Source organism: Pleurodeles waltl, chromosome 7, assembly GCF_031143425.1.
Source record: "Pleurodeles waltl isolate 20211129_DDA chromosome 7, aPleWal1.hap1.20221129, whole genome shotgun sequence".
NCBI lineage: Eukaryota > Metazoa > Chordata > Amphibia > Caudata > Salamandridae > Pleurodeles > Pleurodeles waltl.
This window is the reverse complement of record NC_090446.1, coordinates 1,430,693,843-1,430,838,021: the sequence shown is the minus strand read 5'-3', so window position 1 is coordinate 1,430,838,021 and position 144,179 is coordinate 1,430,693,843.

The following is a 144,179-nucleotide window of genomic DNA, read 5'->3' as shown; positions in this document are numbered from 1 at the left end:
CATATTTTATACCGTTCTCTCGCAAGACCCGCTTGGGTCTGTTGAAGGAAGCCCTTTGTGCTTGTGTTCCCCTGGTAAAGTCAGGGAATATCATGATTCTTTGGTTCTCATATAGGACTTCGCCACGTAGGCGGGACTGGGCTAGAATATGATCTCTGTCTTTATAATGTAGCAGTTTTGCCATTATTATTCTTGGTCGGGCTCCGGTAGGAGGTGGCTTGTTGGGTATTCTGTGGGCTCTCTCTACTGCAAAAAATGACGTGAGGCCCTCTGGTGCTACTTCGTTTCTGAGCCACTGTTCTAGGAAAGATTCCATGTTAACTGCTGATGACTCCGCTCCTTCTGGAATGCCATTTATTCTGAGGTTGTTCTGGTGGGCTCGGTTTTCAGCATCTTCAGCCCTGGTTTCCAGTGTTTTAACCCTTGATGTGAGGTCCATAAACTCTGATGATGCGCTTTTTTGCATTGTGGCTATAAGGGTAATAGTTTTTTCGTTCGCTCCTACTCTTTCTGCTAATTTCCTATGGTCGTCTCGTAGCAGTGAGAGGTCTATTGTTAGGTTGTCTATTTTGCGTTCCAGTGCTTCACGGAATTACTTAATGGCTAGGAGTACAGTGTCTAGGGTCGTCACTTGTGCCTCCTGGTTCTCTTGTGGGCCCGTGTGCTGTGACTGTCCAAGCTGTCCGGTAGTTGAAGTTCCATCTTGTTGATGCTCTTCTCGCTTTTTAGGTTTTCCCATTGTTAGAGCAGGGAGGCCTGCTGTTCCAGAACCGGTTTGTTCACACAATTTCAGTGGGATCACTTCCTGAAAGGTTTGCCTGAGGTTTCCACTGCCACTTCTGGCATTCACCGTCGTCCACAAGCGATATGCGTTCCCAGTTATTTTAAGATGTGGTCAGCTTATTTTCTGACCCATTTCTGCTCCATGGGCAGTGGGGCATCAACTAAAAATAAAAGTGAAAAAGGGGAGGTGGGGTGGGGGAAGAAAAGTGTCCAAGCACCCGGGGTATCAACGCTCCCTAATCCCTAGCAGGTCTGTCCGTGCAGGGCAATCCATCTGAATCGCCTCTTCCCTCTAGGGGTGCTGAGATTTTCCCGACCGCTCCTCTCCGAGCGGTTCAGCCCAGCGCTCGTGTTTAAGTGCCGGTTCCCCGATGTGCTCCGTCTGCATTGCTGGAGCCGTGCACTTCACCGAGTGGGCCTCTCCCCCCATCTGCGATCCTCAGTGAACCCCATGGCACTCACCAGAGGGCGGGCCGCTCTCATCCAGTGCGGCTTGACGCCAGGTTCTCTCCACTCTCCGCCCGCCCTCCGCAGTCACTCGGTCTGTGCCCCCACCGCCAGTCGCTGCCGCTGTGCGCGGCAGGTAAGCGGTTCGATGTCTGCAGGGGGGCACCCCTTTGAGTCAGGGGCGAGTCTCCTCCTCGGCGGCGCACATGGTCCCTTCTTGCCTTCGCAGCTCCTCAGCCAGGGTATCGCTCGGCCGCATCCGCCATCTTGTGCCTCAGTGGCCGCAGGGAGAGCAAGGCAGATCCCTCTGATTTCTCCTGCGTTCCGGACTGGCGGTGGGTCCACTGCGTTGCTACAGGTCTTCCGATCGCTAACCCCGTTATTTTCGGCAGCGATAGGGTTCTAATTATTGCTAGTATGATGGTCGGGCCCAGTTCGCGGCCCCGGAGCTCCACACTAGGCGTGTTGCTGCATCGGCTGCAGGTCACGCCCCCACATAAGTAGCCCCTTAACCATGCCTCAGGCCTGCCACTGCAAGGCCTGTGTGTGAAGTTTCACTGCCACTTCAACTTGGCATTTAAAAGTACTTTAGCAACACAAAAGGATGATGGACGGAGTGCTGAACAATGCAAACACTCACCCCCAGTCACAGATCTGGGTTTAATCCATCGTTATTTTGCTCACCATGCCACCCCAGTTTGGACTCAGTCATATGTAAATCAGTCTAGACCCTGTTCCTCATGGGAACAGTCCAGCCCGAACTGCCAGACCAGGTCCTCCCTGGACCGGAAACAAGCATCCTGGGACCAGTTTCAGGGTATCGCCCTTCATCAGCCAGGCTAGCTTGAATCCAGTGGCACAGTGAGCACGGGGCCCACGTCTGGGCATACCCTTCCCACTAAGGGCAACTTTAGCAACACAAAAGGATGATGGATGGAGTGCTGAAAAATGCAAACACTCACCCCCAGTCACAGATCTGGGTTTAATCCATCGTTCGTTTGCTCACCATGCCACCCCAGTTTGGACTCAGTCATATGCAAATCAGTCTTGACCCTGCTCCTCATGGGAACAGTCCAGCCCGAAATGCCAGACCAGGTCCTCCCTGGACAGGATTCAAGCATCCTGGGACCAGTTTCAGGGTATCACCCTTGATCAGCCAGGCTAGCTTGAATCCAGTGGTAGCTGTGACAAGTGCACATGTTTTTACGTGTATGTTGTGTGCTTGCTTGTGAGTAAGGGTGTTTATGTGAGAAAGAGTGTGTATGCGTGAACATGTCTGTATATGTAAGCATGTTTGTGTGTGAATGAAAGTGCGAATGAGTGAAAATTTGTGAGTGTGATTGTGTGGGATTGTGATCCAGATTTACTCATCTTTGAAGAAAGGCAACGCTGCACCAGAGATGCTGCACTACCGTGCATCAAATGAAAGAGAAAAAAATGGACCATATTGTTAGCCCTGACATGCCTTGGGGTGGTCACCCCTAACCTTTTGCCTGCCTCCCTCCACTTTTTGGACTCTGTCTTTGCTGGCTTTTAGACTCTGTGCACTTTACCATTGCTAACCAGTGCTAAAGTGCATATGCTCTCTCGCTTTAAACATGGTAACTTAGGATCATACCTGATTGGACTATTTAATTTACTTATAAGTCCCTAGTAATGTGCACTGTATGTGCCTAGGGCCTGTAGATTAAATGCTACTAGTGGGCCTGCAGCACTGGTTGTGCCACCCACCTAAGTAGCCCCTTACCTTGTCTCAGGCCTGCCATTGCAAGGCCTGTGTGTGCAGTTTCACTGTCACCTCGACTTGGCATTTAAATGTACTTGCCAAGCCTAAAACTCCCCTTTTTCTACATATAAGTCACCTCTAATGTATGCCCTAGGTAACCCCTAGAGCAGGGTGCTTTGTGGGTAAAAGGCAGGACATGTACCTGTGTAGTTTACATGTCCTGGTAGTGTAAAACTCCTAAATTTGTTTTTACACTACTGTGAGGCCTGCTCCCTTCATAGGCTAACATTGGGGCTGCCCTCATACATTATTGAAGTGGTATCTGCTGATCTGAAAGGAGTAGGAAGGTCATATTTAGTATGGCAAGAATGGTAACACAAAGTCCTGCTGACTGGTGAAGTTGGATTTAATATTACTATTCTAGAAATGCCACTTTTAGAAAGTGAGCATTTCTTTGCACTTAAATCTTTCTGTGCCTTACAATCCACGTCTGGCTGGGTTTAGTTCACAGCTCCTTGTGCATTCACTCAGACACACCCCAAACACAGGGTACTCAGCCTCACTTGCATACATCTGCATTTTGAATGGGTCTTCCTGGGCTGGGAGGGTGGAGGGCCTGCTCTCACACAAAGGACTGCCACCCCCCCTACTGGGACTCTGGCAGACAGGGTTGAACTGAAAGGGGACCTGGTGCACTTCTTAGCCACTCTTTGAAGTCTCCCCCACTTCAAAGGCTCATTTGGGTATAAAACAGGGCTTCTGCCCTACCACCTCAGACACTTGCTGGAGAAGAAACCTGAACCAGAACCTACATCCTGCCAAGAAGAACTGCCTGGCTGCTCAAATGACTCACCAGTCTGCTTTCTACAAAGGACTGCTGCCTTGCTGTTGGCCTGCTGCCTTGCTAAACTCTTGTCTGGCTGTAAAAGTGCTCTCCAAGGGCTTGGATAGAGCTTGCCTCCTGTTCCCTGAAGTCTCAGGACCAAAAAGACTTCTTTATTTTAACTGGACGGCGCGTGCGCTGAAAAATTAGACTCACAGCTTGTTCCGCAGTGAGAAATTCACTGCACGCCGATCCGGAAAGACGCCTCATGGCGCGGCGCCTACGGTGCAACTGGAACTTCGACGCACGGCCTCGCCTGGACAATGCCACCCGACTTCAGAGAGGAAATCGATGCAATGCCTGCCGTGAGGAAAAAAATTCCACGCACAGCTCCCCAGAACGATGCGCAACCGGTTAACAAGTCTAGGAATCCACGCACAGACCCTGGGACATCTGGTAATCCCGCGAATCATAGAAGGAGTCGGCCTGCGTGACGGAAAACGACGCACGTCTTCCCCGAGTGAAAAATAACAACGCAAGTCCGTGTTGTGTGAAGGGGCGAAACCGACGCACACACCATTTTTCTTCCCGCAGAACGACGCCCGTCTCCCCGCATGAAAAATAATGATGCAAGTCCGTGTGTGAAGGGGCGAAACCGACGCACACACCATTTTTCTACGCATCTCTTCCTCTGAGGCCCTCTGCGGCCCTCTGCGGAGAATTTCCACTCCAAACCAGGTGCTTTGTGCTTGAAAGAGACTTTGTTTGCTTTTTAAAGACTTAAGACACTTCATATCACTTTTCAGTGATATTTCTACAAATTCTTATTGCATCTTTTATTGTGTTGATCTACAAATATCCAGATAAATATTCTATATTTTTCTAAACACTGTGTGGTGTATTTTTGTGGTGCTATATGGTGTTATTGTATAATTTATTGCACAAATACTTTACACATTGCCTTCTAAGTTAAGCCTGATTGCTCGTGCCAAGCTACCAGAGGGTGGGCACAGGATAATTTGGATCGTGTGTCACTTACCCTGACTAGAGTGAGGGGTCTTGCTTGGACAGAGGGTAACCTGACTGCCAACCAAAAACCCCATTTCTAACACATACCTATTATAATATGGTGCATTGTTTCTCTTATTGTGCACTGATGCACTTTTGGCAGCCTTGCGTCAATGCCACACACCCTTGCACCACAGTGCAAGGGTATGTGAATTCTCTAAAGCATGAGTTTTGGGCTGTAAGGAGTCCCTTCCAGTACATAAACTATGCTTTAAGGCTTTCCCACTTTGTATGTGTGCTGCACAATGCAGAGTTTGAGAACAAGGAGAAATTAAAACATTTCTCCTCATTATGCCTGCCTCGAGGAGTCAAAAGATATTGCCACAAATTCTTCTCTACCAATGTTTATAGATAGAGACTTGCATCAAAACCTATTTGTGGTTTCATGAAAACGCCCATGCACCACCCATGGATCGCCCAATTGACGCAAAATAACACTTAGCAGTCTCTAGCAGAATTGTGCGTAACTTTGGGATAATATCCAATGCAAATCTGGATTGCCGTTAGAAAATCCCACCCTAATACAAGAGTGACACAAACACATTGCAAAGCGTTAGTAAATCTAGGCATCAGTGTAAGTATGAGTGAGATTAAGAGTAAATGAAAGTGAGAGAGTGAGAATGAATAAGAATTAATGTAAGGGTGTGTAAGTATGTGAGTGTGGTGTCAGAGTCATGTGACATGACTTTCTAGAAAAATCAGGGTCAAGAGTCAAGTGCAGTGGCGGCCGCTGAACATTGGAGGTTGTGGGGCGTAAGACCAACTCCTAAATATGCTTGCATGACTGTGCCAGCATCCCCAAGAAGGCTTTGAAGTGGATGAAATGGGCTGCAAGAGATACTGAGTAAATGTTCATATGGAGCTACCTGTTTCTTTCCCTTGTCAACTCAGGCCATGGAAAGCATGAAAGAGTTACCCAAAGTATTGTGCCTCAGAGTGAAAATCCAGAGGACGAGTCTGCTTGGGAAATCCAGTTTTTTTTTTTTGAGCCATACTGATAATCATGTCTGAGACACCTGAAAAAATTCAGACAAATACCCAAAACAGTTACGAATGAGACAACTTGGGGACTGTGCCTCAGACCAAGTTTCTGAGTCCCAGAGGACTGGGACTGAGACATCCAGGAGACAAGTGTTCCTGAGACACCAATGGCAGCTTCCAAGATACGCTGATCACTGTGCGAGAGACACCTGGAGGACTCAGAATAGGCCACCAAGAGGGCGTGTGCCTGAGGCACTTAAGGACTGTTTCTGTGACACACTGGTAATTGTGTCTTAGGCACCCAAGGGCTTAAACTAAGACACCGCAGGACTGTCTGAAAATGAGATTCCTGAAGGACTGCCTGGGAGTGAGATGTTTGGAAGATGACTGCACATGAGGCATCTCCATCTGTTTACAATAAATGCTGGTGACTAAGCAAGAGGCATTCTCATAACGTAGACTGGGACACCCATAGAGACTGTCTTCCTGTCTGAGACACTCTTAGGGCTGTGTCTGAGAGAGACATTCAAAGAACATTGCCTGGAATTGAGACATCCAGCAGATGACTGTCCTCTAATACATCAAATACCCTGGTGAACGGGGCAAGTATGTGTGGTAAATCCCAAGTTACAAAACTAGGTTATCTTTGGAAAAGGTGTCTAAAATGTCTGGAAAACAGTGCCTGAGAGTGAGACACACTGAGAGTGAGCGTGAGTAGCCATCTTAGAGTGAGCCATCTTCTGGATGTTTCACATCCAGGCACAGACCTCCAGATGACCTTGCTTGGAGCAATCAGGACTGTTTCTGAGATACTCTGGTGACTGTGTCTATCCTAAGAACTAAGACTGAGGCCCAAGAAGAGGTTCTGTGCCAGTCGGAAACATGCAGAGTCTGTGCTGGGTCTGACAAGGGAGTAAGCACATTGCTAACATGCAAAAACATATATTCTTCCATAAAATTGTTAATGTGTTATCGGTCGGATCAGAAGAAAACAAAAAAGACGAACTTATAACAAATCTATATTTATGTCAAATATCAGACTTTGAAAGAACAAATGCATGAACTTTACCATGACTGAAGCTGGCTGACTTCAAGAAGGCAAAGCTCTTATATTACCCAGTTCCATGCATGGGCAGTTCACCCATTCCAAACTTTCCCTTTTGCTTTCTGGGATTAAACTATAAACATATAAAATTGGGATTACAGCTCAGAAAATGCAAAAGGAGAACATTGGAACGCGAGTTAGGAAACTTGAAAGCTCTGGGAAGGTCTTGGCTCTAGGCCAGGCAGTTATGTGGGATAACAAATGGGGCAGGACCCTAATAGGGTCCTGGTGAAACAGGAGCAAGAAAATCAAAAAGAATAAATGAAATCAGAAAGAAACTAAATATTTACATATCATAATCAACAAAACACTGTACAAGCTCTGTTGTCTCTTTGTACAGAAGAAAGTGTTTCTATTTTAGCAGGAGTTTGCTTGGAGTATTCTGCCCACATGCTTCTTATTTCACTGGTAATGATTCTCGGAAACCACACTAAAAACACAAATGGGAATCTGTAGCTATGAAGAAGAACAAGGCACCCTCAAAGCCTAACCACAGGCAAATTATGCACCATAGACATTTTTAATAACAAAACAATTGACATAAAATGTTGTTATAGTCATGCTTTACACTCTGTAATCCTCATATCCCTGGAAGCAGTTTAGGCATCTTACTATTATGGGGCAGTCCTCTGGAGATAGACTGGTTTGACACAATCTGTTACTGCTTTCAGTGCTTTTGTGATTCATGAATGAAATCAATCCCCAGAGAGAAACTTTCCACACACCACCACACAGATCCAGTTATCACAAATGCAGCAGAGTAAAGAGACGTTGTGTTGTAATCAAAGCCATTTTATGATCTAAGTTGCCCTATTCATGTACTGGGTGTGGCCACATGCAAATGAAAGGTTGATGTGATGCACTTTGAGAGCTGTGCATGCTGCATGGTTTGTTTTGGGGCACTCACCTGAAGCAATCACTGACAGCAGAGGGCTTTAATATGCTAGGCTGTTAATTGGACCTGTAAGTATGTTGGTGTAGGAAAGTCCTCCTTTTTGCACTGTTCACCCCAAACTTTTTGGACAGATACTGGTGGTTACTGACTCTTGACTTTTTGGCACAGTACATTGTCCATGTCCCCTTCCCAACCTTCACTGCAGTGTCAGATCATTCTTAGCCTCTTGTGCGGGTAATAGAAAAACAGCTATGCATCCCCACTAATTCCTCTATAGCGTACACAAAGTCCTGGGAGGGAATATAGAGTAAACCACTTAAACAGATCAGGAATTGCAGACTGAAAAGGCATAAGATGGATGGTACATCTGCTCACAGCACCGTGTTCACTGACCATAATGTTAAATTATTTAAGAAATGTGACAGACATGAACAGTCATCAAAGTGACCAAACATCTACCTGCTTTCTGTTGAAGCCATAGCACATTTGTTACATGAGAGCACTGAAAGTGTACACGCCAGTGCCCGCCCTCTGATGTCTTATGTCAGGAACATGCAGATGCAGGAGAACAGGGGAGTGGGTCCGCAAACTTGTTACAATAATCAGTGATGAAACCGATACCTAACAAGATACCCAACTTACACCTACCCAACATACGTCAGCTTAAAATACATGTGGGCCCAGTCAAGGTGGCTAAATTAACACACAAATGCAAGGAACACCCGGGATGACAGTTTACGGAACAAAACATGCAAAATGTCTGATCTGCACCCAGAAGAAACAGCATGCACCTTAGTGATTCACCTGCGTGCATGAAAGAAGGTGCATATATACCTTTTTAATTTTAACGAGATTTTGAAAAACTGAATGCAAAAGTGCCCATTCCAGAAAGAGAAGGTAGAAAATAAACAAAAAGGTGGTGCATCTGAAGCCCTTCATTGCCTACTGATGTTTGAAAAAAACCTACAGGAATTTGACAGGGCAAGTTGGTGATTATAGGTGCTCGAATAAGGAATGCGGTGGGTGCTGGAAACCTCCAAGCTAACTGGAGTTCACAAGGTGATTGAATAACATCTTTGCAGTGAAAGACTTGTGGAGTTGAAATGTTGAGAGCACACGCAGTTCATGAAGTGCTAAAGCCTGCAGGTAGACACCAAGAAAAAAAATGGTGGGCATGGGATTAGTTTAAAAAAAGATATTGAGCTTTCCCTTTCTCCTCTTTTTGTTTTTGATAACCCGTTTTTATAAAATTTTGGTTACCACACCGTTGGCATGAAGGAACGCTGAAGATTTGACACACACACATTGCATTAGGTACACAGGATATGCGACTACAACAACCACTGGCGCTCAAACGATATATTCTTGTTATATTAGGATGCGGCTTCTGGAGTTCCACAAGCTTTACAATCACTTGACTCAGCCACCTGCCCCACATTCGGTAGTGTTTCGGAGGACATCCCTTGGCTTTGTAGACCACCAGTTCCTGTTGCGCACACCAGTCCACTCCCCACATCAGTCCACTCCCCGTCGCCAGACTGACAACAAGGCAGCGGAGAGGGACATCCATCACGCAGCTATATTTTGCTTAGCCACCAGTAGTGCCATGCTAAGGAATCATCTTTCAGCTCTCTTGCCCCCAGAGCCTTTCATCACACCAGGTAGTATCAGTAGAGGGGTACATCCCACCCCAAGACCTGTATTAATTCCCGTGTCCTTCTAGTCCAATAAAGCGTTATTACCGGGCATGCCAACACCATATAATAGACGTCTGCTGGCTCATTGCCACATTAGGGACAAGAGGGGTGAGGACGCAGGCCCGCTTTGAGCATCCCAAGGGCTGTAAGGTAGGTAGTATGTAGATAATATGTCTGACTAGCCGTGACCTGGAGGAGATAGCAAGCTAACGTGGGGTTATCAGGGCATCACACCAGCCCTCTTCACCCATTGCGCCTAACCATTCTTCCCACCAGAGCTTAAGATGCTCCAAAGTATCAGGTGAGTTAATTTTTTGAAAGATACCCTCACGTCCCAGGCCGCTAATGAGAAGTTTTACCCCCAAAGGACTGAATTCTGGCAGTGGTTCTGACAGTGAGACCTGGGCCTGGAGAGCATGTCTCAGCTGTAATTATCTGTAGAACTGGGAATATGTGAGAGCGTAAGTGCTCTGGAGGTTTTGAAAGGAGTGGATCTGTGTCCAGGACCATATGTCTCCCAGTTGAGTAATGCCTATAAGGTCCCAGGCTCCAAACCCCTGAAGGTTCGCCACCTCCCTTAACCAGGTGCTGTGCCACAGAGGAGTCTGCTGCGTAAGTCTGTTGCCCCATCTTGTGTGTTTAAGTATGGCCCTTCAGGCCAGGAAGAACATTCTGGTTACCTGAGGTATGGACTCAGGCACTGGGGACCTGTAAAGCATGGCCTATAGGCCAGATCATCCCACCCACCATTGAACCACTTGTTGATAACTAAAAGGTGGGATGCTAGATAATATAGATAGATATTGGACATTCCCAACCCTCCATTGTACGAACCTCGTAGGCAGTGCCTGAATGCGATGCAAGGGCATGACCCATGCCACAAAAAAGTAATTGCAGCGCTATCTAGTTCTTGAAACCATACTTGGGGAACATGAAGCAGTAAGTTTTGGAAGACCTACAGAAATCTTGGGAGAAGTGTCATCTTATACAGGGCAATGCACCCCAGCACATTTAAGGGAATGGCCAGCGGCTGAAGGTTGAGAGTTCAAGCAAGCTCTGGGTGCAGTGTGACCCATATACCCAGGTATTTGAAGCTGAGCCTATGGATGGGGATGTTCCTCTCCCAGTCAATGCAATCTCTCGACAGGCTGAGAGGAACTAGTGCTGACTTAGTAGGGTTTACCTAGAGGCCTGACGTACTTCCGAACCTATGTAACTGGTGAAGACAACGGGCCCCTCTCCGAGCAGGGACTGCAAGCTATAGAAGGACAACATCTGCATAAAAGGCTATATGCTCTTCTTGGCCTTCCCCCAAGGCCACCCCTTAAGTTGGGCATCCGTATGGATAAGTTGAGCCAACGGCTAAATTGCCAATGCAAAGAGGATTGGTGACACAGGACATCCCTGCCTAGTCTCTCGTCTTATCAGAAAGGCTGCAAATAGAACCTAGTTAATCTGCACTCGAGCCGTCAGGTTAGAGTACAACACTTTCACTATACTGCACAATCTGGGTCCAAAGCTAGCTTGTGCCAGTACTAGTTGGAGATATTGCCAGTTCACCGTATCAAAAGCTTTTTTGAAATCAATCAATATCCCTTTCTTCTCCTTAAGTGGGTGTTGTGTGATGTGGACCTGTGCTGACAGAAGTGAGCTAGGCATTTCCTGTTACTTACTGCTTTTCAACTGAGTGACATAGTTTGTTGTTTTTCCTGAGTGGAGGATAAGAAACAAGGGCCTGGTAGGGGCACGTTTTAAGGCCCATTATTTTTATTGCTGGTGATTAGCACCTGAATCACACATCTCATTAAAAACCTGCTCTATAGACTCCTCCTTCCCTATCTCTGAGTGACCACACTTGCCTGGGACACTAACGCCCTCATTACAACCGTGGCGGGTGGCCGAGGCCGCCCGCCAAGGTTCAACCGCCGGGCGGCCGCCAATGCACCCGCATTCCTGCGGGGTCTATTATGAGATCCCCACTGAGCCGGCGGGCGGAAACCTGGTTTCAGCCCGCCGGCCCAGCGGGGATCTCGGCCGCAACACGGGAGCCGGCTCCAAATGGAGCCGGTGGTGTTGCGGCTGTGCGACGGGTGCAGTTGCAACCGTCACGCTTTTCACTGTCTGCATAGCAGACATTGAAAAGCTCAATGGGACCGTGGCAGGGGGCCCCTGCACTGCCCATGCCAGCGGCATGGGCAGTGCAGGGGCCCCCAGGGCCCCCATGACTCCCCTTTCCACCAGCCTTTTCATGGCGGTTCGTACCGCCATGAAAAGGCTGGCAGGAGGGGGACTCGTAATCCCCTGGGCAGCGCTACCCTGGGGGATTTAAACCGCCGGGACCAATGTGGTGGGAAACCGCTGGTGCGACCGCGGCGCTTCCGCTGTGGTCGTAATTCCCCTGGAAGCACCGCCAGCCTGTTGGCGGTGCTTCCTCCAAAACAGCCCAGGCGGTCAAAGACCGCCAGGGTTGTACTGACCCCCTAACTACCAGCCGTCCACGGATTCAATCATGTCTGCAGCTTGCTTCATGATGAGGCTCGTGTGCCGCAGATCAGGTCCTAGATAGCCAGCTACTGTGGTGTGCACCTCAAACCTTTCCCAACTCCTTCCAGAATGGGGTGGGGCCATGGAGGCTTTTTTTCATCCCACCCTGTGACGACTTAGGAAATGGGTGGGGCTCAGTGGTACACGGTGCACCCTCGCTGATTGACAAACAGCCTTGGAAACTTGAGGGGGACTCCCATGCAAAGTACCTGCTGCCCTTGAACAGTGTACTGTGATGATGGTGCCCCCTCGAGCTCTGGGACCCCCTGCACTGTAGGGGCCTTTGTTACACTACTGGCTTATGCTTAATGTTTCCTCGCTGTTTTCAGTCAGCAAGGCTGCAGTGCGTCATCAGGGGGACTTATACTGTTGTAGGCCACTGGAGAACAGGGCTGAAATCAACTAAGCCCTATAAAACCTGCAACGCCCGGCACATGTGCCTATTGAAAGTGCCTGTTTTTTCCTGAACCTCGCGCAAAGCAAGGGACACACTCTTTGAAGTTTTGGTGAAAAGAACATTCAGAAAAAAAATACGAGGTAGCACTTGAGGCAGAAATCGAAGCGGGGTGGAGCCCTGCCACCCTAATCAAGGAACTCCAGCTACCAGAGGCATGTTCCTGAATGGAAACCCATGATTCGGGGGATAGAGTTAAAGGGAAGAAGGGGCTTTTTGTGGTTTAGAGAGAGTACAAGTAAAGGAAGGTGAGGGATTTTTAAAGTTCAGTTGAGGGAAGTGGTAAAGGAGGTTAGGGTCTTTAAAAAAGTGGGAGTTATGGGAGATGATAGACCCTAAAACAGAAAAAGAAAATAAATATGCTAGTGAGGTGGTTGAAGTTTGTGTTTATGTCCTGGAAAGAAAACAATCCAAAACATTTCACATTCTGCATTTACAACTAGTGGAGACATTTTTTTTACATGAAATTCTTGCATGTCTATGTAGGCATTTGCTACACAGGAAAAAAACAGGGGTTGCCACTGTGGCCAGCCGGAAAACAAGTCTCCCTAGCACAAGAGCAGGCCATCTAACATACATTTTTGCCCGCCATGCATTTTAAAACCCCTTAATTTTTTGAGACTGGATTCTGGTCCATTTGTTTTGCAATTTTCTTATAGCACCACAAAGGATTTACAGGCAAGACCAGTATTTTGATGTTACAGCTAGAACAAAATTTGGGAAAAATTGCTAAAAGTCCATCTTTTTCACCTTACCATTACATCTGTTAAATAGTAACTATTATGGAGAAAGCACCTTAAAATATGTTCTAGAGATGACTTACTCATCACTGACTGGTAAATAAAGTAAACAAAGACAGAAAGGCCATGTTAAAAATGATTACAAAATTCTAGTTAAGAATCATGTTCAGGCCTTAAAACGTGAACAAATGACAGGCGTTTTTCTCTCTGAGGCGTTTAGCAACTAGTTTTATTAACTGATTGGCTTTTACCAGCATGATCAGCATTTTAATGTTTCAACTGGTATAAGTATTAGGAAAATCACCTATAGCGGTATTGTTTCCTTATAAGTGTATACTTGAGAGAACAATTATAAGAGGAAAGCACTTAAAAATGCTGTCTTAATGATCTCTGATGGATAAGTGAACTAAAAAAAGTAAAGAAAGGCTATGTTAAAAATTAAAACAGACTATTTTATTTAACATTCCGTTTAGGTATGGTGTGCAGGCCTTTGCAGAAACTTAAAACATGAACAAATGGTGGTACTACGACCATAGTGCTGAAACACTGCAGGCAGGAAAGGTGGTCCCCCAGCAATGCAACTGGCCACCACCTCCTAAGCCTACTGAGAAAATGTTGAGTGGTCGAATGGCAAAAAACAGACTACGTCCTTTGACTTACTTATTTATTAGGTTGAGCCTAGATAGCGTGCATGCACTGTCTGCAAGACCTGTAGTATAGGACTTTGCTCCCGCCTGCTGCTGCCTGCTGCTTACAATAGGTTAAAGGCAGGGTCTCTCTTGTTTTGCTGCCTCCTAATTGGTTTGGCAGCCAATACAACACTTCCTGTACTTGGCTGAGAAGCACCGGCCAAGTAGAGTTTAATTACTCTTGGAATGTTTTTCTGTTGTTTGGACAGAGTATTTTGATTTGTTTCCTGCCTCTTGTGTTTGTCAGTAAGCACTTGTATTCACGTGTGCGGTTCGTTTTCCCTTCACTTGGTCCTTACTTTACATAATGAGTAATTACAAGTAGTTGTGTCGTGCATGTGTTTTATACAATTTTTTGTTGCTTTATACGGCAGGAAATCGACCCAGGAATGAATCCTCAAAAGCGGCTCTCCTGGCACAGCGGGAGAGCCAATACTACTATATTCACTGCACTTGTGGGAAACTCACCCAATAATGCTTTGCAGGCATTCCTTTTAAAACACATTTTTGGCCATGACTCAGCCTGTGGTGGTCCTACCGCAATAAGACCACCACCAAAACATTCAGAACAATGTGCTCTTTCTGTCCAGGCCATCCTGTGGGTCCCACACTGTTAGAGGGGGCCCAAAATCCTAAATTCTTCCACCATTCAATCCATAAATTCTCTTATAGCTGGAATATTTGTTTTTACAGCCTTGTGTTATAAGGGCCTTGTTTGTAATAATATTCTGACAGCCTTACTCGACCTGCAAATGTAGTACAGTGTAATGCACAATGCTCTCCAAAGGCTGAAGGATGATAATTGCCCCAAGGCACTCCTAAATCAGTAGGCTCCAGAGGAACATCTAGCCACTACCAGTGGTATTGCACCTTCTGCCAATGCACAGACACAGTTTATTTCTGATAGTGCTTTTGGATCCACAGGCACATCTAGCCATGGCCAGTGGTACTGCACCTTCTGCTGTTGACTCTACAAGGACATCTAGCCATAACCAGTGGTACTGCACCTTCTGCTGTTGACTCTGCAGGGCCATCTAGCCACGAACAGTGGTACTGGACCTTCTGCTGTTGACTCTGCAGGGACATCTAGCCACGACCTGTGGCACTGCACCCTTGTGCTACTGACTCCACAGTTAAATGATATTTAAAACGCCAGCTTGGCCTGCAAATGTGTGATGCACTCTGCCCTCAAGGGGCTGATTATATGGTTACACTGCAATATTCTCTATCATTCTTTTTTTATGTGATTATGCCCTCTAAGGACTGAATATATGTGTACATGACCATGTTTCTTCTGAATGCTATTTTTATTGTGGTGCTCAGTAGCGGCTGTTCAGACCATTACAGTCTAATGCCAAGTTTATGAAGGAATGCACAAACACAGTTTATTTCTGATAAAGGTTTAATATGTTGCAAGGTTAAATATTTATAAGGTCCCAAATGCGAGGTTGTCATTATCATTTACAACGCCAACAGCTTTAACTCTCGTTAATGCAAGACCTATTGCATTGCAGATGTTTGTTTTTAACTTGACACAGAGCCAGAGACTATTAGATGATGGTGATTGAAGGCTTGCGCAGGACAGCTTTGGTCTGCTGTGCTGGGCGGGAGTGAGAGAGGGGAACATATGGGATGAAGCAAAGCAGACCAGACAGCCAGGCTAACAGAAATATGGCTTGCATCTTGGGTGGGCCGGGCAGCATGAAGTAATCGTCCTGGGTCCAGGGAAGTCCTCGCGGTAGTCCAAAAGGAGAGGATGATGGAGCCCAAAAAGTGCGGAAGGCACAGAACGCAGGGCAGGGGTGGCCTCCATGTCTTCTGCTTCGTTCTGTAGCCCTGACATTTGTCAGAAATACTGGGGGCAGATCAGCAGGACAAGAGCTTGGTCATTATAGGTAGTGCTTTAGAAGAAGGGAAATGTATTTTATATCCTTCCCTCCCATTTATCCTCTGTATCAACCACACTTCCTACGCACAGGGTGCCATGCCTCCAAACAAACATTATCTCCTTCAGAATAGGCTTCAAAATCTTATGCACTAACCTTAAAGGCCAATACTCTTTCACTAAGACTGAGATGTTCATTCATGATGTAACACGCAAGCATGTGAAGCAAAAGAGCACAATGAGCCAGAGAACATGAGGCCATCCTACGAGCAAGACAAGCTAGCAGGCTCTGTTTGGGTATCTGAAGCTCGCATAAGATAGCAAAGCAATATGACTGCACAAGCTAGCACCATGTAAGATTCAGGCTTAACCAACAAGTAAGTGTGATTCAGGTATGCATCTAACAGGCATGGCACAGGCATGCACAATGTTACATTTGAGCTGATGTAACAAACAAAATAGTCCACAGCAGGCTATAAAACCAATGCATGAAATAGAGTGTTTTATGCATTGAGCATATGGTCCACTGACAGCACAGCCCATTAAATGTATTCAAGACAGTGAGGTGAGAAAGAAACAGGTCGAGACCTTCTCAGCCTAGCAGCAGTTATACACTTTATGACAAAACTATTCCAAAGGAATGATACAACTGAAGAAATACATTTTCAAAGAACTCACAATCTTTTACCCTCAGTGGAGCTAAGAGACTGTAGTTTACAAGAGAGATCTTCTTTCTACCAGATAGCAGGGCAGCAGGGCAAGACCTTCTTGCAGCAGAGCAGCACAGCAGTCCTTCTTCCGGGAATTCAACAGGACCAGATGTGCCTTCAAGAGTGCGGACTCTAGAATTTTCTCCCACTTCTGAGCTGGCAATAAAAGGCTCCACCCAACTTGAACCTTGAACCTGGACTATGCCTACTGCTTTGAGTCTTTTTCCCTCCAAGTGGTGCCACTCTAGCCTAGGACCCTTGGAAGTGGGTCTGAAGATATGCCAGCCCAAACTGTGGTCCCAGCAAAACAGACGCAGCATGGCGCATCGCCTCACAGCTTCACATCAGAACCGCTGCTGCAGGACGCATCCCCAATGCAGGACTTTGCAACTCCTCTGACCCACCACTGCATGACACATCTTTGATGCAGAACCTCGCATCCCAGCACCACAGCTTCCGGAACCGCCAATGCGTGATGCATCCTTAACACAGGACTGCGTCTTGCAGCCCGCAGCTTCTCAGAACCACTGTTTTGCAATGCATCCTCACAGGGGGACCTCACAACTCTCTGCAATGTGCATAATATACTTTTCATCATACGAAGTCCTAGACAATGTATCCCAGACCATGATAATCCCACCATTTCCTCCAGATGTTTGCATGTTTCTGAGGACATCCGCTTGCTGCACATAGCTGCTCTTCTCGCTTCGTGAAACAACCATTCGAGATCACCACTCAGTTAAGGATGGGGAGTTGCAGATTTCCAGTGTTTGGCGATGTCCCTTTTAGCAATCACTCATAGCAATCACTTACTACGGACACCTCCCATGTCCTCAAGGATGCCCAACAAAGACACACTCAGTGAGGGTTCAACCGGTCTGTGTAGGACTTTGGAGAACGTAGAAAAGAAACCCCTCCAGTTTCTCACTATGAGTGGGCATTCCCAAACCAGATGATAAAAAGTGCCAGCTTGACTGAAGCAGCAAAACTAAGTGGGTTTCGGGATCCTATTGGTCTTTCACAGTCATTGGTGAGTGAAATAAGTATGGTGGAAGTAATGAAGCTGGATGAGCCGCAGTCTTCCTGCAATAACCAGTGTACTTGGGGCCATTAGGCATCCTGCCAACCACTGCCATCCACAGAGCTGAATCATGGTCTCTGTTTGAGCAGAAGGCGTGATATCTGAAGGGTACAAGAGGTGTCAACGTGATCACAACTGTCAGGAATGTGAAGCGATGTCATAGAAAAGGACTAATAAACTTCACGGTTTTATGAAGAAAAGGACAGGCCAGATTACAGTTCCCAGAGCAGATTACAGTTCCCAGAGGCACATGCAAGAACCAAGAAAAGGTGCTATAAAGTTGGCTGGAAATTATGGAGGACCAGACTATAGAAGTCAGGAGAAATATTCAGACTCTCTTATGTCTCACTTCTGAGTTAAACCCACCACTTCCAGGACAGTGTAGGCAGCTGGAGTTGGAGAGCTGGCATGCATAATTTGCCTTGTGTATTGGTTTCCATTTCCATATTAGTTGTATGGCTTCCCAATTTCAGTAGTTCGTCACTTTTCTTCTTTTTCTCCACTTCCCTGTTTTCTCATTTTTAGCAGGATTGAGCACAGTTATTGCCATGTGTTTGTTCTTGTTCCTACCTCCTTCAGTTACTGGCATCCTGGGGTTCCACCCTTGTATCGTGGTCGGTGTGGGGCTCATTGCAGAGATATTTTTTAAGGTTGTTATTGACTCATTCTTTTTACTTCTTTCATGTATATATCTGTCTCACTCTGTAAACACCCACCACTGCTGAGCCTACAACCTCCTTGCTGAATCCAAACAGGCCTGTGTGTGTTTCTCTCTCACTCCCTTCCCCCTTTCCCCCTCACTGTCTGTACTTGATGTGCGCATTCTTTACCAACAAACAGAGAGGGAGTGAGAAGACTGGATCCTGTCAGAACCATAGCCCTTTGCTCAAGCTAGACAGTAAAAAATACTCAAGCTATAAGCAAGTAAATATGCAACCAAAATTCAGGATACGGGATACAATGTAAGAATCCACCATGACATGGCAAACCACCTTCAGGCAGCAAGCATGTGTTGCCTCAGAGCTGAAGGTGTCCAGAGACTGAGACGCCATCAAACAAGCTGCTTCTAGTTAGAAGGCCTGATATATGCAGATTAGATAAAGAAGCAAACAGATGATTTAACAAGGAAGCATGAATGAGGAAGCAAACAGACATGAGTTAACAAACAAGCATAATAATGTAAAATTATGGGCCTGATTATAACTTTGGTGGGTGGGCTACTCCTTCACAAAAGTGGAGGATATCCGGACTGACATTTTACAAGTTCCATAGGATATAATGGAACTTATGATACGGCGGATGGGATATCCGCCAAGGTCGTAATCAGGCCCTCTATGTTTAAACCTCAAAGCCTTGAAATCTGGACAACGACAATCCCCTCATGCCCTCCTCACATTTCAGGTGGTGAATGAATGCAGAGGAGCAAAGCATCACTTCGACCTGAAGGTAATACATTTAGCGTTTGACTTAGATGTCAGCTGAGGAGTTACTCCTTCACAACTGTGATGGACATCCTGTCCGCCGAAATATAAATCCCATTGTTGCCTATGAGATTTAGATTTCGGCGGATGGGATATCCATCACCGTGGGGACGGAGTAACCCCTCCACTGAAATCTAAATCAGGCCCTTAATTCCTACTATGCCACAAAAAATTCTCTCTACCTGAAGAGATTAGACGTAAACAAGAGCTGTGCTCCACTGAGACAATATTTAGATGAGTAAGCTCGGACACATGAATGTCTGCAATGCTTACATACATCACTTTCTTCGACTGACCTTACTAATTGCCTTCCCAAATAAATATCAACAAACCCTTGTTCATGTTGAGGAAATGTTTGTCTTAAATATAACTATTAATTAAGACTGATGCAACAAGCATGTTATAGAATGTAGGCCCGCTCATTAAGACAATTGAATTCATAGGGTATGTGCAGCAAAAAAAAAAAAAATCACACATTTAATATTTTAAATTCCTGCGGATTAAGGCCTTTTCCCCTCAGGTGCTGTTTTGCTTTCACTAATGACCGAGCCAACAAAAATCTCTGGAATGCACTTCTTAGTTCAAAGAAGACATTTATTATTACTTCACCACAGAGGTTCTGTGGTGAAGTAATAATAAATGAAGGAGATTAGTAGTTCGAAAGCACACGTTTAAAAATAGTCACAGCAATGAAAGGAACATTTATCAAAATGATTCTCAACTGCAATGTACACAGCAAATATATGTGACTATATTATTGCATAATTGCAAAGCAAAGGATAAAGTAAACATTCATCACCATAGGGCCTGCCAAGCTCTTCCTTTTTCTCATACCAGCAAGAAGATGACCCCATTCAACTGTGAGAAAGAGATATCCACCCTCACGGGGCAAGTGTCAGGCATTTGACGTCCAATCCTGACCGAGGTCTTGGAAATTCCCTTACTACTGAGCAGGGCCACCTTTATATACCTTTAAAAAACTGAAAGGGCTTCCTGGAGAAAACCCCTCCTCTCAAATGGAAATATTCAAACATGCTGGCTACTGTAAGTCATGGTTGGAGGAAAAATGTTGAAAACTGGCCAGCCTTTCAAGGCTCTCCTTCCAAGGCCGACCGGTTCCCTACACTGAAGAAAACAAAAAATATGTGCTCTCTTATCATGAACTGTTCGTGTTCGGTGAGGAAAAAATACGAAGAAACAAGCCTAGTTTACCACGTGGAAAAAACACAGCTCAACTGCAATGTCTAATGCTTGTATTTTTTTTCCCTGAAAACAGCGTCAACAAACGATTTATGGTGCTAAAATCACCATCTTCCCAGCTTTCAGGAACAGGGAGACTTGAATCAGAAAACCACATTTTTCAATGCAATTTTGGTATTTTACTAGGACATACCCCATTTTTGCTACTTTTTATGCTTTTAGCTTTCTTCCAGTTAGTGACAGAAATGGGTGTGAAACCAATGCTGGATACTGGACAGGTAAACATTTCTGAGATGTAGACAAAATTCCAAATTCAGCAAGTGGTCATTTGTGTAGATTCTTCAAGGTTTTCCTACAGCTAAAATAAAAAATATTGAAACTGAGGTGAAAAAAAGAGGCATTTCTGTCCATGTTTTCTTCTTTAACTTTTTCCAGCTATGGCCGATTTTTAAAAGTAATATACTGTTACGTCTGCTGGACTCTTCTAGTTGCGGGGATATATAGGGCTTGTAGATTCATCAAGAACCCTAGGTACCAAGAGCCAATAAAGGAGCTGCACCTTGCAAAGGGTTTTCATTGTATACTGGGAATTCATTTGGTGAAATATAAAGAGTGAAACATAGGTATCAAGGAAACCTTTGTATTTCCAAAATGGGCACAAGATAAGGTGTTGAGAAGCAGTGGTTATTTGCACATCTCTGAATTCTGGGGTCCCCATACTAACATGTGAATTACAAGGCATTTCTCAAATAGACATCTCTTTTACACACTGTCTTACGTTTGGAAGGAAAAAATGTAGGGAAAGGCAAGGAGCAATAACACTTGTTCTTCTAGTCTGTTTCCCCCCTAGTCTCCAGATAAAAATGGTACCTCACTTGTGTGGATAGGCCTAATGCTGGTGACAGGAAAAGCAACATGGACACATCACATTTTTACAATGAAATCTGACGTGTTTTTTGGAAAGTGCCTAGCTGTGCATTTTGGCCTCTAGTTCAGCCGGCACCTAGGTAAATCTACCAAACCTGTGCATGTTTTAAAACTAGACACCTAGGGGAAATTAGGATGGGATGACTTGTGGGGCTCACACTTCTCTTTGCAAAGAATCATTTGCAAACCTCAATATTTGGCAAAAAAAATACCTTTTCCTCACATTTCAGTGATAGAAAGTTCTGGAATCTGAGAGGAGCCACAATTTCCTTCCACATGGCATTTCTCCAAGTCTCTTGTTAAAAATGGTACCTCACTTGTGTGGGTAGACCTAGTGCCCGCGACAGGAAAGGCCCCAAAACACAACATGGACACATCACATTTTCCCACAGAAAACTGACCTGTTTTTTGCAAAGTGCCTAGCTGTGGATTTTGGTCTCTAGCTCATCGACAGCTTGGATAACCTAGCAAACCTGGACATTTCTGAAAATAGACACCTAGGGGAACCCAGGATGGGGTAACTTGTGGCACTCTCACCAGGTTCTGTTACCCAGAATCCTTAGCGAACCTCAAAATGTGGCAAAAAAAACACTTTTTCCTTACATTTCGATGCTGCAAAGTTCTGGAATCTGAGGGGAGCCACAAACTTCCTTCCCCAGGTCTTCCGATAAAAATGGTACCTCAGTTGTGTGGGTAGACCTAGTGCCCGCAACAGGAAGTGCCCCAAAACACTACGTAGACACATCAAAATTATCAAATACAAAACTACCTGTTTTTGCGAGGGGGGGCACCTGTGTTTTTGGTCCTGGGCTCAGCAGCCATCTAGGGAAACCTACCAAACCCAGACATTTCTGAAAACTAGACACCGAGGGAGTCCAGCGAGGTGTGACTTGTTTTCTTACCCAGAATCCTCAGCAAACCTCAAATTTAGCTAAAAAATCACATTTTCCCCACATTTCTGTGTGGGATCTCCGCACCAGCACATATTTCCTACCACCCAACGTTCCCCTCACTCTAGCGATAAAAATGATACCTCACTTGTAAGAGTCAAAAACATGTTGAAATTGAGGGGGAACCAAAGCGGGTCCAAAAGGGCAGTTTGGAAAACATTTTTAGGGTGACAAGTGGTAGGAATTTTGTGGATTCCTGCAGATTCCGGAAAGATCCATCACAAAAATGTGGAAAAAATGTGTGATTTCAAGCAAAGTTGGAGGTTTGCAGGGCATTGTGGGTAAGAAAATGGCGCCGGTTGCTTGTGAAGCACACCACCCTGGACTCACCCATATGTTTAGTTTTCAGATATGTCTAGCTCTCATAGATTTTTCTACATGGCAGCGTCCCAAAGTCCAAAAAGTGCAGCCCTCGCCATTCCAAGTGGGACGATTTTGAGAGTTAGACAAGCTCTCCTGGCCCAAATGTAAAACCAAAACCCAAAATAATCAAATTTCCACTTGCTAGTCATAGATCTTTTAGTGTGCGGGGGAGAGCTGAAAGTGTTACCCCCTTCAGTTGGGGTAGGGGGGCATAACTATACTGGGTGGTAGCCACTACCCCACTATTTTTTATGTTTTTTAAATTCCCTTGCATCTAGTAGGCTTTCTGCCCCTCCCGGGGAATGGATTGGGGGTACTTGCCCCATCTGCCCACCTGTGGGCAGAACAACTTTGTCCCCATTAATTTGAGGACACCCTCTTTTTTTAAAATTAGATCTTCCCTGGTGTCTGGTGGGATTTCTGTCCCCTTTGGGGCAGATGGGCCTGACAGAAATAGGCCTATCTGCCACCAAGGGGACCCAAAATGGCCAACAGTAATGTGCCCCCATGGGGAGCGACCCTTGCTGCCCCCAAAACAAAACACACACACATCAATGCCAGGTGCCTAAGTGGTTTCTGCCCCCGCCACCCTCCCCGGGGCAGATGGGCCTAAAAGAAATAGGCCAATCTGCTCCCAAGAGGGGCAGAAATGGCCTAAAATACATTCCCCCCCCCCAGGGGAGTGACCCTTGACTAAGGGCTAGCTCCCCATCTGTAAAAAATAAAAAAAAGACAAAATCCCTGGTGCCTAGTGGTTTCTGCCCCCCTTGAGGGAAGATTGGGCTAACTAAAATAGGCCGATCTGCCCCCAAGGGGGGCAGAATTGGCCTAAAAATATTTTTGCCCCCTGGGGAGCAACCCTTGCAAAGGGGTCGCTCGCCTCATGCTATGCGATCAGGCTGCAGGAATGCTGAGAGAGACATGAAGAGGAAATGAAAAGCCTTTCCTTTCCGTTTCATGCCTCCCTGACCTCCCCTGCCCCCGTACCGAGGAGAAACTAATCTGTTTCTAATCGGTCACGCTAGAAGATGGATGCGACCTCTGATGAGGTCATCAGACGTCACTGGGGGGAGGGTCAGGGTGGCAGGGGAAGCGCTTCCCCTGCCATCCCCGACCGGGAATGGGAGGCCCACGGGGGGAGCGCTATCTCTCCCCCCTTGGGCCAGGTGCAGGATGAGCTGGTCTCACCCTTGGCACAACAGCGCTGCAGCCGAGGGCGAGAGCAGCTCGTCCATGGCACCGAAGGGGTTAAAAGTACATTAATGCATTTGTTACTTTTTACCCCCACTCTTAGAATAAGTACTAGTCCCACCTTCCAGATCAGTGGCACAGCCAACCAGGCAGTCCGATCAACCCTTCCTTAAATGTTATAACTATGATTATGAGACACATCTTAACATGACGTTTTGTATAAAAACACCTGGTAATGTCCAAGGAGAGGTTGTTTTACCCCGTTTGACAAAGTCAAAGGAGACAGACGCTTTGTTAAGTGGTTTAGTGTCCTTTTATAGGTTGACCATGGCCGTTGTGCTTGCTGCGGCATGGAGTCAGACCGCGGCGCCGGTTCCGCAGTAGATCTGAAGTTGATGTGCTTGGTTTCTTCTTGGTTGCACTAGATCTCACTCCCACGGGACAGGCCTTGGCACCACTTGGCAAGTCAGGACGCTCAGCAAGAGAGCCCAGGGGCTGGCAGATGAAGTCTTTGATGTCCCTAAGACTTCTTAACAGGAGTCAAGCTCAGTCTAACCCCTTGGAGAACCCTTAGAAGCAGGATGTAGAAAGCAAAGTCCGGTCCTTTCACTCCCAGGACAGAAGCAGCAAGCAGCAAGCCAGCACAGCAAAGCAACAGGCAGGGTGGCAGTCCCTCCTATACCATCCAAGTCATCTTCCTGGCAGAATGTCCTCAGTCTAGAAGGATTCTAACTATGTGGGGTCAGAGGTCCAGTAATTATATCCATTTCTGTCTTTGAAGTAGGCCCATTTCAAAGAGAAGTCTTTGTAGTGCACACAACCGTGCTTTTCCTGTCTTGGCTCCCTACACACTCCAGAGGACTGGAGACTGCTTTGTGTTGGGACAGGCACAGCCCTTATCAGGTGCAAGTGTCAGCTCCTCCCAGCACTCTAGCTCAGGAAGATCCATCAGCCTGGTGATGGGCCATCAATATATGCAGGACACACCTCAGCTCCCTTTGTATGACTGTTTAGAGTGAATACACAAACAGCCCAACTGTCATCCTGACCCAGACGTGTATTCCACAGACAGGCAGAGGCACAGAATGGTTAAGCAAGGAAATGCCCACTTTGGCATTTTTGGAAACCTACAATTCAAAAATCAACTTCACCAAAAGTTGTATTTTTAAATTGCGAGTTCAGAAACCCCCAAACTCCATATCTCTATCTGCCCCCAATGGGAAATTACACTTAAAAGATGTCTCAAGGCAATCCCCATGTTACCCTATGGGAGAGATAGGCCTTGCAATGGGGAAAACTGAATTTAGCAGTATTTCACTATAAGGACATGTAAAACACACCAGTATATGTGATACCTTTTAAACACACTGCAACCTGCCCATGGGGCTGCCTTGGGCCTACCTTAGGGGTGCCTTACTTGTACTAAAAGAGAAGGTTTGGGCCTGGCAAATGGGCGCACTTGCCAGGTCGAAATGGCAGTTTAAAATCAGCACACACAGACACTGCAGGGGTTCTCATGTGGGTGACAAAATCCGTGCTGCAGGCTACTAGTAGCATTTGATTTACAGGCCATAGGCACACACCGTGCACTCTACTAGGGACTTACTAGTAAATCAGATATGCCAATTATGGATAAACCAATCACCAATACAATTTCGACAGAGAACATATGCACTTTAGCACTGGTTAGCAGTCCTAAAGCCAACATAAACAGGTCAGAAAAAAAGAAGGAAGAAGGCAAAAAGACTGTGGGTAACCCTGCGAAAAGGGCCACGACAACACATTACATAAAGAGACTTTAAGAAAATAGTTTATTGTGCTGCAGAGGGAAAACATTGCCATCTTGATGTGAGCTATGACTGAGTTCCCATGAAGATAAAACAATTACATTCCTAATAGGTAAACACAATCCCAGGGTCTTCATTGGTAGTTTAGCACAATCCACAAAGCCATCCAGAGAACATGGTCTGTGGTACATATACAACAGCAGCAAAAGAGTACTACAATTAGAGAATATGCCAAAAATCTGAAATCAATTCAGTAAAAAAACAGAATAAAATATAATAACTAAGTCAAAACAAAAAAGGCGAACTCTGATGTTGCGAACAAAGGTTATGAACACAACGAATTGCAATGCTTATTAAAACCAAAATTCATTTTCAGGGGCATAAGTAGAGCAGAATGCTGGTAATGAGTCTCAAAAAGGGCCAATAAAGGGCATACGTGCATTTGGGTTTGGCAGTGAAAGAAACCAACGTTTTTTTTTAGAAGTGGTGTGGCTTTTAAAACAAGGTTACTCAGAAGCACGTCAAATGTTCTTGTTTAAAAACAGCTGTTAAAAGAACATGTCCACATCTAAAGGGGCAGTTTCTTAGATACAAGTCCATGGTTTCCAGTTGCTACAGGCTCCCCAGAACTTCAGGACCAAAAGATCAAATCTGGTTTAAACTGATTTTAGGGGTCCTTTTCAAGCATCTTCATCCCCAGTAAGCAGGACCTTCTCCACTCTTCTGACACACTATAAAAGTTATAAAATGACTGGTAGAAGGACAAGCCCAATTCCTACTGATCAACTAATTCTACTCAGGAAGACATAAATTCCTCATTCTCCAGGACCTTCACAGATTCCTCCAAGAAAGAAGCTACCACAGGTCAGCATATTCCTTTGGACAGGACCTGAACCCCTTGGTCTTTGTGGATCAACAAAAGGTGATCTTTCTAGGGCCTTTAGGCAGCCTTCCTTGCCCACAGATTTAAGGTACATCTACAGAAAGTCTTTCACCTGTCCGATGGCAAGAACTTGAGAAATATTCCAGCAAACAGAACGCATATAGGGTGACCACCTGGCATTGAGGCAAATTCTGGACAGGACTCTAAAAAATGCAGGACAAAGGGCCAAAATTCAGGACAAAAATACAGGCTGAAGGGTCAAAATCCAGGATAAAAATTCAAGAACAACATCAGTTTTACAGACACCCAAGAGAGCCCATCCCTCACTATGTTATTGCTGTATTTATTTACTCTTACTCTTTTTTTTAACATAGCACTATTTATTCACTGTGGTCTTTTTGTTATTGCCTCCTGGTATGCTTCATTCAGGTGTCAAATTACTTCCTTGTTCAGTAGTAAATTAATGCCCTTCAGTACTGTGTCAAGGACTTCACCCCTACCCACCCAATCTTTCTTAAAGAGAAAGTAACAACAAAATTTGATTTTGTTACTGAACATTTTTCAACCCCTGGCAAACAGTTTGGGAAGAATTAAGGTAATTTACCTTATGCTAGTTTAAACAAATTGAACAAAAACATCTGGCTCACCCCAACCACCCATGGACTTTCAACCTAAAAGAATTTAATGGGGCAGGGCAGATGTGTTGGCGACAGTCTCACACCTAATGCCAGAATGTGAGGTACCCACAAATTGTCTGTAGTCTCACAACATTAGAGTGTATGTCTGGGACATTTATCTCAGAACTGGAAACCCAGACTACTGATCAAAGATAATAAAAGAGGAGGATGAAATTGAGATCAAATGGGAGGTAAAGACTTTTAAGGAGGGCTTACCGTAGTACTCATTGTTTCCTACTAACCATTATACGGATCACCATCCGGGGTTATCATGCACAGCTTTCTCTTGCCTTGCTAGAACCTGTAACCTCACATGAAGAAACCGTGTGCTCCTGCACCAAATTTGCTAAGCCTTCCCAATCGCACAGGACGGCTGTGCTCAGAGTAACTCCATCAGTGGCATGACGCAGGTGTTTTAAAATTGGATTTGTTTCTGGACGTCGAGATATTAAATTTCTAAACCCTTGAGGCAGACTACCATCTTCACCCCAATCAACTCTGTACTTACAACCACCTTTAACAATAATTAAATGCCCTATTTAATGTCTGCCACCAAGCACTTACCCTGCATGAGGTGTGCCAGAAGCTCTACACCATAGGGAACGGTGGCAAAATGATAGAATGGGTGTACAGACCTTTCCTGCAACATTGAGACCACTCCAGGTCTCCTCGTCATACTACCTGGGTGATTGATGTGGCCAAACCTCTGTAAGACACGGATTGGACTAAAATACTGAACTTTCCCCACAAAGTATCCTACGGTTGTCACTTTAAGTACATTCATAGAGCTTCTTTGGGAATGCATTCTGCCCACTGCTTGCCATTGGCTTTGTGGTTTGTAATTCACATTTCTTTGCTTTCAATTTGCTGGCTTTATTTGTTTTAGGCTATGCAGCTTGAGTTTGTCCCTTCCCTTGCCCAAACCTTCCACATGCCCCCTTTCTGTAAACAGGCCTGTAAATCTTGTTCTTATCTCATCACATTTGCTATGCATTCAAAGAACAAGGTCAAATGCCAGGCTCTGTCTTTGGTGGGAACTTAGGGGGTCATTCTGACCTCGGCGGTAAAAGGCTCTTACCGCCGGTCAGAAGCCCGCCATTCTACCGCCGCGGCCGCGGTAAACCACCACGGTCATTCTGACCCACAACTGCCAAGCTGCCAAAAACCCAACATCCACGGAAGGCCGCCTCATCAGCGGTCAGCGATAAACTGGAGATGACCAAACCTCCACCGTCACGCCAACACAAACACGCCCATGCCATTACGACCCACGAATCCACGCGGCGGTCTTTCAACCGCAGTATTCCATTGGCGGTACACACCACTGCGGTCAAAATACACACCCAGCTCCAAAACACAGCCACATTGGACAATTTGAAATACACACACCTGATACACATACAAACACCACTCCCACACATCCAATCAACTATAAAACACCACCCACATCACCCACAAACCCCCACTACTAGAAATTCAGAGAGAAGGCGAGATAGAGAGAGAGAGCACAGCTATCGAAAACCCCAACACACACAGGAACACAACATCATCACCCACACTACATCCACGCACAAAACACCACACACCACCACACACACCACACTCATCACCACAAACACCACCCCACACCACCCCATGGCACCCCAAAGACACCCCAGGTTCTCGGACCAAGAACTCAGGGTCATGGTGGAGGAAATAATTAGGGTAGAGCCCCAGCTATTCGGCACACAGGTGCAGCACACCATAATAGGCAGGAAGGCGGAGCTATGGCAAAGGATCGTCGACAGGGTCAACACTGTGGGACAGCATCCCAGAAACCGGGAAGACATCCGAAAGCGGTGGAACGACCTACGGGGGAAGGTGCGGTCGATGGTGTCAAGACACAACATCGCTGTGCAGAAGACTGGCGGCGGACCCCCACCCACTCCACCTGAATTCACAGCATGGGAGCAAGAGGTCTTGAACATCCTGCATCCTGAGGGCCTCGCTGGAGTAGGCGGAGGAATGGACTCTAGTAAGTCTAATCTCAACTACCTTACCCCCCCAACCACCAGCATGGCAACCCACACCCCCACCCCCAACCCCCAGCACACATCCTCCCTGCCAATGTCTCACCAGCACAACCCACCCAACACAACACCAATCCCTGAATGCCAACACAAACCATGGAAACCCATCACCTAAGCATGACCACTGCACATACCCATCCCCCCCCACAAACCACCCTCACAACTCCTCCCACAAGGGAATGCCAGCACTGGGGGACAAGGGCACCCACAAATCGCACGCCATGGCACACACAGAAGCAATAACCATACTCTTTTACCCCTGCAGGGCCCGAATGCCAACACACCGGCCAGGAGGGTCCAGATTTGTCCATCCCGCCCCCAGAACAGGCCCCCAGTGATGACAGCAGCTCTGTCGACGTAGAACCTGATGACCAGCCCGGACCATCGGGGACCTCTGGACAGTCGGTTCCCCACACACAGACACAGGCCACAGCAGACCCAACCCCCTCTGGGAATACCAGCACAGCTCCCACCCAGCGGGCCCATGCCTCTGTCTCCAGGACACGTCAATCAGCGGTGTGTCTGCCACTACAGGGCACCCAGGCTGACCCACCACCCCAACAACAACAGGGACCCGGGGGCAGTGGTAGTGGGCACACCGTCCAGGGGACAGAGGCCCGGGGAAACAGGGGAACTGGGAGGGCTGCTGTGCGAGAGGGGGTGGACCGGCCCAGGGAACCCACTCTCCAAGAGGCCCTCACCACCATCATGGGAGCATACCACCACTCCCAGGAGACAATGGTGACGGTACTGGCCAGGTTCCAGGAGATCCAGGCACAGCAGGAGGAACGGTACATGGGGTTCAGAGACGAACTCAGGAACATCGGTTCCGCAATGGGGACCATCGTCCTGGCCCTCAACCAGATAGTCACCACATTGCGGGACCATGTGGCACACCAAAGGGCCCCTGTCACTAGCCCGGACCACTAACCGCCTACCACCTCCGCCGGCGCTAGTGGACAGGAGGCCCCCACACAACGACAGGCCACCAGAACCCCACCTCCTGCTGAAGATCAACCACCCCGCAAGCGGAACCTGAGATCACACAAGAAGACAGAGTAGGATGCCAAGACCCCCGCCAGCATAAGATACCCCCAGGTGTCATCCCACTGTCCCACATTGTCACCCTGTCCAACCTTGAACTGCCCCTGCTCCATCCTTCCACAGGCATATGGACAATGCACCTGTGCGACTGAGAACTGGACTCTGCCATGGACATTACTCCACCCCCACCCATCACCGTTTTACTATCATGGACCCATATGCAGCACTTAAAATAAATCACCAATTGCACTTCAAAATTCAGGAGTCTGCTTGTATTCTTTACAAATGTATTACACATAACGGTGCAATAATGTTCAGTCACATTGTGATGACAACATACCAATGTCTATAAGCATTAGTCCATGGGCAAACAAAGCAGCAGTCACGCTGTGGGTCATACAGCTCTGAAAAGGGAAGGGAAAGTCAAAAATCAGTTAAAAGGAACTGGGGGGAAACACAGAAAGTAGAGATGCAGGAGGGCAGAAGTAAATGTAAAATGGCGTGGGTGATTCTTACCTGTGTGCTACTGAAAATACTGTTGTATAACTGTGTCCCTGTTGTCCGTGTCGTCCCCGTCGTCTTCCTCCTCTTCACTCTCCACAGGCTCCACAGCTGCTATAACACCACCATCTGGACCATCCTCCTGCAGGAAAGGCACCTGGCGTCGCAATGCAAGATTGTGAAGCATACAGCAGGCCACAATGATATGACACACCTTCTTTGGTGAGTACATTAGGGATCTACCTGTCATATGCAGGCACCTAAACCTGGCCTTCAGGACCCCGAAGGTCCGTTCTATAATCCTCCTAGTTCGCCCATGTGCCTCATTGTAGCGTTCCTCTGCCCTGGTCCGGGGATTCCTCACTGGGGTCAATAGCCAAGGCAGGTTGGGGTAACCAGAGTCACCTATTAGCCACACACGGTGTCTCTGTAGCTGTTCCATCACATAAGGGATGCTGCTATTTCTATGACATACGCGTCATGCACTGACCCAGGGAACTTGGCATTTAGATGGGAGATGTACTGGTCAGCCAAACAGACCACCTGGACATTCATCGAATGGTAATTTTTTCTATTTCTGTACACCTGCTCATTGTCTTTTGGGGGTACTAAAGCCACATGGGTCCCATCAATGGCACCAATGATGTTGGGGATATGTCCAAGGGCATAGAAATCACCCTTCACAGTGGCCAAATCACCCTCCTCAGGGAAAACAATGTATCTCCGCATGTATTTCATCAGGGCAGACAACACTCTGGACAAAACCTTAGAAAACATAGGCTGAGACATCCCTGATGACATGGCCACTGTTGTCTGAAAAGACCCACTTGCCAAAAAATGGAGTACTGACAGAACCTGCACCAGAGGGGGAATCCCTGTGGGTTGGCGGATGGGGGACATCAGGTCAGGCTCCAGCTGGGCACACAGTTCATGTATAGTGGCTCGGTCAAGTCGGTATCGAAGTATAATATGTCGTTGTTCCATTGTCGACAGGTCCACCAGCGGTCGGTACACGGGAGGATTCATCCTTCTCCTCGCAAGTCCCAGCGGACGGTGCCTAGGAAGGACAACATGGAGCACAGAGTCAAGCAACCCACAGGTACGTTCACCTAGCTTGCACAGTACACGAATCGCTATGCATTGAAAGGCTTGTATGAGTGGCAATGCAAGGCCTAGGCCTGTGTGACGCAGTAGCAATTAAGCCATGTGGGCCCTTGTAATGGCGGCTGCCTGACCTGAGAAGTGTGACAGTGGGATATGAGGTCAACGCGCTGGCGTGGCACACCGTGGCGGTAGGCGGTCGAAGACCGCAGTGCGAAGGCGCATTGGTTAACATTGCACCCTATGGGTCTCAGGAGCCAATGACGATGTGCGCCGGCGGTCGCGGTAAACACCGCGGCGGTACGCACCGCCGCGGGCGTGACCGCCATTTTCTATCTGCTTAACAACTCGAGACCTGACCATCCACAGGAGAGGACCTATACTGCAAGTGCTGCTGTGACCTCGGTCTGGAAGAGACAATGGCTGCTGCGACTGGGGAAAGGGCCCCTGCCTTCACTTCAGAAGAGTTGGAGAAACTTGTGGATGGGGTCCTGCCTCAGTATGCGCTACTCTACGGTCCTCCAGACCAACAGGTAAGTACACTGGGTGCACGTTGAATGGGCTATGCCTGGGTTGTGTATGGTGGATGTAAGATGGTGGGGTGGGGAGCGAATGAGGAGTGCAAGGCACGACAGATGAGAGCATGTGCCACATGGCAGGGTTGGGGAGGGGGGGCAATCACATCTAACATGCAGAAAAATGTTGAAAATTCCTTTCCCACCCTGTACATGTCAAATAGGTCAGCGCCCATCAGAAAGTCGACATTTGGTTTGCCATCGCCAAGGAAGTCCGGGCCCTGGGGGTCCACAACAGACGGGGCACCCACTGCCGAAAGAGGTGGGAGGACATCCGCCGCGAGACCAGGAAGACCGCCGAGTCAATGCTGGGGATGGCCTCCCAACGTAGGAGGGGTGCCAGTCGTACCTTGACCCCCCTGATGTCCCGGATCCTGGCGGTGGCCTACCCCGATTTGGATGGGCGCGTGAGGACATCACAGCAGACACAAGGGGGTGAGTACCAGCACATTCTGCTATCTTTACGCGCAGTGGAGGTGCCTGGGTGGGGGAGGAGGGCTGTGGGTGACATTAGGCCAGGGCGCTTTCTGTAGTGTAGTCCCCTCCTTTAGGCATGGCCCTGTGCCCCCGCCCCCCACCTCTGTAGGGTGCCAAGTACAGTAATCCATGGTCCAGCATCACCCATGTGTGCATTTGTTGTCCATAGACCTGTAGGCCTAGTCACAAGTACTGAGTAGTGTACCCCGATTGCGCGGCGTAGTGCTGGAGTCTCCTGTGTCTGTCCTCTCCGACAACGGTGTTGACAATGCATGCACTCAACCTGTCTTTATTTCTCCCCCCACCCTTTTTCTTCATCTTCTTGTGCATGTGTGCATTAGCATCGTCAGGCGGAGGAGAATTTGCATCGGAGCACGAGGGAGCTGCAACTCACAAGGCCCCGGTGGGCCATGCTACAGACACCGAGGTCACCAGTGATACGGAGGGCGAGGGGAGCTCCACAACGGGGACCCGTGGTGACACCAGCGACACTGACACGTCCTCGGAAGGGAGCTCCATAGCGGTGGCGGCAACATCCGTGCCCCCCGCCTCAACAGGTACAGCCGCCACCCAGCGCACCAGCTCCGCCCTCCCAGCAGCCCCTCAGCCTTCGCTCCGTGCCCGCTCGCCCAAGAAGGCGGGCATCTCCTTTGCCCCAGGCACCTCAGGCCCTGCCCTAGTTACCCCTGCTGCCCTCAGTGAGGAGGTCATTGACCTCCTACAGACCATCATTGTTGGGCAGTCTACCCTTTTGAATGCCATCCAGGGGGTAGAGAGGGAGGTGCATCGGAGCAATGCATACCTGGAGGGCATTCATTCGGGTCAGGCTGCCCATCAACGATCGTTCAATGCTCTGGCCTCAGCACTGACGGCAGCCATTGTCCCTGTTTCCAGCCTCCCTCTTCTAACTGCCTCCACCGTCTCCCAGTCTCCTGTTCCTCAGCCTATCCCATCCACACCATCAGACCAGCCTGCTCACACCTCAACACCCAAGGGCAGCTCATCCAGACATAAGCACCACAGATCCCACAAGCATTCACCCTAGCAACATCCAGATGCAGCCATGGCAACAGTCACTACCACCTCTGTGTCCCCCTCCTCCTCGTCTCGCTCCCCCCTCCCTGTGACGTCTCCACTCACACCTGCATGCACACCACCATCAGCCAGTACTTCCATCACCACCACACCCTCCAGTACAGTCCGCACACGTGCAGTCACCACCCCCACTGCCATTTACACGTCCCCTGGGTCCTCTCCCACTGTGTCTGTCACCCCCTCTTCCAAAACACACAAACGCAGGCAGCCACCCACCCAACAGCCATCCACCTCACCACAGCCTCCGTCACAAGCACCTGCACCTAAAGACAGCACACTTGACTCTCCTACAACCACATCCTCTTCCTCCACTCCCATACCCACTACACCTACCCGTCCCTGTCCTTCCCAAGTGCAGTTCCTTTCCAACCTTGAGCTCGTTCCAGTCACTGACCCACCCCCTCCATCTGGTAAGAGTCCTAAGAGCACCTCAGCCACCACCAGCCCTGCATCAAGTCTGGCCATTGTGCACGGGTTTTGGAGTCCACCCTTTCCCAGCACAGATACATCGGCCAGCAGCAAGGGAACAGCCAGCCCCCCCCCCCTGGAAAGAGAACCCGTAAAACCAAGGCCCGCCGTGAGAAGGCTGACACGGCTGCCCCCAAGGAGCAAAGTCGTGGTCCGTCACCTGCCACAACATCAAGGGCAGGCAAGGGCCAGAGAGCCTCATCGAAGGAGGGCAAGGGCAGCAGGGCGGAGAAGTCAGCCAGCAGGGGAGCGGACCAGGAGGGCCCCACAAGCCCCATCCCGGGTGTGACGGAGGACACCCACGGGCCCAGAACTCCGTCACAGGAGGGTCCAGCAACTGCACGGTCGGAGGGCGAATAAGCAGGGAGTCCTGGCCAGGTCTGGCTCCCTTGATAGACAAGAAAGGCACCGCTGAACAGGGCCCCGCTGTGAAGAAAGGCACCGCTGAACAGGGCCCCGCCGTGAAGATAGGCACCGCTGAACAGGGCCCCGCCGTGAAGATAGGCACCGCTGAACAGGGCCCCGCCGTGAAGAAAGGCACCGCTGAACAGGGCCCCGCCGTGAAGACAGGCACCGCTGAACAGGGCCCCGCCGTGAAGACAGGCACCGCTGAACAGGGCCCCGCCGTGAAGACAGGCACCGCTGAACAGGGCTCCGCCGTGAAGATAGGCACCGCTGAACAGGGCCCCGCCGTGAAGATAGGCACCGCTGAACAGGGCCCCGCCGTGAAGATAGGCACCGCTGAACAGGGCCCCGCCGTAAAGATAGGCACCGCTGAACAGGGCCCCGCCGTGAAGATAGGCACCGCTGAACAGGGCCCCGCCGTCTCAAGCACCGCTCCGCTGGGCCCTTCCTGTCAAGCACCGCTCCGCTGGGCCCGCCGTCTCAAGCACCGCTCCGCTGGGCCCCGCCGTCTAAAGCACTGCTCCGCTGGGCCCTTCATCTCAAGCACCGCTCCGCTGGGCCCTTCCTGTCAAGCACCGCTCCGCTGGGCCCCGCCGTCTCAAGCACCGCTCCGCTGGGCCCCGCCGTCTCAAGCACCGCTCCGCTGGGCCCTTCATCTCAAGCACCGCTCCGCTGGGCCCTTCCTGTCAAGCACCGCTCCGCTGGGCCCCGCCGTCTCAAGCACCGCTCCGCTGGGCCCCGCCGTCTCAAGCACCGCTCCGCTGGGCCCTTCCTGTCAAGCACCGCTCCTCTGGGCCCTTCGTGTCAAGCACCGCTCCGCTGGGCCCCGCCGTCTCAAGCACCGCTCCGCTGGGCCCTTCCTGTCAAGCACCGCTCCGCTGGGCCCTTCCTGTCAAGCACCGCTCCGCTGGGCCCTTCCTGTCAAGCACCGCTCCGCTGGGCCATTGACAGTGCCGGTTCTGTGTCGAGCTAGTGTTCACGCTGCACTCTGGGCACCCTGCCTCCTCCATGACCAGTGGAGTCTGTAATCCACCTGATGGACTGTGGCTTTGCACTCCCCAGGATGGCACAGTGGGCATGGTGGCCCCTTCGTGGTTCTGGCGTTGTGGACTACTGTGGCTGAGGTGCCCCCCCTTCCCTTCCCCCTGAGGTGCCTGTAGTTTTGTCATCTGATGCCCCAGCAGTGTTCTCTCCAACGGACTCAGGTCTCCTGCGTGGGCTTTGCCCATGTGTTTGGTAGACATTGGCCCACGGACTGTGGATATTTGACACATTGAGCAGGACTTATTGACTTTGTACATAGTTTTCGCACTGTTCATGATTTTTGCTTTGATATTTCATAACAATAATTTTCCATGACTTCAATGAACCTAATTTATACATAAATTTAATTTAAAATGTTATTATGTCTTTGCATTTTTCAGGGGGGTTTGGAGGGTGTCACTCAGTTGTTGCTCTGCATTGGTATGTTGATAGTTGGGGGGGGGGCGTATGTGTGTGCCCGTAACCTTTCGTCCTCCCCCCTCCCCTGTGTCGTAGGTGCAGTACTCACCGTTGTCTTCTGCGCCGGAGTTCGTACTCGTGGTAGATGACCAGGTAGACAAGAGCTGGTAGGATGTTTAATTCGGGTTCCATGCTGTCCTCCGTCCTCGTGGAGTGTATAGAGGTGAGCGTTTTCCTGTTCGTAGTCTGTTTCCGCCGTGTTTTTATCGGCGGGGCTCCCGCCCCGGAAAAGGTGGCGGATTGGTGAGTTGTGATACTGTGGGCGGTACATTGTCTGCCGCCTGCCTGTTGGCGGTGACCGCCGCGCTGTTTGTCTGTCCCGCCGTGGCGGTCGGAGTGTTAAAGTGGCGGGCTGTGTTGGCGGTTCCCGCCAGGGTCAGAATTCCATTTTTTTGACCGCCAGCCTGTTGGCGGGTTGGCCGCCGCTTTATCACCGACCGCCAGGGTTGGAATGACCCCCTTAGTGTTTACTTTTCTTTCTCTGACTTCAAAGTGAGAGGATTTATGCTAAAATCTTGCTGGATACTGGGGCTAGGAAAGAGTTTTTTCTATCACATGACAACATTTAAATAAACCTCAGAATATATCAGAATTAGGAGTAAAAATGAAGCACATTTTTGTTAATTCTGAACTGTGCTGGGAACAAATACCTTCATTTGATTAAAACAAATCATTGCATTAGGTGATGCAATTTTCACACATCATTATCTGTGCACTGTATAGTTTTATTTGAAAAACTGTATGTCTGTGCAATGTAATGGTCATTTTAATAAAAATGTGTTGTCTGTAATGGCAGTGTGTTAACACACCATGCATACTCCACTCCACTCTGCATCTCTCCGCACCACTGCACACTACTCTGCATAACTCCACATTACACCACTCCATGCTACTGCACTGTGGGACACTGCACTCTTCTCCTCTGACTGCACTCTATGCTACTTCACACTACGCCTCTCTACTCTACTCTGCACCACTCTACTCTATTCCAATGCACCTTACACCTTTCTACAGAACTGCGCTCTGCGTCTCTGCACACTATACCACTACAGTCTAGGCAACACCAATCTAGTCCGCACTACTGCACTCTAAGCCACTCTGCACTGTATGCCACTGCACTCTATGCTAATACACTCTATGCTAGTGCACTTTACTCTGTAATGCTCAACTCTATGCGCCTGCACTCCCCATCAATACATTGTACATCACTCTAATCTGCTCTGCACCACTGTACTCCATGCCACAGCATTCTACACCACTTTATTCTATGCCATCACACTCTATGCCACTATATGCAACTCCACTCTACCCTGCACCTCTCCCCTCAACGCCACTTCACTCTACTGTGAAACAATCTACTTTATGCCACTGCGCTCTGTGCCACTGCATTACATGCCACTGCACTCTACCCTACACCTCTCCACTCTATGCCAATGCACTCTACTCTGAAACAATCTATTCTACGCCACTGCACTTTACGTCACTTTGCCCCACTGCTCTCTAAACCACTGCACTCTAAGCTAATGCACTCTGACACTCTGCGACACTGCACTGGCCACCACCATACTTTACACCACTCTACTCTGTACTACTGCCTTCTGTAGCAATACACTCTATTCCACTGCACTCTATACCACTCTACTCTGCATAACTCCACTCTACGTCACTGAACTTGACTCCACTATACTCTGCTCTGAACCACGCTACACTACTCCACTCTGCATCACTCTACGCCACCGCACTCTGCCACACGAGTCTACTGTATGCCACTGTACCACTCTACACTACTGCACACTCTGCCACTCTATTGTATGCACCTCTATTCCACTGCACTCTATGCCACTCTACTCTGCCCCATGCCACTCTATGCCACTGCACTCTAAACAGCTGCACTGTAGGCCACTGCCCTTTACTCTGCACCACTATACTCTATGCCACTGCTTTATGTACCACTCTATGCCGCTGCACTCTACTCTGCAACATTGCACTCTCCACCACTGTACTCTCCACCACTCTACTCTGTACTACTATGGCACTGCACTCTATGCCACTTCACTCTACAGCACTATACTATGCTCTGCACCACTCTACACTACTCCACTCTACGCCACTGCACTCTATACCATGCAAGTCTACTGTGCACTCCATGCCACTGCATCACTCTGCACTGCTGCACTTTCTGCCGCTTTACTGTATGCCACTCTACTCCACTCTGTGCACTCTACTCTGCCCCATGCCACTCCACTGCACTCTACGCCAATGCATTCTAAACTGCACTGTACGTTACTGCCCTCTACTCTGCACCACTGTACTCTATGCCACTGCTCTCTGTGCCACTCTACACCACTGCAATGACATTCTACTCCGCAACATTGAACTCTCCGCCACTGCAGTCTCCACCACTCTACTCTGTACTATTTCATTCTACACCACTGCACTCTATGACACTGCACTCTGCATCACTGCACTCTGCATTACTCGACTATACAGCACTATACTCTATTCTGCACTTCACCACTATACGCTACTCCACTCTGCACCACTGCACTCTATGCCACGTGAGTCTACTCTGCACTCTATGCCACTACACCACTCTACACTACTGCACTCTCTGCCACTCTGTTGTATGCCAGTCTAGTCCAATGCAATCTATGCCACTCTACTCTGCCCCACGTCACTCCATGCCACTGCACTGTACCCCACTGCACTCTACGCCGCTGCTCCTATGCCACTCTACACTACTATGCCACTAACTTTTAGCCATCCTGAACAGCAGCCACTCTGGTCTATAACATGGCTAACACACATTGGCAGAACCAATAACTCTTACTATTGACATAGTAACTGTCTCACAAAAGTGCCTCCCAGTGGCAGTCTCAATGTGCTTTGAGTTATTACCAACAAAGCTGGCACCTCTCAGTTTCACATGTTTCTCTCCAGTTACGCCCAAAGAAATACTCAAAGCCAGACCACGCCTGCCTCCAGAGGATCAAATAAAAATTCCTCCCTACTAGGAGACATTTGCATCCTGCCTACTGCTGGACCTGGCACCAGTGAAACTGGAAAACCTGTACAAAAGTGAGCACGTATCACCACTGCCATGAATAGGGAATGCACACCTCAGTGGACATCAGTCCTTTCCTGGATGTATTGTGCATCCAGCATTTGGGATCTGGCATCTATGGCCACAGTACTTCGAAGTTGATGAGGCATAAGATGATGTAAATATCTGCAAGCCACAGTAAGTTCTTTGAGTCAAAACGATTAGGCATAGCAGGGTTGCATTTAAACAATAAAACAAATGTGTAATTTTAGTGCCAGAACGAATTGTATAAACTGTATTTAATGAATAATTTAAGAGTTTTGGTTCCACAGCATATTATTATGGAAAGTTAATTGAGTTTTAGCAAAAACGTTGCACAGTAAGGGAGGAACTTAAACATTTAAGGCCTCATCACAACGGTAGCGGTCGGGCTGCCAGGGAACTGCCACCAGGGAACTGCCAGCTCTGCCAGGATAAGAGATCCCAGCGGTCTGGAGGTGGCGGCGATCCTAATCCACCACAGCAGCGCTCCAAGCAGCACTGCCCTGGGGATTACAACCCCTGTCTCGTTCAGCGGATTCATGGCAGTCCTTGGCATCGACAGTGCTGGGGCCCTGCTGGCCAGCACCCTCGCAATGTTCACTGCCTGCTTTGACATTGAAAATTGCGAGGATACTGGTGCAGCATACTCGCTACAGCATTGCTGCTGGCTCGATTACGAGCCAGAGACAATGCTGTAGGCTGTTTCCCGCTAGGCCAGTGAGTTTCCGCCTGCTGACCTAGGGGGAAACTCTTAATGGGGCCAACGGGGAGGTAGCCTTCCCATCTTAAGTTCATTGGATGGTGAAAACCACCCGCCAAACTCAGAATGAGCCCCTTAGTGTCTGTAGTTCTTTGCTTCCAGGAGACACATCTATCAGCATATGACAATGAGAAAGTGGGTCAAATACATTTCAAACTTAAAAATGCCAAAAAGCAAGAAACTCCAACTCATGCAGTCACTTCACATGTTAAAGGTCATATCTAGCAAGCTCAGAAGGTTAAATGGCATTCCAAAGGGCGATTCTTAATTGTCAGGATCTATAAGGAATCGGAATCCATTCGAATTTGCAGCATTTATGCAGCTAAGCTAGACGATCCAACAATCTTCCAACAAGTACTACAAATTGGGACTACTGATCATATGTGGCAACATCTCACTATTGAGCCTAGTTTCAATAGGTCCATGCATGGTTTCTCCAATGCAGCATTCCTAGGCTGCCCTTTCACATATTATCACTTTTTTAGGCATTGTAAATGTCTGGTGAACATGCCTACACATGCATTCAAGGTTTACATTTTATTGGGCTCCATATAAGTCATGTTCCAGAATAGATGTGTTCATAGTATTATTCTTCACATCTCAAAAACACACACAGGTAGTGTCTGACAGCAATCCATTCCTATTAAAAATTGTAGGCATGTGTTTTAATTACTTATTGACTCTTCAGAGCTGGACCTTTGACGCAAATGTTACTGATTCAAACTATCAGATTTATATGACCGGAGAGATAAAGGAGTATATAATGGATTTCCCATCATCCACCTGCACAGGAAGTGACATCACTGATTTCCAGCCAAAAAGGTCTTTAAAAGAAGACACCAAGCAAGAGAACTCATTTTTGTCATCCACCTGCACTGGAAATGACATCACTGGATTTCCCATCATCCAACTGCACAGGAAGTGACATCTCTGCTCCTTCCTTCCAGGACCTACTTAAAGGTAGCCACAGTGGCAAAAAGCCAAGCCTATCAATGCCCTTCCATGTCTGGACCACAGTCAGTGTCAGAAACCTTGGTCCTCCCCACCCTTCCGCCACTACTGAACTTGCACTCACACCTACAGATCACAGGGACCATGCACCAACTTCACTGCCACTATCACAGACTTTGTTTCATCATTCACCCTCAATGCTAGCAATTATCTTACTTGGAGTCCTAAACTTCCTCCTGGAAGACCACTCTGACCCTGATTCAAAAGCACTCAATGCAGACCTTGGAAGTCTGTCCTCACCCAAGAAGTAAAAGGACCCACCCACGTAGCCGCACACCACCTGGACCCTATTTTCACCATGTTTGACACCGTTGAGGCGGACAAGCCCACACCAGTCTCCTAGACAGATAATGCCTCATTAAGGTCAGCACCGTTGTCCCAGTCCAACCCACATACACCACCTCTAGATTAGCTTCCCAAAATTGGAACTGTATCAGTCACTGAAACATCACTTTCAACTCCTACTGACCCAAACACAGGAAAAGCCTCCCCAAAGCCATCATGAATTTTATCTATTGGACCACCACCTGTGCCGACTATCTGGCCATCCTTAAATGCAGCATTACCACATGATCTAGACCCCCGACCAGTTTACAGATGGAGGAACTCAACCAGATGAAACACCACTGCAAACAACAAAAATGCACAAATGTAAATGAGCCAGAAACTGCAGACAGGGGAATGTGCAAATACACCCTGAGATCCAGATAGGACCAAATGATCCAGACCACCAAACATGCTGCTCTGGCAGACTGCATTGATGCCAGCACAAACAGAAGCAAAGAAATCTTCATCATTGTGATGGATTTCAGTCACCAGCAGCCACTGCCACCTTTATTATCCCCTACCAGGACCTCTGCATCAATCTCTCTCAATTCTTCAGCAACAAAATAACTACCATTTACTGAAAAATTCAACCTGAAACTGGACCCTACAGACCTCTCTGCAGTGCTTGATACGTTCTGCCATGCATTGTTCATCTAACGCCTACACAATGTATCTGCTCCTTCCTGCCTGGAAAGACCCATCTAGTCAGCCTGCCACTGTACACCTTGGATGCCCGCTGCCTTGTCTGTGGAGTTATGCAAGGATCTTCCCAGAGCCCAACCCTCTTCAACACATGCATGATCTATCTAGCCAGCATCATCCTCTCTCAAGTAGACAACACACAAGTCATACTCGCATTCACATAGAAGACACCCAGTACCCGGATCAAATTCAGTGCCTGCATCACTGAAATCTCCCCCTGGATGAAGTCCAGCTGTGAGCACTGATAAGACCAAAATTGTGATCTTTGGGAAATGCACTTCACCATGTGACTCCATCTGGTGGCCAACAGAGCTAGGACTTATATGCACCACCACAAACCAAGTCAAGAATCTCCGGATCGACAGCAAGCTCAGCGTGATCACCCAAGTCAAACCTCCTGCTTCTACATCCTGAAGATGCTGAGGAAGATTTTCAAATGGCTCTCAATCAGCACCCGGAAACTGTGACACACACCATTCTCACTAACAAGCTGGGACTACGTTAACACCCTCTATGCTGGAATCAATACAAACTCACCAGAAGGCTGTAGACTGTTGACAACCTATGGACAGTATCACTCAACCTCCAATGTCAAACTGACATCACAGCATACCTGATGGAGCTCCACTGGCTCCCACATACACTCACAATTTCACTGCACTATATAACAGTGGTCCAGTATATCTCAACAATTGCATATGCTTCCACAAGCCTTCCAGACACCTCCGCTCATGCAAACTCCTACTTGCACAAATCTCATGCATATGGAAAACCAGATCTGGTCGTTGAGCCTTCTCCTACATCACTCCTAAAGCATGGAATGACCTGCTGCTACACATGAGAGACTTTGCCTCACTTCCTCAATTCTGCAAGAAACTGAAGATATGGCTTTTTAGGTAGTCCCACTAGGCCCTAAGTTTGGCAAGGCACACACCTGCTCAGCAGTAGGTTGCCTTCCCAGGTGATAGTGCGCTCTACAAATCCTCATAGCGTAACATAACAGTGGACAATCTACTCCCTTCAATGTAGTATGAGAGTGCCTAAAAGTGGCTATTAGAGTCTCCACCCTGAGGTTTGGCAATTCTAAGGTAAAAAATTACAGCTTAAACAGAGCATATTTGAGGACTTCTTTAATAATGACAAGGTTACCTGTTTTCACCAGAGACATTTCCTAATTATCTAATTACTATTAAAAGGATGATGAAAAAGCAATTATTAGATAAGGCAGCATGGTGGAATTGTCAAAACCACTTAAATTATTTTGAAAACAGCATCCTTGCCTTAAAGCTCAATGTCCAAATGGCAAAAACCCAACAGCAGCTATTTGTGACAGGGCAATATTATGCATGATAAAGCATCAAGCACGTCAAAATTTCTGGAGCATTTAAGAAACCTATAACAAGAGGAGCAGTGGCCCATCCTCTAGAAAATAGACAACTACATCAAATAATCTAGTTCTTATGGTATAACACCCACACAGCACCAAATACTGAAAACACCCATTACAGAGCAGGAGTGAGGTGAAGCAATTGTTGTCAACACCTCCGGAAAAGCCTCTGGTCCTAATTCTGCTCCTATAAAGTTTTACAAGTCTTTTCTTTACATTGTGTCTCCTCTCCTACTGTTTCTCCTTGACTCCTTTGAATGGGAACCATATCACAATTTTTTCCCATACTGAGAGGTACTCCAGGATTGCCCTCTTTCACCACTGTTTTTCACGCTATATTTAAAACTCTACTTACAACAAGTGACAGCTCTGCCCTCCAATGCTCTTAAATGGCAGCCTGTGCTGATGATATTGTGGTGTGTACCTTTTATGCTTCAATCACATTTCCTTCTATTGAAAATGAGGCCAAGCGGTTTGGGGTTGTTTTGGGTTACCTCCTCAATGTTTTCAAAACACATAATATTTACCAGCACAAAATATCCATCTGGATCTCATGTAACACCATCAACACCATATTTAGAGGTCACTTTCCACTTGCTTCACTGAAATGTTTCAGTAATTTGCATAGCTTTGTTGCCTGCCATGACAGACAACTTACAAAATGGAGCAGACTTTTTTTCTGATTTAAGGTAGATGTAATGTGATAAAATGGTTATATTTCACAATTGCCTGTTTCTTCTCCACAATCTATCTCTTTTTGTTCCCATTTCCTTTTTTTCATATTGATGAAGTGTCATGGCCTTGATTGAGCTGGCTGCTCTAACAGCATCTCAGAACAATTAACCAACTACATATTCATCTTCATTAGGATGGATGGCTTCTACTCTTGTTTAAAATTGGTTAAGTTTCTCTTGCAGGCTCTCACGGGTAATAGAACTTCCTAATATTACATGGCCTTTGTGTGATCTATATAATAAAATAAGAAAAACACACAGCTTTCTTGAGACCGCATTTTTCAAGAGAACTTAATTTAAGACACTTATGATCTTCAATTGTAAAAAGGCTTCAGATTCTTAGACTCGCTTGCTATATCTATCTCGGATACAATCCATCTTTACCTAGCTTCTCTCATGATTCTCTCATGCAAGTCTACTCATAAACTCATTGGCAATATCTAGGACAGCTACTGAGGGAATTTATTTTTCTTTCTATACACTGTCTGCCTTGTACTCAATTTCAAGCACAGGGTTCTTGAAATACTTACAGAAGTGTGATTATTTGATGCAGAGACCCATATCTGGCTTACATTTTAACTCAATCACATTTATAGATTTATGAACTTCTACAAAATGCAAAGGAAGTATTGGCTGGGTCTACTGGTTGCAGGAGGGACAGACTTGTGATACATAGTCAGTACGACTCACAGTGCAAGTAACTATTGAGGAGATAGAACAATGCATAATTAGGAGCCAAAAAATCCTTACTATAGCTCATCATTAAATTCCCTATTTATCCAAGACATTTCAGTCACGCCAAAAAGTCTGTATGCTTGGGGGTGCCTTGGTGATTCAAAGTGCTTTTGCTTCAACTCTATTTCAGCAGTTCCAGCCAAATATTTAATCCAGGCTTACTGGACACAAAATTTCCAAGAGATCAAAAGTGTCTTGGTATCACACTCTCTCCTACTGCAAAGCTAATATTACTAGGCTGTTCCATAGCTCCATAGCTGTACTTTAAAATGTACTGTATAGTTGTTTGCAGCCATACTTATGTCCAGACTACTTATTGTAAATCATGGCAAGGTAGAAATCCACCAACTATGAGGGAATGAGGATATCATTTTCTAGATTGTTGAGGAGTTGAAATGCCAATAATGCAACAGATGAATGAACAGCAACATTTAAAGATTTTTGAGCCATTGATTTTTCATACGTTTACACTGTTAATATGAAGCGCTTCTTAATGAAAGTAAAAACCTCATTCCCATTCTATTAACCTATTTAGTGATTATTGATATTATGAAGCTTTTTTCGAAGTAAGCAGAAGCCTTATTCTGATGCCATCTATTTAGACTGTTTGCACATTAAATAAGTATTGATTCGTGACACTATGCATTAACACTTGGTGCTGTGCATACCAGGTATCTCATTTCATATCTTAGTAATCATATTTGTATAGATCTTTTTGAATACAAAATAAGAACAATTAAAAAAGGGTAAAACAGATTCCTGAACAATATAATGAATTGCGTTTAAGCTATTCAAAGCAAAGGATCAAAGAAACAAAAGTGACTTCATCCCTCACCCTGCCATTTATCACAACATGTATAGGGGCTGCTTCAGGAAGGGAAAGAACCCCATCGGTCCAACCAGAACCATGTGATAGATAACAGCCTCGTTCTCCTGCAAGCTACCTGAGGAAGTATGGATTCCTGAGGTACTGAAATAATATATTTGTTCAATGCTTAGAATCCCAGAATAGAGATTTAGAAATTAGATCAAGCTTGACAGCACAACAGGACCATTTCTAGATATCAGCCAGTACAATTACCCATAGTGGCCATTGAGAACTTTCACAGGTCCATGCTGATTTTTTAGATGAATGACGATTGTCACCTTGAGCGATAGCTAGAGAATTGAAATGGGTATCTTATTTTACTACTTGACCACCCCTACATCCTTGCTCCATCTTCAGTCAGTTTATTTTATATTTAGTCCTGTACCTTCTCCTTTATTTTTGCCATCTCCCACCTCTGAAGCAGTCTCTAACCCCTATCAATGAGATACCGTCTGCATCTTCCTGGCCTCTCTTTAGCACACCAAGCATGCCAGAAACTTTAAAAAAACTCAAATTAACTAACTGCATTTTGTATTACGTTTAGCAGTACTACAAAATGCTAGTCACAAGCCTACGAGTGTAAATCAACACCTCTACCTCCACTATCTTTCTACTACAACTTCCTAACACATGTAAGTACATCTCCCTATGACAGCACCCCCTATGCTGCTTCATTGCCTCCCTAATTACTGAATTGTTCACTTTCTTATTGTGTTATTGTGAACAACCTTGTTTAGCTCATCTTTGTTTAACCTTGTTCAACTTGTTTAGTTTTGTACTGCTTTTGTTAACTTGTGATGTTTCTCTGCCAACCCACTTTCGCACCACTTTTTCCTGCAACATTTCCTTTCTGCTTCCCACCTTCACAGGTCCCGTCAACCCCTCCTCCTAGGACCTACTTAATGGAGGCCACATTGTGGCACCAGTGAGCAGGGCGTTTTTGACAGCCCCCGCTTTGCTGCTTCATTGCCTCTCATTACTGAACGGTTTGCTTTGTTATTGTGCTCAACCTTGATTAACTCATCTTTGTTTAATCTTGTTCAACTTGTTCAGTTTTGGACTGCTTTGTTAATGTTCATTCCTGTTGTTTCGCCACCCGCTCGCTTTCACACCACTTTTTCCTGCCAAATCTCCCTCCCACTTCCCGTCCTCACAGGCCCTGCCACTGCCTCTCCCGACCCCTCCCTCCTGTCAGGACCTACTTAATGGAGGCTGCAGTGCAGCCATGTAGTGAATGCACCACTGACGTGCCAAAACTGCACCAAAGGCAAGCCTGTCTGCACCTATCCACGCCTGGACTGTGCCCAGTACCAGGAACCATGGTTCTCCTGCGACATGCCTATACCCCGCCACCATGCTCCGAGCCCTGGACCCCAGACTCGCCAACAACTGCTGCTACCGCACTTCTCCTTAATCAGCTGTAGGACCTTTTTGTTGCTGACACTGTCACTTCTCCTGCAACACTGGAGCATCCATATGCACAACGACCACCACCACCACACCGACCACGCCAACTACAACTGCTTTGGAATAGCTCCACTGCCTCCTGCTCAATGCACGATCACTATGAAAGTACACCACCAAGATCTGGGACACCATCACCTCCCTCACCCCTGACGTTGTCTTTCTCACAAGACCTGGCTCAACCCCTCACTGCTCCCGACATCACCTCAGCAACTCCAAGTGGGTACAAGATAGCACACTGGAACTGCATCAACAAACACAGTGGTGGAATCGCCATCATCCACAAAGAAACCATCCACTGCAGTCAACACCACCCGATCATGGAACACCTCAATTTTCAACTCCAAATCCATAGGAAAAACCACCTTTAGAGGTGCCCTCGCCTACAGACCTCCAGGGCCACGCTCCAGTTCATCACCCCACTCACCAACAACTCCAAATTCTACATCTTCCTCAGAGACCTTAACTTTCACCTCGGCGACCTCAACGACGCCAACAATGCCAGCCTCCTTGAAAGCATGAACAACATCGGCCTCACCCAACTAATCACTTACCCCACACAGTATGAGGGATATATGCTTAACCGAACCATCATGGCCAGTGGCAGAGTCAGGTACAGCAATGTCTGTGAACTGGACAAAGCACGCCATTGTCCATTTCACAATCACAGGGTCTCCTGGCACCACCACCAATCCTCCAAGCACCTCCCACCACTGCTGGAACAAAGTATTTTGGAGTCAGCTGACCAACGCCATCAACATCTCCCACCCTGACACCGCAACCAACCTAGAACAGGCTGTCAATAATGTCTCTGCCTGGATAAACAATTACGCTGACAGAGTCACCAAACTCAAGAGACCCACCAAACAGGCCAGAACTGAGAACCGTGAAATGCAACTGCAACTGACCAGAAAGTAAATGGCATACCAGAAAGGAGCCCTCAGACAAAGCCATCTTCAAGGCGTCCCACCACCAATACCACCAACTACTGAAAGGGGTGAAAAGGAACACCCTGGCTTGCAACATCAAAGCCAGCTGTAACTACAGCAAAGAACTCTGCAGTATAGTCAGAGAATTCTCCAACACCTCAGGCGTGGAAAACATCATCATCCTGTTAAACTTGGCATCATTGCCATGGTATCCCCTAACTTTTTGCCTCTACTTCCAAGGTTGATTTTGTGTGATGGACTCTGGTTTTGCTGTTTTTGTTTGCTTTGGACACTTTACCACTGCTGACCAGTGCTAAAGTGTAAGCGCTACCGGTATAAATTGTATGTGTACATTGGCTTATCCAAGATTTGCATATTTGATTTACTAGTAAGTCCCTAGTAAAGTGCACTAGAGGTGCCCAGGGCCTGTAAATAAAATGCTACCAGTGGGTCTGCAGCACTGGTTGTGCCACCCACATTAGTAGCCCTGTAAACATGGCTCAGACCTGCCACTGCAGTGTCTGTGTGTGCAGTTTTAAACTGCCAATTTGACTTGGCAAGTGTACCCACTTGCCAGGCCTCAACCTTCCCTTTTTATACATGTAAGGCACCCCTAAGGTAGGCTCATGGGCGCATGGGCAGGGTGCAGTGTATGTTAAAGGTTGGACATGTACTTATGTGTCTTACATGTCCTGACAGTGAAATACTGCCAAATTCGGTTTTCACTGCTGCAAGGGCTATCTCTCTCATAGGTTAACATAGGGGTTGTCTTTAAATATTATTAAGGTGCAGATTCACTTTGGGAGCAGATAGACATGTGGAGTTTGGGGTCTCTGAACTCACAATTTAAAAATACATCTTTTAGTGAAGTTGGTTTTTAGGTTGTGTGTTTGAAAATGCTACTTTTAGAAAGTAGGCATTTCTTGCTTAAACCATTCTGTGACCCTGCTTGTTTGTGGTTTCCCTGTCTGGGTCAGTTTGACAGTTGGGCTGTTTGTACCTGTGCTCTAGACAGTGACACAAAGGTAGCTCGGGTGTAGCCTGCATATCTTGATGGGCCATCTGGGCTGAGAGGAGGGGAGGAGTGGTCACTTACACCTGAGAGGGCTGTGCCTGCCCTCACACAGTGCAGTCTCCAACCCACTGGTGTGTGTCTAGGGCCTGGCCTGGGCAAGGTGGGATCCTGAAAACAACAGAGACTCATCTTTGAAGTATTCCTACTTCAAAGCCAGAAAGGTATTTAAGAAGAGCACCCAAAACCCCTGAAAATCAGATTACTTCCGGAACCAAGAGGAACCTCTGCCTGTGAGAAGAGCTGGAGAAGCTGGAGGAGGAGTACTGCCCCTTTGCCTGCAACTGTGCTTTGCTGGGTTGGCCCGCAGTAGCTGCTTCTGCCTGAGAGAGGACAAAGACTGACTTTTGTGTGACTTCCCACTGGTGATGAATCTCCAAGGGCTTGAACTGAGCTTGCTTCTCTCTGCCAGCACCTGAGCTTTCTGCTGAGAGTCCTGCCTGCCAAGTGGTGCCATAACCTGTCCCTGGGCCTTCGAAAGGTGAAGCTGGTGGAAAAGGACAGAAATTCATGCAGAGACCCCCGTGCGGGGAAACTTTCGATGCACCACCTGTCTCGTGGCTGATAAATGATGCACCACCGGCCTCGTGACTAAAGTTGACGATTCACCTGCATTGTGGCTGGGAGATCGACGCAATGCAGCTGGAGAAATGACATGCAACACCCACAGCGGCTACTGTTAACGAAGCAAGCCCAGACGCAGAGCGGTTTCTGGACACCATGCGACCGGATTTCAATGCAACATCACTGGGCATGGAAAATCAAAGCAAACCCTCCCCGGACCCGAGGTACCCATCTGTATCGATGCATTGCTCCCTTGTGGGAGAGAAGAACCCGAACGGAGGAGGAACGACGCACGGTCTTGCTTGCAAGTGAGAAATCAGCGCATCGCTGGCCTTTTTCGATGCACAGTCGCCTGTGCGACTTTATTTTGACGCTAACCAGGTCATGGTTTTCTAAGGATTAAGGCTCTTATTCTTTAAAAAAATTCTTAACTTGACTTGTGTATGTTGTTTTTTTTGTCGTTTTGGTCTTGTTTTGCTTAGATAAATATTACCTATTTTTCTAAACCTGTGTTGTGTCATTTTGTAGTGTTTTCACTGTATTACTGTGTGTGTTGGTATAAATATTTTACACCTTGCTTCTGAAGTTAAGCCTGCCTGCTTGAGCAAGGCTACCAAGGGGGTGGGTGGGGGTTGGCTGAGGGTGATTCTCCATTACCCTGACTAGAATGAGGGTCCTTGCTTGGACAGGCAGTAACCTGACTGCCAACCAAAGACCCCATTTCTAACACACCCCTTCTCAGCAACTCTGCAATACCCTGATGGACTTCTTCCACCGCAAGACCTCCACCATGTACAAAACCTTTGAACCCCTAAACCACTGCCGCTGACACCCTCACTCTCCTCGTTCCCACGGATGCAAACTCCGATGTTATCTCCAACCACCTGCTCACTGCCTGGGATCAGCTCACAACACAAAACACCACAGTCATCATGAACTTTGTCCACTCAGGAGCACCCATGGAGCCACATCCCCACCACAACATCAGGAGCAAAATGATTAGCAGCAAGCTCATCACCATCTGCAACTCATCCATAAACACACCCACCTTTCCAGAAGTATGGAAACATGCAGAAGTCAAACCCATGTCAAGAAACTCTCTGCTGATCCCAGTGAACTCAAGTACTGCCATCCCATCTCTCTACTCCCCTTTCCCAAAGTCCTCAGTAAGGGCATCAACCACCAACTCACACACTGCCTGGTGATCAAAAAACTTCTGGACCCCTGCCAATCAGGTTTCTGCACCAACCATTGCACCGAAACACTCTGATCCTTGCCAATGATCACATCAGAACCCTCTTCGACTGGGGAGAAAAGGCAGCACTGATCCTCCTAGACCTCTCAGCAGCATTCAACACCATCTCCCACCACACCCCTATCAAGAGGCTTCATCACATTGGAATCCAAGGAGATGCCCTCAAGTGGATCACATCCTTCCTCACTGGAAGAACCCAGAGAACCCACCCACCGCCTTTCACTCTGAATCCAAGAGCATCATCTGCAAAGTCCCTCAGGGCTTCGTCCTCGAAACACAATAAAATGTCATCCATTTTTAATAATTATTAATGTATACATTTTTTTTACATTTAAAATAAATAAATACTTAAATTTAAATGTATTCTTTTTTTAGTTAAACTGTTTCAGTATTCCCTGTACTTTTCCATATGAAGGCACCACAGGCCTAAATGATGCCTAAGTGATTCACTTCTTGAATGGCCCTGGTCAGAACTGCTCCTCTCCTTACCATTCAATCCAGAGAAACTTCACAACCAGGGCACAAAAGGAGGGCAACTTTACTTTAGATTTGGTTCCAGCCATGAGAGTTGTGGTATACAGCAATACAAGGTTTGCGAGCCTGACACCTTTCTCAAGCTCAACTTCTGATCCATAAGTGAATGCAAGTAGCTCTGGAAGTCCAGTTATTATCCATTTCTTCAAACAAATGCACAAAGGCAAAGCCACATAAAATATGTGCTAACAAATGTTCGTTCTTTTTGCAATCCATTGTTCTCAGATATTTCTACAAAGAAGCAGAGAAGGCAGGTGCAAGCTGGTTAAATTGATGAAACTTCTAGGCAATACGTGCCAAAATACATATGTGTGAGAGTGATGGGCCATCGCCTTTGTAAGGAAACAGACTTTTTGCGACTCTGAAAGTGTATTGAGGCCTGCTAACCAGACCTCAGTGCCAGTGTCCAGACCCCATGCAATGTATGTCGAAATGGATACACCCAATTGGCAAGGCCTGACTTATTTGTCCCTAGTATATGGTACCCAGGGCATGTAAGACAGAGGGTTCACTCAGTGCCACTGAACTGTTTGTGCCACCCTTCATGAGACAGGATACAAAATGGCCCCCAGCCTGCCACTGCTGACTGGAAGGACAGTGCTTTCACTACCAGTTCGACTTTGCCATTTAAACATATGGCAAAACCACCCTATACCTTATTGTTATATATAACTCTCCCCTAAGGAAGGCCTGTGGAGTCCTATGGCAAAGACCTGTATTTTGTTAAGTAAGACGTGTATTTTATGATGACATTAGCAGCAACACTTCCAAATTTTTGTTTTGCTTTGGGTAAAGTTGGTAGCCGCATTAGCGAATACAGAGTTACTGGGTGGCTTCCCAACCTGGCTGACCTTTGAATGGGACTACCAAAGTAGGTATTACAAGGTATCAAATTAATTGTGACATGAAGTGCGACTTGATGGCCAAGTTGAAATGTCACTTTTAAAGTTAAACAACTTTTATAAAGTTGCCACTCTGTGCCCCAGCTGGTCCAGTGGCCTCACAAAGGTGCTAGTACACAGACAGCTTTCTGTCCACCTGGAGAGACATGTAAGTGACTTTCAGGCCAGTAACAAAGGCTTCTGCAACACTGGAAGGTGTGACCTCCTCCCACAGGATGGATGCCTGTGGTGTTAGCCTAAAAGGCAGGCTTCAAAGGTGAAGCCGCCTTTGAAGGGCTGCTGTAACAACACTCTTGGCCAGAATGCCTTTTGTTTCTTGGAGACAGAGTAGAGCCAGGGACAGAGGAAGTAAAACCATTTCACAAATCAGTTTTCCAGGGGTGTGTATAGCCCTATGGTAGCCACACCTCTGGGTCTGTGTTACCAAGGTCCTTACAATCCAGGAAGGATTCTGCCATGTTCGTTGTGGCAAGAATTTTGCACTCTGGGATACCCAGATGCCAAATATCACCGGAGCTGTCTCACCACAGAGGAAGGGACCAACTAGCCCATTGACCAGTGACTGTGATGTCCCCTCTGGGCACTTTGCTGGGAGATAATGATCACCCCTGGCACCGGAGACTTCAGTACTCACTGGACCTGGAAGGAGGACGAGAAGGAAACCACTCTGCACCTGTTGGAATTGCACAAAGAGAAGCTGTAATGCATGAGCGACTGCATCTGCTGCATTTTGGGCTAGTGGAGTTTGAACCATGTTCTACATGCCTAGCTTGGGGAAACACTGATCCCAGCCTCTGCACCTGTTGGAATTGTACAAAGAGAGGCTGCAACGCAGGAGTGCTGCATCTGCTGCATTTTGGTCAAGTGGAGTTTGGACCCTGTTCTGGACGCCTAGCTTAGGGAAACACTGATCTCAGTCCCAGTCTGAAGCAGAGACTCTAAGGTTCAGTTAGTTGGCCCCTCAGAACAGCACTGGGGACATTAAAGCTGAAGGAGCCCAAGACACATCCATGGTAGCCACCACAGACGTTTTGCCGCTATCGGACGCCGGACAATTCACAGATAGCCAAAACGTACACCCATGTCTGCTGGACCAATGAGTGTTGGTTGTGACCAGATTCATCACCCAATGGAGACACCAGCCTCCACAAAAGATCTGAACCATGACTGTTGTGTAGCAAAAGGGCAAGGTCTGGTTTGGCAGAATCTGGAACCTTGCAAAGAGGACTTCATGGGACCCTGAAATCTATGTACAGAGCCGGCCCTGCTCACCTGTGGACTGAGGACTCGATCGGATACCACCCACCCCTTGTGGACAGCACAGCACAGCATTCAGAGCATCCTTGAGCGTCTTTGAGCTTGCGTCCTTCAACATCAAGACCACTACATTAAGGTCTGTGGCCGTCATCTGGTAAAATTTGGATCTTGCTCTAAAAACGCTCTAGTGGCCAGGTAACTGTCCAAAGTATCCTCTCTGGCCCTCAGACCTCTGTCCTCCCTGAGTTGGTCACTCAACTCTGGCTGGAGTTGCCGAACTAACTTTTCCAAACTTTTCAAAAGCTTCTAAAGTTTTTGTCGACCACTGCTTGTTTGCGGTTGATGCTAAAGATATATATTACTTAAAAATTATATATCTCCGGAGACCTCTGGTGGATTTTGATGATCGAGGTCTCTAAAGATTCATAGAAATCTAATCAATTTTCTAACCTAGTGTTGTGTGACTTTCTTATTCTGTTGTATTTTGTTGTTAAATGCTTTCTACATTGTTCCTTTGCTAAGCATTACTGCTCGCAGACACAGCTACCCAGGGTCAAGCTTAAGGTTGAGTAAATATGCCTGACTGGACCCAAGATGATATTTGTGAGTGTACTGCATGGTAGGGCTACCAGCCATACCATACAGTATACCCCAAATCCTCATATCCTATATCAATACAGCACCAAGCTCAACATAAATGGAAATTGAACATATGCCCTCTGGAGGCTCATCATTGGGTTTGCACAAATTAGGAGATTTTAGTAGCAGTAACCTTTCTCAAGGGAGATCTGGAAGCTGATGCCCTATCAGTTAAACTGGCTTAGGTTGATCCTTTATCGTGTGTCATGGGTCAGATGCAGCCCACACTCAGAAATCAGCTAAGGGTGAAACCACAATGACATTTCTGAATCACCCACACAAACGCTGCTCTAAGGACACAGAAGCTGGACTAGCCTTATCTCTGTACAGGATGCAATGTTTCCTTGCAAAGTACACCATTCATGCTGCACATGTTCCCCATGCACACCACCTCTAATTGTAATCACACATCATATTCCCAGCACCTATATGACACTAAGCAGATTTATTAAGTGAGTTAGTAGAAACCTTCCAGTTGGAAAGATAAAAATACATTGTTTTGCCAAGAGTGAAAGGACAGAAGTCACCCACCACTAAAAGTGGAAGCAACAAAATCATTGTAGAGCATCTACCAGTGTTCCTGTGATTTGAAATTACTGGGCAGAAAAAAAGAAAATACATGGCAGGTCAGAAAGCACAAAATCCAGGCAGGACATTGGGTTAGTGACAGCCACATAACATATATTTTGTGCTTGGCATGGTCTTGCAGCCCTGTTAAGGGCTGCAGGACCATACCAAGTCTTGTTGAAGAATTTATTCAGCTACAGCAATTTGGTTCAGATAGTGATGATAATTTTGGTATTATGCTTCTCTTTCTTCCTCTATTAGGTAGCTGTAATCTTTGGAGATTGTAGAAGATTGAAGCTTAAGTGTTATGAAATGGAACTGCATGTTAGAAGTTGGTAGAATGTATAGGAAATGTGTTCCACCCATTTAATCCTCCTGGATTTTGTTTCACATTCTGACTAGCCAGTCTTGAACTTTTACCATGAGTAAATCATGAGTAAATCTCACCCATTGACTCTCACTATGGTGAATTCTGGGGAAATGGATGTTGCTAGCAGGCCAGTGTGTACCATTTCAGATAAGTTCAACTCCTGCTCAGCAAGCTTAGAGGCTTTGGGCTTATTAGATACAAACATATGACCACATGCATCTGCACTCATTTGCAGGGTCAGCATGGGAGACCACTGTCTAGCACAGACCATTATCTTTGTACAGCAACCTGTCACAGAAGAGACCTTTCAGGGATTTGTGCTGGGCAGGTGAAGGCCTCATAATGTGAGAGGTCAAACATAGTGTACATCTGTAGTGATTACTAAAAAGGCTCTGAACTCACTGCTTTATAACTTATGGGTACAATCTGTGCCATCACACAGTTTTGCCACACATAGGCCTAAATATAAGGATCAGGTATCAATTTTAGGATAAACCGGTACATTAGTCCAGATCCACCCTCACTTTTGTGACAGCTGTACTCTTTAAGACACATGAAGAATTATCACATTTCCTTAGCTCAGCCAGAATCAGATTCAAGGGTTTTGCACCCCCACCACCCCCACACCACCACCACAGGACCAAGTTAATTCCTGTGCTGGCCAGCAGAAGGATCTAAAGTCTCTTCACACAGTAGAACCATTTGATTGTCTCAGATTTTAGGAAAGGAAGGGATGGGAAGGAAGACTGCATGTGTTAATTATCTCTTCCCTCTGCACTTGGCCTGGGTAAGCCAACACCCCAGAAACAAAGGAAGAATGCTCGATCTCTGGTGCCAAACCCCTTTGAAGTTTTGGTGGCAAGGGAACAGGCAGCTGCATCAGCTGGAAGTGGGGCTGAGGCCATTTGAGATGTCACCAGTGATGTCATTAATGATGTATACAGTATACGAAGCTCTACTGTCATGTCATGATTGATGTAATATATGAGGTCATAGTAGCGCATGGCGAAGTAGCAAGGTATAGCTATCTTGGTAAATTATAACTAGTGATTTTCAGTGTTTATTTGATATTCAAATATTAGTTTGCAGATGACTCCAACATCTAACAATAACGTCACTCTAACCTTTGGTATTTTCAGTGATTTTCTAGTTTTTTTTTTAATCATAAACTAATATCCTGTTACCTTACCTATCCATAACATCACTTTAACTTTGCTTTTTCAGTACATTTTTACAGTTTATTATTAACATAAATTAAGGTCTCGTTACAATACCTAACCTAACTATTATACCACTTTTATCTTTGGTTATGTTTTTTCAGTGAATTTCTCTTTTTTGTTTATCATATGCATCCAACTCTCTTACTGGATACAGCTTTTGGCTGTAAATGGCAGGGGATTGGCCACAGGGTTTAGCCTGCAGCTAGGCTCGGTACCAACGCCCTCACAGGTGGGCAACCCTCTGCCACACATGGTTGGCACCAGGCCCTGCACCACCACCCAGCCCCCAAAATCAGCATCCCCTTGTCACGCACAGCCTTCAACCGTGCACAGAGAGGGGTTGGGTGCAGGGTGTGTTCTGCAGCCAGGATCTGCATCCAACCCTTCACAAGCCCCCAGGTCCATCTCTCGATGAGAGAATTTTTTGTTCTCTGTTTTTTGTGCCCTTGCAACAAAATTAATACCCGTGGTTGTACGGCTTTGTTCTCTATCTCAGTTTGATGCTCCTGGTTCTGATGCTCCTGACCCACTCTCTTTCGTTCCTATTCTTGTTTTTGCCCCAACCCTGCAGCATAGTTTCTTCACTGTCATTTTGAGTGAACCGCTTGTTTCCCTCCACATGTAACATCAGGGGACTCATTTTTCATTTGTCATACAGTGCTCCATATGATTGCCTGTCTTTCCTACTTGCTTGCCTTCATTTCATTGGCCTATTAAAAATATTTTAACATAACTATATTATTTTCATAATTTCTTTTGTGAGGGCCCACAAGGTGCCCAGTGCTACCGGGCCAGTCACTGACCCTTCTCATCTATTGCTCTACTGTTCCTCCCCCAACCACCAAGTCCAGCTTTTTATTTTATTTTGCTTTGGCAGATTGACACTGCCACTGGGCCATCCACTTCTTTTTTGCTCTAATGTATACTAAAATGGCCGTTCGTGAACCTTGGAGTGGTAAATTAAACTTTAAATAGAAAAAGCCAAAACAGCTACCGGTGCATCAAAATGCAAGTGCATGAAGAGGTGGCTACCTTTAAATACAATATTTATAAGAAAAAAACAATCTGATATAACAGCCGGTGCACAGCGGCCAAGTTGCATTTTTTTACAGTTTGGCAGTACGAACGGGAACAAGCAGTGGCAAATCCAATAGCTCATCGCCCACATTTTCACATCAAAAAATCAGTGGCAGGGTCGGACTGGCCCATAAGGCAAACAGGCAGTGTCCGAAGTGCTCATCTGACAGGTCAGTTGCTGGCCATTTTTTAGGTGTTTTGGGGCCTTACTGCTGGGCTGGTTTTTTACTCCTGATTTCCCAGGTATATCAAAAAACATTGCCTTCAGCAAGCACAAACCATGCAGTCTTCCATACCTTGTAAAACACTAATACAGCAGGCCTTTACGAGTTCAACACTGCACCAATTTGCAAACAGGTGCCGCTTGGATATCTATCTAATTCACTAACGGGGGGGGGGGCACTTTTATTTTGGTGCCCAGGCCTCTTTTCTATCCCATTCCGACCCTCCTTATTGGCTTTAGCAACGTTTATTGCTTTTGTTGCCCTATCTAGGACCCATCTCTCTGCACCTACAACTCACAATTGCCACAAAACCTCCAGCACGTGTGCTTCCTAAATAAATAAATAAAGGAGAAAAAAAACACAAAGAAATAAAATTAAACTAAAATAAATGACTTAATTGAGCGACATGTTGGTTAACTACCTGAAAAGGACTTATAATGGCATATGATGGCATATGTTTCATAAACAAAACCACTGCTGAGATCCGTGAATCTTTTGTGCTATTATTTAGGAAATCATGAAAGTACTGAAGAAAAATAAAATATTGTATGTATAAATCATGCGTTGTATTTTCGAGTGTAGAAAATACATTATCGACTTCTGAAGGCTCAGTGAAGTAGAAAGAAGTGATTCATCTCCCTGGCACTGATTTCAATAATAGCTCGGCTGGATGTGCAGAATGACATCAAGATACCATCAACAAGATCAGTGGTGCTATAAATCTCAACATGGATCCAAAAATGACAAAAATGTCTGAATGTGAAGCCCATACTAAGTGAGAGAAATGTATTGTGGGAAGAACAGAAAGATAAACTTACCAAGAGCGTTCGGTGCACTATCTCTTAGGCAATACTTGTTACTGAGGTGTTTGTGTCGAAGGCTCTTCAACACTCATAGGTCAAGTTAAGAGGCATGAGAAGCCTTTATAAATTGTACTGAAAGCAAGTTACACAGGAGTACCTGCTGAGGACGAGGTCAGGGACGAGCTACACAGGTGCTAATTCAGACAATTTGGAGGTTAGTACACAGCAGTTCAGGATTACATAAGAATTACCCAACTACCAGTGCTGATGAAATGAGCTATTGTTGTTGTGTCTTATCAAGGTGTATGACCAGGGAAGGCTCCTCCGCTATGGCAGAGGGGTGTCGCCCCCCTGGCTGAGCCAGCAGATGAAAAATAAAACGATGGCTTGCTATTGTTTTATTTTTCATCATTTTTAATCTGCTGGCTCAGCCAGCAGAGTGTACAGGGAGGGGCGGGGCTGGGCCTTAGAAGGAGAGAGGCGGGAGGAGGGGAGAGTGCACTATGTGCGCATGTGTGTTTGGCTAGCCGTCTGAGGTCGGCCAAACACAGATGCGCACTTAGGTTCCTCCAACCCGGCTGTACACACAGCCAGGCTGGAGAAACAGCACAGACCCCAGGCTTGTATCTGAGTGGCACTCAAAGCCGTTCAGGCCAATACTGACGCTGCTTTTATGCTATTTTTAGCATGCAAGCAGCACCAGGATTGTTAGGAAGCCTGTGTTAGTGTCCCAGTGAACGCTGGGACACCACAAGAGGAGCGAGGCAGCTGGAGGCAGCGGGAGACGGTGGCGCGAAGGAAACAGTAAGTAGTTCCTGTTTAAAAAAAAAAATTGTTTCCCCCATCATCACCCCTGCCCCCTTTGACATATGCGGCAGCCGCTGCTGTGTATGACAGATCCCTTTTGACTCCTGAAAGACCCTGTAAATTGATGATGTTAGTGTTAGAACATAGTCAATGCAGGTTTAGAATGTTGAGAACGCAGTTACACGCAGACGAATAAAGACATATAATACATAGCTCTGTGTGTGGTGTATTCGTTGATGGGTACCCAGGCTGGGGAGGACAATATAACTGGCAACGAGATAGGGGATAAATAAACTGAAGATCATTAGTTCTCTCCCAGAGAGTTTACTGTGATCCAAGCACACTGGTTGCGAGCGTCACATGTGCCTTCATCGAAGTGCCGAAGATCGATGTTTGGTGCATGTGGATTCAAAGCGCAACTCCAGCCAGTGTGAAGCATTTGAAAATAAAGAAAGCTTCACTGAGACGTCTACACATCATTTGCCAAAAAACTACTAGCAAGGCCTTACAGAGAGGTACTGTACTACTATGCAATATAAAGCTATACAGTATACGAAGCGCTACTGCTGAAGGTGGATACAAACAGGTCTTGAAAGTGCAGCAAATAGCGACAGCAAATTACACAATAATGTTGCAATCAGAAGCGCTGTGAGGCAGAGATCAGTCAGGTGTCAAAAGCGCAAAGGAACGCCTGAAAATGCAGCAATTCATATACAAGGAAAGGTAATCTGCTTACCAGAACCGAATAAAGAGACTCATCATACTACTGCTGGAAGTAGGCGAGAGAAGTGCCTGGGGTTGTGCTTATGGAGCTGTCCATACCTGAAGTGGCGAGTGGCCGAGTAGAAGGTCGTTCTTCCAATGGAGACCAAGAACGAGGCTACATTTACCACAGACCCAAAAGGGCCTGTCGGATGGTATGAATGATACAGAATCTGATTAACAGTTGATAGAGTCAGATAAAGCTACAGTCGCAGTGTCAGCCAATCCCATGCACATTTATAATGCTGTTGACTTCCTAAAACCACCACCACCCTTCGATACCGCCAAAAAGCAAAATATTGGTGCTAGATGGACTGCCTGGATAAAGACATTTGATGATTTCATTGATGCAACAGAAGAAACAGACAACAAAAATATTATTGATTAATCTTGCAGGTGATGGTTTTTAGGAAGTCATAAAGAATGCTGCAAACTGATGAAGTTTTGTACTGTCAAATTAAAGAAGCCTTGAATCTCAAGTTCAATCCAATGCTGAATGTAGATTATGAAAGGTACATTTTCAGTCAAGAATGACAATAAGTTGGTGAAACCCTAGATGATTTTGTTGAGAGCCTGAAACACTGCAGATTCAATCAATTTAATGACAAAGAAGCAATACATCTCAGAGGTATTGATGGATGCCGGTCAGGTTCATTCAGATGATAAATGCTGGGAGAAACTCTTAGTCTGGAGTGAGTTCTCATGGCTGCCAGAGCTGAAGAACATGCTGCCGACATGGAGGCTGAAGGTGCCCAAAGTGAGTGAGCCATGAACATGAAAAGAAAGCAGAAATGCAAAGCTGAAGGTGATGTCTCCACTGAAATAGAAGTTGCGTTTCTGGTGTGGACTGTTGTTTCCACACAAAGGTAAATGTCCTGCATTGGACAGATATGTAAAGGCTGTGGTAAAGAGAACCAGTTTGTAATGGTTTTGCAAGGCGAAGGAAAAAGTAAGTGCATCACAAAAGAAGACAAAATGGCTGACAGAACATTCCAGAAGTGACGCTCGACACATGCCCACAAGGCCAAGCAACAAAATCAGTTGAGACAAATCAAAAGCAAACAAAGTTGATCGTCATCTAAACCATTGTCAAAAAGTTTGTCTGTATCAGTATCAAGTGAAAGTGAAAGTGAAGAAGATGATTGTGCAATGTTGATGTTTACCTCTTAATAATGCCACATGGTAGACTGGCCGCATGCAAGGAAATATATCAGTCAAAGAAATATCAACATAAAAAAAGCACCAGAGTCATTCAAACATTGCCTAAAGATTACACTGTGAAAATAAATGGTTATTCCATACCTTTCATCATTGACAGTGGCACGTCGATCAACATTATGCCTGAGGAGAAATATAATGAACTATCTCTATTGCCATGACTGATGTCATGGAAATCTAAAGTGTATACATGGGATGCATTGACACAGTTGAAAAGTAAAGGTTTACTCATAATTACTTTGAAACACAAGAAATTAAAAGTGCAAGCGCCCATTCACGTCCTTCAAGGTATAGCGTCAAGTGCCTGTTTCCTCAGTTTCGGCACAGCTGCTGATTTAGGACTGTTCTCAGTAAACTATAATATGAATGCTCATCACAACATAGTAAGTCAGTTTCCTTCATTGTTTCAAGGGCTAGGAAAACGTAAGACAATAAAAATGTAAAATTGCATATTAATAGGGTTGTCTGAACTATTGCTCAAAGACACAGAAGAATTGCATTTCAATTACAAGAAGCTGTGAAAAGTAACTCAAAGAATTACTTAAGCATGATCTCATCAAATTTTCTACTGGTCCAACACCATAGGATCCATAGTGATAGTGCCCAAAAAAGACAGCGTAAAAACTGTACGCATTTGCGTGGATATGCATCAAGAGAACAAAGCAATTGAAATAGAGTGATATCCAGGTCAGCACATTGCTGACATGATAGCCCGACTGAACGGTGCAAGAGTCTTCTCTCATCTTGAATTTAATAAAGGATGCAGGTGCATTACAGCCTTTTCTTCACGTACTGGTCTGTTTCAACACACAAGACTAAGGGCCTGATTTAGATTTTGACAGATGGTCTACTCCATCACATCAGTAATAGATATCCATGCCACTGAAATATAAGTCCCATTTGAAACAATGGGATTTATATTTCGGCTGCCAGGATATCTATCACTGTTGTGATGGAGTAACCCAATATCTAAATCAGGCCCTAAGTTTCGGTGTGTCATCCACTGCAGAGATTTTACAAGATGTCATTAGACGTATCATACAGCCTGTTGTAAACTATAGACATGACATTAGTTTTTGGAGCTACACAAAAGGAACATGACAAAGCTCTCAGGCAAGTGTGTTGTCTTCTTGTTCATGGAGCTTTAACATTAAATGCTGAGGAATGTGAATTCAATAAGACAAAGCTAAAATTCAATGGCCATATCTTTTCTGATGGGGCTGATGGGGAATGACACCAGATGCAGCTAAAGTACAAGTGATGTCAACTTCCAGTTCCCCCCAAGATGTTTCCATATTGCGTTTATTCCTTGGCATGGCCAGTTACTGTTACAGATACATACAAGACTTTGCCACTATGAGTGCTCCACTGAAGGAGTTGATGGAAAAGAATGTTTAATTTCATTGGTCATATGAATTTGAGAAAGGTTTTAAGAGAATCGTACAAGCTACTGAAAATGCTACTGAAATGGCCTATTTCGATCCAAGCTACATACAGAAGTTGTTGTTGATACTAGCCCAGTCAGGCTAGGTGTTATCCTTGCACAGCACAGCGAACAACCAAATGCTTGGAGACATATTGCGGCTTAGAAAAGCAAATGTTTGTCTCAGAGTGAACATGCTTATTCATAACCTGAAAAAGAAAGTTTAGCAGTGGTGTGGGTTTGTGAACATTTCCATGTGTTCCCATACGAAAAACCTTTCATGCTTGTGACAGATCATCAAGTGTTGCTGGCCAACTTTGGCAATCCAAGGTCAAGATGCCTCGGTGCATTGAACATTGGGGTCTACAGTTACAAGAAGTACAAGTACACAATTGTGCATTGTCCAGGGAAAGATCAAAACCCTGCCGATTACTTTTCAAGAGTGCCTATACAGTGTCAAGGTACCCCATATACTACAGCTGAGGCCTATATAAACTTCACTGTGTAATCAAACACACCAGCTGCCATTTCATTTGAACTAATTGTCACTGCCATGAGTCAAGACAGTGACATGTTAAAACATAAAAGCTTTATTACACATCAGTCATAGAACTAACATACCTGAGCTCTTACCAGTGACAGTGAATACCAGAAGTATAGAAAAGTCAAAGATGGACTGTCAGGACTCAAGAAGGAATTATCCTGAGGGGTTTGAGAATTGTCATTCCGGAGAGTCTGCGGCAACAGATAGTTGAAGTGGCCCATGAATGATATTGTGGAATCATTGCCACAAAACAAGTTCTCCAAGATCAAGTCTGGTTTCCTCGTCTTGATGAAAGGGTTGAAAGAGAGTTTAAGGCCTGCCATCTAATCAACTGCCTGTAATAAGAGACCACTCAACACCCCTTAAATATGTCACAGTTGCCAAAGTATGGATGGGAAAGAATTGCTGTTGACCTTTTCGGTCCACTTCACAATGGACATCACCTAATGGTGATTGTGCATAAATACTCTTCCATTAATTGAAGGTCTTTTGTCTATCACTCAGGAAAGAGTCATGGTATTTTGCGACATGGGGCATTCCTACGATTTTAAAATCTGACAATGACCCACCCTTTAATAGTTGAGAATTCAGAGACATTCTCAATCTGCCTAATGTGACTTTTCAGAAAGGCATACCTCTTTGGCCCCAGGCTAATTACTTTGTTGGATGTTTTATGAGTCATTAAAGAAAACTGTTCAGCGTGCTGCATTTGAAAAGCTCAACTTCAGTTCATGGCTGCTCTGCGGGCAAAACATGATGTGTAAAAAGATGTCTCTCTTTGCATCTGTCCTTACCTTGTTAATTATGTGCTGCTGTTAAAACAGAGAAGGCATGCCCCAAGTATAATGTGGCCCCAGATGGTCATGTCACAACAGGATTAGATTGTCTGATCTTGTCATAGACAAAGGAATCTCTTGACTGACAATCCCTCATTGCCTTCTGCAGCAAGCAACAGAGGACCAGCAGCAGGTGCATACTACTACAAACAACTACGGCGTATTTGGATTCCAGCTAATTTTCAAATCCACTTGAAGGGGCAGGAGATTAAAGAAAATGGGTAATATTCATGTTCTGAAGAGGCGAGGAGACAGAAACAGAACATAGTAATAAAAAGGGCCATCAGGCAGGGTCAGTACATTTTATCCCATGCATGACCAAACATCACTTCATGAATTGTCTAGGATTAAAAGGCAATAAGGGGGAGAGTAAGAGCACGCTGATGCCCACCTTGGTTGAACATCCTTCACTTATGCCTCTGCTCTTAGGGGCAGAAGTTAGTATTTTTATCATACTGCTATAACTTCAACCCCTGAAAAAACCCCTATATGTCCTCATCCTTGTGGCCCTAACCTAATATTTTTATCTGTCCATGACAAACTATCCTCCTCATTTTGATCCTGAGATATGATACATGTGGCAGCATGCTCAGCATGGAATAAATACTATTAGAACCTAATGATGTGTAAGTCCTTTAAGTGTGCTATATAAGTGCTATCACTCATTTATAATTTTTGTTTTCTCGGGGAAGGAGAAGAAAAGGCAAAAGGAGACAAAATACATATGCCTGACAATGACTATGCAGGTCAGGCAGATGGTGGAAGTTGCCACCGAAGACCAGAGATATTTATGGATGTGAGCGATGGATGGGAACCAGAGTGGCATGCAAGGAAGTTAGCTAGAAGCCACAAGTACACTTATTGGTCAAAGGACGCAGCAGGAGGGCAGTTGCCTAGTGTTAAGGGACCAGGTTTATATGTTGCAGGGAAGGAGAAGGTGGTAGAATGGAGTAGTACAAGTGGTAGAGGCTGGCAGAAGGAAGAAGGCCAAGGCCTTTATAGTAAAAGAGACCCCTTGGGTTGAAAGAGAGTTGAAGGCTTGTGCCCTGTTTTCTCCATTAACAGTGCTCCCTTGATTCAGATCCCTTTCATGGTCAGATGGGAACACACAGGCATGGCACATATGCAATGAACATAGTGTTATCAACCAGATTCATCAGTCAGGACCACACAACACTCAGTTTCATGACTTTGCTTTAGTTGTTTATTAACATTTGTTGGGAACTCTTAATAAAAAATAATCCACACTAACTATGGCAAATCCTCAGTGATAATTATCTTATATTTAGTTTTAACTTTCTAAACCTTTACTTTAACTCCATGGGAATCAGGGCAATATAAAAGTTCCTTACTTTACAAAGAAAGGAAATGCCTGGAAAGCAGAAATAAACAAAACTGACATTTCAAATAAAAATGTCAATTAGAAGCAGTATCCTGAGAGTCCAACAGTTCACTAGCAGCATGTCAAGAAGCTATAGAAAAAAAAAACTTAGCCACATCAAGGGACAGGTGCTATAAAATAGCACCTAATTAAGAGTGTTTTGTGATTTCCTAAGGACAAACAAAGATAAAAGATGACAATCGTCAGGTGTCAAAGAGTTCCATACTGTGTAACCTAAAGAGGTGTCGCGTGGGCTCTCATTATTCTAAATGAGACTACTGGATTTCTAGGTAGCAGGATCTATAACGGTGTGGGGGACTGAGTCTGACCCACGTGTAAAGAACTCTGTCACCCTAAATCCGGTTTTTGCTCCGGCTAACTAGCAGTGCCTCATTTCTCCCATGTGGAAGGAAGGATTTGGCAGCCGAGCGCATGACATCTTGGGAACTTCTCAGGGAAGTCGTGGTTACTCAGATCCAAACCAACTCTCTTATATCCAATATGATCTCATATACAAATGACAAAGACAGTATAAGTTTTATATAATGTTTTAATAAAATGACTGTATTTTAGATATTAAGGCGTGAGCCGCAATAACCAGAACGATACAACACAGTAGGATTGTAATAGTTACCAGGAGAGTAAAACATAAAAACAAAGCTATCATATTGTCAAACAGTTTCTACTCTCCCTCTGCTTGTTCTATCTAGAGCACAGTATGTTAAGCTTCTAGCTTGCCTATTAGAATCACTGTGGAGACATCAGCCATCATACCTGAGCAAAGACCTGTGATCTTGGTTCAGCATCTGCAACGAGGCAGTCAGCGTCAAGTTGTGGTTCCATGGTCGGAATCTCCCTCTTGCGTGTATTGGGACAAGGAAGTGATTTTATAACTAACATGTCATCGTGATCACAAAATGTCCCTACGCAGGAATGCCAAGTCTAAACTCTTACCACGTCTATCGGCAATGTACCAGACTGTATCCTTGACTGAAGCACAGAGTAAATATGTTATGGAGAACTCCAGTGCTGAAGTAGGCAAAACAGTGTGATATGAATAAAAAACAACACCGTAGAACTGGCTATTTGAAAAATAACAGTACGAAGCCTAATAAAAAGCATGTAGAGCAAAGTACACAGAGGCTCTAAGCTGTCAGCAAATGAATAAAATATATTCAGGGCAAAGTGCACAAAGGCCTAAAGCCTGAAGCTAAAGTGCAATGAATACGTAAAACTAACCACACTACACCCTCCCCTTGTCGGTAGCAAGTGGTTCCAATAATATAAAAGGATGCCCTAAATATAAACAATACCTAAAAAAATTATTTCGACAAGGTGAGAAGACAACAAAGTCATAAATTTAGGTAACATGTGACCATAAAGCCAAATTCAATATAGTGTCAATTTCGTAAAAAATCCAATCGTCAGATAGAAGCAATAGAACGCAGGAGTTCCTCCACTTCGATATACGTCAATATCGGAAGATCCACACCACAAAGTACCATGGAGCAGGTGTGATCCAAAGCCCCAAAACCATTCAGGGCGGCACCCCGTGCAGGGCCCATGAAAGAGACAATACCATCTTCCTCCAGGAAGGGAATCTCATAAACTGCCTCACGAAGCAAACGTATCCGTAGTGCACAAGTCTGGGAATGAGCCCTAATCGGGAACATCAACAGATCAGTATTGACCATTGGAGGGCGCTGCAATGAGAGACAGAGAGCCAGTGCATGTTCAAACGAGCACCAAAGGCATCGAAACACGGGTTGCACACAATCCAAAACCGGTCTGAATGACAGAGACCAGTCGCACTCCAAATGTCCCAGGAGTGTCGCTCCAAAATGCTGCATCATGCGTTCACGACACAGCTGCGCTGATGGGAGCAGCAATACAGGATCTCGTCGTGACGGGACAGCCATTGCGAAAAAATAGCAACAACAGCAAGACTCCAGCCAATAAAGCCAAAGTAATCGGGAAACCCCCAAAAACGCTTCCGAAAATAGAATGTATAGCCGAAGGTATCAAACCGAATATGGAAGAGAAGGTATGAGCAAAACCAACACCAACGACTTTGAAAAAATGTGCAATACCAGCAGTGCTGGATGCATTAAATATATGTCCCACAAGTTCACCGAAGTGATTTGGAAAGTTTGTATTCAAAAGGGACTGTATCTCCGCCGATGACCTTGCCACCTGAAGTGCGTAGGTTTCGCTAGCAGATGTAAGGGCCACATGCTTCTGAAACAATAAAGCTTTTAGCCGACTCAACTTGTCGAAATCAACCTTGGAAGTAGCAATATGAGGCCAGATGTCCGCTACCTCCCTAAATTGAGTGGGGGGAAACAACACATTCCCGCAGCACGTAACGGCCTTGTTGACAACGACGATGTAAACTATTCCGGCACGCATGCCACAGCAGCGTTCGCTGTTAAGAACAATGTAACTGCCGTTAGAAAGCACCTGGAAAGTGTTTTTAATAACCGGGACTGGAACTCCCTTCAGATAACAAGCTAAGTTAGCAATCGAAGCGTTACACGCCCGGTGCAAGGACAGCTGTTTACAAACCATTGAATGGCTGACAGAAGCTTCGCATTCGCTGCCGCTAAGAAAAACCTCCTTCAAACCATTAACACATCTGTACTGAAAGGGAAGGTCCCACACCTCGTGTATGTAAATGTCTCCCAATAGTTCATATCTACCCACCGGAATGTGCTTCAAACACGAAGTAAATTGCAAAGTAGAGATAGGCAAATGAATAACCCCATGGATCAACCATTCAGCTGACGGAATCTCAGCTACCGTGAAAGGCAGTTTCTCTAATTTCTCAATATTTAACATAACATATGTCGCTTCCTTTTTAGCCATCAGTTGTTGTTGACGAGTCAAATTAAAAGAGATAAAGATCTCTCTGGCACGAACGTGCTGCCATGGAACGCGACCCGCCTTCAAGGTCTGAAGAGTCCAACCCAGCTGCATGATGGACCGCGTCTGACTCTGCCCATGATATAAAGAAGACATGTCCGATTTAATAATGTCAATGGCAGAGGAAACAATGCTGTCAATCGTGTAAACACGTTCAGAAAGGGTATGCATGCCATTATCAACAACAGACAAAGGGCCTGATTCTAACTTTGGAGGACGGTGTTAAACCGTCCCAAAAGTGGCGGATATACCACCAACCGTATTACGAGTCCATTATATCCTATGGAACTCGTAATACGGTAGGTGGTATATCCGCCACTTTTGGGACGGTTTAACACCGTCCTCCAAAGTTAGAATCAGGCCCAAAGTCTGCATCAGATTTTCTTGATCAATCTGCCTCAACCGGGCTGCAGCCTCTTGTTGTGAAAGCTTCCAAATCTCATTATAAACCTCGTATAAGAACCTTTTCTTCCGTGGTACTTTGGGACCTGACAAAAAATCTTGTAAATCAGTATTATTAGACAGTAACATGAGATGTGACTTAACTGCATCCAGCGTGGATGACTTCAACCATTGCTGACAAAGCTTCCCCACACTGTATGTAGTTATAATATCAGCATGTTCTGGTGAAACGTAACGAGGGTCTGCCCTACTAGTCCTGAACCCCCCTGAAGAGGTGACAAAACGTTGATGACACATATTAGTGTCTACAGGCCACAATAACCACCCGCCTGGATGTAACGATGAAGTGTTAAGCGTACCATTCTGACCCAATGTGTAAAGTCACTGAAAGTAGCATTCACATAGTGCTGCCAATTTTTTAATTTAGAAGGGACAGGTATACTAGGCAAAGTCAACTCCCTAATCGTCGCTAAGCCCAAACAGCTAGTCTGTTGTACTGTGTCATTGAGGAAAATCATCTGCACAGGGATAATACATGCTCTAAATAACGTGTCCCTGCCTTGCATTTGCCAATTTTTCGTACCCCAAACACTTTTCAAGTCAACAGTTTTGAACCAGTATTCATATCCCTCGACCGACAGTTTAGATACAAACAAATTGGAATACAGTAATTTAGTATGGGTCAATAACATTTGCTTATTAGAATACGGTGTAACTTTAAAATAGTAGGACCTAGCATTACGTGGATCATGCCCAGCAAAATATGCAAATTTTTCATAACACGTTTTTGAACTCCCTTGTGGAGGAGTCGAGCAATGTTCCCATTGCACATAATTAAACATGGGCTTAGGGCTACTAGCTTTATGAATAAAGTGGTGTCCATAATAGTTGTAACAAAACATGTCACCATGATTATCTCTAAACTGGTAAGCATCTTCATCGTCATAGACAGTATAATATTGCAAATCCGTGTCTTCACATCCCAGTCATCAGAAACAATGCCAGGTATAACAATATCATTCATTGATAATTTGAGGACATACGGTATTTGAATCAATTCAGTGGGACCATATATATCAAACATTACTTTATCCCACACAATTCCATCCGGAACTGGTATAGCAGAAATGTTCAATGTGGACAAGTCTCTTCGAACCATATGAGATGAAAAATGCGGTTTTAACACAGTCTCCACGTGCTCAATGTCAGATCGATCAGGAAGAAAATGACCATGTATTATCAGAAAAAAAGTAACCACAAATCCCAACCATAATAAAATAGTCATCACGGCCAAAAACAGCCAAAAATAGTTCCAAGGAAAAACAAAATATGTTTGTTTAAGCCATCCCAGCAGCTGTCGTGGACCGTGGACAGAAGACATCGAGGACGAGGAGCCAGACCCATCATTATCAGAGTCGTTGAAGCAGCCAGAAGCAGTTCTAGCAAAAGGTGCAACTGTGAACGAAGAAGCAGATGGAGGCTCTCGCCGTGGCACGCTATAAACCACATGTTCAGAAACGTCAGAAAAACGTACAGCAATTTGATCACAAGATTCCATATTAATCGCCGTCGGTGGAACAATCGCAAGATCATCATCCACCCTCCCCAAGCTCGGAGAGGAAACAGTGTCAGTGAAAATCACCTGCAGCGGGACCTCTTCCCCAGTAGTGAGAGGGATTCCGGAACTACTGGGTGTCCCTCTTGGTCTGCTGTGCAGAATCGGCCACATGTTGTAACTTGACATTATCAATGGAAACAAAGCGATTTCCTTTGGCCCCTCGCAGCGGCGGTAAAATCACAGTTCTCGTGCCGCTTACCCCCAACACAGGGACAGGTTCTCGATAAGAAGGACCAAATTCTTTTTTAACTGCGACCTTTTCACGTACTAGATCCCCAATCCTGGGTATCCAACCAGTAGGTGTTACTGGCTCATCCTTAATTCCTGAGGTGGCAGCACTGGCAGAAGAGTTATCTTCACGGAATTGTTGTAAATCCTGCAAAACAGTGACACGATCATTTATGTCAAAGGGCGTATCTGCCGCCTCCACACCAGGACCATCTAGATCAGGAACATACATTCGTGTTCCAAACAGGCACTCATATGAAGTACGACCCCCCAGTGACCTTCTAGGCAAGTTATTAAGTGCTCTCTGTACTCCATATAGGTGGGCTAGCCAACCACGACCCGTACCTATAACTCTGGCCGTTAAGGACTGCTTTAAATCACGATTTAAACGCTCCACGACAGAATTTCCCTCGGGATGAAATGGAGACGAGAATTGGAGTTGGACCCCCAACGAAGCCATGGTGTCCCTGAATGCCTTAGAGGCAAAAGCAGGGCCCTGGTCCGAATGAAAAGCCGCAACTGCAAATATATCGACAAAGATGCGCAAATCTTTAATAACAGTGCGAGCGTCAGCCGAGCGTTGTGGCCATATCCATACAAATCTGGAGCACGAATCTACAGCAACCAATATATTTGTATGCACTATCTGGCGTCAGCGGACCACAATGATCCAAGTACACACACTGTAATGGTTTATTTGAAATCAGAAGGGGCGTCTGCTGCGGGCGTCTAGCCGACGACACTTTAATTTGTTGACAAACGTCACAACAAAGGACATATTGCCTCGTCTCTTTATAGAGACCAGGCCACCAGTAACGAGCCTGTAAAAGTGAAATCGTGGCAGCCACCCCAGCATGTGCAGAAGCCACCCCCTCATGTGCTGCAGAAATCAATCGAGGTCTCTCAATTTTATTGGGAATTTCACGTACACCAATGCCTGGAATTGTAACAGTAGCATTTAGCGCACCATTCAAGCAGTAACTATATTTTGAAGGAAATCCTTTAGGAAAGGGCGTGCCATCAGCCGTAGCCTTTATGGCAGCTGAAATTTCTGTGTCTGGTTTGGAACTCGAACGAGTCACTGCGGCCACAGTGGCAACAGCCACTGCCGATTTCGCGGCTTCATCAGCCAAAGTATTCCCAGCAACGTGTATTCCAACGCGCTGGTGTCCAAGTGTATGCACAACATGGACTTTAGGAAGCGTTTCCTTCAGATCCGCAACCTTACCCCACAACATTTTATGCTTAATGGTGTTGCCTTTAGAATCTCTGAACCCATTCATCTTCCAATCGTGTAAATATTCGTTGAAAGACTGCACACAGTAGTAGGAGTTACAGACCAGCAAGGTTAAAAGTGCCGGATCCGCGTGCCCCAACGCTAACAATAGAGCTTTGAGCTCAGCCAGCTGTGCCGTGCAATCTCCCAAGGTTTTAGTATAAGTATGTCGGGGGCAGAACACTTCCCCCTCCATAGTGCCGCTCACCACCGCACATGCAGCAGAATACTGTTGTTTAGTCCCAACCGCTGGTTGCGCAGAGCCATCAGTATACATGACCACTTCATATTGGTCAATAGGCAATGTACCAGCAGGAACAGGGTATTCTATTTCGTATTGAAGAAATTCTTGAGTCTGCAGTTTAGGGTCAAATACATAATCAACATCAGTGGCTGTCAAAGACGTAGCCCATTGTATCCATCGCGGGTGTAAAGCTTTCGAATTAGGAACACTCGCTTTTGTAACAGCCTCTAAGGCCGGAACCGGGGAAACGACAACTATGCGTTGACCCTGGGCCAGCGGTCTTTCTTTAATAACAGCCATCTGTACTGCAGTGAGAATTTTCTCAGTTTGTGCAAAACGTTGCTCTGCAGCAGAATACAAGTGAGACTTGTATGCAATCGGGACAGTCTCCCCTTCATTAAAGGTGACATAAGTAAACCCAACAGCCCCATGTATCACCCTGATCACTAAATGTGTCTTATTGTCCCGTGTGTGTAAGTGTTTAACTGCTAAAAGATCACTCTGTAATTCTCGCAGTATGTGTGTATGTTCAATCGTCCAAAATGTACTCGAAAAATTCGGGCGAATCAACTCGTATAAGGGTTTTATACGCGTTGCATAATCAGGAATGTAAGTTCTGCCAAAATTCAGAAACCCCAACAATGACTGGAGCTTCCGAACCGTATTAGGAGGCTGCAATAAAGCACATTTTTCCCAAAAATGTGGCGCTAGGCTCTTGCCCTCACTCGACAACTCATATCCCAGGAAAATGACGCTGAGGAAGGCAATCTTTGATTTCTTAAAATTAAACTTATAGCCAATATCAGCAAACCCCACAACAATGCGCGATACACGCCTTAGATGTTGCAGAATCTCATCATCTGTCAGATATATGTCATCAACATATGATAATGCTTCAGGGTCGAACTCATGCAGCACTTCAGTTACACGAGCCGAAAACAGTCCTGGGCTATTCTTATACCCCTGAGGCAAACGACAATTTTTTTTCTGAGAGCCAAACGCACTGAAACAGGTATAGTCCCGACTCTCGGGCGCTATATTCTGGCAGAAAAATCCATTCGAGATATCTAATGTTGTCTTGTATTTTTTACGCACTATATTATTCATAAGCGCTGCGCTGTGTGAATTCTGTATTGCATATGTGCGTGTATGACTATTTAAATGTCGGTAATCCACCACTATCCTATATGAATGGTCCGGTTTAGCAACCGGAAACAAGGGATTATTCATCGGCGAGACAAAGGGCTCAACTACACCCTGATACCCCAATTGTGTAATAATTTTTCTAACCGATGCCCTAGCTTCAAATTTGATAGGATATTGCGGTTGTGGCTGAGGTTCGCTCTTTATCGGAATTACATGATAAGGTGATTGTCTGTCCCACCCCACGTTATTTCTATACAAGGCGGGAGCCTGTGCTAGAGCCCATGATTTACTATAGGACTCCGCGAGTTCTCTCGGAACAAGTGGTGAGAAGGAAGGTGTAATAACCTCCTCCCCAACTGGACAGTCGCGAACAAATTCAGGTGGCCAATCTTGTTCGGCCAACAGAACATCATATGATTTTACCACATGGTCCCAAAAAATGGCGTTTATAACACGGTCAATGTCCCCTTCCAATCGCAGAGTCACTTCATATACTCTATCAGGATCAGAGACACGCATATCCGCCGTCTCGACTTGTAAGAAGTCATCAGTTGCTTTCACCTCCAGATGCTCTAGAAGACTCCGGCGAACTATTGTGACCTCTGCCGCGCTGTCTAACAGTGCCATCGCCCATGTCTTGTTCGTCAAGAGAACTCTCTTCTTGAGCGGCATGTCTAACTGAGACAGCTGCCACTTTCTTCTTTTTAAATTGGTGTTTCTGTTGCAGCGGTTTCTCTTCTTGTTTAATAGAAACCTCCGCTGAGCGTTGTGAATCCTGTCTCGGTTTCACGTACTCCGTCCTCCGCCCTGACCGCCCACCTCTCTCACTTCTCTTTTCCACGGAGTCCTGAAAGGAACGAGATTGGCATGTATCAGTATATTGATATCTATCAGGTGTCTTCAAAGTATCCCTATTCCTGAGATTATACTTATTCTGTGGGGTCTCCGGTTGCGGAGACTGCCCACCATCTTTCTTCGATGTTTGCTGTTTCTTTTCCCAGCGCTTTTTCGAACCCTCAGGTTGTTGCTGTTTAGCATTTTCTTTATTATTTTTACCCTGTAACTGGGGTTTTTGTGGTCTAGCCTCTAGGCTATCACGACCAATACTAGAATATGTTTCCGCTATTATTCTCGGAAGCTCCCGCTCCTGATTAAGCAGCGGTACATCCCGAAGACGCATACGCACTGCTAGTGCTACTGCCTCTCCTTAGAGATTACTCAAAATAATAGAAGAAACTGTGGCAAAATTGCCCAGCAACTGCATGCCCAAATCCAAGGCAGGGGCAGCCCCATATTCATCCTGAATCTGTTTAAGTACGTCCGGTAGATTAGCTAATGTCGGTGTACCGTGTGCCGTAGTGTAGAGCGCGGCCAACACCGTGCCCCAGGTATTACAAAGGTCCACCGGAGGAACCATCCCGTACGGCAAACACATCGTCAAAATTCTATGTTTATCCTGAGGTCCCGTATGGGGAAATACTGCTTCCAGCGTATTAATTTTTTGCGCCAGCCAAAACGGAGTCTCCTCTCGTTTAGCCGGTACCTTACCCATAACTGAGTGTACAGTGGCCGGATTAAGACCCGGAACCACAGCCTGTGGGTGCGCTGGAGCAGCACGCGCTGCATTCGTATTTAATGTCTGCATGACAAACTGAACTAATCGTCTATATGTAGCCGTTAATTCCGTATATAAACGACGAACATCAACCACTGCCAATTGAGCAACCGCAGGATGTGGTGTATATGTAGCCAATAAAGGCCAGGTAGGACCATCATTACTCAGTGGACCTAACCTAACTTGTGCTACTGTGTGTGGGAGGGCGCCATCAAGCCAATTATGGTGTTCTTGATAAGATAGAGGTATTTCTAAATAAGCGTAAGCCCTGTATTGTCCAGGGACATTCGCAACTGTGTATTCGTGAAAAGTATTTGTTCCCCCATCCACTGCTGGAAATGCGACCCAAGAATAAAAAAGTTCCGTTCTATAGGCTGCATGGGCGTCCACCACAAAAGTGACTGGACCCCCCTGGACTGTCAGTCCATGTGTCATCAGATGTCCCGTGAGCGGATGTCGCATATTAATTGCTATGTTCACTACATTAGGATTCGCCATTTTATAAAAAACGGCTTCAGGTCAGAGAAGGCACACCAATATCGGGGTCTTTCCTTTCAAAGTTCAAGCTTGAACAACCAACCACTAAGCAACAGGAAGCACCTATGCCGTGGCGGCGGAAACCCTCAGCCCCACGGACGTCTCCGTATACGGAACCGAGGAGTCAAAATATATATGAGACCAAGAGAGTCAGTCGGACCTAATCATTAGAGCCAGACCAAACGTTGGCGGCGCCATGTCGCGTGGGCTCTCATTATTCTAAATGAGACTACTGGATTTCTAGGTAGCAGGATCTATAACGGTGTGGGGGACTGAGTCTGACCTACGTGTAAAGAACTCTGTCACCCTAAATCCGTTTTTTGCTCCGGCTAACTAGCAGTGCCTCATTTCTCCCATGTGGAAGGAATGATTTGGCAGCCGAGCGCATGACATCTTGGGAACTTCTCAGGGAAGTCGTGGTTACTCAGATCCAAACCAACTCTCTTATATCCAATATGATCTCAAATGACAAAGACAGTATAAGTTTTATATAATGTTTTAATAAAATGACTGTATTTTAGATATTAAGGCGTGAGCCGCAATAACCAGAACGATACAACACAGTAGGATTGTAATAGTTACCAGGAGAGTAAAACATAAAAACAAAGCTATCATATTGTCAAACAGTTTCTACTCTCCCTCTGCTTGTTCTATCTAGAGCACAGCATGTTAAGCTTCTAGCTTACCTATTAGAATCACTGTGGAGACATCAGCCCTCATACCTGAGCAAAGACCTGTGATCTTGGTTCAGCATCTGCAACGAGGCAGTCAGCGTCAAGTTGTGGTTCCCTGGTCGGAATCTCCCTCTTGCGTGTATTGGGACAAGGAAGTGATTTTATAACTAACATGTCATCGTGATCACAAAATGTCCCTACGCAGGAATGCCAAGTCTAAACTCTTACCACGTCTATCGGCAATGTACCAGACTGTATCCTTGACTGAAGCACAGAGTAAATATGTTATGGAGAACTCCAGTGCTGAAGTAGGCAAAACAGTGTGATATGAATAAAAAACAACACCGTAGAACTGGCTATTTGAAAAATAACAGTACGAAGCCTAATAAAAAGCATGTAGAGCAAAGTACACAGAGGCTCTAAGCTGTCAGCAAATGAATAAAATATATTCAGGGCAAAGTGCACAAAGGCCTAAAGCCTGAAGCTAAAGCGCAATGAATACGTAAAACTAACCACACTACAGAGGGGCCTAAAACTGGTCAGGCAAAGTTGATAATTTGTTCATCCCTGTTAGAAATGGGGTCTCTAGTTGGCAGTGGTTTGCACCCTATCCTAGTAGGGACACTCATGCTAGTCAGGATAAGGGAGCCACACAGATAAGAAAACAACTTCTCTCCCCCTTGGAAGCTTGGCTCAAACAGTCGCTCATCTCGGAGGCAATGTGTAAAGTATTTGTGTGTGTGTGTGTACACACACACACAAACACAGTAACACAGTGAAAACACGACAAAGGGACCCCACTCCAGTTTAGAAAAATAGCCAATATGTTTCTTAATTAAACAAGACCAGAACAACAAAAATCCAACATACACAAGTAAAGATATCACTTTAAAAAAGTTTCAACAAGTCTTAATCTATAGGAGTCAATGGTTGTCTCTTTACCTGGGATGCGTCATAAACAAAGATGATGTGGGGCACAGAGAAGGTGAGGCGACGGAAAACAAATCGATGTTTTGGTTTCTTGGTGTGCATGGGAGGTAATGCATCGGTTCTTTACTGGCAGGGGAGGTGATGCATCGGTTCTGTGCCTGCAGGAGAGATTAAGCTTAGCTTTCTGGTCACGCAGCCTCGGTTCCATGCTGTGGCGATGGGTCAATGTAAAAATGACGCCCAGGGACGATGCATGGGAAAATCCAGATGCACGGTAATGATAGAGCCATGGTTTAACAGGCGCTGCATTGGTTTTACAAGCGCTGGGTCAATGCTTCCACCCCAAGGCAGGTGCTGCATCAATTCTTCTGCCGCAAGCCAAGCTTTGCATCGATTTTCAGCCTGGCGATCTGATGTGTGGATTTTATTCCTCACTACACCAGTTTCCACTTCCAAGGGCCCAGTGACTGGATTTGGCACCACTTGGCAAGTCAGGACTGTCAGCAGATGAGTCTAGGCACTGGCAGATGAAGTCTTTGATGTCCCTGAGACTTCTAACAGGAGGCAAGCTCAAGTCAAGCCCTTCAAAGCAAAGTCCTGTCCTTTCACTACCGGGACAGAAGCAGAAAGCAGCAGGCCTGCACAACAAAGCAAAAGACAGAGTGTCAGACCCTCTTACAGCATCTAGCTCTTCTTCCTTGCAGAATGCCCTCAGTCCAGAAGTGTTCTGAAGTTGTGGTCTCAGAGGCCCAATGTTTATACTCATTCCTGTGTTTGAAGTAGGCAAACTTCAAAGGAAAGTTTTCGTAGTGCACAAGACCCTGTGTCTTCCTGTCCTGGCCCCAGACACACTCCAGGAGGTTGGAGAATGCTTTGTGTAAGGACAGGTACATCCCTATTTGGGTGCAAGGGTCAGCTCCTCCCTCCACTCTAGCCCAGGAAGACCGATCAGGATATGGAGAATACACCTCAGCTCCCTTTGTGTGACTGTCTAGACTATATTCACAAACAGCTGAGCTGTGTAACAGCTGAGATGTGTATTCCACAGCCAGGCAGAGGCACAGAATGGTTAAGCAAGAAAATGCCCACTTTCTAAAAGTGGCACTTTCTAACTTACAATTTAAAAACCAACTTCACCAAAAGATGTATTGTTAAATTGTGAGTTCAGAGACCCCAAACTTCATATCTCTTTCTGGTCCCAATGGAAATTACACATAAAAGATATTTCAAGGCAATCCCCATGTTAACCTATGGGAGAGATAGACCTTACAATAGTGAAAACAAAATTTAGTAGTATTTCACTATCAGAACATGCAAAACACACCAGTACATGTCATACCTTTTAAATACAGTGCACCCTTCCCATAGGGCTGCCTAGGGCATACCTTAGGGATGACTTGCATGTAGCAAAAGGGAAGGTTTGGTCCTGGAAAGGGGGTACACTTGCATGTTGAACTGGCAGTTCCAAACTGTCCACACAGACACTGCAGCGGCAGGTCTGAGACATGTTAACAGGCCTACTTATGTCGGTGGCACAATAGGTGCGGCAGTCCCACTAGCAGCATTTGATTTATAGGCCCTGGGCACCTCTGGTGCCCTTTACTAGGGACTTACTAGTAAATCAGATATGCCAATTATGAATAAAACAATTATCGATACAATTTATACAGAGAGCACTTGCACTATAGGACTGGTCAACAGTTGTAAAGTGCCCAGAGTCCTAAAGCCAGCAAAAACGAAGGTCAGCACAGGATCAAAACAGAAGTCAAAAAGACAGAGGAAACCACATCAAGAGCTGACAGGTCTAACAGTACCCAATATCCAAGAGATAAGTAGTGGGTTGGGAGGAAGGGTGAAGACACCGGAGGCCAGAGGTCAGTTTTAGGAGATCCACAGTTGCTGCTTTATTTATTAGTGGTTTTTGTTTCAGAGTGCATCCAACATTGCAAATGGAGTCGGTTGGCGCTGGCACCTGGTCATTCTGAGAATCAAGCAGCAAACATTATTAGTTATTCTGGTTTTCACCTCAGGAGGTTTGGCAGGGCACCTTTCCAAAGGGATCTTGTTTCCAAATGGCTTCACTTTGGGCTCTGAAAGATCTGCTACCCCATTTACAGCTCCATTTACAGTATACAGCGGAGGGGATGTAGTAACGATGTATACATGTGAAGTGCTTCTCAAAGGTTTGCTCCTCTCTACAAGGATGTACACAGCCATCTTAGCAATGTAGCTTTTCTCTCTATTGCTGTACCACAGTCCATGACATAATTTATATATGATAACATCAATACATTCTACACAGAATCCCACTAGATTATATTTAAAGAAATAGCTGTATACCTCACTACTACAGATCCCTTCCTCTTGAAATAAAATAAGTAATAAACCCTATTCCCCTTACTATATATAGACAAAACATTTTGAAAAAAATAAAAAACAGTATTACTAGCACACAAAATTCTTTAACATGATTCGTATACATGCACTTATTCAATTACATGTTCCCTGCTTCCTTCTACAGAGCTCCTGCTGAACTTTCTCACTTCCTTCATCATTTTCTTGCACTCTCCCTTCATCCACACTCCTGTTTTACTTTTTTTTCTTGTCTTGTGACACTTCCAACCACCACTACCTTCTCATTTCTGATATATTCACTCCATCTTCCAAATTTCTTTCTTTGTCTTTGCCATGTTTGGACAACAAAATACGACTCATGTGGTAAATACTGCCATCTTCCAATTCTACCATATTTTTCATAACTCATACCGCCTTTTTGGGACTACTGAATTTATGTTCACCTTTGGCACTTTCCTGACTGATTTCACACGCACTCATTGACCTTCTTTCGTGTGTACTTCTCGTACCCCTTGTTTGGCATCAAAACAATTCTTATTCATTTCATGCAAGGCCAGAATGCATTTCCATCCCAATTTAACTTCTCACTTCTTTTCATATAGCCTGGGTTCAGCTTGGAATATGGTAATCAACCTCTCAAAATGGGCTTTCACCTACTGTCTCATGAGGTGTCATCCACTACGTCCATATCATCCTCTTTTATTCATACTCCCATTTTTTCTTCCCTTTGCTTGCTAATTGTATTATTCCTTTCACTACTCTATTAGCCCTTTCCACAACAGGGTTTTCCCTAGGATGAGATAACGCTGCAAAAACCTGTTCTATGCCTCCTAATTTACAAATGTCTCATTTCCTCACACTTGAACCGCACACCATTGTCACTATTAATGCTGGGAATCCTTCTCTAAGAAACACCTCCTCAAGAAATGTAATCACTGTAGCTGTATCTACCTTATCAACCACTTCCAATTCAAGCCACCTTGAAAACACATCCACTAGAACTACAAGATACCTACTTTCACCATCACACCATGAAATAGGACCCATGATTTCAAATCCTACCTCATCCATTGGCAACTTTGGACACCCAAAGATGACATGGGGGGGGATTTAAAGTTTTCTTAGATTTGTCTGCGTTCTCACAATCAATGCATGTTCTTACAAACCTCCCTGTTTCCAAATCCACTTTAGGTCACCAATATAACATATTTATATTTTGTTTGGTGCGCGTAATGTCTGAATGCCCTTCATGACTAATTGAGATTATTTTTCCTCTAATCTCCATATTTGTTCATGACAAATATGTCATCAACACTCAATTGGTCTTGTACCTCTCAGAAGGCCTTCATTTCTCCCACTACTTCACTCTTACTAGTATTACCCCACCCATTCACAATCTTCTCCTTCACTTCATTCAACATCTTGTCATATCAATATGCTTCCATCCACTCCTCTTTTATAGACTGTTGACTCCTTCATCTGTAAGGATACCAACCACACAGCATTCATCCCAAGAATCCTGGTAATTTTTTCTGAGAAGTAATGACAATCTACTTAAAAAAAAAAAACAGCTGTCACATTTTTTTAACTCCTGGTATGTATTGCACTTCATACACAAAATCTTGTAGCCTCATGGATAATCTTGCACTTCTCGCTAATGTTCTGGTAACCCTTCAGTGGTTAATTTGGTTAAGGCTTTATGATCTGAATTTTCTTCCCCCATATAAACTTTCGTAAGTGCTCTAGTGCTCGCAAACATGCTAAGGTTTCTTTCTCAATCATGGAGTTTTTTTCCTCCGTGGAGGATAATGAACAGAATGCAAATGCAATCACAACTTCTTTCCCTTGTTCATTCTTTTCAGTTAACACACTGCCTAACCCTTTCCCACTGGCATCCATAGTGACAAATGTATCTGCTGTACGATCAAAACCCTGCAAAGGAGGAGTGTTGCCAATGGTTGCTTGATCTCTTTAAATGGTTTTTGAAATTCATCATCCTATACATACTTGGACTTGTTTTTCAATACTATTCTCATTTCTGCAAGAAATTATCCACAAATTTTGCATAATATTCAGCTAAACCAAGAAATTATCTAAGCTCTTTCTTAGACTTAGGGGAAGAAGCACTTGATGTAGCCTCCACCATCTTCTGTTTTGACTTGATCACTTCACAAGTGATCTCATGGCCCAAATATGTGACTTTTCTTTCGGTGAATATGCGTTTATTATTTTCTGCTGATAACCCTTTTACTTTCAGGATACATAACACCTTCCTTAGCACCTAAGAATTATGTTTTCTGCTCTTCCCTCCAACTAAAATGAAAAATGTCTTCCTGAAATAATTTAACTTGTGGTATGTGCCCCAACAGCTGTGACATAAGTCTGTGAAACACAGCTGCAGCTGACGCCAATCCAAACAGCGTGCCCTGCATTGGTAGCAGATGAATGGTGTACAAAACGCTGTAAAATATCTGCTGCCTGGGTCTAACACCACCCGGTGGTACGCTGCAGACAAATCCAAAGCTGAAAACCACTTCACTTGTGTAGTTAATGACATAATTTCACCTATTGTAGGCAATGGGAATTGATCTACCACTATGTTATTGTTTAATCCCCTCAAGTCCACACAAAGACGCACCTTGCCATTGGCCATTCTAGCTACAACTGATGGAGAAACCCATTCCGCTGGTTCAATGATGGATGATTCTAACATCTTCTCTAATTCCTTCTTTATTTCATCCAGACAATGAAAGTGCTTTATTAATTTTAGGTATAGCTCCCTCCTTTAGTCATATTATATAGGTAAACCCTTTAAATTTCCCAATTCTCTCTTGAAATACTGAGGGAAACTCCTCTAGCACCCAGTATTTTGTATCTTCTTCCTCACATCCTACCAAGACTTGTTCTATGCTGTTAGAATCCAAAATTATACTTAATTGTTTTTTACCTTTCTAGCCTAGCACCTAGGGGCCCTTCTTGGCAATGTACAGTTTGCACAATGCATGTCTGTTTTTGAACCTGAACACTAATTGCCTGAACTCCACCATATCAATTCTTTCCCTTGTGTAACTCTCTGGAGAAATATCTGGGGATTCCAAGTGATTGCGAATCTTATTGATAAAGTACTTTTCCCAAATACTCTCTGCAATGATTCTGTGTGGGGACGCAGAGTCAGTCGTCACTTGCAATGGAACTCCTTCAAACAATACCCAACAAAGCAGTTTACTTGTCCCTTTGCCCTTAACGTTCAGCACTGCCTTTCTTCGTCCCTTGCTTTCCATCTTCTCATCTTTCTCACTATCTTCTGAGGAATCCTCCTCCTCACACACTCTACCTTAGTAGTCCTTTTTTTGCTTTCTCTTACACACTCTGGTATAACGCCCTATTACACCACACTCTAAGCATTTTGTGGTACACTTACAGAATCTAGCAGAGTGTGATGTGCTGCCACATCAAAAACACACAATATCAATGTTCCTTGATTGTTCTGACTTGTCCCTTTTTATTGTATCTTTTTTCTGGTTGATGTACCGCCCACCAATTTGCTTACTCTTATTTTTACTGTCCAAAACTTTATTCACTGAATCTGCTACTTCTTTTTCTTGTGCAAGGGTATATCTTTGCGCAATGGTCAGATAGTTCTGCTTTCTTTATGATTGTCACAATGTCTAAGATTTGCTTCACCCTCTATCCCGAGACTTTCCTGTATGGATTTATTCTTAGCATACGTGACAATCTGGTCATGTACAAGTTCATCATGCAGATTATCAAACCTACACATGATCGCCAAGTTTTTTAATGCCAAAACATGATCCTCAATGCTTTCATGTTTCTCTTGTTTCCTTTGAAAAAAGGCGTGTTGAGCGTAACAGCTATATCTAATGTGGGCAAAAAATGTTCATGCAAATCCAAGCTAGCATTTTTTAACAGATCTAAGACACCTGCTCTCGTGATGAGTTTCTGTAGCTGGTTGTAGATACACAATCCTTCAGGTCCTAGGCAACACATCAGAATATGCTTCTTTATTTCAGCAGTCAAAGGGCCACTACTTTCTTCCACATTGGCGATGTAGTTCAAAAAGTACTCTTTCCACTCACTCAACTGAACTGGCTCCCCATGAGTTGCCAAAAACTCCTTGTATGTGCAGATCCAATGCCTGAAGTTGCTGTAGCTTCACTGGTTGACATAATCAATTGTAATGCACACTCAAACTCACAAAGTTACCGTCTGAAGATGCTGCATTTTCACAGGCTGACACATAAATTTGAAGTGCACAGAGAAAGGTACAATTGAAACAAATTATTAGTTTATAATCCTGCATACATCCTTGTTTAATTTACTGAGTGAATTTTGCTCCTTGCAGGTCAAGAAATCTTTGCTGTCGTCCTTGTGCAGCATGCGCCGGGTATGTACTTCTGAATAACAAAGTTACTTAAGAATGAAAAATTTCCTAGCAAACGAGAAGGAACGTTTCAATTCTATTAAGGACACGGAGGCGAGGATTATGCATAACATTCTTCACTTTATTCAAACAGCAGATTCAAAGAAAACGTAATAAAAGTAAAAAATATGCAAAGACTACAAGTCCCATGAGTCTGTAGTGTAGAGTCTATAACAGTCCAATCACAGTACAGCACAGTGTATAAATATGTCTGACGTCCCTTCCTGTTCCTCTTCTTCACTCGAGGAAGTTAAAGATGAAAGCAGATTAGTCCATTCCTTGATTATTGCCTGTGTAAGTAAAATAATTATAAACACGTTATCCAATTCCTTACATCACATTGATAAGTTCCATAGGAGAAAAAATACAATGCTGAAGGATAGATAAATTGTTCATAAAGAAAACAATATAAAGATTTAGTCATGTGTTACAATAAAAATTTAAAGCATGAATTGCATTGCATTAAAGGATTACTTACTTGGAGTAAGAGAGGTAACAGTAACCGGGAGGGAAAGGCTATGAAAATGAAATGCCTGGGTGGGATAATCCTCGCCTTCGTGTCCTTAGTAGAATTGAAACTTTCCTTCTCGTTAGCTAGGACATTTTTCATTCTATGTCAGGACCGGAGGCGAGGATTATGCATGTTTAAAGCTTACTTACAACCAGAGATGCGGGTTCTAAAACAGGTTTAAAATAGAACTTTTTGAAGGTGGACTCCGAAGACCAATCGGCTGCATTCATGATGTCTTCGAGTCCACCACCTACCTGTATGGCTTTAGAAGCCAAAGCTGCTCTGATGGAATCAGCTCCAAATCTATGTATGTCAATACCTGCCTCTGCCATGATCCATCTAACCCATCTAGCAATAGTAGGAGATGAAACTGCTTTAAAGGGTTTTTGTAAGGCAATAAGAAGTTGATTCTCACCCGCAGGTCTGACGTCCAACGTAATGTTTTCATAAACCTTGATACAGTTTACTACACATAATTTTTGATGATCCGGAAAGGCCGGGTAAGAAACCATTCTGATATTGGTTTTGGTTCTCCTAGAGATAGTGAAAGTAACACCTTCCGGGGTAAAGACTCTAGCAGAGAGATCCAAGGCTCTAACATCAGATACTCTTTTACAAGAAATGAGACAGAGTAGGATCACTAACTGATTATCGTGCCAATGGGAGAGGAAATTTAAAATTACGTTCACGTCTCATAAACCTGAATATCTGGGCTCAGGAGGCTTGAAAAGACAAATGCCCTTCATTAATTTACATACCCATGGATGTTCACCTACTGGTTTGCTGTTAATGGCTATATGCCCTGTAGATATGGCTGACCTAAAGGTGTTAATGGTACGATAAGCCAGGCCAGAGTGGGCAAGTTCTGCCAAGATATTTAGTATATACGTAAGTTGTTCCCCCAAGAGATCACTATGTTTCGCCACACACCAACAATTCCATCTGTTCCAGGCCAATCTGTATGTTTTGCTGGTACTAGTGGACCAGGCCTGTTGGATGAAGTGATTAGCTTCTTTAGAAAGGAGTCTGTTTTTCCAATGTCCCCGAAAATCCTCCAGGCCATAAGACAGAGATGACCTTGGAGAACCAACGGGTGAGGAGACCCTTCGTGATCGAGAAGTATCGAAGGGAATGATGGTAAACGGATCGGAAGGTCCCAAGACAATTCCATGAGAGTCAGGAACCAAGCTTGAGACCTCCAAATCGGAGTCATTAGAACCAAGGATACCATTTGATGGCTTACCTGAGCTGCCACTCTGGGAATCATTATGAAGGAGGGAAAGGCATATGGAAGGTCTTTCGACCAATCTTGAAGAAAAGCATCTATCACTATCGCTCCCGGATCTGTTCTCCAGCTGACATATCTTGTCAGTTGGTGATTGAGACGGGATGCGAAAAGGTCTAGTTTGCAAGGCCCCCACCTTTCCATCAGGGCTAGAAAAATTTGTGTATCTAATTTCCAATCGGTGTTGTCCGTGAAGTTCCTGGAGTTCCAGTCTGCTATGGTGTTCTTGGAATCCGGAAGGTACTCTGTCACCACCAAGATCTGTTTCTGAAGGCAATAATGCCAGACACTTTCGCTAGTTCTGAGAGGGCCTTCGATCGAGTGCCTCCAACGATTGATATACTGGACAGCTGATATGTTGTCCATCCTCAGAAGAATGGAACAACACACTTTGTCCTTTGTGAGGGACTTGATCGCAAAAGATCCTGCCAGGAGTTCTAGACAATTGATGTGGAGAGAGAGTTCCTCCTCTGACCATTTGCCTCCCATGGAGATCTCCCCGCATCTGGCTCCCCATCCCAGATGACTGGCGTCTGATTTTATAGTCATGTCCAGTGCTGTGCCAAAAATTGCCATGCCATTCCAGGCTTCCATGTGGTATATCCACCATTGTAGCTCTGTGTTGGCTTCTGGAGATAGGGAAATTATTTCCGACTAAGTTAAACCCTTTCTGAGATGAGAAGTTTTTAATCTCTGTAATGCACGGTAGTGAAGAGTACCTGGGAAGATGGCTTGGATTGAAGAGGACAGAAGTCCCACAATTCTGGCCAATTGACATAGTGAAATTCTTTCCCTTCTGAGTACCTTGTTGAGTTCTTTCCGAATCTTGGAAAGCTTTGATAATGGAAGGCTGAGAGACGCTGCGACAGAGTCTATGAGGAAACCAAGAAAGACTATTTTCTGGGTTGGAATTAGTTCTGATTTGGATTCGTTGATCACAAATCTGAGATTCTGGAAGAAAGCAATAGTCATGCTCAGATTGGATTTGAGCTGAGTTAGGGATTGGTCCATCAGAATAATTTCGTCCAGGTAAATTATCATCCTTATGCCCATGATACGAAGGAATTCCACTCCTGGTCTCATAAGTTTGGTAAAACACCATGGAGCTGAGGATAGGCCAAAAGGGAGAGTTTGGAATTCGTATATCTGACCTTTCCATGAGAACTGAAGAATTCTCCGGTGAGGGGAAAAAAATAGGGACTGAAAGATAAGCATCTTTGAGTTCCAGTCTGATCATCCAATCATTTGGAAGTAGAATGTCCCTCAACAGATGAATGCCTTCCGTTTTGAAGTGCTGATAAACTAACCATTCATTGAGATCTCTCGAGTTTATTACAGGATGAAAACCCTTCTCCTTCTTTTCCACCAGAAAAATGTTGCTTAAAAACCCATTCGGATAAAGGGATGTTCTGCAAATGGCTTTTTTTCTGTAGGAGATCTTGTACCTCTAGATCTATGAGAGTCATCTCGTGAGATGGGAAAACTAAAGGTCTGGGCCGAGAGTGCTGAATTGGAGTACCGTAGAACTCTATGTGAAAACCACAAACTGTTTGAAGGATTCAAGAATCCTTTGTTATTGTCTCCCAGTTTTGAGCAAATCTCAGAAGCCTTCCCCTCCAGTTCTAGAGGGAAAGAAGGGGTAATGCTTACCAGAAACTCCTCCTGGTGCGTTAGCTCCTCCTCTGATGTGGTTGCCTTTGGCTCTGCCAGAACCTCGAGAGGGGTAGAATGTGCCTTGATGACCATCGTTCCAGCCGTTGTTCCTCTTTGGGTATCCTCTAGAGAGGCCTTGATGGTAAAGGCGGCTGGAGGTGCGACCCCTTCCTTGTCTTCCCCCAGCAAAAACCTTATTAGGGAAAATCTTCTTGATAGAGTTTTGGGCCTTGTCAAGAGCCGAAAAGGTTGCTACAAATTTGCATAGTTCCTTGACAAATGGCTCCCCAAAGAGGTTTCCCTGAGCAATTGCTCCTGCCTTAGAAGTGGCTAACTCGCCAAGTTTGGGATCAATTTTAATAAGCAGGGATCTCCTGCGTTCTGCCGCAAGAGCGCAGTTGGCATTCCCTAAGAGACAAATAGCCCTTTGAGCCCAACCCGTAATAACCTCCACCGAAAGTGGGGTACCAGAATGCTTGGCTTGCTCCGCTAATTGAATAATCTGGGTAAGTAGGTCAACTACATCCAGGAGTTTGTCTTGGCAATTTTCCAAGATCTATCTGTACCCTTCCTAGAGTCTTTAATGTATTTACTAAAAAATGTGCATAACTTTGGGTCGATATTGGGTGTGACAGCTACCTTGCCCGAGAAAGAGAGCCTAGGACATTCTGCCCTAAGTTTAGCTCTAACCTCCCTCTCTAGGGGTTGACGTATTTTATCCACCACATAATCGGCTACCTTAGGCTCAGGCACCCATTCAGAAGACCAGGGATGATTCATTTCTGAAGGGTTAAACATATCTGAATCCTCTTCAGGAAAATCTGGAGAAACAGAGTTAGGACGCCAAGGTCTCCTCAGTTCTTGTTCCTCATCTGAGGATAAATCTGCATCTGAATCACCCTCCCCTCCAAGGGAAACCTCAAATAAAGGGTCTGGATTTTTTACGATGAAGTCGCTCATTTCTCTGGAATTATCTTCCTCCCGGTAGGGTAAATGTTTAAGCATGCGCGCACTCTTAAGGAAGGTTTCGTTAAGTTTATCAAAACCCTTCAGGTGCCCCACGTCACGCTTTGAGGCCTTTTTACCCCCTGATCTAACCCCACTAGGGCCTAGTTTGGGTTGAGCAGTGTCAGAAAAAAAAAACACAATACTCTTTGCGAGGTTATCAACCTGTTCCCTAAGAGGTGCAAGCGCATTGGAAATAGCAGAAGAACGCGTTTGACTCACCTCTTGGGGAAGACGTGGGGAATGCCATTCCTGCTGTGCATCCTGAAAGGAAGCGCTTTTGTGACCAATAGATTGATCCATTACAAGGGTGAGAGCATCAAACTCAATAAGATGATAATAGAAAAAAAAATTATAAAATGATGTCTCCTTTTTTTTTTTATAGGATAGGAAATAAAAATTGGTTTAAAAAAATATATGCACCCTAAGAATAAAAAGGGCAGCCCCCTCGCTGGTGCTCAAATTATTGTGAGAAAAATATTGTAAATATTATGAAAATATATAAACTGACCACAAGGTGGGGCAATTTGTTTAAAAACTGTTCACAAACAGTGTCAAAGTGAAGGTTAGTTCAAGGAATTTCCTGTCAGCGTTGCCCTGAAACACGCGTCGTCGTCAGCTGAGGTGCTCCGTAACAGCCTCCTCAGGAAAAAGCTGACGCGTCTGACAGCTCGACGGGGCACGTGCGTGCGCCTCCGTCGAGCTGCAAAAAATATGAGAAAAAGTGAGCGCTCGGGCCAAAAGACTCACTCAAGAACAACCAAAACACAGATAAATATACTATAAATACAGTTAAGTATAAGCGTTATTGGGAATGTACTTAACTGACGAGCAGTGAAGAAAAAGGAACAGGAACGGACGTCATACATATTTATACACTGTGCTGTACTGTGATAGGACTATTATAGACTCTACACTACAGACTCAAGGGACTTGTAGTCTTTGCATATTTTTTACTTTTATTACGTTTTCTTTAAATCTGCTGTTTGAATAAAGTGAAGAAAGTTATGCATAATCCTCGCCTCCGGTCCTGACATAGAATTGCGCACCAAGTGTGACGAATTGTGAAGATGTTGTTATCTTTGGGAGATTGGGCTTGTTTTGGAATCATTTAAATGTCGTTTCCAAGAGGTTTTCTAAAGGCAGTAGCTTTCACGCTCCTCCTCCCCACGCACAGGTGATATTCTAAACTGCGTGCACTATGGCAACGGTTCGTCGTTATTTTAGTTAGTCGAGCGATTTAAAAGTTTAAAGTCATTATTGATGCCCTATATAACTAGCACGTTTTTCTGGTATTACTGGTATTTCTTCAGTGCATGCACAGCCTTAATGGGGTACATAAAATTACCAATAGCAACCTTACCTTTTTGAAAATTCTTGAAATTAACTTGAAAGGCTTCAATTCCGAGTTTCATTAGCTCGCTGAGCACTGCTCCCGTTCGTCACCAAAAATATTGTAGCAACGACGTACACATGTAAAGTGCTTCTCAAAGGTTTATTGCTCCTCCCTACAAGGATGTACACAGCCAGCCTTCTCAATTCTGTGTCTTTTCTCTCTCTCACTGTGCCACATTCCCTGATATCATATATGCATGAGAACACCAATTAATTCTACAGAGAATCCCACTACATTCTATTTCGCAAAACTCCTATCTACCTACTCTCTACTACAGGGAACCACATAGTCGGCTTTGGTTCCTAAGCACAGTGATCTAGAAGGTCACTTGAATGTTTAGACAGAAATTCACAGACAAGGTTATGAAAGAGTTTATGCATACTACAGCAAGTTTTTTTTACTTAATTTGCTTCTGAGCGAGAACCAAAGAAGCTGACACATGTGGAGTAATACGGGTCAACTTTTTTAAGACTGAAGATTATTCTCATTAGGGTGCTTTGGACCTTTTGTTATTGTCTGATATATATTGTGGCAGGTCAATAACCTAAACTGGGCTGCACAAAGACATTGGCACTGTGATTCTGTGGATATAGGTTAAGAAGGGCATAATGCATTTAAGCGTTCTGATTTGATGAGAGCAGACCATTATGACACGGGTGATCTGAGAAGTCCAATTAAGATCAGAGTCTAGATTCACTCCGAGGTCACATACTGTTGTTACTGTGTGAGTGCATGTTCCTAGTTCTGAGGGCCACCCTGAGTTATCCCAGAAATTGCCTTGATTAAGTATGGGATTGTTATGCCATTAATTGTGTTTGACCAATGACTTTGTCTTTCACCACTGCACATATTAGTTGTTCAATGTTCACCAGTAGCACATTACATGTTCTATTCAGTTTAGCTGCCTATTGGCTTTAACATGGCATTAGACATTACATTTGGTATTTAGGTTAGCTGCCTATTGGCTTCAATGTGGAGTTAGACTTTGCAGTTGAGACATTGCAGATGAGCTGTGTTTTTCATATTAAATTCACACTGAACCCTAACGTGCTAGGAGGGAGGGGAGGAGTGGTCACTCGCACCCAAAAGGGCTGTGCCTGCCCTCACACAACGCGGTCTCCAACCCCCTGGTGTGTGTGTCTGTGGCCTGGCCTGGGCAAGGCAGGATTTCACAAACAAGAGAGACTTTCCTTTGAAGTAAGCCTACTTCAAAGGCCAAAATGAGTATAAGAAGGGCACCCAAAACCACAGAGTTTAGATCATTTCTGGAAGAGCTGAGGGGAAGTGCTGCCCTGCCTGTGACTGTGCTTTGTGGAGCTATCGTGCAGTTGCTGCTTCTGGCTGGTGAAAAGGGACAAAGACTGGACTTTGTTGTGCATTCCCGCTTGTGAAGAAATCTCCATGTGCTTGTCCTGAGCTTGCCTCCTGTTGTTGAAGTCTCAGGGCCATCAAAGACTTCCCCTGCCAGCACCTGGACTCTCTGCTGAGACTCCTGCCCTGCCCAGTGGTACCCTATCCAGTTCCTGAGGCCTTGACAGGTGAAGCTGGCAGACCAAGACTGAAAATCCACACACCGATTGCCGTGAGGGAAAATTTCTGATGCAACCTCCGAGATGCGGCTGAAAAAATGACGTGCCGCCGACTTCGCAGTTGAAATCGACGCTCTGTCTGCAGTGCAGATGGAAGATCGATGCACGTGGCTGGAGAAACAATGCGCAAGACCGCTAACGGAGGCTGGTAACATAGCAACAGCGCAGTTTTGCTGATACTGTGCAGCAGGATTTTCGGCGCAAACCTTGCTGGGTGCAGAAAAACAACGCAACGCCTGCCCGGACTCGAGTGTTTGCCCGGATCGACGCCTCGCTCTCCTGCAGAGATGAAAAACTATGCATGCCGGCCCTACCGGAGAAGGAAAAACAACACACGTCTCGCTTGTGGGTGAGAAAGCGAGGCATTGCTAAAAAAAATTGATGGGCACTCGCCTGTGTGTGTTATTTTGACGCTACCCAGGTACTTTTCAACGCTAACTGTTTTTACTGTATACAAAAGGATTTAAGACTCTTTTGCTTCTAAAGTTCATAACTTGACTTGTGTATGTTGGATTTTTGTTGTTTTGGTCTTGTTTTGTTTAGATAAACATTGTGTAGTGTTTTTACTGAGTTACTGTGTGTGTTGGTACAAATACTTTACACCTAGAACTCTGAAGTTAAGCCTGCCTACTCGTGCCAAGCTACCAAGAGAGGAGTGGGGGTTAGCGGAGGGTGATTCTCCTTTACCCTGACTACAGTGAGGGTCCTTGCTTGGACAGGGGGTAACCTGACTGCAAACCAAAGACCCCATTTCTAAAAGAGGCATTGATTAGAGGTGCTATAGTTGGATCTATTGAGGCATGCAGAGATTTTTAGAATGCAGCAAAAAAGATTTCCAGGGAGGGCCCAGGAGCTAGCAAGAAGATTTACTGTTTGAATTCGTTTGGGATCTTCCATTTGAGAGAAGCGAGTGAACTCAGGGAGCAGTGTTTAATTAACTGTCTTTATGTCCCCTGATTCAGGGATATCTGGCTTTGTAGACAGTTAATAACATTTTCATGAAGGTGTCTGATTCTTGATTATAGAATGATTGGATAGGGTGTCCGCCAGATCCTGAGTTAACTTGACTCTATTGCTGAGGACTGAGGGATTACAAAAAGGCATGGGGGAAGCAGTGGGTGGAAGTGCTACATACAGTGTGACAAGTGAAAGAGAAGACAGAAGATGAATGAAAGGAAAGTAAGAGAGAAGGAAGTGGGGCTGGTTTAAACTTTTTTTTTTTTTTTAACCAAGGCTCCTTTTTGCTCCCAGTCCAGCCCTGGATAAGAATAATCTAAAAAAGAGGGGATGCGGGGGGGACTGAAGGAAATATAGACTACATTAGGTTTAATCTTCTGCTTGACTAATACAGTGAGAACCCTATAAAAACCATCACTCTACTAAGCTCATTGAAGCAGCTCAGATTGCAACAAGTTAATTTCATGATATTTAAAAACATTTGGCAAGCCTTCTTTGTGCACAGGTAAATACCATGGGATTTTGAAATTTATAATGTTTTGTTTGTTTTATTTATTTAAAAGGTGTGACCAACGAAAGGCAAGCCTTTCCATATCGCTGTCCACCACCTGAATTTAGCAAGGTTCGATGACTCTTGAACTGACCTGCTTTTAAAAGATTAGGAAATAACTAAAGTGAAAGAGTAACCAGCCAGTGGCAGTGCTCTCCTCCTTGTGCCTGACACAACTTCTTTCCATTTACCTTCAGCTGTCTGTACAGGTCTGCTTTGGCTCCTCGGGTTCTAGTGCTGGATGGATCCTCAGCACAGGCAGAAATATCTCTCCTTTTAGCAACACAAAAAGATGATGGCCAGTCACGGATCCGGGTTTAATCCATTGTTCTTTTGTTCACCATGCCACCCCAATTTGGGCCCGGCCATATGCAAATCAGCCTTTACCCAGTTCCCTGTGAGAACAGTCCAGCCCAACCTGCCAGGCCAGGTCCACCCAGATTGGAAACAAGCATCCTGCGACTAGTTTCAGGGTATCACCCTTCTTCAGACAGGCTAGCTTGAATCCAGTGGCGCAGTCATCACGGGACCCACGACTGAGCATACCTTCCCCGCTTAGGGCAATTTTAGCAACACAAAAGGATGATGGATGGAGTGCTGAAACTTTTCAAACACTCACCACCAGTCACAGATGTGGATTTAATCCATCTTTCTTTTGCTCACATGAAATTTACCTCTTGCCTAAGAGACTGAACCAAAAAACTGAATACTTGAGCCTGCACAGTGATGTGCAGGCTCCAGCTCTCAGCTCCTTGCTTTTTCATTTAACCCTCTCCCATCTCATCACAGTGTGGAGTTTGGTCAATGAGGCTCCTGACCCCATCCTGTGATGAGAAGAGAGAGTGAGGTCAGCTGTCACAGATTAGCCTTATGATGTCAGGGCTACGCCCTGATTGTTACCTGTCCCTTTCCTTTATTACACCAAAAGTGAATAATAGCATATTATTCAGTATTGATATGGTAAAATATTGCTATCTGTATGGGTAGTATCTCATTATTCACTATTAGTATAATAAAAGCGACAGAGAAACAAGGAGGGTGCTGCCCTGATGCCCACGAGGATGATATGCTTTGGGGATTAAAGGATGTAATTTATGGTCGAATAATGATAGTACTGAAATGACATCAGAGACCACTTGTCATTGGTTATGTCTGTCTTAGGTAAGAAAAAACACTTTAATCAAAACACATCACTATACCACACAGGTGGGGGTACAGTGATAGGGAACGCCTTATTCTACTATAGGATAACGTAGCAAGCAGTGTTAACAGAGATGTAGAGATTCAACTTCTGTCTAAAACCTTGTCCCTGCGGTTAGTCCATATGCGTCTGGTGCTCAATATTGTGACTTTAATGCTGTGATGTCAACGACAGAAGTTCCCCAGTGTACCTACTCACTATGTGAGCACCAGCAGGAATGTTACCTTGAGATCACTGGTCTGGTGCCTTTAGTCAATAGAGCATGCTACTACCACTAGACAGACTTCATGGTAGTCGTGACTCTTCTCACAGTGGTGACAGGCCAAAACAAACCCTCAACCAACAGCAATGGAGAGTGCACCCCAAGAGTTTTTAATTATGGTGATGCAGGAGGCCAATGGGGGACTAAAGATGTTCCTGGCACCCTCACTCAAGGATCCTTTGGCTTCCCTGTCACCATGGGGACAGAGGTCACAAGGCCCATTTACAAGCACTGGCACATGTGTAGCATAGACTAGAGGAACAACAGGTTGCCATGTAGATCAATGTAGCATGCAGAATATGAAGCCCTTGGGAACATGAAGTGGCCTCTCAACAGCAGGGCTCCCTGCTGCAGATGGTAGGACAAACCACTGGCAAACCTCACAGACTCTCTCCAGTAAGGATGAAGGATAAAGGCCCAGTTGGGTGCAGCAGGGAGCACACACGCACATCAAGGGAAGGGCCCACTGGCTCATGTGACATTGTCTCTTTTTTGCGCTGATCTCCCCATGGGCACCACAGTGTCAATGCCTCTTCTTTGCAAGTCCTCTTCTCTAGGCAGTCCCTCCAGCAGGTCACTACCACTGAGCTCTGCTCTGGGAAGTCTCCTTCTGCATGGTTACCCCCAGTACTCCTCTGTCTGCATCCTCCTCATCCAAAGGCAGATCCTCAGCTCCTCACGCAGAAAGCTGCAGACTTTCCAGGTGATACCACCTCACCTGGCAGGAACTATGACTGTTGGCCGCTGAATCTCAGAAGTTTCTCTAACACTCTGTGGAGTGTCACCTAGCACCGTTCAGTGAGAAGTCCTGGAACACTTCTTTGAGAGTACAATTACTTTCTTATACCCTATCTCCAGACAGACTCTGTAGATTCTACGTGCGCAAGGATTGGGCTGACAATCCCCTGCTCAGAGAGACCAAAAACATGTGCACAAAAGGGAGGGAAGCCTTCCCGCTTAACACTCATCGGCTTTTTGGAAGCAGCACCTCTTGGGAACAGAAGAACATGACAAGAAAAAGGCATACACTGCCCTTCTAAAAAGGAAACTGTCCTCCAGTATCACCTGATAACATTATGAGGGTAATAACTGAAATAAATAAAAATGCATGACATGGCAAAATGCTATGCCTGCACTCCCAAAGAGACTGCTGCCCCCAGTCATCTCACACACTAGAGTCTGGCTCAGAACAAAAACTTCAGGAATGCCAGCAATATAAATCACTTGTCGACAGACAGACTCCAAATTCCATTCTGTACCTTGTCTACAGCGAAGATTCCAAGATGGATTCTGCTGTGGCCAAAGTCATTCATGGCACACATGCGCCTCGGACATCCTTCCATGCACCTACTGTGACACACACAAACGTGGTACACTAGGGACGCTTTGACGAAACCAGCTGCCAAAGAATGAACAGATGGCTTCTGCGGTAACTGGAGAAAGTCCTGTCCCAATGCTTACAATTAAATTAGCCTCAACGGTTAGTTGGGGCTGATAGTAGCCATGCCCAGCAGAGAAGATACTCATGGAGCGCCCATCCGACCCACAAAGCGCTGTCCTGGGGGACTAAGCATTACTACAGCAGACCTCAGTGCGCATGAGGAATGGATACCAGAGATTGACTCTTGAGTAGGCCAGAGCAGGGCTGCACGCTCGCAGGGCCATGCAGGAGACATTCCTGTCCCAAGAAAAATATAACGGTGCCTCCAGTAACAATATTAATTTTATTCGATTCTAAACTCAAATGTGCACAATTTCTTTTATGATATTTTCGGTATGTCAAATAACTAAGGGCCAGATATAGCAAAGGGTTTTTCCCATTCTGTGTCAATGGGAAAATGTGTTCGTACATATGGCCCTAAATGTTGTAACTTCTGTGGGTCTTGTTCCAGTGTTCTGTATGTTCTGCTTGAAATTCTAGATTCCACGTCTCTGTTTTTGTTGTACCAGAGATTCATCTTTCATATACTTGTCTTGTCCGGCTGGGTTGGTTTATTTTGTGCACTCGAAGCTTTTTTGTGTCCGATTCAATTGCTGAAAAATAACATCAGTAAGGACCACGAAGGCTCTGACAGTTAAGGGCGCTGTGCTCCAATGAACCGGTCAAAAAAGGCTTTGAGCTGTTCTCTGACATCCCAAATTACAGTTTTTGCACCAGTCAGCTGCTCACAGCGCTGCTGCGTGCCCCAGTTAACTACTCTGTTGACTTTTAGACAAAGATTCTATACTTTGACACCCAATGCAACACCTATTAATAATCTGTCTGTCAAAAGGTTTAAAATGTGTTTACAGCCAACTCACAGAACGAAAAAAAAAAATGCGGAAGAAATATGATGTGGTCAGGAATAAGCCTGTTTCAGAATTTAAATGTGAGAACTTGTTGCACTTCTCATATTCAATGCATTTTCCGCGGAGTATTATTCTGCGGAATCACTCGGAAGGACATTAAAATTCCGCCAGATACCGCAGAATGATGTGACAGGGTGGAGATGGCATTTGGCGCTATTTGCATACTGCAAAATGCACCCCTGTATCAAAAAATGGGAGCTAGGGGACATTTTGGCTATGAAAATAGCACGCCCAAAGTCCTCTCGGTGCTCTTGTGAGGGCGCCGAGGGGCTAGCATGCAGTGGTTTCGTAATTTTAGAAAACAAAGCATATCAGTCGCCGCCCACCCCTTACATACTCTGCAGTGATTAAAAGGTAATCATTGCAGCGTATGCAAGGGTGCCGGCGAGTGGTAGGCAGTGGTTTCTACATTTTAGAAAAAAATATAACTATAAAAAGGCAATAGGACTCAATCAACGCTGGCTGCTTATTTTCTCATCTGGATAATTTAATGTCTGGGTATACATTTTCAATGGTTTTAACAAATCAGGCCTCATTTTCCTGAATCATTCTAATCAAGTGAGATGTTAAACCAGGAAACAATCGTTTCCACCATTAAAGGCACATCCACAGCTAGCTAAACCGCCCGGCCACTTATTTCTGCAGGCTCTGACGTAGTGTTCAGATCCTGTTGGACACTTCTCCAGGGAAACTAATCCCCTGGCAATTAATCCCACTTTCTTCTGCGAGTCGGCCGAGAGAAACCACTGGTCGCTTTAGGCGGAGGTCAAAGGGTGTGCGTAGACACTTTCTTCCTTTCACATTACCAAGAGGTTGCTAGCTGAGCAGCACCGACCCTATCCGCCCACCTGAAAAATATGAATAATTTATAAATTTTTGTTGACACAAAAACAGGAAGGAGCACGTTCGTTTCAGTGTCAGTTTCATGATGTAAAAGCGACCTGGCAGCAATTTCCTGCCGCAGCGCCCTTTGAGAAATGGCAATGTGCTGTCCCAGAGTAAGTAAAGTTGCTGTGTCGAATCTAAAGAAGTGAAACCAAAATACTCCCAAATCTGTCTAGAGCGAGGCTGGCAAAATGGAACCAGATGCCGCTGACCAATGAAAACAAAAGAAGTGAGAGTGACCAGGAAGTCAACCAATGGTAAGTAATGGGTAGCCTAGGCCCTTTTCAGATTATTTAAGGAACAATAGATTTCCAAGTGACAGCTCCTGTGCTGTCTCAGGCCAGATCTAAATAGAGAATCCTGGCAATCTTTTGGAAACCAGCTGGTGGATAACCTTGAGGCATGGGGGTGCCATGATCCGTGACCTTGATGCCCTGACCCCACTGCCTCCTTAAGAGAAATGAGTGCGTGTGCTGAGGGGACTGTCCAGGCATAACTCTCGGCTCTATGATAGGGGCACAATAGTGTAGGAGGTAATCTAGGTCCTAATGACCACAGATGAAGATGGCCGATCGGGGTTCAGTTGTGATGGCTGATGTCCTTCGACGTATGATTATGTGATGAGCAAGAGCACGGTGGAGTTTATTTCAAATAATTTGGTTTGTTGCTTTTATTGCATTGTATTTCAAGTAGTTCTCGAGGCATTCATTGTTGTACATTACAGAAGTAATTCTTATGGAACCCTGCACAGGGATTCCGGTTATCCTGTGGAAATAACTATGGACATAATGGCTTTTGTTACTGTGACTACCTACTATGGGGAAGTGCACTGCTAAAATGCCAATAAAAATATTTACCCCCAAAAAATGATTTTTTGAAATCAGCAAAAAACCATTGGTGGTGCAGATCCTACTACCCCATCCATTTCATTATTGGAGATTGTAAACTGATGATGCAAATTGCTCAAAGGAGATGATTGGCAGCAACGCTGTGGTGTAGCAAGTAGGAGTTATTGCTGGCACATCACAGACTGAAGACATTCACTATTTGATCCAGGTACTGCACATAACAGTATCTGAGGAGATCCCTTTGGTGGTGGTATCCCTAAAAGCTGATAAAGCATTTGACATCGTGAACTGGACGGCAGCTTGCATCGAAATTTGAATCATTTCAGATTTCCTGCCCAGTTTACCTAGTCAATAGCCAGAGTGTGCAAAGGTGCTATAGGCACCTGGTGTTTGCTAAGCAGAGATGGGGTTTTGAGAGGAAACAGGCAGAGGTGCAGACTTTCCCCACTTAGCTCTGTTCCACTGGTATCTATGATAAGGAAGACAGCTGGTACATCAGGACTCACTCCAAGGCTTTGCCTCGATGCAGATGATGTGGACTATATCCTTCACTGGCACACATAAATCCGTAAAATATTTTATGTGTAAACTTGGAGTATTGTGTAGACTAAGGTTATCTGATTAATCTAAATAAAACAGAGGTGATCTTGATTACGGCAGATAACCTTATTCTTCCTCCCACACTTGCTGGAGAGACTACAATGCAATCTTCTGGCGTTACAGTATTAGGCAATCAAGGCAGTTGCATGACCTACATTACAAATCTCTTTTATCTATAAATTAAGGCACAAAATTAGACTCCAGGGGCCATATTTACAAGAAAGTGGCATATAGCTAGCAATGCTCCACTTTTCTTGCATCCCCCTTGCGTCCCCTAACACCACCCTGGTAGTGCCGTATTTATAATACGGCGCACCATAGCTCATGTTAGGGGCAATAGCATTTTTTTTTTTTACGCTTCTGTAACGCTATAACGGATTAGCGTAAAAAATTGACGCTAATCCAGTATATTGTTATGAGGCCAATTGAAATCAATGGGAGCCTCATTTTAATGCCTGCTTCAAGCAGGCATTAAAAATGACACTAGAAATGCAGCAATGGAATCTTGTAGATTCTATTGTGCATGTGTAGGGACCCTCTAACGAGGGAACGCCCCCTGTGGATACATCATGCATATATTATGCATGATGCAGCGCAAGGTTTTTTCAAGGTGGTGCAAACCTAGTTTGCGCCACCTTGTAAATATGGTGCTATGGTAGTGGCCCATTAATGTCACATTTGCGGCAAACATTTTGCCACAAATGTGGCATGAAGGGGTACAAGGGCCTTGTAAATCTGGCCCTAGGTGACCCTGATCTAGTGTAGTCAGAAATGCCCCATACTGCTTGGAACAGCCAGTGAGAGGGACACATTTAAATCCTTTCTCGGTCTTCAGTTGGACTTTACCCTAACCCAGTGAGATACCTTTTTGAATTATTAAAAGCTTCACAGCCTATGGAAGGAGAACACTAAAGACTGGGAGAAAGCAATGTCTCTACAAAAGGTTTCGGCAAAGGCAGTTCATATCCAAAATTTAAGAACTATTGATTAATTTATATTTAACCAATTATGATCATTTGTTGGGCCTGAGGCAGGAAATTCCATCTACAGATTTTGCAGAGACGTAAAGGGAATACCATCATTTTTGCTGATGCACATGGCAATTTGCGAGACAAATTTATGGGTATTCAATGTTTCTGCATTCATCTATTGTACATGGTCCCAGCAAAATCTGAAAAGCTTTCCCTTAGTTGATATGAAGCTGATGGGCCAACTACACCCAACGCTATCAGTTCCAGATATTATACTAAATGAAACAATTTTGTCAGGCAGCTTAAGATCTAATTAGGGAGAGACTTGTGCTGCTGGTATTTTATAAGGTATTTTAAAGTTCTAATTGATCAACTGTTGCAATTCACAATTTGGATATTTAAGATAATGTTTATGGAATACTTGGGGATGTTTATGCATTTTAAAATGTAATTTTTTTCTGAAATGTGCCTCATTTTGGAAATGTATCAGAGGGAAATATTTGCTCTGAGAATGATCGTAAGCATGAATAAAAGAAACAAACATTAGCAAAACTAATAACTTTTGGCTCTAAAAGGCCGAGCTATTGGCTTCCCAATACTTAATTCGAATGATATGTAAACACATGTGTCAGGGTACATGGCTAGCAAAACTCTAATAGGTTTTCGAACAAGGAAAACCTATTCGAAGATGCATGATTCTGATTTTTACACACGTGCAGCGTGTCTCATGATGTGTGTCTGCGAATGTGTCACGACAGAAGGACCCATTTTTAGTTTCCTTCTACCTTGGTGAGTAACAACAGAATGGTAAATGGAAATATAGAACACTAAAACACAAGAAAAACAACATGGGGAGCGGGGCAGGGAGCAGAGAAAGAGAAAACGGCCGACTGGATTGAGGCAGAGGCAAATGCTGGGGGAGAGAGAGCAAGGAAACACATGTACTCCCGCTGAGTGCTAAATAATAAATAAGAAATACACAGGGCCTGATTTAGATCTCGGCAGCGGGAATACTCTGTCACAAATGTGACGGATATCCGGTCCACTGTATCAGGATCTCCATAGGATATAATGGGATCGTAATACGGCGGACAGGCTATCCGTCACGTTTGTGATGGAGTGTTCCCCTCTGCAGAGATCTAAATCAGGCCCATATTCACCTCAAATATGCCAGGGAGGGATGCAACTCATCCAATCAAAGCACTGCTAGACCAAAAAGCTCTTCGGTGGGACAAATACAAGAATAGGGAGGAAAGCCTTGAATCAGATAGACAAAAAACATTCAATCATGAACTAGGGGCTGACTCAAGGTCCCCTTGATGTATGAGTTATCGATTAGAAACAATATGCCTGCCTACAGACAACTAAAGGTGTCTGTAGCCAAAACCTAAAAGCAGTAGTGTTTGATGCATTCCGATAGATGCAATACAGTTTAAAGAAAATCCTCACATTTTCGCAAAGGTGGTGCTGCTGCTCACATCATGCATTGCCACCTCTAACGGACACACAAGTGCTTGGATGCAAAAGGTATCACTGAATAATCAGATCATGGAGTGGTTAGATCATGGAAAACAGGTGCAAGACGGCTGTCTGGTAGAGACCCGCACTAGGGGTAGGACTACGCCACCACTAGCCTATAGGCCATTTGTTGGTATGCTGATCCCTAACCTCAGTGCTTCATTTGTAAAAGAATAAGTACTGATGCTCAAAGCTCTGCTCAGAAGCTCACTGCCGGCGATATTAAAATTTGGTGCGCTGAACATCAAGGCAGCATACACATGAATCCACCTCACGCCTCTTTAGTCCACCAAGAGACACTCCCTGCTCCTGTATCTCACTCTTGCAGGTCCCTGCTTTCTTCCTTTGTGGCGCTTTTTCCTTTTTTGTCTTTATCATTCTTTCCCCTCTCCTCCTCCGGTCTCTGTAAAGAAAAATAGGCGCTGGTCCCCAGAAATGATTGCCGGTGCCAAATCCTCAACCACCAGCTCAAATTAAGAACGGACTAGGTAGCAGTCTCAAAATTAGCCTTACATCCCGTTTACCCATTACTAGGTGGAATCAAGGCTGTCTCAGAGAAACAGTGTTTGACTGACTAGGAGATGGTTTTGCATGGTGGTGAAGGGAATTTGCCCTACTGAGCATCCCAGCTTTCTGCAGCTTTCATATAGTTACAGCCTACGTCAGTGGTTCTTAGCCTTTTCACTTCTGCAGAGCCCCACTAAATCATTATTGAAAGTCAAGGCCCCTCACTTGATCATTATTGGAATCCGAGGACACCCACTGACTCGTTACTGGAAGCCAGGGCACCTGACATAAGCATTTTTGATTATTTTAACTGCAAAACAATACATAGGAAACACAGAAACCGGTGTTTATAAAAAATACCCAAATGAATAAATATTTTATTTAGTTCACAAATCTTTTAAAAGAAAAATCAATTTAGGTCACTCATCATTCAATGTTCTTTTTCTTCTTCATTTATGGACACTTTTAATGTTGATATATTTTAATTTTCTAACAAATTGCGACTGCTTGAGTGAGCTTTCCGGACCCCAGGAGTCCCCGGACCACAGGATAATAACCACTGCGTCCTGAAACAAACGCTACATAAATTATATGTTCCGAACATTTTCTTCAAGATTCCCCGGTGATTTCCTGTGAAATTCTCGCCCCACTTGCTTGGCTCCTTTCCAGTGTTTTGGGGCAATGTGAAACTTTCGGAATGTCCGTTTGTAACTACATTTTATGGATTTACTTGCTCTTAATATTTAACACTTGACATAAATGGTGAGGAAATGTTATGCCATTTGTAGGGGTGCACAAGGTCTCAAAGCGAAAAAGTTTGATGACTACTGTCTTAATGACATCCACCTTTGGATTCACTTGGGAGACTTCGATGGAGCTGGACAGGGCAGCTGCAGAAGAGGAAGTGCGGAAGACATTCATTACTGCAAAGTTTTCTGTCTTTCTTTGGCCTCTGTTTTTTAAACTTAGACTTTCAGACTTTGCATTACACCTTTCATTTCGTGACCACAGCAATTTAGCTTTGATATGGAAGCCCAGGAAGTGACGGTAGATTCATCATTCTCCTACTGCAACATCAAATGCCCCCGGCACGCAGCAGAAAGATGGTCCCCAGAAGAAAAGCAATTTACCTGTCCTGCAAACCGCTTTCCTTGTCACTTGCTTTCCTTCAACGTTTTTCTGAGGTATGGAGCGAGTGAAGTGATGTGTGTGTCACGTCTAGAGATGGGAAGAATCAGTGAGGATGAAGTGTCTCTTTGTGCAGAATTTTGCCTTTGACCATCTGTGTCTGTGAAAAGGATTTTTCTAACAGAGGATGCGTCGATGGACGTGTATTTGTGTGATTGACAGCACAATAGTTAACCACATTTTCTTGAGCCCCACCCCTGGCCATACAAGCACCTACTTCTATTTTAAATTTGGTGCCCAGCCCATGGGATACCCTAAGACATGGGACCAATGTCCTATAGAAAGTACTAAGAGTGCCTCGCCCAGATCCTTGGAATGTGCTCAAACCACACATTCATTATATTAGAATATTGGCAGATCTCGTAAGCATGGAATGCCCTTAAAACAGTTGGGAAATTCATTTTCATACAAAATGAACAATGAAGCGCTAAGAAACAAACAACATGAACCACAGTTATCCGGTTGCAGTAGACTGGGCCCAAGTCACAAGCTAAGCTGGCGTACAGGACGGATACAGGACTGAGTTCAGTCCGCTGAGAAAGTACCTTGAGCGCCTGGATGTTGAGATGCAAAGCCCTTGCATCTGGGAGTGTGGGCCGGATTTGAGGAACTGTGGACAAGGAGATGTGATGAGTGGTCTGGTGACGAGATGTGGCACGCAGTGGCAGAGTCAATGACCATTGACGAGGAGCTGTGATGAGAAGCCCTGCGTTGTCTTCGAGGGAACCAGTGGGCCCAGTGCTGTGATGCGTCAGCGCAGAGATGCAGTGTGCTGGACCTGTGTCAACATCTGGCTCTGTTGATACCGAAGAAGCCGTTGGTGTACGAGCTGTGTCGCTCTGGCTGGGAGTCGATGGCAGGCTGTGTTGCGCTGCTGGAGATGTGTGGAGAAGCGCTGAAGTCGAGGAAGCCTGTTATGTCCCTGTGGTTTTGAACAGGGGGACATCCAACTGACCCTTGGAGATTTTATGGACTTCTGGGTCCATACAAGCAGGCTGAATTCGGCAAGGCAGCTCACTGCAGCAGAGTTGTTGGTAAGCCAGGAGGTCAGCTGGGCTGACTTCACACTTGTGCAGAATCCACAGGTCCAGACATGATCTCAAGAGTTGGGTCTGAAGGTCCACTTTTTATAGTTGGTGTTCACTTTGAAGTGGGAGAAGCTTCTACAGTCCTCTCCCTACAGAGGTTTCTGTAATTTCCTGCCTCCCTGCCCTGGAATCAGCTTGTGTGGGAGCACAAAAGACTTGTGTCAAACCCTTTGTGAGTGTGCCGGGGCAGAGTCCTTGTAATGAGCAAGTGTGGTAGGTGAAGGTTCTGCACCCCTATCAAGTCAATGAAGGCCTACCCTGCCAACACCTACCCCCCTTTGTCTCACTGTCTGGGAATAACACACAAACACCAACTACCAGCTACACCTAGTCATGTAACCCAGGATACAGGCTGCAGGCACTAGATGGTTAGGACAAGAACATGCCAACTTTCTAAAAGTAAAAAGAACAAGTGATGGACGGAATGCTGGACAATGTCAAACATTCAACCCCAGTACAGAGATCTGGGCCTAAATCCATCGTTTTTTGCTACCCGTGCCACTCCAGTTTGGACACAGTCATATGCAAATCAGTCTTGACCTTGCTCCCCATGGCAACAGTCCAGCCGAACTGCCAGGCCAGGTCCTTTATGGACCAGAAACAAGCATCCTGAGATCGGTTTCAGGGTATCACCCCTCATCAGCCAGGCTAGCTTGACTCCGGTGGCATATGTACCTCCAAAACCAACCTATTCAGTCACTATAACTCTATGCTTAAATGCATTCTGGACAACCCATTATGATTAGACTTCTCTTTTTATGTTCCTTTTATATATTGTTTTTGCTGCCAATGTGTATAACATCTTAATAAAACATATTTTGAATTAAAAAGAGAGTTTTAAATTGCAATTTTTTAGAGAGTAAACTCAATGTTTCCACCTGTTACTAATTGAAAGTTATTACTTATTAAATGTAATAGGATAACCCAATGTTAGCCTATAGGAGCAATAGGTCTTGCGGTAGTGAAAAACAATTTTGATAGTTTATCACTACCATCACATGTGAAAGTTAAAAGTACATGTCCAACCTTTTAAATACAGTGCACCCTGTCCTATGGCCTACCCTGGGGGTGACATATGTATTCAAAAGGAAGGTTTAGGCCAGTGCTTAATTTGTGCTTGTTGTGTCCGGTGCGAGGCACCGGCACTTATTTTTGAGGGCTGGGGCTTATTCTTCTGCCTCAAGCATTTGCTGCGAGCAAAAGACACATATGGGAAAGACGGAGAAAGGAAAAAACGAAAAAGCGTCACGAAGGGAGAAAGCAGAAAGCTGCAAGAGTGAGCTGAAGGGGCGGGAGTGGCTTTATATGAATTGAAGAGGCCTGAGATGGCTTCAGGATTACGCTGCCTCAGTATTCCGTGTTCACACATTTAATTGGAGCAGCTACATGTTTAAGAAAAGGGCTTTGGGCACCGCCACCTTTTTATTTACAAGTTAAGCACTGGTTTAGGCGTGGCAAAAGGTTTGTTTTGCCAGGTTGAAATTACAGTTTACAACTGCACCCACAGGCTGCAATAGCAAACCTGAGACATTTTTAAAAGGCACTTTAAGTGGATGCCACAAAGAGTGATGCACACCCACTTGTAGCATTAAACTACAGACCCTGTGTCCATGAAGTACCACTTTACCAGGGCCTTACAAGTAAATTCAATGTGTTAACGGGGTATATGCCAATTTCACCAGTTTATAGGAGTGGATGCACAAACTTTAGCACTATTTAGCAGTGGTAAAGCGCACAGGGTGCTAAGGCCAACAAAAACGGGTTCAGGAAAAAGGAGGGTGAAGGAAAAAGGTTTGGGGGTGACCCAGCAGAGAGGGCCAAACCCAACAGCCGCTTTCCACGTTCCTGTACTCACTCTTTTTGGGTTCACATTCTGCTCTCTTTCCCGACCTTATTTTATATTGTAGGGTCTCACTTATTCAGCTGGCTCCTGGCAGACCTTCCTACACTCTAGAGGTATTAAATTGCTCTCTAAGACTCTCTCCTGCACTGGCTCTTACGGTACACTCGTCTTGCCATGAAAACACTCTAAGTACCAAACTTGAAACTCGTTTTCACATTGTCTCTTCTGCTGAAGCTTAACAGTCAAGGAACTGGTTTCCATTTTTATTCCCGAGTTAGTGGTTGTATGTGTCCACACTGGGCAGTATATTCTGATATCTCCTTTGTAACGCTCTGATGTCCCTGGGGCCTACTCGGTGCTATATGAACCTTTAAAAATTAGATAACTGTAAATCTGAAACAGATACATTGCCTCAATCCCCGAGACTGGATCTACGTCGAAGCGCCTCGACGCAGGTGCGCTGCGAGGAAAGCGTGGCAGAAGCAGACCACTGGCAGACAATTTCCTCAGCATGAGTTTTGAGAAGAGAGCGGTAAATAGTACTTGGAAACCTTGATACAAGTGGGAAAAAGGGGCTGTGGTCTAGAGGACAGCTTTCATGTCCTCGAAAATGGAAAGATAACGAGGAAAAGAATATGCTGTCGCTCGAGGGCGCCTGGAGACACAGGGGAGCGGGCGCGTGCTGCGCGGGAATCCGGCGGCGTGCGACGCTCTCCAAGGATGGAGCGGCCCAGAAACCCCGGGTGAAGGACGAAGAGAAGAGCGGGCCTCGAGGATGCCTTATCTGGAAGATAACAGCCGAGGCAGCCCGTCAAAACTCCCCGGAGAGGACCGTGCGCGCGCACGGAACCAGGGGGCAGTGTGCGGGGGCATGCTGAGTGGGCAACACCAAAGGAGAGGAACAGTGGAAGCGTTTCAAATACTTACCCATCACCTGTGAAATGGTTCCCATCCACTTTGTTTCTAGTGTTGCTGCGCTGTGTTAATTGAGGGAAAGGCCGATTACCTCATGAAGCGGTGTGTGTGTCGTTATATTAGGAAAGTTACTCCCAGGGGCCTGGTGACGTCGCGGGCAGTGACTGGTGTATTGTATTATAGTCTTTGTAAAACTCTCACTAAAGCACTCAGGCGCACGGGAAGCACGCTAGACCGAGTAGGTGTGAGGATGGAAGGGCGCTTGCCTCTGCTTTGAGTCTCTCCGGGGAGTGTTTGCATCCCGTTTGTGGTGTCCTTCGAGGTGCAGCTGACCTGTCATGGGCCCCAGCGCTTGGCACAGTGATGGAGATATTGGCATGCATTATTATAGATTGTGTGATGTTGGCGGCTCTGATTAGTACAGCAGGTCCCTTTCTGGTGCTGCTCTCGATACGGTTTACTGTGCTGGCTGTGGCGGGAGGTCCTCCGCTCTGAAATCTCACGGATTCCCAGGAAGTGAAGGAAGATGAGAATCGGAGAGTTGTCTGGATAGACTGTGTTATCCTCCTATTTTACGCGATTGCCCTAATGGGACGTCAAGTAAGGCGTTTTGGCAAGATTCACTTCATTTTAATCATCTTTTTTATCACCCCAAGAAGGTCGGTGCTCAGGGTTTGTGGCTATTTTTGCCCTGCAGGGACTATGTTAGAGCCTTCCAGTAACACGACTTATGTGGCAGATATGTGGCAGATGTCTTTGGTCCTGGCAGGCCTGTTTGGATAGTACTGAGAGGTCATTTAAGTGGACTGGTATGGGAAGCGGCATTTACAATGCACCTGGAACCACGCAATACCATTACCACAGATCCATTACAATGCATGCATCTCTACCATGTATGTCTTTACCATGCAAATGATTACCACAAATATGCCCTTACAACGCATGCCTCTAAAACGAAAATGTAAGTATTTTGCAGGTCAATCACTTAATCACGCACTCATAGACTCACAAAGTCATGCCCCTACTCAAAGATCCCCTCAGAGACTCATGTACCCACTCACAGTCCCACTGAGAAACTTACACACTAATTCACAGACCCACTCAGATACTCATGCACCCACTCACAGACCCACTCAGAGACTCTCACACCCACTTTCAGACCCACTCAGATACTTGCACACTCACCCACAGATCCAGTCAGACCCTCATGCACCGACTCACAGACCCACTCAGATACTTGCACACTCACCCACAGATCCAGTCAGACCCTCATGCACCGACTCACAGACCCACTCATACACTCATGCACCCACTCACAGACCGATTCAGACTCATGCACCCACTCACAGCCCCAGTTAAAGACACCCACCCACTGATAGACCCTTCAGAGACTCATGCACCCACTCATAGACATTCACCCACCCACTCTTAGACCCCCTCAGACTCTCACACATACACTCACAAACACATACACTAACACACCCACTCACAGATACACTCTCACACCTACTGTCCCATCCAGAGACACACTCTTAGACCTACTCTCACACTCAGACACTCTCACACCCACTCCCACATCCACATAGACCCATTCACACCCACTTTTACACCCAGACAGACACTCTCACACCTACTCTCATACCTAGAGACACCCTTTCACACCTATTCTCACACCCAGAGAGACAGGCCCTATAGCCAACTCCCGCCCCACAAGGCCAAAGGACGTGTGCAGTGTGGGGTTGGGTGGTTATGGGAGGTTTGCTGCAAGGCCTGACCACACACGAGGCCCTGTGGCCAGCCCCTAGCTTGCACAGCCAAAGACTTGCATGGCAGTGGTTAGTTGAACATATAGTAATGAAAATTACTTTACCTTGAAAAAAAACCATAGAAATTCACTGAAACAAACCAAAGGTTACAGGGACATTATAGTTAGGAAATAGAATAAAAAAAAAACACATAGAAATTCAGTTAAAAAAAACAAAGGTTGCTTGGACGCTATAGTTAGGTCCTAAATTTACTCACAGACAGTAGAGAAATTCAGCAGGCATAGTTAGAGTTATTTCAAGTAACTATAACTCGTGACCTATGTTAACTATAACTCGCTTCCTTGTCATGCACTGCTAATTACCCAAGATATTTCAGCACTCATAACAACTTTTATAACATCAATATCAATAAAACATTAAAAGTTCAATTATTGAAGAAAAAACTGTGCATGGTGGGGGCGCGACTATATATCAAAAAAGTGAAGTTCCACAGATTACCGGCTACATCCACCATGCGAGGCTGGTGCTGACTAACGGTCGTGGCACCCGTTTCAAATGAATATATTATTTCTGCCACTTTGCCACTTTATTCAATTAGCCGAAAAAAAAAGTCGCACCCAGCGTGTCAGCTTCTCAAGCCAAAGGCTTGGCTTGAGAAGTTGACACGCTGGGTGCGACTTTCTTTTCTGCTAATTGAATAAAGTGGCAGAAATAATATATATATATATATATATATATATATATATATGTTACAGCAAGGGCATTGTTTTTAGGGTTTCAGGTGGATAAGGTTTTTTGGTTGTCAAGGGTAGTTTTAGGGTTTAGAGTGGGTATTGGTTTTTGGTTGGCAAGGGTGTTTTTAGGATTTAAGGTGATTATGGGTTTTTGGGTGGCAGCGGTATTTTTAGGGTTTAGGGCGGGTAAGGGTATTTGGCTGGCAAGGGTCTCTGTAGGGTGGGTATGGGTTTTTGGTTGGCGAGGGTACTTTTAGAGGTTAAGGTGGGTATGGGTTTTGGAATGGCAAGGGTATTTTCAAGCTTTAGGGTGGGTAAGGGTATTTGTTTGGCAAGGGAATTTTTAGGGTTTAGGGTGGGTATGCATTTTTGATTTTTATTTGGCAAGGGTAATGTTAGGGTTTGGGGTGGGGATGGGATTTTGGGTGGCAAGGGTATTTTCAGGGTTTAGGATGGGTAAGGGCTTTTGGTTGGCAACATGAATATTAGGGTTAAAGGTGGGTATGGGTTTTTGGTTGGCAAGGGTATTTTTAGGGCTTATGGTGGGTATGGGTTTTTGGGTGGCAAGGGTACTTTTAGAGTTTAGGATGGGTAAGGGCTTTTGGTTTACAAGGGTAATTTTGGGGGTTTGGGTGGGTATGGGTTTATGATTGGCAAGTGAATTTTCAGGGTTTAGGGTAGGTAATGTTTTTGGGCGACAAGGATATATTTATGGTTTAGGATGGGCAATGTCATTTGGTTGGCAAGGGTAATTTCATGATTTTGGGGGGTATTGTTTTTTTATTGGCAAGTGTATTTTTTGGGCTAGGGTAGATATGGGTTTTGAGTGGCAAGGGTATTTTTAGGGTTTAGGATGGGTAACTGCTTACTTAAAAACTTTTATCACGCATATGCCTTTACCATGCATGCCCTTTATATATATATATATATATATATATATATACATTGGGATGGTAAAGGGCATGCATGGTAAAAACACATGCATTGTAATGACTGGGTTGTAAAGGCATGCGTGATTCCGTCATACAACTGACTGATATAGCTTGTATCTGTGTCAGTTGCCAGGAAGATCACACAAATCCTTTAGCATATTATATGCCTTTGTCTGTGAAAATACGGGATCAGGTAATGATTTGGAATATGATATACGGTGAGACACATTATAACAGATATAGACCAGAAGGACTGTCGGAAAGATTACAGTTCCTGTCCTCCATTTTGTGATTAGAGGTAAATGGCAGGGAGGTTGTTGTTTACTATGTGATGCATGTGGAGTTTATGAATAGAGCCTTTTAAGTCTAAGGATAGACATGATGCAGATCTTCAGGTCCTGATGCCAATGAGTACGTCTGATATTAAGTTAAAAAGCATATCTGTGGTTTTGAAGGTATGGCTATCTTATTCCATTCATATGTCTAAGTCTTTCTGAGGCTATGTCACTGCAGTTCCTGGAGTCGGTAGAATGTCTATTTTCTTGGAATGGCTGACTGGTTGGACCATATTATTTTTATTGTTCTGGGTTCTCTACAAAGGTCAACGGGAGAAATCATTACCTCAGGAACAACCATATTTTCATCCCTAGTCTTATTTTTAAATTCTCAAGGATGCTGCAGATCTTGGCGGATGATGAGTTCCAGAGATTGGTAGCTTATACTGAAGACATGGAGTCTCCTAAAATGGCAGGATATGGCTGGAATGGTAGGATAAAAATATACTATTGATATTCTTTTTAACTCTTTAATGATCTTAACTATGTTTGCAAAACAATAGTCAGGTTGTGAATGCATAGTGAGTGTGCTGTTTTGTAATGATTTTGAAAAATGTAATACAATAAATGTATTCGTCCTTTCATTCATTCATTCAGAGTCTCCTATGGATTTCTTACTGTAAGGCGGAATGACAATCCACAGTGCTAACCTGGAATGCAGAGTCATAGTTTGTTTGCTCTGCTGAAATTTAATTTGTAAGTGTAATAGTCAGTTTCCTGGAGAGCCTTTGTGGGCGATGCAAAGTGGCTTTTACATAAATCATCTAGCTACAAGTAGCCTTGCATTTTGGGCATGACAAGACAGCAGTCACAAATTTGAGGGATGTTTCTAGTTTTAAATAGTAACCAAGGAACGTGACAACGTGTTCAAGTGTATTCATTATGTAGAACATGTCCCTTTTGACTTTGTCAGAGTCTATGGTTATCTCTAGGTTTCTCACTCCCCTTGATGTGGCGGAAAGAGAATCAAGTTTCGTGGACCATGTGTTTAAAAGCAATTGTCAAGTCTGGTTTTGTAAAGATCTTCTGTGCTAACCATTTTTACAATGATTCGAGAATCATTGACATAATTGTAACAGATAAAGCTGAACAATCTGATTGGGCACAGCAAGAGGATTAGGTAGCTTTTAAACAGAAAAGATGATGGATGGCATAAAGTTGTGTATGTCTTTGAGTATGAGGCAATCTATTTGAGAGCAATTTTGCGTATTACACGATGATGGAATTTGTAGTATCATCTGAAGACTCACAGTGACAAATGCTGCTGATAAGTCCAGAAAAAGTAGGGCAACCATACTACTCTTGTCTATTGTGAGTTTTAGGGCATCCTTTATGAATATGTCGGCTGACTCTATACCTCAACCTAGTTTGCATTCAGATTGTTAACCCAATGGCAAGTTATTTCCTTTCATAATATTGGAGAATTTAATAAAAACATCTATTTAAAACATTTGACCTAGGAATGGGCCATTATATTTTGGCATGTAGTTTGCTGAATTGGAAGTGACAAGGTTTCTTCTTAAGGAGTGGTCTGATAGAAGACGTTTTGAACTCTGGTGGAAAAGGTTCCTAGCTACTTCCCCCTGAACAAAGAATATCTTTGAAGAGCTTTTGGGGGGTTGAGTCTGAAATGATCCTGATTGTCTGCTTGTATTAATAATGTTGTAGAATAATTTTTTAGAAAGGGTATTGAAGGTGATGAGAAATAGAGGACTGGTGGTGTCCCTCTTTAGTGGTGGTTGTGTGAAGCATAAAAAGAATGTTATTTTTTCTATCCTTAAAGTAGTTTTCTATTGTTTCAATTTTGGAAATTTTGTTGCAGAGGCTTGAGGTCATGGGGTGTCTGTGATCGGTACTCTGGGTTGCAGGATTAAAGGAACAGCCACATGGACTATCAAAAACATGATTTTATCAGACTACTAACGTGTTATTAGTAACAACATGTCTGACATATCTGGCTTCACCGCAAGATACCCAGAAATATCTGATAAACTCATCTCTGGTAGATTATGGTAATTGTACAGCAAAGAAGTGCTCTGAATGGATGCTCCAGTTGCCAAAAATCCTGAGCAGATTGTGCCAGGGATAAGCAACTCTCTGATACTTGAAGAATACCAAACAGTATTCCTCATTATCTGCAGGAGTAAAAGTAAAATACTCCAGCGCGTGCTCTAACCTAACTTTACATTTCCAAATGTTCTTCTTGCAGATGAGGTCCTTCATTTTGCCCGAGTTCCTAGCATCGATTCCTATGGCTGAATACACTGCTTTGCAAAGTTGCTGTAAAGGCAGTACTTGCTGCTCTGACTCTGTAAGGAGTGACCAGAATTCTCAAAATAATCTTTGGAAAGGCCCCACTCCCATCAGCTGGCCAACAGCAATTTCAAGGGCCTCTCATCAGGGCAGAAACTCATGCTATGCAAAGCTATGATGGGTCCTGCACATACATAGCCATACAGTACCTATTGTTACAACCTTAACATATCACTCTTGCTAAATTATTTCTATTAGCTGTTCATACCACTTATTGTTACAGCCCAAATCACTCCTATGAAAGCCACTGCACACTGTATTTTTGGTGCTGTTTGCTTCCACTTCCTAAATCAGACAGGACATCAAAGCATTACTCCTTTGTGCTTGCTTGGTTCTTCTTTATCAGTTTGTACGTTGACTTATGTGGAGGTAATTGCCATGCCTGATGATCAAAATTATATTATGTATTATGGCTGTTGCTGAGCCTTGGATCATGGTCGAGTGAAAACAAGTCAAAGAGAGAATGCTTCAGGTTATAAAGCCTTGAGGGTTTTGGTTTAATGGAAGGTTGAAGGTATGCAGTGTGGCTTGTGCCTTGTTTCCGTGCTTGATTGGCAGCAGCTGCTCACACTGTGTCTTTGAGAGTATGCACTTATGCATGATGTGACGAAAAGGAGAGTGAGACAGCTGTGTAAATGCTGGGTAAATGCATGTGCACTTCTGAGGGAGATTTGGTTTCAGCCCTAGGGTGTGCATGGTCGTCAACTCTGTTGCATCCATACAATCATTGTGCAGCCCTCACAATCTTCACACATGGGGGAAAGCATTAAACACATTTGAATATTATATCCGATCACCATACTAAAGGGATATTGCCATGCCCTTGAGCTGGGATAAAAAAAAGCAAGGTGACAGAGGGCTAATACTGACCTGCACCTCTGCGGTCTCCCATCCTGGGTCATGGGGTTACAGAGCATATGTCAGAGTCTAGGCAAGTTTGGAGCAATCTATCCTGTTTCAGGTTAACTACTTGAGGGATTTGTGTGTATTCAACTGTATTCATATGACTTTATTAGAATGGTAGTGTGACAGGTTGGCTTGCATGGGACAAGAAGGTCGTTTTTGATGGATCAGTCCTGTCCACCTGTTATGAGTGTAATGCAAACAAGGGAAATTGCCCCGAAGTTGTATATGAAAAAAACTCCTTTAATTGGGAGTTCAGAGGGTCCCTCAAACCCCTCGATCCTGGTGCCACTTTACCTTGCAACAGTGATAGTGATGCCCCTGCTGCCTGAGAACCAGCCTAGGGGCCATCAAATAAAGGACTGTTGCAATAAATGTATGGTGTTGGTGCACCCATCTCTATTCCACAAGGCATGCTATATGCTAATGATGGGAAACACTGAATTTCAAACTACACAACTACTTATAGGGGAGAGAAGCAATCACTGCCACTAGCTGCTTTGAGTGGACACTCATTTCCATTACTGAATAAACATACATATCTTTTCCATTTCAGGAGGAAAACCACAATCCTTCCTTGTCCATCACGGATTAAAACAAAACTAACACACACAAATGCAATTTCAATGAACTAGTGTACTGCCAGTAAATCACTTGTATATAGTTTACATTGACATGACTAACATTTAGGACAGGTCATGTTAGTAAAAGAATGTGGATCTGTGACACTGTATTTGAATATGAAGATATTTCAAGCTATTTAAGACAGTTTAAGGATGCTAACTGTGCTAAAAAAGGGTAATTTCTCAGTGTTTATCATTACATGGACATAACTGTGTTCTAAATGAGATATATGCAACTCAAAGTGTCACACATCAGGCAATGAAATGTCACATATACACACTCTCGTTTATGGAAATGTCACACATAGACAAGCTTGAAACTTGGCACCTATGCTTGTGATGCTAAATTGCCCTTCCAACTCTTTGAGCCTATGCTCGCTAGCACTCCATCTCTAAGGACACTATAAACTTTGAAATACAATGGCTTGAATTAGCTTGCGCCCTCAAAAACCCTTGATCAACTGATTTAGAAATTGAGAAATCCCTGTTCACACACTGTCTAGTAGCGTCCTTCCCATAATTTTAACATGTAACATTACAAATGCTAAATCCTGGAATACACAGATTCTCTGGGATGTTTGTTGGAATTAATCTACTCACACCACCAGCCATGCTGACAATGCCAAAATAAATACGTGCCAAGACCAATTCAGTAAAGATTTCAAGATGCTCTTCTTTAAAGAGCACACCATCATAACGCAGTAACTACCCACAAAGCAGCTACCTGTCAAATTCCATGACTGTATCCTTGCTGTTGACCCTGTAGAGAGCTTTGCTTTTTCGTTAGGTTTAAACTATACAAATACCACATACATACACACATGTAGGGTGTGTGTGAAACCTTAGATGGATGATGAATCCTTCCAGATCGGGTGGTTTAGCTTTTGGCCAACCACACTGAGAATGCAACCATTGCCTCAATGTCATCAATGCACAGAGGAATTTCTTTACTCAGTGGGAGGATGCACTACTTAAAAAAATAACATGGCACAAATGTTCACCCTGGCTATAACTAAGCTCTTCCCTTGTCATTTCTGGTGGTGGGTACACGGTATCTCCTCTTACTGCTTGGACAGACGATGACTACTCTCTCTACACAATATCATAATTAACGAGGGGCATGTCAGCAGCACACATCACCAGTCTAGTTGGTACTTCATTCTTTGGACAGTCATATTTACAGCAGCATTCAGGGTGGTCTTTGTTTCTTAACTTAATAAAGAAGGATCTCAGCATACAGGACAGCCTGCGTTCTGTACTTCAGATTGCGGCAAAACAAGCCTTTTCCTCCTTCTGCACTGGTGTTGGCATGAGGGAAGAAAGACACTCTTTGTGTCTGTGATTGAATGTGTCCTCTGAATCAAATGTGAGCACATTGCATGATTAGTAGGATCAGCTTGATCCTGAGTTGCAATCATGGTGACTCAATAAGGCAATCACAACTGATGCAGTAATTTCATTGTGGGTTGATACAATTCAATGTAATAGCATCTTGTTAATATGATAAAAATGTGTCACATTCTTGTATTATTAAACCATTATAACAAAGTGTAAAAATAACAAAAAATATTGGGCCATAGGAAAATGGAGTGATGCCATTGACAGTCAACCTCTCAGTGGCACACATGGTAGAGTGATAAGGAGAGTGTCACTGGCAGTAGGTTTGGTCTTGGCATCTGCTCTAGCCGGATGTCTGGGTGGAAGTCCACGTTTGTCGGGGGGGTTCTTCATCTACAGAGGGAGAGGTCGCTAAGGCCTGTGCTCCCTCTGGCAGGTCCTCCATTCCACTAGCAGCTGCTGCTGTAGAAGGCTCAGGTGTGATGTGGCTAGTGGAAGGGGCCTGCTGGTGGGTGGAGGAGGCACTCATGATGGTGGTGAGGTCCCTAAGTGCCCCTGCAATGGAGGTCATGGTGGCATTGTGGGCCTGCAACTGCTGCCTCTGGTTTTCTGCCAACATGGAACTGATCTGGCCCATCCTGTTCTGGTATAGTTGATATGCTCCCAAGACTTGGGAGATGGCTTCCTGGTCAGAGGCCTCCCTTGGCTGGCCTGGTGGCGCACACAACTGATTGAATGGTCCTTGGGGCACAGATTTGGGAACGGAGGGTTGGCTGAGATGTTGTTGACACAGAGTGGGGATGTTGATGTGGACAGGGTGAGGCAGGGAGTGGTCGTCACTGTCTAGACATCCAGTGGCATTGTCGTCATGGGGGCTTCATCCTGAGGAGGGCTGGCAGTCTCTGGTAACCTCTCTGTGGTGGCTGTGGCAGGAGTACCTGTGGATGGGGTGTGAGAAAGTAAAATGTTGGAGGTGTATATGGTTGTCTGTTAGTCTGATGCATACAGTAGCTTGACTTGATTTCCAGCAATGGCATTGACAGGTGCAGCACAGCTTGCAATGTTTGTGGATAGTGACATGTGTGCCATGCTCCTTGGGGTTGTTGTGAATCAGGCTTGGTCACTTTTGCTGGGTGGGTGGGTTCTGTTCCTGTGTCATGGTTCACACAACAGTTTTTCCCTGTTAGCTGGTGGACATTCTGACTTGGCATATGTGAGTGGGAACGGCTGTACATTGCAGCATGGTGTCCAAATGGGAGGGGAGTATGTGTGTATGCAAGGTTATTTGTCCTGTCTGTGCCTGTTGTGCATGGAGCATACCTTCTTACTTTCAGGGCCAGGATTAGTCCATTTCAGGGTAGCAAGCCTGGATGTGTGGCCCTTTGGATTGGTGACAGTGACAGTGCTGTATCTGTGTTTGGACTACTTTGGCATTGTGTAGTGCCATTCCATTGCAGTCATTGCCATGTAGTGGTCCTCAGTCAAAGCATCCAGTTGCTGTAGCTAGTGCAAGAGGTGTGATGTGACGTGCACATTGCAGGTTACGATGTGGATGGGCTAGTGCACTGTGGGAGTCGTAGTGATTGTACTTGCAGTGCTATCCGTGCACTTGGCAGGGAGTGTGTGGGCATTGGGGGTGGGTGGTTGTGTGGCATGCAGGAGAGGGGCATTAGGTGACTGGGTGGGAGGTGTCGTGAGAGATGAAGTGAATTTGGGAGTGTCTGGGTGGTGAGGAAGCATGCTGGACAGAGCAAATTAGTGCCAGGGGTGTGTTAGTTACTCATCAGAGACCAGTCCTCCAGGTATTCCAGTCAGGCCCTCAGGATGTAGGATGTCCAAGACCTTCTCCTCCCATGATGTGAACTCTGGTGGTGGAGGAGGGGGCCCACCGCCAGTCTTCAGTACGGCCAGCTGGTGCATGTCGTAGGTCGTTCCACCTCTTCCTGATGTCCACCCTTGTGCGTGGATGCGTGCCCACTGAGTTGACCCTGTTGACTTTTCTCTGCCATAACTCAATTTTCCTGGCTATGGAGGTTTGCTGTACCTGTGCTCCTAGGAGTTGTGGCTCTACCCTAATGATTTCATCGACCATGACCCTCAACTCATAATCAATTCATAATCACTGAAGCGTGGGTGCTTTTGAGGTGAAATGGTGATTGTGTTGTGGGTGTTGTGTGTGTGTAGGGTGCAGTGTGGGGTGCTTGGTTGTGAGTACTGGTAGGTTGTGGAGTTTGTGTGCAGTTGTGTGGTGAGTGTGAAGTGTATATGTGCCTCTAGTGTGTAGGTGCTAGCTTTGTGATTGCGGCTGCTCTCGTCTCCTGATCTGTGGTTTTAGTTGCACAGGCTTGTGGGTTGTGTGAGGGTGTGTCATATGGTGCTGTGAGTGGGTGTGTCTGGTGTGTATATGTGTGTCAGGTGTGGGGTCTTTGGAATGTCCAATTCGGTGTTGTGTTTTGACAGGAGTGTGTTCTGTCTGCGGCGGTTCGGACCAACAATGGTTTTCTGCCATGGAAAGACCGCTGTGCTGATTTGTGTATCATAATATGGTGGGCAGAAAGTTGTCGGCATGGCGGTGCTGGTGGTGGAACTGCCTCTTTCCCGTCCGCCAGTGTCCTGGCAGTATCGAATTTGTAGCTGTTTTTTGGCGATCTTCATTGGGGACTCTTAATACAGCGGGCGGGATAGTGCCAACATTGGTGGTCTTTGGCAGCCTCCATTGTGGCAATCTTGCCAAAAGACTGCCAAATTCTTAATAAGGGACTCTATGTTTAAATTTACAAGGCTGAAAATATGTAAAAACAATTTTAAAAGCACCATTTACTAATGTAACCTTGACTCTAAAAAACAGAATAAATAACAAAATATTTTAAATGCTCTATGAATCCAAACCAACATACATTAAAGAAAATACATAAAAGTGTTGGTGAAGTCTGGGCAATATCATTCTAACTCCTGTCCAACTAACATGGAGAAAGGTGCATATATTTGGGGAAAATGAGTGACATTTATTATCCAACCTCCCATCTAACTAATAAACAATGATCATGTTTGAGGGATTACTACTCAAATGTTAATCCAACAATCATAGGGGAAAGAGTGCATATTTTGGGGAATGGGAGGGCTGTTTAATATTCCAACTCCATTCCAACAACCGCAGGGAAATGAACATGTATGTGGTGGGGGCAGAGATTCAGTTTTAACTCCAGTTCAACACACATTGGAGAAAGAGCATATATTCAGAGGCAGAAACGGTACGATTTACTATTCAAACTCAAGTTCAACTAAAATGAGAGATATGCCCCTAGCTAGGAAGGGTGGGGGGCGGGGGGTTAATTTACTATTAAATTTCCAGTCCAGAAAACTGGAAAAATGCATAGCATATAGTTAGGGAGAAAGATTAAATTCTAACTCCAGTCCAGCAAAGCAATGGGGAAACTGTATATATTTGTTTTTTTTTGGAGTGAGGCAGATTTACTGTTCCTACTCAAGTCCACAAACATTGAGGATGGTGCATATATGCAGGGGAGTCACATTTATTATTCAAACATAAGTCCAATTAACTCTAGGCAAAGCACATACATTTGGGGGTTACATTCATTATTCTAGCTCAAGTCCAACTAACATTGGTGAAAATTCATGCATTTGGGGATGTGTGTGTCAGATTTATGATTCTAATGCCAATTCAACAGACATTATGGGACGTGCATAAATTTGGGAGGTCAGATTAAATATTTCAAGCTCTTTATAAATTGTATCATCCCCCTTAAATTCCACTGAGCACCAGCTAGTCTTTGGAGTGCCTCAGGGATCATTATGCTACTTCATGTTATTCATGTAAGGCCTCTGGAAGACATCATAGAATCTAATGGGTTCTCATTGATCTCTTAATCCGCTATAACAAACATTGTGGAAAGTATAATATTGCGAAAATTAGATGTTATAATTAAAAATGAATTACACATCTGTGAAAAACGAATACATTATGACAGTTTCTGGTCTCGCTATTAGCGGTTCTTTGGATGGACGGACGAGGAGGCATGGAGATGCAGAGCGGAGCAAAGTAAGGTGAGGCAAGGCGAAGCAGCCACAGAAGCCAGAAAGTGTCTCTGCTTTACTGACTCCCTTGAGCGGCCTTGCTGACTGTGGCCGGAGGCACGGCTGGGCGAGGGCCCAGCATGGGTGTGTCTCCAGGCTTGCCTTGAACAGGACCTTGCTCACAGCATCATCTTCACAAGGCCGCATCACATTGCCTCCATCGACGCGAGAGGAACACTAAGGTCCACTTGCACCTCTCGTTAGTACCCCGTCAGCCCGTTAGCCCACCAGCCGCCCGCCAGCACACACGCCCACCAGAACGGGGTAGGTGTGTTTACCAAACGTTCCACCAGCACGGCTCATGCTGTCATGCTATTACTGCATCTCTGTTGCCCCACTCCAGCCCCACCACCAGCCAGCATTCCAGTATACCTGCCAGCATACCAGTCTATCAGCTGACCCCTCTGCCATGCTCAGCAGCCCGTACCAGCCAGCTCACTCAGTAATCCTTGCTGTGCACTGTTCGATTTTGCCTTCTGGACTATGCTTCAGTAAATTAAACTATTTGTAGAAATTCTGCAGTGAGTCAGCAGTAACTTGGGACTTTTGAGGCAGCAACAAGCGTTAAGAAGCAGAAAAGTGGTGCGCAAAGGGGAGGAGGCAGCGGAGGGTGTAATGGGGGTAAATTCACATTAGGTGTCGGACAAAAGACGAAAGGGGAAGTAGGGGCATTAGAGCCTCTGCCCTAAATTGGTAGCGACTCTGGTCTATGGAAGCGGTGCAAGTAGGTCTGGGTATGGCATGTGGGCAGGGCAGCCCAAACACCTCACAAACCACACCAGACCCAGCCTCTACCACAAAGAGCCCCAAATTGGCACCGGGCCCAACTGGCAACACAACCTAGACGCTGGAATCTTCAAGACCTTCAAACCGCTGGACAAGGAGTCAGTGGCACAAAGATATACACTTGTGGTGGGGGCGATTCACTACTTACTGGTATCTTAATTGCGTGCTCATGCCCCTTTTGATAGCATCAATTAAGCACCCAGTAAAAAAGTCTAAGTCACTCCACACTGAAGCACACTAGAGAAACCACCAGAAACAAATATCAGGAGATAAGGAAAAACTCGTCAACCATTACCTCATAAGCCCTGAGCACAAGCATCAGCTAAGGAGACAAAAATCTTCCACAAAAAATATAAAAGGCCAATTGGTAGTAAAGTCGCCACCGGAAACAATAGTGTCATACTTCGGGAAGTCAAATTTACTACAAAAGTTCACCTACCTGAAAGATCCAATGGCAGTAATATATGCCACTCTAGCGGAAGTGCCTGGGCTCCCCTGCCCCTGAACTCCTCAAAAAGCAGGAAAAGCCACCATGTCGAACCTCTTTAGCAGCATAAAAGACAATAATCAGATGAGGACACCTCAAGCCTCTTCTACGTCGCTGCAGGCACCAGAGTCTAAAAAGCTGGTGCTTAATCAACGGAGATCAAGTTTTCATGGTAAAGCACACCAGGTAATTGCTCAAGTCCATGAGTGTAGGTCGCCTTCCATTTTAAGTAAAGCAGTAACTACCAGTGACGAGATGATGGTAAACAACTGCGTTACGATCAGTGACTCCCCTCTGAATGCCCAAGGGTTTTATACTGAAAGAGATGATTCATGGTCCTGCTGACGTTCGATATCAAACAAGGCAGATCTTGCCCAGGCCCTCAAAATAAAAACAATATGATTAGATAACAATCACCCTGTAGTGCAATCTCAAGGTTCATTTGCCTTAACCTCCTCTGTTATTGACTGGCAAGTCACAGGAAAGTGTGACTGTGCGGATACGTCATCAGTCCCGATTGTGAGTAGTGAACAGGCCAATGCATCAGTGAATAATGCACGCACCACCTCCTTGTGGAGGTTAACTCCATTTACCAAGCAACAGCGTAGTATAACTCCCAATTCACCAATAGGCAACCGTAGTGGCGAGGTTGCGAAGCCCTCCAATATACGGCAAGCTCCCATATTCCCCCATCTGTTCCAGCCATCAAGCAAAAGGGAACCTTTGTCAGAAGCAGTCAAGTACTTGAAACCTTCTCCTGAATGATGGGAACTATTATTAACAACATTGCAGTCATCTATTGAGGTTCTGAACTACCAATCAGATAAGATTGACTTGCAGAACGACCTAATGAACCTGATGGCATCTTACATTTTGGGTACAAATCTGAAATTAGAGTCCCTTATAGCTTTAGTCAAAAGGGCAAAAGCCAATATCCACTTTCTCTAACATCTTGGTCCTGCGGTCCGATAGTAGATAAACTGTCTTTACTTCCAGAAATCCTGTCAACTAATTTGCGTTCTAACCGAGTCGGCTCGTGTAAACACAAAGGATCTGCAACTTGTGACGAAGGACCACAGGCAAAACTATCCAATATTCACACAGCACCTTAAAAAGTTCAAAGACATGTCAGCTACATCCAAGACCCCAGATCAGCCAGCAAACCTTGATAATGGAACACAGGATAACAAGGTTTCCCACACTCAGCTGTCCAGACAAGAACACGTCCTAGTGGGAAGTCCCATTAAATTGCCAGGGACAAAGCCATGAGCTGAGTTAGTGCAGGTCAGGGGTCACACTCAGCTGTCTCCTTGGCAACCAGCAGAGGTGACCCAGAAGCAGAAACTCTGTGCTCAATACAATACAGGGAGTGCAGAATTATTAGGCAAGTTGTATTTTTGAGGATTAATTTTATTATTGAACAACAACCATGTTCTCAATGAACCCAAAAAACTCATTAATATCAAAGCTGAATATTTTTGGAAGTAGTTTTTAGTTTGTTTTTAGTTTTAGCTATGGTAGGGGGATATCTGTGTGTGCAGGTGACTATTACTGTGCATAATTATTAGGCAACTTAACAAAAAAAAATATATACCCATTTCAATTATTTATTATTACCAGTGAAACCAATATAACATCTCAACATTCACAAATATACATTTCTGACATTCAAAAACAAAACAAAAACAAATCAGTGACCAATATAGCCACCTTTCTTTGCAAGGACACTCAAAAGCCTGCCATCCATGGATTCTGTCAGTGTTTTGATCTGTTCACCATCAACATTGCGTGCAGCAGCAACCACAGCCTCCCAGACACTGTTCAGAGAGGTGTACTGTTTTCCCTCCTTGTAAATCTCACATTTGATGATGGACCACAGGTTCTCAATGGGGTTCAGATCAGGTGAACAAGGAGGCCATGTCATTAGATTTCCTTCTTTTATACCCTTTCTTGCCAGCCACGCTGTGGAGTACTTGGACGCGTGTGATGGAGCATTGTCCTGCATGAAAATCATGTTTTTCTTGAAGGATGCAGACTTCTTCCTGTACCACTGCTTGAAGAAGGTGTCTTCCAGGAACTGGCAGGAGGACTGGGAGTTGAGCTTGACTCCATCCTCAACCCGAAAAGGCCCCACAAGCTCATCTTTGATGATACCAGCCCAAACCAGTACTCCACCTCTACCTTGCTGGCGTCTGAGTCGGACTGGAGCTCTCTGCCCTTTACCAATCCAGCCACGGGCCCATCCATCTGGCCCATCAAGACTCACTCTCATTTCATCAGTCCATAAAACCTTAGAAAAATCAGTCTTGAGATATTTCTTGGCCCAGTCTTGACATTTCAGCTTGTGTGTCTTGTTCAGTGGTGGTCGTCTTTCAGCCTTTCTTACCTTGGCCATGTCTCTGAGTATTGCACACCTTGTGCTTTTGGGCACTCCAGTGATGTTGCAGCTCTGAAATATGGCCAAACTGGTGGCAAGTGGCATCGTGGCAGCTGCACGCTTGACTTTTCTCAGTTCATGGGCAGTTATTTTGCGCCTTGGTTTTTCCACACGCTTCTTGCGACCCTGTTGACTATTTTGAATGAAACGCTTGATTGTTCGATGATCACGCTTCAGAAGCTTGCAATTTTAAGAGTGCTGCATCCCTCTGCAAGATATCTCACTATTTTTGACTTTTCTGAGCCTGTCAAGTCCTTCTTTTGACCCATTTTGCCAAAGGAAAGGAAGTTGCCTAATAATTATGCACACCTGATATAGGATGTTGATGTCATTAGACCCCTTCTCATTACAGAGATGCACATCACCCAATATGCTTAATTGGTAGTAGGCTTTCGAGCCTATACAGCTTGGAGTAAGACAACATGCATAAAGAGGATGATGTGGTCAAAATACTCATTTGCCTAATAATTCTGCACTCCCTGTATGCATGAAGGGTAGCACATAAGTAGTGCCACAAATTCTGCGCCCAGTTTAAACGACCATCGTTTCCACCGATCAAGCAAATCATATGACGTACTTCCTCATCGAAAAAGTAATGCGTCCCTTGCCACTGCAAACGAAACAAATTGCTGCAAACGAAACAAATTGGAATAAAGCAAACCAGACTCCTATCTTGATTACCATAAAGGGGCTAAATCGATGCTTTCTGTCGAAGTAAGTAGAGACCCTAAGAGACAAACCTATAAACCAGATCAGCTCATACCCAGCAGAGAAGTACAATCCTCGGAAACCAAGATAATAGGTCGATCTGCTAGAGCAACAGGTACAATCGTACCCAGGCCTAGCATATGAAGGGCATAATATTTCCGGTTCAACTACTACCACTTCTCAGGAGGTGTCCGTTATAATAAAGGGTAGTCAAGCACATTTTTTATTTTAACTAGAATACCACACTCAGGGCTCGCAAGACACCCTCACCAGGCGAAATATTCTAAGATTGTTTAATGAGATCCCGGAATTAAGTGGCATAAGGTCCTCAGATCTATTAACAGTAGAATTCCAAGATAACCAACATCAAATCGAGTCAACACTCACAATGTGGAAATCAACTGAAATTGCAGATTAGATTTATACATTTACTTCTGTGTTTGAAAATTGGGATATCTAACTGAAAAGACCTTACCCGTCCAAATATCCTTACCCGTTGTTACAATGATCAGGTCAGTGCCCAAAATTAAGTGTACCATGACAGGCTGTTAAAGCTACCATGAGGGGTGCAAGGAGTGCCACACCAGACTTTCAGCAGCCCCCATGCTCGGATCAGCCCCTGAAACCAGCTGCTTCAGCACAGGTTGCCAAATCTATCTTGAGGGGTTAAAGAAGTAAAGCTCCGCCAAACCGGGTCACCCCATGCTTGGATAAGCTCAGCACAAACGAGACCAAGAGCAGTTGAGATTGGCTTTCCATAGCTATAAATGCTCCCTGGCCCTTATGAAGGACACAGCAACATGAGCAAGACGTTTTACATCTGCTGTCGTGGAATATAGCCAGTGCAAAATCAGAACTTCAGGGCGGTACTCCACCATAGGCGTGGGTAAAGATGGACTTAATTGCTCTTCAAGAAACCTGGTCGCTGGTTGAACTCCCAATAGAAGGTTTTTGCTCACACCAAATCCCAGCTATTAAATCACATAAACACGGAAGACCCAAAGGCGGCCTAGCGGTTTACATCTCTCTTTGGCTAGATATAATCATATAAGAACTCCCCACTGTGGACTCAGACCTTCAGATTATCAAGTTGAGCAATTGGTCACATGACAACAGACCCCCAGTATTACTGTTCAATGTGTACATCATCCCAGCGCTGCCAAGAAGAAATGGGCTACAGAGAAGATAGTATCAGCAATATCAAGCTATAAGCAGCTTAAATCCCACGCGGGTCGTCATACTGACCGGGGACGTTAACCCCAACTTACTGCACACGTCAGACGATGATGACTTATTTAACTATGATAATAAATTCTGGAAAATTCCAACCCAGGTAGGCATTACATCTAAGCAGCAAGTTCTAAGAGGTGAGAAGTTCCCCCAGTCACTAGAGTTTCTTAGGATGTGGGTCGTGAATGGAAGGACCGCAGATGACATCCCACTAAAAACAATCATTATGGCCGCCCATCACGATCACTAATTGACTATACAATAATTTCAGTGGCTCTGATTTCACTCGTCAAACACTTTTCGATTAAATACTCCACCAGCAGTGATCACGCAATCCAGCTTTTGATGATAGGCTCAGCCCTCGCATGCACAAAGCTTATTTGGACCTTGGCAGGTCTGCAGCGACAAATCTGAAGCAAGTGCGCTGGTCGACAGAAACCACATCTGACCTCAGCTTACAAGCAAAAAAAGTAATGACCAACTTTATCAGTACTTCAGAGCATTGCACAGCCTCCCGGTTATGCTTTTGAGAGGCTTTATTAGCGCAGTTGTCTGCATCAAATGCATGAAAGTAGAGACCACCACTCTTAGAAAGGATCAAAAGTTCAGCTTTCTCAACAGTGTTTACACCTAAAAAGGGAGCAAAAGAAATTAGCCAGGCAGCTGTTCAAATGCCCCATCAGCACCCTGCTACTGACACGGCTTCAAGGGCTTAAGAAAGCACAACAACTGGCTGTGGGAGGATAAATGAACCACAGATGATGATTTTTGGGCAAAATTAATATATAACGCTAAACTACGTAATGCAAGAAATTTCTGGGAAACTACAAACAGGCTACACGTAATGTCAAGAACCTCAAACAACTCAAACATCCGAGAATCATCATGGTTTTCCTTTCTTGTCACTGCCTTTACAATATAATATCAGCCTTCAAGTGCAGTGGATGCTACTAGGAACATCCAGCCATTCTCCCCAACCTTAACTCACCCTGCAGAGAATCCAGGCACCGGAAGCATGTATCCACCATCAGCAGTAAGGAGAATTCTGTGTAAGAAGCATCAGGAAGGTGCCCCCAGTCCAGTCGGCCTGCTTCAGGCAATCTTCAAAGAGGATACAGATTTTTTTTTAAAATAATGTGCTTTAATATTTCGAGAAGTCCAGCTCAGTGGTAACATCTTAGAAAGCTGGTGAGGGTCGATCATAAACACTATTTTTAAGGCAGGGGATAGGGCAAATCCAACAAATTATCAACTCATAGCCCTCCTTGACTCGGAAGCCAATTACTTCACATTTCTGATGTTGGAAGATTTGGCGTGGTCCAACAGTAACAATATTATCCCCCAAAATCAGACTGGCTTTAGAAAAGGAGTAGGAACAAATAAACAAATACTAATTACAGCTGCCATGGCAGACCAATGCAAATAAGACAAAACCAAAATACATCTTGCTTTTATTGATTTCAAAGCTGCTTTTGACTGTATAAACCGGCACCTGTTATGGCTTAAATTGAAGAAATAGGGAGTCCCTGACGCCCTGCTCTGGGCTATTCATTTACTATATTTAGATACCTGGGTTCAAATCAAAATTGGGCATGGTACAAGACTATTCAACAAGATCCCCATGTACCAGGGTCTAAAACAGGTATGTGTGGTATGCCCCCACGTTTTCAATCTTTTCATGGTGGATCTGAGTCCCACTCTGGACCAGGAGAATAACCACCCTCCCAAACTGGCGCCCCTTGGCCTTACCCACTTTATGTATGCGGATGACATTGTATTATTTAATCAAACCAAAGTGGGTTTACAATAGTCGCTGAATGTCCTGGCTTGTTATGCCTAGAACAATTACCTGGAGGTCAATGTGACAAAAACAAAAACAAAGTTTTTTGGAACTCCTTCAGGAGCACCCCAAAATTTCAACTACAAACCACACAGCTCGATTCAGTTATCAGCTATAAATATCTGGCTCTATACTTCGACTCAAGAGGTTTAATCAAGGAACAAATGCAATCATCAATGCTTTGATCCATGCCTTCATTGTCTTGAAAAAAAATCGAATCGGGCCCTCAATGCAGCAACTTTTGTCAGTAATTACAACAAGGCTGTTGCCAACGATCACTTACGGATGTCCAGCAATGAGGGGTTGGGATTCTGTCACAGCTGACAAAATACAGACAAACACCTTCAGGCAAGTATTCACATTACCTTAGAATGCGTCACCAGACCAAATTAGTTTAGAATTTGTGCTTACCAAACAAGACCTAATACAAGATCAGCCGTGCTCACAATGCTTTCAATCAAGCCCTATGGTTAACGTTCCAAAACAACGGGCAATCAGATCATCATAAATATGTGTTTCCTCATTTAAGCTGCTGAGTCTCACTAATCTGTGGGCAGCAACTCCATCATAGGATGCACTCAAATAGGGAGTCAACAGATTCACTAAAATAGTATCCCTGTTAGAGGATCAAAATAAATTCACTGCTTGCTCCCATGCCTGAATGGTAGTAAAGCAGGACAATATTCTTGCTACTATGGGTGGCATTCCAGCCTCAGCAGCCATTACAGCCTTGGCATCCATTCCAGCACGGAAATGTACTGGTTCGATACTGTGCAGGCACTGCAAAGACGAAGACCTCATTCATCTGATCTGCATCTGCCCACGTCTGCACATGTTGTGGTCACAATCTATGAAGAGCAGTTTTAACATCAGGAATATTTGAACTTGCAGGGAAGCAATAATTGCATGTTTGAATCCTGGTGACCCACAACTAATTTGTAAATATGTTTTCTGGCGATAAGTCGGAGACAACTCTATTAAAGGTCTGATCAAGTGGCTATGAGTTTATGAGGAGAAAGGCTAACTCATGACACGACTGGGAATAAAAATGTCACCAGCCACCCTTCCCACACACAGCCTAGGACAACTTTAACTTTGCACCTAATGGCAGCATGAATCGCCCCGTGATTAACATTGACTGGTAAGACGCTCCAGATATTCAAAAGATTCTTGACAACTAGAATGATAAAACAAATATCCTACATTAGAAATATAATACAGACCTATGATCAACGGCAACTGGTAGGGCGTTCCAGATATTTGAAGATTTTATCATTCTTGACAACCAGAAAGACAAGGGAACCCCCTCCACTAGAAACATATTATAGACTTGCTATATATCTTGACAGCCAGTTGAGGGAATAGGGGTCCGGCAAGTCAGTCTACTGGCAAATGCCCGTGCTAGGCAGCACTGAGCACTTTGATTTCTGTTGGCATCATGTTACTCCAGTCCCAATTCCTGTATAACTTATAATTCTGCAATAAACTGGAGCCTGATTTTTTGACTGATGGGAATTTTAGCTCCACCTTAATGTGAATTTTATAAAATGGATTCAGAGTTGTGTGACATAGGGGGTTATTCTAACTTTGGAGGAGTGTTAATCCGTCCCAAAAGTGACGGTAAAGTGACGGATATACCACCAGCCGTATTACGAGTTCCATAGGATATAATGGACTCGTAATACGGCTGGTGGTAAATCCGTCACTTTTCCGTCACTTTTGGGACGGATTAACACCTCCTCCAAAGTTAGAATAACCCCCATAGTGTTTTAATGGGATTCTTTTTAAAACGAAATTGAACTGATGGTAACATGTTTTTAATTGCATTTTCATGTCTTAAGAAATGGTTTTTAGTAATGTTTAATTGTGATTTTCTAAAATTGTTATGGTTTTAATTAACTGCAGCAGTAAACATTTAAGGATTAAAAGAAACATCTTCAGTAATTATTTACTAATTAAATGTAAATGTATCTCAATAAGCCACACAAACTAAAAAATAATTATAACTTAAATATTTAAAATAATTAAACCAGTGAAGAATTATCAATTTAAAAATTAATAATGTATCTAATAATCAATTAATATCAATGCATATATTTTAATTGCATCACTTCACAACAAATTCTCCAATAAGTAAAAACAAAAAAATTAGAAGAACGAAAAATAAACAGGTAAACACATAAACAATATTTCAGCAAATTACATAATTAATAGATAAACATTATTTCATATATACTTAAAAAAACTACCTACCCAATCCCCTATAAACCTAACAACCAAAAAAGATTTTAATGAAAAATAATGAGAAGCATAATACAGTACACTAGAAAATAATAATAGTATCATAGCAAACTGAATTTTAAACTTCTAAATTATTGCATTACAAAAGGAAATTTCTTGACTATCCTGGCGGAGCTCCAAGGGAAGGGAATTCCAGAGATTTGAGGCTCTAAATGCTAAAGATCGCCCTCCCCATTTTGCTTTCTTAATCCGTTGAATGTTAATTAGGGAGGCCGTCGAGGATCTAAGAGCCCTTTGAGGGATGTAAGGTGTTGCAATCTGTTTAAGGAAGGCCGGACCCTTAATATGCAGAGCTATGTGCAAAGTGCAGAGAGCCTTGAAGTTGATCTGTTGCTCCACAGGCAGCCAGTAAAGGGAAACTAAAGTAGGTTTTGCAGACAGGTGTTTGGGAATCTTCATAAGTAACGTGCTGCGGTATTCTGCACCACCTGCAGTCTTTTTAGTACATATCGAGGTGAACTCAGATAGAGGATATTTCCATAGTCCAGGCGTGAAATTATGAGAGCCTGAGTCTCTTTTGGCACGAAAAGGAAGTGTCTTAATGACTTTTCTAAGAAGTCTTAATAGACTAAAACAGGTGGCTGCCAGCTTTTTAGATTGATAGTCCATAGTCAGGTGGGAGTCCAGTCAAAAACCCAAGGACTTGATGTTGTCTCTTGGTGGAGGCAGGCCTTCCAACCCATCGCTGGAGCAGAGACTGAGATCTGAGTGGGCCATAATTACCCACCAGCATGACTTCTGTTTTTTCTTTGTTCAGCTTAAGTTTACAGCTGGCCATCCATCTAGCTACTGCTTGAAGACAGGGTTTCAGGTTGGGCTGACCTGTCTTAGAGATGGTTGAGAATGAGAAGACCAGATGTGTATCATCAGCATAGGAAACAGTGACAAGCTGTAAGGTTCCACAATCTCAGCCATATAGATATTAAACAAAGTAGGGCTGAGAGAGGAGCCTTGGTGCACGCCACAGCTGAGAGGAAGACTGTTGGAAAAAAGGAGCAATCAAGAACTTGAAAGGTTCTATCCCTCAAAAAGGAGGAGACCCATTTCAAAGCGCGCCTCTTGATGCCTTCATGGAAAATTCTTTGAAGCAGAATGTTATGATCTATGGTGTCAAAAGTAGCTCTTAAGTCCAATAGAATGATGCTTGCAGCGCCCCCTAAATCTAGTCGTCGTCGAACATCTTCAACCACTGCCAGAAGGGCGCTCTCTGTACTATGTTGGGGTCTGAAGCCCATTTGAGTATGATGAAGGATCTTGTGTTCTTCAAGAAAACCTGACAGATGTCTATTGACATGTTTTTCAATCAGTTTAGCTGCTATATACAAGAGAGAAATTGGTCTATAGTTACTCAGTAGGGCTGTGTCTAGATGAGGCTTTTTAAGTAAAGGTTTAATGATAGCATGTTTCCAATGTGACGGAATAAGGCCTGTTATTGAAGATTCGTTAAGGGCATTAGTCAGAGCAGGGGCAATCATGTCTGTGCCTAATGCCAAAATGTGAGGAGGGGCAGGGTCCAGTGGAGATCCTGACAAACTAAAAAATAACATACTTACCTTCAGTATTTTTTCCAAACACCAAACGAATACCAAAAATGAAGTTCAAATCCAAAGTAAAGTGGGATTATTAGGCCACTTGGGCACGTGCTCTATCATTTCTCAGGTGAAGTCAGTGGGCCATTTGACATCAGGAGTGAATCAGGGCTGGGTACGCCATGTTATTTCAAAAACCACCCACACCATACTAGGTAAGCACTTGTGAGAGAAAGACAAGTGCAATAGTTGTACCACACAAAACAGGCTAGACCCTCTCAGAGTTTGGTACACAACTCATGTTAAAGACAGTCTTCCTTTAGACATACCAGCCCCCCCTTCCATTGGTAGACAACAGTGGATAAATAGTATGATGGGTTTCATTAGAGTAAGCAGCCATAGGAACCTGTAGCAGATAAACTGGCTTGAGACTCTGTTCACCCTTTTTAGAAAACCGAGGAATGGTGCTTAATGGGTTAGATAGTGCTTCAAAATATAGATGGGTCAGTCTGTGAAATTTACAGGGATATTGACAATTGCCAATGGGTTACCAACTGTAAATGAGGACTTCAAATACATGGAATTCATAATGCTGCATGTACCTACTAATACATGAAGAGAATGTGGATATTACTCCTGTCATCTAAAGAAGGATTGATTGAATTCTGCTTCATTTTAAACTATAGAGATAATGATCATTGTTAGGATGAGAGAAGGTTACCTCCTGGAAGTCCAATGGAAGAAGAGGACTGAGGGCAACTTTGGTGAAGCTCCAATCAGATAGAGCGACTGGACTTTGGATGGAGACATGACTGTATAAGAATGCTTGAGGGACATTTTTCCCATTGTAATCCTCATCTCTAGGATGTCTTATAGGAAAATATGAAACTTCCTGGGTACCTAGCAAGTAACTAGCACAAAAAAAGTCTGCCTTCTGTGAAGTTGACACTAACATTTTCTATTGCCAGGGGATCAGAGCAAGGTGCTAAGACTACCAGACAAAGATTCACACATGCAAGCCAAATGTCCTCCTTTGTCCTCTCTGAACATTTTGCCATGAGATTCATGGCTCCAGCAGGACCTTAAAAAACAGGCTTCAGACTGTAAGAAATTGGGTTATTGGGTGATGAGTGTGGAAGCCCCACTCAGGCAACAGTCACAATCCTCATAAGAGTGAACCACAAAAGTCACTAAATTAACCTGTGCTTAACCCACTGGCAGCTTGGCACAAAAGCAGTCAGGCTCAACTTAGAGGCAATGCATAAAATATTTATGCAACACTCAAACAGCATTTCCATAATGTATCCAATGGGTCTCTGGGGACTAACTATGACCCTCTTTGGGACCACTTCCCTACCCCATTCCAGGGGCACCAGAGCAATAGGTGGACAAACTTCTGCCCAAGGGCTTGGCTCACCCTGAGCACTCAAAGCAACTGGGTTGGAAATGGGGGGCTGTAAGCCACTGCCCACCCGAACCTCACCCCTATTTCTCAGAAGAGGCATGGGAACCCTTTCCCTTGACCTTACTGTCAGATATGTCTGTGTCACCTTGGACCTCCACCTTACTCTGTTGGAGGAACCCGAACCACCCTTCTTGGGGTTGCTCAAATGTACCTTCTTTTGGACCCTGGTGCTGAGTCAGTGGTCTGTGACGAAGCTCGGTTCAGATACAGGAATAAGGTTAATCTAGCTGAGAACTGTATCCTATGCCCCTGATGAGAGGCATTGTTTTATGCTATGTCAGTTCTGATGAGGGGCCAACGTGGCTGAGGTGTGAGGTCCTGAGATGAGGTGTGTTGTACTGTGTCAATTCTGATGAAGCCCCAAATCAGGAACTGTGATGCAGGGTTCTGCATCAAGGTGCATCATGCTGCTTCAGTTCTCCTGGAACCCACATTTGGGCAAAGAGAACTACAATCTGATACCAGCCAAGGGTCCAGGTCCAGGGTGGGGTGGGATGGGGAGTACCTCTTGGGTACCAGGACTCACTCGAGGCAGAGGCAGAAGCAGGGCTCAGGCAGGTCCAGTGGCAGTAGGTGTGCTGGGCAGTTGCAAGGAGGCTTCTGGAGCTTGCTATGTCCCTGCAGCCCAAACAGGAGGTAAGCCAACTGAGCCTTGGTCAACTTGCTCAGGTTAGCCTGGGGTGAAAGTAAGTTAGTGCAGTCATCCTTCTCAGCCAGCAAGGCAGTCCTCAAGTAAGAGGGCAGTGCTCTGTTAGCAGGAGGACAGGCCTTTGGTGGCAGGGCAGTCCTTCTTCCAGGAGTATACTGAAGAATAATTCTGAAGGTCCAATATTTATACCTGATGCGAGCCTTTGTGTGTGGGGAGGCACCTTGGCCTACCCCCAAGTCTGTCTCTGGAAATTTCTTCCTTTCCACTCTCCAAGCACCAAACTGTCTAGGGTGACCAAAGACTGGTGTCAGGTTCTTTTGTGAGTGCTGGAGGCAAGCCTCTTTGAAGTATGCGTGGGCAGGGGTCAGTTGTACCCTCACCCATCCTGGGTGGAGGGCCTATTCTGTCCACACCTAATCCCCTTGTCACTGCCTGGGAGGAATACACAAACCCCCAACAGCAGAGCCATTCACAATCATGTGTCCCAGGACACTGAAATAGGAAACACTAAAGATTAGGGTAAGAATAATCCCCCTTTTTTAAAGTGACAGTTTCAGTACTGTGACTTAAAATCAAGCTTTACCATTCAAAAGAGTTTTAAATAACAATTTATTTGAGACTAAACAACAGTGAGAGAGATAATGGGGGTTATTACAACTTTGGAGGAGGTGTTAATCCGTCCCAAAAGTGATGGTAAAGTGACGGATATACCACCAGCCGTATTACGAGTCCATTATATCCTATGGAACTCGTAATACGGCTGGTGGTATATCCGTCACATTTGGGACGGATTAACACCTCCTCCAAAGTTGTAATAACCCCCCAAATGTCATTATTAAATTAGTAGCATAGAAGTTAGCATATGGTGACAAATTAACCTGCGTTTAAAAGCCTAACAGTGAAAATAACATGAGTTGTGAAATGGGCATGTTTGAATTTTGTGAGCCATGTGGCCACCATTCGTACTGTGCACCATGTTTTAATATGAGAGTTTTGCATTTATTGAATTTGAATTAATTGTACTTTTATTAGAATATATGAGTTGCACTGACAAATTACAGATGTGCAGAAAAAAGCACACGTTTAAAATTAATTATAACGTATTATGAATAATGTTTGCAATTAAATAATTTGCTTTGCATATATGAATTGTAAGGTGTGCAATAGATGTACTAATGTATTAAATGTACTAATATTTATTAAGAGTCCCTTAATACACTAGGCCTGAAGAAAAATTAATTTTGCTGCAGTAATAGAAAATTACTTGTTTATTCTGTCCCCTCTGACCTGAATTCTTTCCTAGGGTGCTAATGGAATGTTGTATGTCCTATTGTATTGTAGGCAAAGGACATGTTTTAGATGTAATAATGTAACACTAGTTGTTCTAGCTGTCAAACCAAACAGGAATTTCACAGACCTCATGTGAAAGAATATTAGTTTAGTTTATTGTAGGTAGTGAGAAAGGAACTGCAAGTAACAACTAGAGAATGTCATTTTTGTTTTGTCACATGCAAAGCTACCCGATGGCAGCACACTTGTGCTGAAAAGATTCTTAAAAGTAACGGAATTTAGTGGTGCCCTCTGCAGTGACTGGATGCTGAAACTGACATCCAAAATGCGTTCTCCTGTAAGCCCAATAAATGGATCGTGCATACTTCTAATTAGAGAAGAACTCTGAAACTGAAGTCAGTCTTCTCCCCTGCTTGGTACTGTTTAGAGTTCTGTTGGAGTTTGGCTAGTTTTGTTTGAGTCTGGTCTCTCACTCCTATACTTGGAGTCTCCTGATGAGTTTCCTCATCCTAGTCTTATCTGCCCTACTCTGTTATGTGGTTCAGTACTAATAAGGCCAACTAATTCTGAACTGCTGATCTGTCCTATGGGTAGCTTGTGTTCTGCACTGTCCTGATGCTGCTATCAGCTGACATTGGAAGAAGTCTCCTGTGGAATCATCCTGTCTGCTGTCCCATGAAGAGAGGTATAATTAAATTTGGTTTCTTGTTTCCTTTTTAGCTAACTCACTTACACCTGCATATTTTTCCAAATTGTTGCTGTCTCCCTTTAATTTTGCTTTTGGCGCATGTGTTAGCCCAGTCCCAAACTTGCAAGTCTCAATTCTGGTTAGTGTTAGAAATAACCCAGCTCTGAAATTAATTGTTAAAACTGTATTTTGATGATTTGCTGATGCCACCATCATCTGCTTTGAATATTAATAATCATGCGTATATTGTTTTGTTGCTAATCTATATTATTCTTTTGGAGTGTCTAACAGTATTAATGTTTAGTAGGTTGAATCTTTCAGTCATTTCGGTCAGCCTATGGTTTTCATGAATGTCTATAATTTAATTTTGCGCACCATTTATTGACATTGATTTTGGGATTGTAATAAAGCTTTGAAACTTTACTCGATTTGAGGTTTGATTTAGTGTTTAAATTGTTATGGTGTTTAGTATTGTTTATAATATATTGTCATTTATTTATTGTTGAATGATTCTGACTACTACACTCTTCGCCAAGTCCGAAGATTCAGTTGACCTCAATTGGTGAGATAAAGTGATGGTGTCTCACCTGATTGCTGGTGGTTGTTGAGCCCTGAACTGGAGAGTAGAAATTGTCTGGGGCCACAGCGCTCCAGCAACAACATACCTGTTCCCAAACAAAAGTTAGCATTTTAAATGTATTAAGGCAATCCAGTGTCAGTCAAAGGGAGAGATAGGCCACACATTAGTGAAAAACAAATGTAGGCATTATTCACTAGCAGGACATGTAACCTGCATGACATAATTTTTAAATAACATGCACCTAGGAGTTTGTATGGATTACCGGGAGGGGGGTGGCATCTGTAAGTATTACAAAGGACATTTTAGGCCAGACAAATGATTTATTTTGCAAGGTCAAACCGGCAGTTTCAACCTGCTCTACAGGCTGCAGTGACAGGCCTGAAACATGTTTTATAGGGCTCCTTTAGTGGGTGGCACAACGAGTGCTGCAGGCCCACTAGTAGCATTTCATTTGCAGGCCCTGCGTACAAGTAGTCCCATATATTAGGGACTTACAAGTAAATGAAATGTGCTAATCAGGAGTAGGCCACGTTTACCATGTTTTAGGGAGAGAACACAAGCACTTTAGCATTGGTTAACGGTGGTGAAGGGCACATAGTCCTAATGCCAAGAAAACAAATTCAGGAAGACAGGAAGTCTGAAAGCAATATGTTTGGGGGTATCCCTGCCGAGCGGGACCAGTCCAACACTGACCTGATATAATGAAAGTGACTATGTCCTAGTGTAAGATATATAAGCAGAATAAATCTTCAAAATATGCCCAGCAACAATGTAGTTTTGATCTATTTTCAAATTCATCCTGCTCAGAGGTTTCTGCACCAAAGTGTCATTGGATAAGCAGCTAGGCCTCAAATGAACATGGTAGGCCTGGAAATGCACTTTTTAACCGAGTTGCTTATGGCCCACAGGACAGCATTGCCTTTTATGCTATGGACATCTTTTAATGTTTCTTTCAAATTATTATCTCCTGGCAATGTTGTTTTTTCTTTTAAAGATTATAGTTTACTCTTTTTAATGAAAATAGTTTTTGTCTGTTTCAGTTCTGGACTTTAACAATGTTTTGGTGCTGCTAAGTACAAACGTATACTGCTGCTGCCAGAAACATATACTTACTCAAAAGTGCCAACGGTAAACACAGGATCCCACATTGGAAACTGTTTTAAACCTCAGGGGCTAGATTGTTTAGCTATCAACTCAACCACAGTTTATAGCAAACCAAACGTCTCTCTCCCCTAGTTAGTAATCATGATTCGTATACTACAATGATTTCCTTCTTTTGTTTACCATAAACTTTGGGGTTGCTCCTGTTTCAGACTGACAGTTGGGCTGTTTGTGAATTCCCTCTAGACAGTGACACAAAGAGAGCTGGGGAGTGTCCTTTCATATCCTGATGAGTCTCCTGGGTTAGAGCTGGGAGGGAGGAGCTGACACCTGCACCTGAAAGGGCTGTGCCTACCCTCACACAATACAGTCTCCAACCGCGTGGTGTGTGTCTGTGGCCAGGCCTGGGCAAACCAGGATCTTTTACAAAACAGAGACTTTCCTTTTAAGTTTGCCTACTTCAAAGGCAGAAATGGGTATAAGTAGTGGACCCAGACCCCTAGACTTTTAGAACACTTCTGGATCAATAGGAACATCTGCCAAGGAGAAGAGCTGAAGAGCTGGAGGAGAAGTACTGCCCCTTTGCTGTGTGTGCTCTGCAGGGTTGGCCTGCAGTTGCTGCTTTTGCCTTAGAGAGGACAAAGACTGGACTTTGCTGTGTATTCTGCTTGTGAAGTTTTTCCAAGGGTCTGGACTGAGCTTGCCTCCTGTTAAGATGTCTCCAGGACTGCAAAGACTTCACCTACCAGCCTCTGGGTTCACTTGCTGTGGACCCTAACTCGCCAAGTGCTGACTATTTCAGTTTCTGGGCCTTTGGGAGTAAAAGCTGGTTAAAAACAGGAAAAACCAATAGAACAGGACGATGCCCGGACTGATGCGGCTGCTCGACCCCGCGACGCCACCTGAAACCAAAGCCATGGTCCCCACTTGAGTGCGACGACACCGACTGACATCGCAAACCTGATGCTGCCGCAGCCCTGCTGATGTCCCATGACTTCATGAGTTCAGAGTGTCGTGTCACCGACGTCCTTGATACTCGACTACGCCACAGTACCTGCAGCCCCATGGCATGACCACAATCCCGTGAGGTTGCCCCACCACACCTTGACCCGCCAGACATCAACCCCACCGGAGCGTAAGGAGCCAAACCTTTGCACCGATGCCACCTCATCTCCCCTGCTCTGCAGCAAGGATTTGACGCTTCGCACAACGCTTCTGCTCCACTGCTCTGCAGCACCGGAACCGATGCAGCACTGGATCTAGCTTTCCTGACTCCATGCATGGACTTGTTCCTTACTTTCAATAGGTACTGTACCTGGAGGTCCGTGTGACTCCATGACTGGTGACATCGGTGGGATTGTTACAAACGTATACTGCTGCTGCCAGAAACATATACTTACTCAAAAGTGCCAACGGTAAACACAGGATCCCACATTGGAAACTGTTTTAAACCTCTGGGGCTAGATTGTTTAGCTATCAACTCAACCACAGTTTATAGCAAACCAAACGTCTCTCTTCCCTAGTTAGTAATCATGATTCGTATACTACAATGATTTCCTTCTTTTGTTTACCATAAACTTTGTGGTTGCTCCTTTGTCAGACTGACAGTTGGGCTGTTTGTGAATTCCCTCTAGACAGTGACACAAAGAGAGCTGGGGAGTGTCCTTTCATATCCTGATGAGTCTCCTGGGTTAGAGCGGGGAGGGAGGAGCTGACACCTGCACCTGAAAGGGCTGTGCTTACCCTCACACAATACAGTCTCCAACCGCGTGGTGTGTGTCTGTGGCCAGGCCTGGGCAAACCAGGATCTTGTACAAAACAGAGACTTTCCTTTTAAGTTTGCCTACTTCAAAGGCAGAAATGGGTATAAGTAGTGGACCCAGACCCCTAGACTTTTAGAACACTTCTGGATCAAGTGGAACATCTGCCAAGGAGAAGAGCTGAAGAGCTGGAGGAGAAGTACTGCCCCTTTGCTGTGTGCGCTCTGCAGGGTCGGCCTGCAGTTGCTGCTTTTGCCTTAGAGAGGACAAAGACTGGAATTTGCTGTGTATCCTGCTTGTGAAGTTTTTCCAAGGGTCTGGACTGAGCTTACCTCCTGTTAAGATGTCTCCAGGACTGCAAAGACTTTACCTACCAGCCTCTGGATTCACTTGCTGTGGACCCTAACTCGCCAAGTGGTGACTATTTCAGTTTCTGGGCCTTTGGGAGTAAAAGCTGGTTAAAAACAGGAAAAACCAATAGAACAGAACGATGCCCGGACTGACGCGGCTGCTCGACCCTGCGACGCCACCTGAAACCAAAGCCATGGTCCCCACTTGAGTGCGACGACCCCGACTGACATCGCAAACCTGATGCTGCCGCAGCCCCGCTGATGTCCCATGACTTCATGAGTTCAGAGTGTTGTGTCACCGACGTCCTTGATACTCGACTACGCCACGGTACCTGCAGCCCCACGGCATGACCACGATCCCGTGAGGTTGCCCCACCGCACCTTGACCCGCCAGACATCAACCCCACCGGAGCGTAAGGAGCCAAACCTTTGAACCAATGCCACCTCATCTCCCCTGCTCTGCAGCAAGGATTCGACGCATCGCACAACGCTTCTGCTCCACTGCTCTGCAGCACCGGAACCGATGCAGCACTGGATCCAGCGACACCTCGCTTTCCTGACTCCATGCATGGACTTGTTCCTCACTTTCAATAGGTACTGTACCTGGGGGTCCGTGTGACTCCATGACTGGTGACATTGGTGGGATTGTTGGGAATGACTCCATCACGATTCCGTGACAGCACCAAATTGAAGCATTTGTGTTTCAAGTTGAAGCATTTGTGTTTGAAAATTCATAACTTTGCTTGTATATGTTGGATTTGTTTTGTTTTGGTCTTGTTTTACTCAGATAAATATTGGTTATTTTTCTAAACTAGTGTTGAGTGCTTTTGTGGTGTTTTCACTGTGTTACTGTGTGGGCTTGTACAAATACTTTACACATTGTCTTGAAGATAAGCCTGACTGCTTGTGCCAAGCTACCAAGGGGGGGAGCAGGGGTTATCCTAGCTGTGTACCTCCCTTATCCTGACTAAAGTGAGGGTCACTGCTTGGACAGAGTTCAAACTGACTGCCAACCAGAGACCCCATTTCCAACATTAGTGATCAGTGGTGAGGATAGGATTTGTATTTGTACTTGACATACAGTGATTGGTGTACACTACTGTTTCAGTGCAGACCATTATGCAGTCACATACTGTTTTTCCCTTTTTTGTTCTCTGGTGTCCTCCTGGTTAGTTGTTCCACTGTAAGGCCTTGGCAGAATTAAATCAACTTCTTGCACCTGTACATCTATGAGGGAGCTAAAAGGTTTATATAAGGAAAGGGGACTGGCTGTGAAGAGAAGGTCCACAAGGGAGGATCTTGAGGCAATCCTGTTTTGTTATGAACTAAATCGCTAGGAAGCAACACCACCAGATGATTCTGAGGAGGAGGACTACACTGAAAATGAGGGCAGTGGCTCTGAGAGGGAACCGGAGAGATAGGGATGGCTTCTAGCTCGTGAGAAGAGGCTAAGAGCGCTAGATGAAGAGCTCAAGAGAGCTGAGGCTGAGAGAACCTTAGCCAACGAAAACAAAATGTTTGTAGCTCATGAACTGAGCTTCGGAGAGCTAAAGCTGGAGGTCATAAGGGGTAAGTCCGGTTCAGATGGTGGCAGCAAATGTGTCACATCTAGTACTGAGGAAGAAGCGCACAGGCCCAGCGACTTGGTGCCCAACTTGAGGGAGGGGGATGACATACACCAGGAGGTTCAGGTTTATGACATAGCTCAAGTGGTGTGCAGGATCCCTGAGGTGGATTGGGGAAGTGGCATGGGGAGTCATATACCCAGTGGTGGGATGGACGCTCTACTGACTCTACATGAGAGTGACAGGGAGAGGGCTTTCCTCCTGGTAGAAGTCCTGGTAGTGAAGTATGGAGACACCTTAGAAGAGTGTGGGTTGAGTGTCAGGGACAGGCAGATTCTGTCTCACCAGTCTCAGGAGGGTGATGTGGGGTGCTTTTCCAAGGCACTGGGTAGTGAGGTGGAGGGTAGTTTGGTTAACACTTATGAGGGGCTGAGTGATGTGATTGCTGGAGAGCATATTTTCAGTCCTTGTTTTGCAGAGCTATGCCAACACCAGATAGAGTGAGTTCTCGGACCCCAGGGAACCTGTACTGGAGGCAGACCTCTGGGTGAGTACCAGATAGTCTGAAGAGGCATTTGGGGGTGCTCCTGAATGGAGTTGCTCAGGTTTTGCCCAATCAAGGGAGGTGGGGGAGGTTTGCAGTGACTCAGGTAGGTGGGGTGAGTGAGGGGTCCAATCTCCTGTCTCAGGAGAGAAGGAGTGGGGGTGGGCAGAGTTCCAGGGTTTCCAAGACCCAGTCCCAGAGCCTGGGGGTTTCATGATGGAACACCGGGGGGGTGGGGGAGCCTAGCCTGAACCAGGAGGCCATATGCTGAAGGGGATCCCATAGTGTCAGGAGGATTTGAAGGGCTGGCTGTCATCAGCGTCCCACCAGTCCTGGTGTATGGCAGTACCACTCCAGAGTCGGGGTGCAGGAGACCAGACAGAGGGGTGAGAGTGGGAGGCAGTCCCCAGTAGAGAACCTGGAGGGTCAGGGGGTCAGCTCTGATGTCAGGGCTTCCCAGGGATTACCCGGGTGACCTCACTTCAGGCATGTTGGTCCTTCATGCCTTGTCAGATAGACAGGAGGCTGGGAACCTGCGCCAGGCAGTCTCTTTCCTAACACAAGGAATGTGTTTCCCCTGGGAGGGTAAATACTTCCCAGGAAGTCCTGGATTGCCAGGCAGTGATCCAGTCTAAGGGTACAGACCCTAGGTTGGATGGTAAGGTTCAGGGGGTAAACTCTGGCCCAATAGGGGGGGGGGGGGCGGGTTGCCCAATCATACTTCTAGGGGTACTCTCCATGTTTAGGGGTGTGGAACTCTGGAAGTGGGGGCAAGGTGAGGGAGAGACTCACCTCTGACCCCGGCCCAGCCTCAGGGTACAGACCCTGGGCTGGGGGACCAGTGTCAGGATGCCATTCCTGCACTGGTGGGAGAATTGTGCAGGACTGCTTCCTCAAGCACCCTGGCAATGCTGGATTCTGGGGGAGGAGGGGTGGCCCCAGAAGGATGGGTAAGGGCAGGGAAGCCTTGCCCATGACTCCGGCCCAACCTGAGGGTACAGACCCTAGGTTAGAAGACCAGTTGCAGGTTAACATCGCTGCACTGGAGGGAGAATTGTGTAGGACTGCTTCCACAGGCTCCCTGACAATTCTGGACTCTGGGGTTGCTGCTCCTGGGGGGAGGGTACACAGCCCAGAGGGGAAGACCAGTGTCAGGCTGCCATCCCTGACCTGGTGAAAGGGAGAGTGGACAAAGGGTGCCAGGCACCTGGGGCTACCGCCCTCCATTCTCCAAATTCACAATGGTTAGAGAGCCTGAAAGGCTCGGGCCTGGCTCTCATCCCTGACATTTGTCAGTGGCCACCCCGGGGGTGGAGTGGGCCACACCCCAGTGTTGTCCATGGTGGTACTGTCTGCCCACAGTGGTACATCTGTGAGCAAAGTAAGGTTTGTGCTGCACGGATGGTATCCACAGGTGAGGAGAGGGGTTCCCCATGGGTTAGCTTAGTTGGCCCTAAGAGTATGGACAGAGGCATCCAACTGGGTTCAGGAAGGCGTAGAACTGCAACATGCCCCTGCTGTTGCGGGCCAGGGTCTATGTTCGATAACCCCAATCAGGGAATTCCATCAAGGTATTGATTGGTCTCCTCTGGCTTTTGGCGATTTGTGTTGGACCCAAAGCTTTGCACCACCGCTGCCTCATCTCCCCTGCTCCGTATGCTTCGCACTGACACCTCCGCTCCACAGCTCTGCAGCACCGTAACTGACGCTGCACCAGATCCAGCGACGCCTCGCCTTCCAGACTCCGTGCACTGGCTTGTTCTTCACTTTCAAAAGGTACTGTATGTGGGGATCTGCACAACTCCATGACTGGCGCCATTGGCATCTGATTGTTGGGAATTACTCTGTCACTACACATTGATAGCACCAAATTGAAGCATTTGTGTTTCTAAGCTCTGTATTCAAGTTTAATCTTTGAAAATTCATAACTTTGCTTGATTGTGTATGTTGTATTTTTTTTTTGGTCTTCTTTTACTCAGATAAATATTGGCTATTTTTCTAAACTGGTGTTCAGTGCTTTTGTGGTGTTTTCACTGTGTTACTGTGTGGGATTTTACAAATGCTTTACACATTACCTTGGAGATAAGCCTGACTGCTTGTGCCAAGCTACCAAGAGGGTGAGCAGGGGTTATCGTAGGTGTGTTCCTCCCTTACCCTGACTAGAGTGAGGGTCCCTGCTTGGACAGAGTGCAAACTGACTGCCAACCAGAGAACCCATTTCTAACATATTGCCAACCCAATGCCCATATCTTGTGAATTTTTAAGAATCACTCAGTTGAAGCAACACACCCGGATATATTTCCCTAGCCTCCTGATGTGTGAGATGTGAGTAATTGTGATTCTGTGAATAAAGGTAAATGGACATAAGCAAGCCATTTCAGAGCCCCCATTTAAGTTCTAATAATGGGAATTTCTTGTATCATAACCTCCTGGGCATACCTAATGTATGATAATCTTGATAATAATACAAAGTCTAGCAAAGGAAAATGAAATTAGGCTTAGAACAATGAAAGTAACAATCATATATCTCATGTTTGTC